General features: G+C 39.6%; 1 long non-coding RNA gene and 2 other non-coding genes across 4 annotated transcripts; all 3 read left to right on the forward strand.

Moving 5' to 3' along the window:
- The first annotated feature begins 3,672 nt into the window (after nt 1–3,672).
- Nucleotides 3,673–115,330, forward strand: LOC132344329 (uncharacterized). 2 transcript variants are annotated; one of them, XR_009493584.1, is made up of 6 exons: nt 3,673–3,959; nt 5,692–5,789; nt 54,174–54,320; nt 85,674–93,384; nt 113,499–113,541; nt 114,909–115,330. It is a non-coding gene; the product is annotated as an uncharacterized lncRNA (long non-coding RNA). The 2 variants fall into 2 exon arrangements; XR_009493583.1 differs by lacking the exons at nt 3,673–3,959; nt 5,692–5,789; nt 54,174–54,320 and having other exon boundaries at nt 84,476–93,384.
- On the forward strand, nt 113,529–113,638 carry MIR222 (microRNA mir-222). Its single transcript, NR_030882.1, has one exon. It is a non-coding gene; the product is annotated as a microRNA mir-222 (primary transcript).
- MIR221 (microRNA mir-221) lies at nt 114,223–114,332 on the forward strand. The gene has a single exon (NR_030881.1). It is a non-coding gene; the product is annotated as a microRNA mir-221 (primary transcript).
- Nucleotides 115,331–144,179: the final 28,849 nt, after the last annotated feature.

A 144,179-nucleotide genomic window follows, 5' to 3' on the forward strand; every position in this document is an offset into this window, starting at 1 on the left:
AATATTGAGGTACTCATCAGTTTATCACATACCCTAAAACCATAAGAGAGAGCTTGCCAAGTGTTTTGTAATGGAAGGATCCACTGCAAGTATTCAGGTTTATATTTATCTTTGCATTACACACACACACATAAACACACACACACACATCTGCATTCACACACACACATTTTTAAGTAACTTAGCTGACAGCATCAACATTTCATTCAGAGCATTCTGTGGGTGGTATTGTCTCCAGCACCACCGTCTTGTGAGATAACTGGTCACATATTTCCCTAGCACAAGGAGACCAATTAAAGTAATTGGCATTCTGCAAATTTGAACCAATGATTTGCTCACTAATCCCAATCAGCCAAGGTGAAGAAATTTGGTTCATGCTTCTCGTAGAGCCAGAAAAGGAAACTCTAGCAAAAAGAGCTGCCCCATCGTCTTCTCTTCCCCTCTTAATCACCTCCAGGTCTGCAATTCTCAGTTATCAGAAAACAACACTCTAGGTTCAGGCTCATGATAAATTATAACACAGCTCAAAGAGTAAGAGAACAAAAATTATTAAAATAATTATCAGGAGACACTTTCTCAAGAGCTTAACGTGTTATAAAACTCTTTATACTGGGGTAAGTCAGAAAAGGGGCTTTCCAGGTGGCTCTAGTGGTAAAGAGCCCTCCTGCCAATGCAGGAGACAGAAGAGACGCAGGTTGGATCCCCGGGTCGGGAAGATCCCCTGGAGAAGGAAATGGCAACCCACTCCAGTATTCTCACCTGGAAAATCCCATGGACAGAGGAGCCTGGGGTCTAAAAAAGTTGGATACAACTGAGCAACTTAGCACACACGCATGAGGATCAGAATGGGAGATGCCAATAGGATTAAGCTGTTACATTTTTTGTTTTAACCTCACTGTTTTGAATTTGGACTGGTCATTGGAACTCCCTCTCCTTGACTCTGCATGGGATATACAGATCTGTTCTTATCAATGTCACAAAAATACTTTTGAAAACAAGTGGAGGGTGGCACAGGAATCTCTGGAGACATCGGGAGTGTCTAGATGCACTTTCTGATTTAAAGATCTTATTTGAAGAAAAATTCTCAACAGCTCTGGAACTAAAAGGGAAGCATAATGGTGTTTGGTCAGTGGAGCAAGAGATTTGTAGCTGTGAGAGAAAATTCAGATAAAGTTGTTTAGAGTGTGCTTTTTATACATCTCTTAGCATAACTCGGGCTTAGAAAAGATCTCAATTGTGATTTTGCTGGTTTAGTTTTGACCTGAACAAAACGGATTTGCCGGTTTTGTTTCTTCTTTTTATTTAGATAGGACACACCCTCCTGGTTTTGAGAAATCTGATCGTTATCTCTGAGTTAGAATCAGGCCTGATGAAGTTCTTTTTCCAATTTTGGATGTTTGATCATGCTGGATTCCTACCAAAAGCCTCAAGGAAGACTTAACTTGAAGGACAAAGATGATTGTCAAGTGAGCTAAGAATTAGGGTCTGATTCTTTGGTAGACATTCAATGAAAATGGTTTAGGCAAAGGTAGATTCAATAAGGCAGACAAAAATGCTTTGGGGAATAAGCAAGGCAAAGTAAACACACAGCAACTCATTAAAGAAACAGCCAATGCCCAATTCATAACCAATATCTGATATATAATTTAAGACCCAAAGGTCACTTAATATCAACTTTATTGCAACACAAAAGCACAGAAAAATCTGGCTGGCATTTGTTCTTCAGCTTGCCTTAGCTGCTTTTATTTAATGCAAGTGTTTCTCCAGAGGCACAAAAAAATGTAAGAGTAAAATCGGATTTATCGGAGGCATTTGTTTGGATTAATTACATAATAAAAGCATTTTCATATTGCTAATTTACTAAGCAATGTCACTGGAATGCTGAATTGCTTTACTTTTATTATGATGATCAAAAGAGATAAATGCAGGCCTGGCCACAAAACCAAAGCAGAGAGAAGAGAGGCAGCAGTCATTCTTCGCATAATTACTGGTATTTGTCATCCTTGTCTTGAAAAGGGGATCATCAGTTTTTCTAAAGACTGTTTTCTTTGCTTCAGAGCCTCTTCTTCAGCATGCTGTTTATCATCCATGTTGTCCTTATTTACCCAGCAACAAATAAACGACGAATATGTTTTTCATTAGGCAATTTAATGAATTTAATTTTGCTTCAAAATGTTAATTTAAAAGTGTGCATTTCGTTCTTACAAGGATAAAACTGAAAAAATTCTTGGTTCTCAAGTGTTAGATTAAATTACTAGAAGTAGAATTGAAAACCAGGATTAATCAGTATGAAATTTAGTGTTGTGAGCCTGAGGTTGATTTTTATCAATTATAATTAATTTTCCTATCCCTTTAAGAAAACAAAGGCTCAAGAATCAGGGCTTCTATAGCTTTATTTACATTTAGGGAGAAATTTTTGAAGAAAACAAGTGTAAGAGGAAACAGAAAGGAAGTTTGCCTCAAGGAGAAAAACCCTAAAGAAAAAGCTGCTATCCATCACTAGAAAATGAATGAGAATTGTATTATTTCTTGGCTTTTAAAGAATCTGTCTTTTGCCAAATCTAACAATGTTGCCAACTTGGAAGAAAAAGGATCCATTTTTTCCCTACATAACCACATTTAATAATTTCCATGAAATTGACATTTTAAAACTATGGCAAAAAGCCAAATTAAAACTTTTGGGTTCCTAATCCCTAAATTCTGAACTCGTTTTCTTAAGGAATACCTATGATACACTTTAAAACGAATCCGATTAATATAATTACAGAGAGGTTAAATAACACATACACTCTGGATCTGTTTCTGTAAAACAAACCTGTTCTGTTATTTATATTTGGTTATTTTTAAAAATTAGAAATGGGGCCATATATATAAAGTAACTTAAAAAAAAAAGTGAATCTGTTGTCTTCTGCACCATTAAATTTGAAGAAAGCCCCTACAACCAAGTAGCTTGGAAATCTCATATTCATGCTTCTGAATATTGCTGCGGTGGTAACGAGGAAAGCAGTGCATCCAGGTATTTAATGTGTAACCGAAACAAGGTACAGGCATCAACCTGTATCCCGCGGCAGTTGACATGCTAGTTTCTTCGCCTCCTCTCTCTCGCGCGCACTCCACCTCGCTTCCCCAACCCTCTTCCTCCACAAGATAAGAGGCACCCTCTGGGCCGTGGAAGGTGCCTCGCGGCGAGTGAAGAGCCACCGGAAGAGTGAGGGCAGAGCGCGCGGAGCCCACGCCCTTGGCCGCAGGGTGAATGCGGGCGGCCGCCGCGGGCCGGGGGAGAGGGGAGCCGGGTAGGAGCGCGGGATTGGGGATCTGCCGCACGTGGCGCTGGCCCCGCAGCCCTCCCGGGGAGGATGGCGGGGGGGGATTGGGGGGGGATGGGCGGGCCGGGGGCGGAGCGCTGCGCTTCGCGGGGCGGCGGGAAAGGGGCGGAGAGGACAGCTCTGACTCGGGCGGGCAGAGGGACGGTGGCAGAACCTGCGGGCTAGTTGGGAGGCTCACCCTCTGGGAGGAAGGGAAGCGGAGACAGCCGCTGCCGAGGAGCGAGGAGACGCCTGGAGGCCGAGGGTCAGGCTGCCGCTACCTCCTCCAGCAGCGGACACCGCAGAGATAGCGCAGCCGGCGGGCGCACCGGCCACCAACGGCGACCCTTCGCGCAGGTGGGCACCCTAGAGCGCTGCGTTCTGTCCCCTCCTGGGCCACCGTGGGCCCGATGCCCTCCCTTCCGGGCCCCTGAGCTCGAGGACGAGGGCTGGGCAGGTCCGGGGACCGGAGGAAGGTGCTCGGCCCCTTGGTGTGCACAATTGTGCGCGCGCGCTGTGCTAGATGGGGAAGAGGTGCGGAAAAGCTGCCTCTCTCGGGGCTCACTGTCCCCATCCCTACCCTTTCCGGACGAGCTGACCCCCCGAGCGGCTTCGGAGGACTGCGACCCCCTTCCCTCGCCCTCAGTCTTAACGGTGCGTGCAATTCGCTCCCCTCTTCCCAATGCACACCCAGCATCCATCAGGACGCCCCTTGGAGAGAAGAGTGGTGGCAGGACCAGGTGGGGCGTGAGCGGGGAAGGCGAGAGTTGCTCGAGTATTGTCTGCCGGGGCGAGTGCCTGAGCCCGCGCGCTCCCTCCCGCTTTAGAGGCCAAGGGTAGGGGTGGAGGTGGTGGTGGTGCAGGAGGGAGCGGGGAGGAGGGAGTGGGTTTGCCGAACTTCTCTCGGAAGGCTGACTGTGTGCATGCACTTGGCGCCTTGTGCATGTTTGGGTGAGGGTTTAATGGAGACACGTGGGAGCAACATTGGTTGCTGGCGGGCCCTCCAAAGAGCCTCTTGGGGTAGCCCAGAGCGCCTTCGAGGTTGGAAAGGAGGGGTTGGTGTTAGTGTAAATGTCAGTCCTAGGGAGGAGAAGGAGAGCGGCTTTAGGAGACTTGATTTTCGTAGATTTGCTGCCATTCCTTAAACCAAATCAGGCTTTCCGGGCGTTAAAGTAAATTACCAGTAAGTGGAGACGGATCCCTGATGAGGCTGAAAAGGCCCCCGGGTTTGCTGGGGAGCGAGCTCGGCGGGCCTGCTGCCTGAGTGGCTTCTGGTGCTGTCTCGCGTGGGGTGGGGGTAGGGGGTAGGGAATGGTACTTGTCCCTTTAGCTTGAGGTGCTGGAGCTGGAACACTTCTTCTGGATAGACTTTAGGACCAAGAGGAGGCAAAAATTCTCAACTCTGGAATCCCAACCTCTGTCTCTGTCCTCTCTCCCTTTCTTTCTCCCTCTTCTTCTCCCTCTCCCTCTCTCAGACACACACACCACACACCACCACACCACACCACACCCTGGGGTAGTCTGCTTGTCTGTCTGTCTCTGTCACACACATCCACACCACACATACACCCTGGTTGGGTCTTTTATTCTAAATTAACTCCAGCATCTCCGTGTGTGTGTGTGTGTGTGTGTGCGCGTGTGCGTGTGTGTGTGTGTGTGTGTGTGTGAGACTTACCACACACACACATATCCCTCTCAGCTCATGGCTGCTTTGACTCACTGATACACAGTTGCTCGTGGATTTTTATTCATTGCTTGTTCTGCTCATAGATTTTTATTCTTTTTTTTTTTTTTTTAAGAAAAAAGACCTGCCTATATTAAAATCTGTGGAGTGTCAGAAAGACCTTTCAGCACTCATTCACATTCAAATCAAGAATAGGGCCGTATGATGAAAACACCCCACATAGATGTTTTAGATTGGGCAAAGCTCTAGTTTGTGGTAGAATTAATATTATTATTTTAAATAGACATTTTTACAACTATGTGACAGAGTAATCTTTTCCTGGGTCTCTCCCTTTTTTCTTTGTGATAATTTACAGAATTCTTAATTACCTGGTTAACAAAAGTTGTCCTCTAATATTAAAAGACCCGTCTTGAAACAATTGCAAGGTTGGCATGAGAATAGATTCTGGGACTCATATCTCTTTAATGAACTGATCAGAGTGGTGTTGATCTGAGACTTATGTATGGGCAAATTTCTAAATAATTTATCAAACCATTGAGGGTGAGGGACTCCTTACAAATTTTCCACACAGAAGAGAGAGAGCACTTTTATCTTTTAGAGCAAATATTTTGCCACTCTCCCTCCAATTGTCTCTGTTAGATGCCTAGAAAATATGCATGGTAAATGAATAATGCATGGCTTATTTCTCTTTTTCGTCTACAGGTGGCAGTGTAGAAGCCAAGACGGGAGCTTCCAGAAGTACTTTCAGAAAAATAAGAGTGAACCTCAGTACGCAAACACAGGGATCTGAAAAACCACAGGTATGTAGAAAAATTAATCCATCTATCTGGCTTTATAATTATTGCATTCCACTATCCTGACATTTATATCGACTTTTATGAAGTGAAATGTATTTTGAGGTCTTCTCAAAGGGGAAAGCAAGTGTATTCTATTGCAGACAATGTATTTAAATAAAACTACTGCGCATCATTATACTGTGTTACTTTTTACTGCTCTAAAAAAGAGGCATTGTTTCCATTGTGACCACATGGCTTTGCATTCAACCAATTGTCCCTTGATGTTTGCTTTTAAAAACACTTTTCCTGAAGCTGTATGAAACTGCCAATTGTTTTGAAAAATTTATTTTGGGACACGGTTACCAAAGCCACCCTGTTGAACCAACATAATAATACCCAGTTTTTATTAAAAAACTGTCTCACTTGACATCTCACTTATCAGAATACATACAGGCTGCTGCATTTTTTTTCTTGGCCACTTGGGGCAGCATGTGGGCTCTTCCTTCCCTACCAGGGATCAAACGAATGCCCCAAGGGAAGTCTCTGTGCTGCTACTTTAAAAAAAATTATGTATGGAACAGTCTTATGGAATCTGTGGGAGAGGGAGAGGGTGGGAAGATTTGGGAGAATGGCATTGAAACATGTAAAATATCATGTATGAAATGAGATGCCAGTCCAGGTTCAATGCACGATACTGGATGCTTGGGGCTAGTGCACTGGGACGACCCAGAAGGATGGTATGGGGAGGGAGGAGGGTTCAGGATGGGGAGCACATGTATACCTGTGATGGATTCATTTTGATATTTGGCAAAACTAATACAATTATGTAAAGTTTAAAAATAAAATAAAATTAAAAAAAAAAAATTAGCCACATGCTCAGCAGTGACGGTGCAGAATCCTAACCACTGGACTGCCAGGGAATTCCCTAGGCTGCTTCTTTTAAACCAGCCCTTGTCATTTTTCTCCTACTTTGCTGGCTTTTCCAAGCCCCAACATATAAGAAGTACCTTCATAATTCACCCACTTGACTCAACTAATGACAAATTTAATATGGGAACAAAGACAGTCAAGTTCTCAAGTTCAGAAAGTTTTTCATTGTGACACAATTCAAAAGAATTTGCCTCTGGTCATCATTAAAATATAAGATTTTGCATATTAAGGCCCTTTTTCAACTGAGTTATGAATGGTAGAGGAAGTGGGGGTAAGGGGAGTTCACCTTGGTAGCTTTTTATTTTCTTTCCTTAGATTTGTGGGCCACAGCTAATGATGCTTTCACAGGGAAACTATAGTTAACGATCATGTTGCTTGTATAAAGACCTGGCATCAAAATGGCTGTTAAAGGGGATGAAGCTTTGTCTTTCCCCAGGGGATGTATGCATTCATCCAATGCCAGAATGTGGAGATATCTTGTGATTTTTTTACTTTCTGCCTTTACAGTTGAAGAGGGATTTGTTTAGCCCCTGCCAATGAGGGTGTAAGACAAAGTCAGATGCTGTTCTTGAAGAGAATAATATCAAATTGGACATTTACCAGTAGAAGGCAAATTGGGACCTCTGACTTGAAAAGTATAAATTGAAAACTGAAAGATTGTTTGCTGGAAAGATCCCATGGGTGTTGAGTGGCTTGACGACAGCTCTCAGACACTTAGGAACACATAAATTTGCACGTGTGTGGGCCTTTGATTCATTATCTGACTCTGTAAACTGGGAAGTAACTAATCATTGCACAATTTGGCTAAGAAGAACGGGGTCTAATCTTCTAAGTCAGAAAGGAAAGGAGCAAAGATGAGATTTCACTCATTTCTGGAATTATAGCATTCTCAATATAGAGACATCAGGTGCTTTAAAGATGTACCCAGGAAGAGCACTGCTTTGAAAATACTGTATTTTATTTTTAAGGTATAACATGGGACTTCCCAGGTGGCATTCGTGGTAAAGAATCCACCTGCCAATGCAGGAGACACAAGGGATGCGGGTTTGATCCCGGGGTCAGGAAGATTCCCTGGAGTAGGGAAGGTTCCCTGGAGTAGGAGATGGCAGCCTACTCCAGTATTCTTGCCTGGAAGATTCTATGGGCAGAGGAGGCAATAGTCCATGGGGCCCCAAAGAGTCACACAACTGACTGAGTACATACATACAATAAAGTGTGTACAATGCATTAATCTGAAGTGTATTGTTCTATGAACTTTTATATGTGTATATGCTCATGGGACTACCACCCAGGTCAAGAATACAACTTTTCCAGTATCCCAAAAGATTTCCTCCTCTTTCCCCTTCTGGTCAGTTTTTATCCTATTTCTAATCTGAAGATAACTACATTATGATTTGGATTCACACTGTAGTATTTTTTAAACTCCATCCATTCCTTTTATTGGTTGTTAAGCTCCATGTAAATAGAGTCATATAGAAGGAACTTGTGTGTGTATGTCTTCTTTCACATAACATAATGTCTTTGTGGGGACTTCCGCATAAGCTCAGTGGTAAAGAATCCGCCTGCAATACAGGAGATTCAGGAGATGCAGATTTGACCCCTGGGTTGGGAAGATGCCCTGGAGGAGGGCATGGCAACCCACTCCAGTATTCCTGCCTGGAGAATCCCTATGGGCAGAGGAGCCTGGTGGGCTACAGTCCAGAAGGTCACAAAAAGTTGGACACGACTGAGCCACTGAGCACACATGCACAATGTCTTTGTGATTTATCCATGTTGCTGTGTTAGTAGTTCATTCTAATAAGTTGACTAGTAATTTCTGTTGTATGGATATAACACCATTTGTTTATCCATTCTCCTGTTGGGTCTTTGGATTGTTTCTACTGTATGACTAACATGAATAAAGCAGCTGTGAATATTCTGGCTTATGAGTTTTGGTGCACATGCTCACTCATTACTTTTGAGCATATACAGAGGTGTGGAACTGTTGAGGTCACAGGGTATGCTTGTATTTAGCTTCAGTGAAAGTGAAAGTCACTCAGTCGTGCCCGACGCTTTGCAACCCCATGGATTATACAGTCCATATAATTCTCCAGGCCAGAATACAGGGAGTGGGTTGCCATTCCCTTCTCCAGTGGATCTTCCCGACCCAGAAATCGAACTGGGGTCTTCTATATTGCAGGCAGATTCTTTACCAACTGAGCTATCAGGGAACCCCATCCATTAGCTTCAGTAGATATTGCCAAATGGTTTTCCAAGATGATTTTACCAATTTACACTCAACCAGGAGTTCCAGTTGCTCCACATTTTCACCAGCACTTGGTTTTGTTGGTCTTTTTAGTTTAGCTGTTTTTGTAGGAGAGTAGTGATACGTACTTGTGGGTTTAAAATTTTTTTTTAATTTAAAAAATTTTAGCAAAATGTACATAACATTTACCATTGTAACCACTTAAAAATGTTGGTGGTATGAAGTACATTTACTTTGTTGTACCACTATCCATCTCCAGAACTCTTTTCATCTTGTGAAACTGAAGCTATATCCATTAAACTATAACTCCCCTTTTTCTCTTCCCCTAGTACCTGGCAAGCACCTTTCTACTTTCTATCTCTATAAATTTGACTACTTTAAGTACCTCATATGGGTTGAAATCCAGAATATTTGTTCTTTTGTAACCCACTTATTTCACTTAGCATAATTTCCTTAAGATTCATTCATGTTGTAGAATGTGTTGGAATTTCCTTTCTTTTTACAGCTAAGTAATGTTCCATTGTATGAATATCCACCACATTTTATTTATCCATTCGTCTGTTGGTGGACCCTTGGGTTGCTGCCGCCTTTTGGCTATTGTGAATAATGCTGCTAAGAACATGGATGTATAAATATTTCTTTGAGACCCTGCTTTTATTTTTGGGGATGCATACCTACAAGTGGAGTTGCCGCACTGTATGGTGATTCTGTTTTAATTTTTTGAGGAACCACCACACTGTTGTCCATAGACACTGCACCATTTTACATTCCCAGCAGGCACAAAGGTTTCCGTTTCTCCACACCCTTGCCAGCGCTTGTTATTTATTTATTTATTTATTTTTTGACAGTAGCCATCCTAATGGGTGTGAGGTGGTCCTACGGTTTAAATTTATGTTTCCTGATGAGTAATGTTGTTAAATGCCATTTCACATACTTACTGGCATTTGGATATCTTTTTGTGAAATTCCTGTTAAAACCTTTTTCCCAGTTTTGAATTGGATTCTTTGTATTTTTCTTTTTCTTTTTGTAATTTCTTTTTATTCCGCACATGGACCCTTTGTCAGATATATGTATTACATTTTCTCCCAGTCTGGGTTGCCTTTTCACTGTCTTCACAGTATTTTTGATGATTTTTAATGAATCTAATTACCATTTTTTTTCTTTCTTGGGTATTGCTTTTTGCATTCTATTTATGAAGTCTTTACCTACTTCGGGGATATTTTTAAAAGCTTCCCATCTAGTTACTGAAAATATATGAAGGCAATCTGTTTGGAAGATGCAATAAATTAACCAGAAGCAGATTTCAAAAAAGTATCCTAAGAATGAAAGTTGGTGATGTTCTTTGCTGCAGCAGGTGCCACCAAGGGCTTGAAAAAAAAGTCTTTGCTGCAGCAGGTGCCACCAAGGGCTTGAAAAAAAAAGTTTTTTTCCATCAAATACATGGACACTGATGATCTTCCTCAAACTGCTCCTGTTGCTTTCTCCCCCTACCTCCACTGACTGTGACTTCAGGGCCCCTCTAAAGTGGGAAGAACCCTAGGAAAAAGTCCCGGGGATGGCTTGGCCAGAGGAAAGAATGTGGCAAAAGGGATGGTTTTCTATTTTTCCTTAATTTATAACCCATGCTTTCAAAATTAAAGTACCTTCCCCTCCCCTCTTCCATCCCCAAGGAAGGTTGCTGCTCTTTGGTGATACTTCTTTCCTTTGCCGCTGAAATATTTATGTCCTCAGGATCGTGCCATCCCTCGGCTCCTCTCTGTCTCCATCTTTTCCCTGAAGGCCCTGTGTTCACATTTACTCTCCAGTCTTGAGCTGGCCATCTGTCCCTGCTCTGTGTTCTAAAGATACCCCAGGTCTTTATCTCCTGTTTTCCATACCCATCCCTCAGCATAGGGTCCAGATCTGTATTGTTCTCTGCCTCCTGGACATCTCTCACTGGGTATCCCATAGGTGCCTTTCTAAAAACCCTGTTTTGTTCCTTTCCAGTCCGCTCTTCTGCTCTTAATGCCTTAACTGATACATTTGCTATTAATCTAGTGGTTCTCCCACACAACTTATATATCACTCTCAAAGCCCACCTATAGTTGATTGTCAAGGCTGTTAGGTCCTTCTCCCATCTCTGAATCACCTTTCAAAGGCATCTTCTCTTCCTTAATATTTACTACCTTGTGATTCACGTCCCCCCTTGTGATTCAGTCTCCAAATTCATCTTCCTGATTCTTACTCTTGCCTCTAATCCCCTACTTCTCATCAGCTTTTGTTTCCTAAAACAGATTTAATCACGTCATTTCCCACTTTAAAATGATGTGTAGCTCTCCACGCCTACAAGAGGGATTCCAATCCTGTAGCTTGATTTACAGTATGACACTCTTCATTATTTGCCTTCAACCTGCTTTTAATGCTCTGTCATCTGCCACTTCCTCCCCACACTCCATCTGTCTTACACTGTTTTCCATTCCTAGAACATTCCTTGAGCTCTTTCTGTGCTTTTGCTCATGCTGTTTCTTCTGCTTCTGCTGTCTGTTCCTGTCCACTGGTGACTTACTGGTCTTTCCTTAAAAACCAGCTCAAATGTGACCTCTTTAACTGAGCCTTCCTATCCTCTAAGTAGACTTTGTTGTTCATACTTTTTTTTTACTGTTGTTAGAGGAATGACTCCCTAATTGCGGGCACTATCACATACTAATCTTCGTACCCTTAGATCACCACTTCAAATATAGAAGGCATTTAACAAATGTTCATTGAATGAATAATTCATGACAAAGCATTCCTTACTATATCAGTTAGCTTTGGCTCCTCAACAAACCACCACAGTATTGGTTTGGTTTGTGGTTTAAAACAACCAGCATTTAGCGAGCCCTTGATTCTGTGGGTTGGCAGTTTGGGCCAGATTCAGCTGGGTGGTTCTTTGGATCTGGGCAGGTTTTTCACCGAGCGGGTTGGGGTCTGGCTCTTCCAGGATGTCCTCAGCTCCTCTCCACATGGTTTCTAATCTTTAACCAGGCCAGCATGGGCTTGTTAACACTGTGGGTGGCAGGGTTCTAAGAGAAGAGGCAGAGGCATGCAAGACCTCTTGAGGATTAGGCTTGCAACTGGCACAAAGTGACTTCCTCTGAATTCTATTATCCAAAACAAGTCACAACGCCAGCCCTGACTCAGTAGTTGGGGAAATAGATTCCCTCTCTTGAAGGGAGGAGCTGCAGTCATGTTGCAAGGAGCACAGAGAGAAGAGAATAATTGCAGACATTTTTACACTTACCTAGCAGCAGGAATGGGCTTCCCCAGTGGCTCAGGGGTAAAGAATCTGCCTGCAATGCAGGAGACACAAGAAACTCGGGTTTGGTACCTCAGTCGGGAAGATCCCCTGAAGGAGGAAATGGCAGCCCACTCCAGTATTATTGCCTGGAGAATCCCCATGGACAGAGGAGCTTGGTGGGTTACATTCTGTAGGGTCACAAAGAATCAGATACTACTGAAGTGACTTAGCACATATGCACCCAGGAGCAGTAATGTGAGAGTAGAGCAGGCTTGGGCTAGAGAGCTGATTCCATTTAGGTCCGCAGCAGGGAAAACAGTTTTGACCCTGAAAGATTGAATCTGTTTGAATCTAAGATGAGCCTACCAATATGGTACCAGGGTTCCTAGCATCCTCCTTTGGCCCTCCCCTCAAGTTCTCTGTCTTTATCCTTTTATCCAAAGTATATTTAAGACATCCTTGGTTTCCTCTTGGCATTTATGAGGTATTGATACCACTGATGCTGTGGAATGGGGAAGCTGCTCTTCAGTCCTGGAAAAGGAGTTACGTCTCTCCTCCTCCTTCCTTCTGAAAGCTGTTACAGTTAAGCTTGAGCATTGGGGAAGCTTCTCATCATGGAGGACCACTGAGTATCTCACATTGATTTGTCTCTAGCATCTGATTTAAGAGGCGTTTTTGGAAGAGGAGGATGTCAGGCGGTGAAAAGAGATATAATTGATTGGGGCTGTTCATCTGTGTTCTACCTCACTTACGTGGGAACATTGAAGCTATCCTTCTACAGGGAAACAGTAGTAGTAGTTTATCCAATGTTAATGTTTGTGTGCTTTTCCAGCTGTTACAAACTACTCAGAGTGGAAACATGAATTCAAATGTTTCAGATTTGCTACCTATTAAAGAATCTTTTCTTAAAGACTAGACTACATTAAGAGAAAGTATCATTCTAATATACAGGTAGGATCTTAGTTCAAATATACATGAAGAGTATGTTAGTAAGTATGCTTAGTTAAATGTACACAAAGTGATCCCAATGTTCCAGAGATAAGATGGTAACCATGGTTAGGTTTGAGTTTTTCCATAGCTTGGTTTTAGTACACATCTATATGTTTTAGGAGAGCTGTTTGAAGTATTTAAAGAAAACATATACATTTTGCCTCATTCAAACTTATAACCAAAACAAAAAACTTATAACCAAAACAAAAAACAACAACAAAAAAAACTTATAACCAAAGCCTTATAACCAAAAAGCCTGAAAGAATAAGGAGGCCATTAAATGGCCTTAAGACCCTTCTGGCCTGTTTCTGGTCTCTCATGTGTTTTCCTCCTGCCTTATGCCGCTCTTAGATTGGCCATTGGCACAATTAGAGGCATGAAAAAGCCACAACTCTTGAGTAATCCCCTGTCAAAATAACAGATGTGCTAATATTTATGGGTGAAAATAGAACTTGCACTTATGTTAAAAAATGTCTGCTAGAAGTTTTTTCTTACGGCATGCTTTTCCTTTTATTTATCAGAGAACAAAAGATTTATATTTTTGAGTTCACATCTCAATTATTTATAGATCAGTTTCTTCCAGAATCTCTGTATTGCCTTTGCTACTTATTTAAAAATGACAACATCAATTCAGGTGGCCACAATTAAGTATTTTTAGAAGACAATGACAATTTCAAGTTATAAAAATCACCGTTTTTATTTGTTAATTTATCAAGTCAAGGAATTTTAACAGCTTGCAATAGGGTACTAGTTGAGATAGATATCATTTACACGTTACTCATGTTTTTGTTTTCTAAAAGAGCTAGTTTGATATTACAGACAATAGTCTAAAATATTTTATATATTATATCCCCAATATGTTGCATAATGTGTGTTTTCCTTCCTAAGGTATATCTGTTGTTATTTAGTTGCAAAGTTGTGTCTAATTCTTTTGCAACCCCATTAAATGTAGCCCGCCAGACTCTTCTATCCATGGGATTCCCCAGGCAAGAGTATTGGAGTGGGTTGCCATCCCTTCTCCAGGAGATCTTCCCAACTCAGGGATCGAATCCACATCTCCTGCATTAGCAGGTGGATTCTTTACCACTGAGCCACCAGGGAATCCCATAGTCTCTATGTACTGTATTACATAGAAAGAGAAACACTGTTCTGGTTCCCAGTAGGTTTCTAAATAGCTCTGGGCTTCGGTTTTGTCATCTCTTAACGTAAGGGTTGGACTGTTTATTTTAAAAGTCCCATCTTATTCTGACATCCCATTTAATACTGTGGTTGTGTTTTCCCCTCTGATTTTAGTAAGCTTTACCAAAAACTCTTATTGGATTAAATTTTTTATTATATAAAACGTAGAGTTACATTATTATAAGGTTAAAGAAATGAGATCAAGCTAGGTAGAAACCAGGAGTCAAGGATCCATCATTGTACTATACTCAAATTTGTGTCATTGTGGAGTTTTTCTGTGCTTGGTCAAGAGCAGAATGACTACAATCCTACTAAAGAACAGAAACTTTATTGCTGAGTAGGGTGCCTATCCTCAAACTATCCTCTTTATCATAACCTCTTCAAGAATTGTACTAAATTTGAAGCCAGCTACATGACTTGCCAGGTTTTTGTACCAAGCATTTGACATTGACAAATCCAGGTGTGGTTTTCCTTATATTCATCCTGCTTCTGTTTGCCGACTTTCTTGAATTTGAGGGTTGATGTCTTTCATCAGTATTGGAAAATCCTCGGCCATTGTCTCTTCAAATATTGCTTCTGTCCTCACTTCTCTCTGGCTGTCCAATTACGTACATGGTCAGGATACCATGTTTCTTACCTTCTTCTTTCTTCTTTTCTATTTGAGTTTTAATGTGAGTTTTCCATTAAGCTTTACCTTTAGGTTTACTAATCCTATCTTCTGCTTTGTCTGTAAAGTGAAAATTGCTCAGTTGTGTCCAACTCTTTGTGACTCCATGGACTATACAAACCATGGAATTCTCTAGGCCAGAATACTGGAGTGGGTAGCTGTTCCCTTCTCCAGGGGATCTTCCCAACCCAGGGATCAAACCCAGGTCTCCCACATTGCAGGTGGAGTTTTTACCAGCTGAGCCACCAGGGAAGCCCAAGAATACTGAAGTGGGTAGCCTATCCCTTCTCCAGTGGATCTTCCTGACCCAGAAATCAAACCAGGGTCTCCTACATTGTAGGTGGGTTCTTTACCAGCTGAGCTACCAGAGAAGCCATTTACATAAGCATTTAAAAATATAAAGTGACACTATGAAGCAGTGTGACAGGTTTCCTGCTTTGTCTAGTGTGGTGTTAAACCCATCCAATGAGTTAATTTCAGACACTGCATTTTCTTAATTTCAGATACTTAATTTTTCTAGGATGTTCTTTTGATTTTTTATATGGATTCTAGTTCTCTTTTGAAATTCTCCATCTTTTCATCCATTTCCTTTTTTCCCTTATTTTTTAACCAGTTAATCGGTTTAATGGTATTACTTACTGAATCCAATAATGCAAGTCATCTGTGAGCCTGCATCTATTTGTCTTTTTTCTATTGCATATTGGTTGCATTTACGTGCAGTTTTTCTCATGTCTAATAATTTGTTTTTTCATTCCGCCTCTGTTTATTGCTATCAACCCATCTTCCTCCCAGAGAAGGCAATGGCAACCCACTCCAGTACTCTTGCCTGGAAAATCCCATGGACGGAGGAGCCTGGTAGGCTGCAGTCCATGGGGTTGCTAAGAGTCAGACACGATTGAGTGTCTTCACATTCACTTTTCACTTTCATGCATTGGAGAAGGACATGGCAACTCACTCCAGTGTTCTTGCCTGGAGAATCCCAGGGACGGGGGAGCCTGGTGGGCTGCCGTCTATGGGGTCGCACAGAGTCAGACACGACTGAAGTGACTTAGCAGCAGCAGCAGCAGCATCTTCCTCCACCCCCCTCATGTATACGTGCTGTCGTGTGACCCCAGGGACTGCAGCCCACCAGGCTCTTCTCTCCATGGAATTTTCCAGGCAAGAATACTGGATTGGGTTGGCATTTCCTTCTCCATCATGTCTAATAATTTTTTATTTTGTACCCAGACACAGTGTGTGAAAGTCTTACTAGTTCTAGATTACATCTTCTAGAAAGGATTTCCTTCTTGTCCTCTGTTAGGTAAATATAGTGAGGAGCTGATCATCTTCAAATATTGAGCTAAATTAAGGCCAGGTTGCAGTTTTAGGAAGGCTCAATCTAGTTATGGTTGTCTACTCTCCTCAGGCCTGGATTTCCTGGGCTTTTGATTGAAACCTTAGAGTATTTCTGTCTTCTTAACCCAGAAAAAATGAGGGAGATTAAATTTTCCCCCTTTGGCGGTCTTGGACTTACTTGTCTCCTATCTTCTTAGTTTAAAATTCTTGCAACTGTCTTGAGGAGAAACCTGGTTATGCATTTGAGGCTGAACACCCACTGTAATAAAAACTTCATCTCCAAAACACTATGAAACACTGGAGAGTTCACTCTGAAAAGAACCTTCAGCCTGCTGTCTTAGCCTCCCTCTTACAGCTCCAGAACTGAACACACAGGTGTATTTTCCATCTTTCATATTAGCCTTTGCATGTTCATTAAAAGCTTTGCTGATTTCTTTTCCACAGTAGAAATCCTTTCTCTTGGTCTCAGGAATATGAACCCAAAGGTCCGAGGTGCCCTGAGGGAAGATGATCAGCAATTATCTGCTCACCTCAGAACAGCTCCCTTCATTTGATCTTCTTGTACTTGAGTCCTTTATAGTCTAATGGAAGACTCAGACTTTTTTTTACTGCATAAAACATACAAAATAGGATCTGAAACTTCATAATACATTATATTTACATTCTCATCTATTCTTCGAGTGGAGTCTTCTGTTTAAACATTGCTAGGCTGCTTCAGTCATGTCCGATTCTTTGTGATCCCATGGACTATCACCTGCCAGGCTCTTCTGTCCATGGGATTCTCCAGACAAGAATACTGGAGTGGGTTACCATGCCCTCCTCCAGAGGATCTTTCTGACCCAGGAATCGAGTCTGTGTCTTTTTCATCTCCTGCATTGGCAAGCGGGTTGACTAGCACCACGTGGTGTTTAAACAGTAAACATTTTTCTGCTTTGTGATATAAGTAATTTTGGTTAGAAGCACCTCAGTTCAGTTCAGTCACTCAGTCATATCCAACTCTTTGTGACCCCATAGACTGCAGCACGTGAGTCCTCCCTGTCCATTACCAACTCCCGGAGCTTACTCAAACTCATGTCCATTGAGTCGGAAATGCCATTCAACCATCTCATTCTCTGTCGTCCCCTTTTCCTCCTGCCTTCAGTCTTTCCCAGCATCAGGATCTTTATCAATGAGTCAGTTCTTCAAATCAGGTGGCCAAAGTATTGGAGCTTCAGCTTCAGCATCAGTCCTTCCAATGAATATTCAGGACTCATTTCCTTTAGGATGGACTGGTTGGATCTCTTTGCTGTCCAAGGGACTCTCAAGAGTCTTCTCCAACACCACAGTTCAAAAGCATCAGTACTTCGGTGCTCAGCTTTCTATATAGTCCAACTTTTGAATGCATACATGACTACTGGAAAAACCATAGCTTTGACTAGATGGACCTTTGTAGGCAAAGTAATGTCTCTACTTTTTAATAAGCTGTCTAGGTTGGTCATAACTTTTCTTCCAAGGAGCAAGCATCTTGTAATTTCATGGCTGCAGTCACCATCTACAGTGATTTTGGAGCCCAGAAGAATACAGTCTGTCACTGTTTCCACTGTTTCTCCACCTATTTTCCATGAAGTGACTGGATGCATGATCTGAGTTTTTTGAATGTTGAGTTTTAAGCCAACTTTTTCACTCTCCTTTTTCACTTTCATCAAGAGGCTCTTTAGTTCTTCACTTTCTGTCATAAAGGTAGTGTCATCTGCATATCTGAGGTTATTGGTATTTCTCCCAGCAATCTTGATTCCAGCTTGTGCTTCATCCAGTCCAGCATTTCCTCATGATGTACTCTGCGTAGAAGTTAAATAAGCAGGGTGATAACATACAGCCTTGATGTACTCCTTTCCCAATTTGGAACCAGTCTGTTGTTCCATGTCCAGTTCTAACTGTTACTTCTTGGCCTGCATACAGATTTCTCACGAGGCAGGTCAGGTGGTCTGGGATTCCCATCTCTTTCAGAATTTTCCACAGTTTGTTGTGATTCACACAGTCCAAGGCTTTGACAAGTCAGTAGTGCAGAAGTAAATGTTTTTCTGGAACTCACTTGCTTTTTCTGTAATCCAAGGGATGTTGGCAATTTGATCTCTGGTTCGTCTACCTTTTCTAAATCCAGCTTGAACATCTAGAAGTTCAAGGTTCATGTACTGTTGAATTCTGGCTTAGAGGATTTGGGGCATTCCTTTGCTAGAGTGCGAAATGAGTGCAATTGTGTGGTAGTTTGAGCATTCTTTGGCATTGCCTTTCTTTGGGATTGAAATGAAAACTGACCTTTTCCAGTCCTGTGGTCACTGCCAAATTTTCCGAATTTGCTGGCAGATTGAGTGCAGCACTTTCACAGCATCATCTTTTAGGATTTGAAATAGCTCAACTGGAATTCCATCACCTCCACTAGCTTTGTTCGTAGTGAGGCTTCCTAAGGCCCACTTGACTTCACATTCCAGGATGTCTGGCTCTAGGTGAGTGATCACACCATCGTGATTATCTGGGTCATGAAGATCTTTTTTGTATAGTTCTTCTGTGTATTCTTGCCACCTCTTCTTAATATCTTCTGTTTCTGTTAGTTCCATACCATTTCTGTCCTTCATTGTGCTCATCTTTGCATGAAATGTTCCCTTGGTATCTCTAATTTTCTTGAAGCACCTGCTGACTCATTATTTCCCAAGGAGGAGAATGGGAATTGTTTGATAAGATGGTCTTGTTCAAAATATTTTCATTGCATTTTTTCGGTTTTTCCATTGTAATTTGTTTAGAAAACATTTTGTAGGTAGAGCATGGGAATGAAGGCAGTTTCAGTCGGTTTAAAACTCTCAGATGAATTCCTTAGTAGATCCATTTTACTTCTATTTTGTACTAAAATAAGACATAATTGTCATTACCACTCCTCCCATTTGTGAAAAGAATTTGCTCCAAAGAATTCTAATACCATTAATAGGCAGCATCCATATGGTTCGCAGATGGAAAAATGAGGGAAGGAGCCCCTCAGATTATTTAAATTGGAATCATTTCATTGTTAAGGAGCAGTTCAGTTGTTAACTTTTCTCTGAAGCTGTGTAGACCTGGCCAGTGATGAGAGCCCCGGGGCTGGTGGGAGCCCTGAGTTCCGGTGTCAGCTCTGCTTCCCAAAAGTCATGTGTCCCAGCGGGGTCCTGTTTTCTCATCTTGAGAATGAGGACTTTGAAGTAGTTGAATCCTAGTCCTCTCCTTCTTTGTTCTTTGGATTCCAATCATTCATCACTTGAAAATTAAGATTGTACTTGCATTTCAATAAAGTGTACTGCCAGAATCAATTAAAAGAATCAATCTGTGCAAATTCCTTTTGCCTCATGAATTTTCTGTTTGTGACACCAAATGCTGTGCAATATTCTATGTGCAGTACATCACTATGAAAAAAAATCTGAGTCCTGAGTACCTGGATTCAAGTCCCACGTTTGTCATTCGTCTGCTTTGAGGCCTTGGACACATCATCGACGTCTATAAGCCAAACTGAGGCTGGAAAATGGATAGAAGAGCAGCCTTACCTGTTTCAGAGCTATTGTGAAGGTGGACTAAAACGTTTCATGAGTGAAGGCTCCTCATGAACAGTAAAGTGCTATAAAAACATTAATTACCATTAGGACTGTAATGACACAGGCCTTGTCAGCAGTAACCATCTGTTTGTTGTGGCTGTCACTATCAAAAATGAGATGTGAAAACAGCCCAAGGGTATTTAAATTACCTACACCTTGACTTTGGTTCCCATTTCCCTTCTGGGAGGGGAAACGTGGTGTAGGTAAGCTGACACTGTTCAAGGTATAAACTGTTTCTTTGAAGCCATTGAAGTGTAGAGCTGGATAGTTGGTGTGATTATTTTAGCAAATCTCCCTCTTGTAAAGATGCAGTTTAGGAAGTTTAACTGACTTGCTTAAGGTAACAGAGCTCCTTCAAGGTAAAACCACAGCTAAGACCGGTAAGTGTTCCCTGTTTAAACCCTGATCTGTGCAATTACTTCTACAATTTTGGTCAAGGACCAAAATAAACAGATTGCTTTTGCTTTCAAACCTTGGGATTTTCCTTTTCCCTTCTCCCTTGCCTCCTGACATCTTTCACTTCTCTCCTACTTCACAGCCCCCACTCCCATTCTGAAAGTGGTACCTCTCCCACAGAGAAGAGGGTTCTTCCTCCAGCTCTCACCCAAAGCTGCCCCCACTGTGTGATTTTGATTCTGACCCCATTTGCCTTCTCTGGGATTTATTCTGTTACTCTTATCTGTGTCTTATATTGCCTTTCTTTCCCTTTCTGTTGATTCAATGATGGTATCCAAGCTCACTGTACATTTTTTTTTCTTTACTTCATCATACACACTACTTCTTTTCAATACTTGGCTACTGGAAAGAGAAATTGGTAAGTAGTCACTGCTCTCTCACTATTCATTCATTCCTTTTCTTTTTCTTCATTTTCTTAATTGTGGTAAAGCACACAGAACATACAACTGGCTATCCTAACCATTTTTACATACACAGCTCAGTTGTATTAAATACATTCATAATGTTATGCAGCCATCATCCATCTCCAGATGCTTTTTTATTTTTCAAAACTGGAACACTGTCCCCACTAAACAATAACTCCCCATGGCCCCCAAGCCCTTGGCAAGCACCCACCCTGTTACTGTCTATGTGATTTTTCCGTGCATTTCTTATGCAGTAATGTACAAGCTCAGTGACTAGTGCTTGCTGGTTGCCTAGAAAAGCTACCTTGCTGCCTCTCTCCTTCTTCTGTCTCCCTACTGTGCCTCTTGCCCGTCTGTTTATTTTTTTCTCACTCTCTGCCTTCTCTTGCCCCCTGCTCTGCCCTCTCCCCTCCCATTTGTTGCTGTTTTCTGGCCTCTTATGGGGACAACTTGCCACCCAGCTTCTGGGCACTTTTTCTCCTTGTTTGGCCTCTTCAATTACTTCTCAGGATCTAGGCTGGCTTCCTTCCCCACTTCTATTTTTTAATTTAAAAAAAAAATTTATATTGGAGTATAGTTGCTTGGGGCTTCCCAGGTAGCTCAGTGGTAAAGAATCTGCCTGCAATGTGGGAGACCTGGGTTTGATCCCTGGGTTGGGAAGATCCCCTGGAGAAGGGAATGGCTACCCACTTCAGTACTCTTGCCTGGAGAGTTCCATGGACAGAGGAGCCTGGTGGGCTATAGTCCATGGGATCCCAAAGAGTTGGATATAACTGAGCACAGCACAGTGGCAGCAGCAGCAACATAGTTTATTTATAATGTTGTATTAGTTTCTGATATACAGCAAAATGATTCAGTTAAACACATACACATTATCTATTCTATTTCAAATTCTTTTCCCATTTGGGTTTGTTACATAATATTGAGTAGAGTTCCCCATGCTATATAGTAGATCCTTGTTGATTTTCTATTTTATATATAGTAGTGTGTACATGTCGATCACAGACTCCCTATCTATCTCCCTCACCTTTCCCCTTTGGTAACTATAAGTTTGTTTTCCATGTCTGTGAGTCTGTTTCTGTTTTCTAAATAAGTTCATTTGTATCATTTTTTTTTTTAGATTCCACATATAAGTGATATCATATGATATTTGTCTTTGTTTGACTGTCTTCACTTAGTATAATTTCTGATGTTCTTCTGCAGTGGAAGTTAGCAACAACACCAGCCAGCAGGGACTGTTTCCTCACACCTTTGACTGCACCATGCTGAGCCTTCATGCCTTCAGCCCCTTGCTTCTCTTTACTTCCATAAACATTCAGCCAAAATGCCTTCCTCAGTGAAGTCTTAACCAGCAGCCTCAGCTGCGGCTCCACAGAACTTTGGGAGTCCTTCTAGCAGCTCCAATTTCAGTGTTGGTGGGATCCATCTTGCCCCCCTGCCCACTCAGTGAGTGCTTCCTGAACTGGAGTTCTGGGTGATTCTTTATCAGACTTGGCCCTTAGCCCTGAATCAGTGAAGGAGAGCATTCATTCACTTCTATAGATGAGTGCTTTTCTGATTGAAGAGGCTGAATGTTGATCAACCATGGGGAACATTAAGGTATGAAATCAGGAGAGAGATTCACATAGTACTTTATTGTGGTCATCTATGACATTAGCCAGTTTTTTGAACGTTGAGTTATTTTACATGAAGTACCACAGTGTGCCGGGTAGACTGATGGCCCTCCAAAGATGTCCATACCCTAAACTCTGGAACCTGTGACCATGTTAAATGGCAAAGGGGAATTAAGATTACAGATGGAATATAAGGTTGCTCACCTAACTTCAAAATAGGTTATCCTAGATTATTTGGGTGGACCTAGGGTAATCAAAAGCATCCTTAAAAGTGGTATGTAATGTAGAATGTCCTTATAGCTAAGTTCATGGACTACTGAAAGTCTCAAATTGCCTTGAATGTTATCTTTGGTTAATGCTTCACTGATAAATTCCTTTCTATAACAGATATAATTCTATCAGCTTTCTGTGATATTAGCTGTAGTGAATGCTTTTATTGAATGCTTATATGAGTCAGGTGCTTTATATCTATTACCATATTGAATGTGCTAAATAACCCAAGAAGTAGATATTATTAAGTCCTTTTATGGATGAGGAAACAGGCAGAGTGATTAACTTACTCAAGGTCACACTGCTAGTAACCAGTGACCCTGAGGTGTAATTGCACATATAAAGAAGAATTCTGAAGTGTCACATTTTCCCTTTTGCAAGGCATGCTCATGGTTTATACTAATGTTATATTTTTAAAAAGTCTTGCTTTAAAATTTGAAAGTTGAAAATTAATTTGGACTTTGTCAAAGCAATATGACGCCACTGTAGCCAACATAGAAAATAGAGGACAAAAATTAACCTGTAGTCCAAAAAATCTTTTAAGAACTCTTTAATTTTATATTGGAGCATAGTCGATTAACAATGTTGTGTTAGTTTTAGGTGTACAGCAAAGTGATTCAGTTACACATACACATGTATCTCTTCTTTTTCAAATTCCTTTCTGAAAAACATCTTGATTATATTTTGGTACATTTCCTTTCAGTCCTTTTGTTCCTGTGCATACGTGTGTTGCAGTTTCCCACAGCTGTCATCATGGTCATCTTACACCTTTCTTATTTTACATCATGTATTTTTTATATCACTTGTCATTATCTTTAATACGCAATAGGTGATTGCCAATTTTGATTAAAAACGATCCTTTAAGAACAGTTACCATCTAAGACATGCTGTTCTCTTGGCGAGAGCAGGAACATAATCCAAATCACACAACACAGTTAAAACCTGCTTGGAGGTGGCTGGTGTCATATATGCTCACATTTCTGTTGGGCAAAGTATGTCATGGAGCCAAACCCAAAGTCAGTGAAGTGGCACATATACTTCTCCCCATGACGACCCACAGGATGAACAATCCTGTCATAGAAAGGGAGAAGTCATAGGGAATAATGGTCCTACTTCCCACCAGGAAGGGATGAGATGACCAGAAGTAGAACATAAAAATAGAAATAAATAAAAGTAGGAGAGACAGGTTGGTGGGTTTTGAACCCAGACTGACCTTGAGCAGAGGCTTTGTTTTCAGGTGTCTTTAATGTGAAATGGAAGGGTTAAAAAAAATGATGTATTGAAAGCATGCAGCACTTTGCCTGACACGTAATAGGCTGTCAGCCAGGGTTAGCTTGCTTCAAAGATGTCGTTTTGCCAAGGTACTGAACGTGCTGTTTTAGGGCCCCTGTTTGGATCGCACTCGACTTTTTGAGGTTTTAACTCAAATATATAATGTTGTGGATTTTTTAGTCATTAAAGAAAAGTGAAAGTCGCTCAGTCGTGTCCAACTCTTTGTGACCCCATGGACTATATATAGTCCATGGAATTCTCCAGGCCAGAATACTAGAGTGGGTAGCCTATCCCTTCTCCAGAAGATCTTCCCAACCCAGGAATGTAACCAGGGTCTCCTGCATTGCAGGCGGATTCTTTCCCAACTGAGCTATCAGGGAAGATTGGCCTAATTTGTGGATTATTTTCCTTAAATTCCTTTAAAAAGTGCATAATCACTGGGGAGCTAATTTTAAATTCCTGGCCTCCAGGAATTCCCAAGGGGCTTCCCAGGTGGGCCTAGTGGTAAAGAACCTGCCTGCCAATGCAAGAAACATAAGAGATGCGGAAGGAAATGCCAACCCACTCCAGTATTCTTGCCTGGAGAATCCCATGGACAGAGGAACCTGGTGGGCTACAGTTCACAGGGTTGCAAAGAGTCGGACACGACTTAGCATGCAAGCACACAGGAATTCCCAAGGCCATGAATCACCATTTCCCGGGTGATTATGTATTCTTAGTTGCTTAAAGGGTGGTCCATGGGCCCTGAGCATCCCCATCATCTGCAGGCTTGTTAGAAATGCAGCATCTTGGGTTCCCATCTCAGACTTATGGAGTCAGATTCTGCATTTCAACAACATCCTCAGGGGATTCGTATGTATATTAAAATTTGAATAGCACTCTTATACCTGATCCTTAGAAATGCTGTTTTTTGAATTATTCTTTTCCTTTCAATTTGACCCTAAAGAACAAATCAATAACGATTAGGTTGAAAAAATTGGTATATACTGTATTTAAAATAGACATAGTTAGAACAGTAGTTCTTTAGAATTGTTTTTTCTTTTTCAACTTCTATGGGAAAAAAACACATTATTTTATCTATAATGTTTAATCTTGATTACAAACGGTTTGGGCAAGAACAGTTTGTTTGGCTTATTTGAATTTCAGAAGTCTTAGTTTTACGAGTTCAAACTCAAACAATATTAAAAGTAATCTAACATGTAACATTTTGAGTCTTTGGGACAAAGTGATAATCGTTTGTGCTGCTTGTTCCTGTTCTTTGATAGTAATCTTGTTCTTGAATTTCCTTATGTGTAGATTTTATTTATGTCTGAGGACGTAAGTCATGGGGGGTAGAGTGTGGACACTGAAGGAAGTAAGGTTTAAAAGCATTGAGTCTTTACAAACTCAGATGCACAACCAGTTTAATGTGTTTGCCTGGTTTTAGGGCAAATCTGCACCTGTGTTTATCAAAGTTTTATTGGAACGCAGTCCATTTATTAACTTAATCATCTATGTCTGATTGCAAGATAACAGTGGCAGCAGAATGACAGAGACCACTGTGTGGTGGCCTGTGAGCTTCAACTGTTTACTGTCAGGCCATTTATGGAAGAAATTTGTCAACCTCTGGTAGCAATAGTGAAAGATAGCCTTTGGGATGTGTGTGAAATTCTTGAGAAAGGTATCTGAAGAATCTTGATTAAAAGAAAATAAGAAAGGAGTCAGTCTAACATTTAATAAGGTTTCATTTTTCTTCTTCCAAATTATATGTTTGTGTTAGGGCCCTGAACTTTGCCACTTTAAGTCTTTCGACCGATCCTTTTCAAAGTACTCAAGATGACCCTATGATCGGATACTGACTGTACTACACCAATTCAGTAGTTAATAAGTGAATGGTGTGTATTTTTATATATATTTCTTGGGTGCATGCTACTTCCTTCCTGTAGTGCAATGACCATTTTCCCCTCCAAAACCTACCAGTCTTAGGCTCTTCTTTACCTGGGGTGCCGCCTTGTGGTGGGCTGTGGGCCCTTCACTGATGAACTCCTGCCTGGCTTAGTCATTGAGGGAAGTGAATCAACCATGGGGTGACTCATTGCAAAACCTGCTCAGAGTCAGAAGCCCCATCATATACCTTAGAGATCATGAATCATTAGACTGGGACTACATTCTGGTGGCTACAGTTTAGAAAAAAATCCCCTATTATGATTCTTAACCCTTTTCCTCCCACTGTAAATGGACTTAGAGTAAATGTTTTAAAAAAATAAATTAGTCGTGAGGTCTTTTTCCAGGATTTAATCTTGATTTACATTTTAGTTAATTTAGTGTCTCTCACATTTTGATCTTTACGGTTGTATGTATAGATATATTTAAAAAATAATGTACATATATACACTTATGTGTATTATCCATGTATTTGTGTGTGCATGCAAGTATATAACTAATTCTCATTTCTAGTAAGCCTTGTTACTGAGTTTGAGAGAAGAGACTACAATTATACACTTAACAAGCTCTTTCCATTTCTGGACCCCTGCCTGTCTGATGAATTGTCCTCAGGTAGGTGATAATCCATCACTTATTCAATAATCAACAAACAGAACCTTTATGCAAAGAATCACATCCATTGTCTTACTTTCCACTTATTTACCACTTATTTACCACTGGGTAAAATATTTACCACTGGGTAAAATATGGTGACAAAGCACAGCAGTCCACCAGTAATCCCTTGATTCAATAGTAACTGCTAAAGTCTTACCTAAAGACCAAAATACCCTCAAAATCCCAGATAAAGATTATACCACTTATTTACGACTTTGTCAGAAGAGAAAAATGCATATGCACTAAATAATCAGTTGCTTAGCTGTACATGTTGGACATCATGTCATTATTTTCAAGATACAGTAATAACGAACAAAATTATCAACCAGATTATTCTGCTGTAATTTTCACTATTCCACCTGGATGAAGATAAAGAGAAAAGTGGTACTCATAAGAATGGACAGATCTGGGATAGATTCAGCATAAATAGCTCTTTAGAGATGTTTGAAACTATAGTTTTCAGCTACATGTCCACATAGTTTAAAGATGTATTCATTCCTGAATGTTGCTAAGCATCCGAATGCCATGAGTAGCTTGCAACAGCAGTTTGTGTGGTTGCTATGTTCAAAACCCTAGAATAAGCAACTGGAAAATTCTATCAAGAGTGGGTAAATATTACTGTAGTAACAACTTATTTTCTGTAGGAGATATTTGGAAAATAAAGCCAGGATCCCTGGAACTTCGGTAGAAATATATTTTGCATAGTATGGAGAAAACATAAGGAGAAAAGTCATGCTTCTGATCCCACTTTTCATTAAGAATACTTTTCCTTATGAAATGGAATAACTTTAAATGTCACATTGTGAGTGACTTTCTAATGCCCTCTTTGCTGCTACTGCTAAGTTGTTTCAGTTCTGTCCAACTCTGTGCGACCCCATAAACAGCAGCCCATTAGGCGTCCTCTGTCCCTGGGATTCTCCAGGCAAGAATACTGGAGTGGGTTGCCATTTCCTTCTCCAATGCATGAAAGTAAGAAGTGAAAGTGAAGTCGCTCAGTCGTGTCCGACTCTTCGCGAACCCATGGATTGCAGCCTACCAGGCTCCTCCATCCATGGATTTTCCAGGCAAGAGTACTGGAGTGGGGTGCCATTACCTTCTCCGAATGCCCTCTTTGGTTTAGATAAAATTAAGAGAAGGTGCAAAGCTCTGAGAGAAATGTCGTTCCATTTTCCTTTTTTTTTTTTTTTTTTTTTTAGCATCAGTTCAGTTCGGTCACTCAGTCATGTCCAACTCTTTGTGACCCCATGGACTGCAGCACGCCAGGCTTCCCTGTCCATCACCAACTCCCAGAGCTTACTCAAACTCATGTCCATCGAGTCAGTGATGCCATCCAATCATCTTATCCTCTGTCATACCCTTCTCCTCCCACCTTCAATCTTTCCCAGCATCAGGGTCTTTTCCAATCAGTCAGTTCTTCGAATCAGGTGCCCAAAGTATTGGAGCTTCAGCTACAGCATCAGTTCTTCCAATGAATATTCAGGACTGATTTCCTTTAGAATTGACTGGTTTGATCGCCTTGCAATCCAAGGGACTCTCGAGTCTTCTCCAACACCACAGTTCAAAAGCATCAATTCTTCGGCACTCAGCTCTCTTTAAGTCCAACTCTCACATCCATATGTGACTACTGGAAAAACCATAGGTTTGACTAGATGTACCTTTGTTGGCAAAGTAATGTTTCTGCTTTTCAATAAGCTGTTTAGGTTGGTCATAACTTTTCTTCCAAGGAGCAAGCATCTTCTAAATTCATGGCTATAGTCACCATCTGCAGTGATTTGGTAGCCCCCCAAAATAGTCCCTTACTGTTTCCATTGTTTCCCCATCTATTTGCCATGAAGTGATGGGACTGGATGCCATGATCTTAGTTTTCTGAATGTTGAGTTTTAAGCCAGCTTTTTCACTCTCCTTTTTCACTTTCATCAAGAGGCTTTTTAGTTTTTCTTCACTTTCTGCCATAAGGGTGGTGTCATCTGCATACTGAGGTTATTGATATTTCTGCCAGCAATCTTGATTCCAGCTTGTGCTTCATCCAGTCCAGCATTTCTCATGATGTACTCTGCATATAAATTAAATAAGCAGGATGACAATATACAGCCTTGATGTACTCCTTTCCCAATTTGGAACCAGTCTGTTGTTCCATGTCCAGTTCTAACTGTTGCTGCTTGACCTGCATACAGGTTTCTTAGGAGGCAGGTCAGGTGGTCTGGTATTCCCATCTCTAAGAATTTTCCACAGTTTTTTTGTGATCCACACAGTCAAAGGCTTTGCCATAGGCAATAAAGCAGAAGTAGATGTTTTTCTGGAACTCGCTTGCTTTTGGGATGATCCAAGGGATGTTGGCAATTTGATCTCTGGTTCTTCTGCCTTTTCTAAATCCAGCTTGAACATCTGGAAGTTCACGGTTCATGTACTGTTGAAGCCTGGCTTGGAGGATTTTGAGCATTACTTTGCTAGTGTGAGATGAGTGCAATTGTGTGGTAGTTTGAGCATTCTTTGGCATTGTCTTTCTTTGGGACTGGAATGAAAGCTGACCTTTTCCAGTCCTGTGGCTATTGCTGAGTTTTCTGAATTTGCTGGCATATTGAGTGCAGCACTTTCACAGCATCATCTTTCAGGATTTGAAGTAGCTCAACTGGAATTCCATCACCTCCACTAGCTTTGTTCATAGTGATGCTTCCTAAGGCCCACTTGACTTCACATTCCAGGATGTCTGGCTCTAGGTGAGTGATCACATCATTGTGATTACCTGGGTCATGAAGATCTTTTTTGTACAGTTCTTCTGTGTATTCTTGCCACCTCTTCTTAATATCTTCTGTTTGTTAGGTCCATACCATTTCTGTCCTTTATCGAGCCCATCTTTGCATGAAATGTTCCCTTGGCATCTCTAATTTTCTTGAAGAGATCTCTAGTCTTTCCCATTCTATTGTTTCCCTCTATTTCTTTGGGTTGATCACTGAAGAAGTCTTTCTTATCTCTCCTTGCTATTCTTCAGAACTCTGCATTCAAATGGATGTATCTTTCCTTTTCTCATTTGTCTTCAGCTTCTCTTCTTTTCTCAGCTATTTGTAAGGCCTTCTCAGATAACCATTTTGCCTTTTTGTATTTCTTTTTCTTGGGGATGGTCTTGATCACTGCCTCCTTTACAATGTCATGAACCTCTTTCCATAGTTCTACAGGCACTCTGTGTATCAGACCTAATCCCTTGAATCTATTTGTCACTTCCACTGTATAATCCTAAGGGATTTAATTTAGGTCATACCTGTGTGGTCCAATGAGTTGACTCATTGGAAAAGACTGATGCTGGGACGGATTGGGGGCAGGAGGAGAAGGGGACGACAGAGGATGAGATGGCTGGATGGCATCACCAACTTGATGGACGTGAGTTTGAGTGAACTTCGGGAGTTGGTGATGGACAGGCAGGCCTGACGTGCTTCAGTTCATGGGGTTGCAAAGAGTCGGACACGACTGAGCAACTGAACTAAACTGAACTGAACTGTGTGGTCTAGTGGTTTTCCCTGCTTTCTTCAATTTCAGTCTGAATTTGGCAATAAGGAGTTCATGATCTGAGCCACAGTCAGCTCCTGGTCTTGTTTTTGCTGACTGTATAGAGCTTCTCCATCTTTGACTGCAAAGAATGTAATCAGTCTGATTTAGGTGTTGACCATCTGGTGATGTCCATGTGTAGAGTCTTCTCTTGTGTTGTTGGAAGAAGGTGTTTGCTATGACCAGTGCGTTCTCTTGGCAAAACTCTATTAGCCTTTGCCCTGCTTCATTCTGTACTCCAAGGCCAAATTTCCCTGTTACTCCAGATGTTTCCTGACTTCCTACTTTTGCATTCCAGTCCCCTATAATGAAAAGGACATCATTTTTGGGTGTTAGTTCTAGAAGGTCTTGTAGGTCTTCATAGAACAGTTCAACTTCAACTTCTTCAGCATTAGTGATCAGGGCATAGATTTGGATTACCGTGATATTGAAAGGTTTGCCTTGGAAACAAACAGATCATTCTGTCGTTTTGGAGATTGCACCCAAGTACTGCATTTTGGACTCTTGTTGACTATGATGGGTATTCCATTTCTTCTAAGGGATTCTTGCCCACAGTAGTAGATGTAATAGTCATCTGAGTTAAATTCACCCGTTCTAGTCCATTTTAGTTCACTGATTCCTAAAATGTTGATGTTCACTCTTGCCATACCTGTTTGACCACTTTCAATTTGCCTTGATTCATAGACTTAACATTCCAGGTTCCTATGCAATATTGCTCTTTGCATTATCGGACTTTACTTCCATCACCAACTAAATCCACAACTGGGTGTTGTTTTTGCTTTGGCTCCATCTCTTCATTATTTCTGGAGTTATTTCTCTATTGTTCTCCAGTAGCATATTGGACACCTACCGACCTATCTTTTTGCCTTTTCATACTGTTCATGGGGTTCTCAAGGCAAGAAATTTTTAGCATGGCAATACCAAAATATGCTCTTCATATGAAGTATATTGTTCTAGAAAACATAATTTTTTATCTTTTTAAATTCTGTTAAATCGGATAACTCTCTTGACCATGAAATTCTTTAAATACAATCTGGATCTCCTGAGTTTCCTTTTGCTTGGATAAGATAGAAAAATGCCCACATAATTATTAAAGCCACTTTTTTGATAGCAAAGTACTGACAGCTTCTTTGCCATCTAGTCAACTACTGTCCTTGTCTCATCCTTAGCTTCACATTGGAATCATCCAGAGAAGATTGTACAAAATATAGGAGCCTGTGCTTCACCTCAAATTTCTGATTCAGTTGATTTGAGATGGGCCATGGGTGTGTTTATGTGTGTTACACTACCTATGAGATTGTAATATGCAGCCAGGCTTGAGAATTACTGTTCTAGGGCCTCGACAAATCCTTGACAATTAACCAGATCTGTTAACTGACAATGATCTGTAAAATGATGTAAACAACTGTAAGTTTAGGTAGATGCAGCAAATTATTGTGGTTTCAAAGTACCCTCCAGCTCTGAGTTTCTGGAATTCAAATCCAGGTACTGCAGGGGATGTCTGATTAATGACTGTATTGGCCAACTTGTTTGAGACACTTAGCCAGGAAATACCTTTGTGACAAAGTAGGCTTGGTCTGGTGGGGTGGGATATCTGACTTAGAGGCAGCTTCACTCAGCGGAATGATGGTCCCACTCTGTTGCATTAAAGGGTTTCCATAAAATAATCCCATGAGATTGGTTTTATTCTATTTGGACAACTCGGGGCACTGAGGTTTAAAGAGAGGATACCTAATTAGAATGTGGCAGAGCCAGCTTTTGCAAGCGGGTCTGTTTGTCTCTTAGCTACATTCTTTTTCCACCTTCTCATACTGTTTCTCAAACATTGAAGGGATTTTCCATGGCCTTAGTTGCACTGCTATGAGTGTTCAGGAACAAGGTTACCTGTGAGGACAAAAGAGCTCAGGAGCTGCTCATGCTGTCACAGTAATGCCATGTTGTGTTTGAACATGTTTGGACTAATGTGGGTGAATGATCATCATTTATGGGTGACATACATATCCTTAATGTTTTCAGGCTGTGAAGGCTCTATTATTTTTATATAAATGTTATATTGTAATCATTTAACATGTACATGAAAAAGGGGTTCTTGGAATTCTTTTCAGAAAAAGAACTATTAGAGTAACCTGCTAAAGTCTTTATTTATTGAATGTGTTAAATGTAATTTATTTAGAGTCCTGTTAAACTTGTCATCTAATAATTTCAAGTGAAGCAGTTCCTTGTGGTCAATTTTTATTAACTGAATCACTGGTAATGCCTTTGCTCAGAAGTTTACATGTCAGTTCAAGAATTAAACTTATTAATACAAATGGGAAGGTACACACCTTTTAGTTATAGCAACAACAATTACAAAAGCAATTTCCATTTAGTGACTTACTATTACGTGATAAGACACTGTAGATATAGTCTCTCTAATCCTGCTGCTGCTGCTGCTACTGCTGCTAAGTCGCTTCAGTCGTGTCTGACTCTGTGCAACTCCAGAGACGACAGCCCACCAGGCTCCCCCATCCCTGGGATTCTCCAGGCAAGAACACTGGAGTGGGATGCCATTGCCTTCTCCAAATCCTGATGAGTTCAGTGGAATTCTCATTTTGCAGTAGGGAATATTTTGTTTGTTAGTCACTCAGTCATATCCGACTCTTTGTGAGACCATGGACTGTAGCTTGCCAGGCACTTTTGTCCATGGAATTCTCCAGGCCAGAATACTGGAATGGGTTGCCATTCCCTTCTCCAGGGAATCTTCCCAACCCAGGGATCAAATCCAGGTCTCCTGCATTGCAGGCAGACCTGGGTGAAAAACTTTCTGACTCTAAGACTAGCTATCTTACAAGGGAGACTGTTTTTCTGCTAGTACTCTGTTTTTTTAAGAAAATAAAAAATAATGACATTTCACTAAATTTCTTCAGTGATTGTTCCAAATTGGTTACCCTTATGTCATAAAGTTTCTCTTACCATATGGATTTCACTTCTACCCTCCCCAACCCCCCACCTCCTTTTTGTAGCTGCTTCTTTGAGGGTTTTTAAAAACCTTTTATGCATGTATGCACACATATGAAATTAAATATACACACAGAAATGTGGTTTTAACAGTATGTAGCTGAAAGAAGATGGAGAAGGAAATGGCAACCCACTCCAGTATTCTTGCCTGGAGAATCCTGTAGACAGAGGAGCCTGGTGGACTGCTGTCTATGCGATCACACAGAGTCGGACACGACTGAAACGACTTAGCAGCAGCAGTAGCTGAAAGAAATATTGTAAATGAGCACCCATTTAACCACTGCCAAGGCCAAGAAATGAAATGGTTCCAGGACCTCAGAAGCTCTCTCCCCTTCCTTTTCTCCCAGAAGTATCCTGACTTGATGCAAACCACTTCCTTATTTTGCTCTTCAGTTTTCCTACCTAAATTTGTGTCCCTAAATTATGTAGTTTTGCTGATTTTGGAGCTTCATGTAAATGTATTAATATAGTACATACTCTGGTGCCTGGCTTTATTTCTTCAACATATTAGTAATGTCATTTTATGCATAGTGATCTTACATATATAATTCCCATGTGCTTGCTACATTTTGATGATATTAAAATGGCATGTTTTCCAAAATTTAATTTCTAACAATTGCTGATATATAAAAATTTTATTTTTGAGCATTGATGTTATATTCAGCAATTTTGCTAAAAACCCATCAAAATTTTAATAATAGTGATTCCTTTTCTATGAATACAATCTTTTTATCTGTAAATAATACCATTTTTTCTTTCTTTTTAATCTTTCAGTCTTTTTCTTGCCTTATTTTCCATAGCCAAGACCTCTAGTCTTCCCAGGTAGCTTCCACTGGGGCTTCCTTGGTAGCTCATCTGGTAAAGAATCTGCCAGCAATGCGGGAGACCTAGGTTTGATCCCTGGGTTGGGAGGATCCCCTGGAGAAGGGCCATGGACTGTATAGTCCATGGGGTTGCAGAATCACATGACTGAGTGACTTTCACTTTCACTTTCTAAGATCTCTAGTGCAGTATTGAGTAGAAGAGATGATCATGGACATCTTGTCTCATTCCATTTTCTAAAAGGAAGTGCTTTTGATGTTTATCATTAAATATGTTTATAATAGGCTTTTGTTATGTATCTTTCTTAGAATAGGAATTTTCCTTCTATTTAAGTTCATTTTAAAAACCATCAATAGATGTCAGTTTTTCTCCATCTATTGAGGTGAAAATATGATTTTTCTCCTTTAATATATTAATGTGGTTAATTATATTGACTTACTTATATTTTAAAAAAAACTTAGTGGGGATTCCAGATTTACTTTGATCAAGATGTATTATTCTTTTAAAATGATATGGTTTTGGTGTGCTAATGTTTTCTTTTAAGATTTTTGCGTCTTGAGATCATGAATGAGATTGGTGTATAGTTTTCACTTATAATTCTAGTTGTCTTTTTGTGTTTGGCTCAGTCGAAACTCCAAGCTTTGGAAAATGTCCTTTGCTCTTGTTCTATGGCAAGATTTGTATAATTTTTCCTTAAAACTTTGTATTGAGTGTTTTTGGTTTCTTAATTTTGGTAGAACTTGCTGGTTAAGCCATCCAGGCATGCAGTTTATTTTTGACTGTGGGAAGGTTTTTAATTATTGATTCAGTTGCACTGGTAGGATTTATATTTCTTGTGATCATTTGCATACTAAGTCACTTCAGTCGTGTCCTACTCTTTGTGATCCCTGTTTTCCACCAGGCTCCTCTGTCCATGGGATTATCCGGGGAAGAATACCGGAGTGGGTTGCCATGATCTTCCTGACCCGTGGATTGAACATTCATCTCTTTGATCTGCATTGGCAGGCAGGTTCTTTATCACTAGTGCCACCTGGGAAGCCAATGTGACCATTTAGATAGTTGTATTTTTTGAGAATTTTTCCTACTTGTCCAAAATTTTAAACCTTTTGGAATAAAGTTATTGAAATTAAAAAATTATCTTTAATGTCTGCAGTTATATCTTTCTGTTTCATTCATCAGTCTTGGTCAAAGGTTACGCATTTATTAATCTACTCAAATGACCAACTTGTCTTTGTCATCACTATTTTATGCTTTTTTTCTACTTCATTTCTGCTCTGATTAATATTTCCTTCCCTATGCTTTCTTTAGGCTTATTTTGCCCTTAATGTCTTGAGATACATACTTGGCTTTGTAATTTTCACCTATTCTTATTTTCTAATGTATATATTTCTTATTCTAAGTAGCTTTGGTTCCATCCCACAAGTTTAATATTTAGTAAATTCGTCATTCAGCTTAAAATATTTTCTAATTTTTATTGTTTTTTTTTTCTCTGACCTGTGGATTACTTAGATATGTTATTTAATTTTTCTTTTAACAAATTGGGGCGTTAGTTCTGTTGGACAAAACATCGTTTCTATTTCATTTAGTGAAGTTCTGCTAGTGATAGCTTTTTTTCAGTTTTTGTTAGTTTGAAAGTGTCTTTCTCACTTTCCTTCTTGATAGACATGTTCACTGGTTATAGAATTCTAGGTTGGAACTGTATATTCATAGTGTTTCTTTCAGCATTTTGAAGTGTAGGTATTCCACTGACTTCAGATTTTAGTAATTTGCGAGTAGGACTGGGGAAGGGTGTCAGTTCAGTTCAGTCGCTCAGTCATGTCCGGCTCTTTGCAAAACCCATGAACCGCAGCACGCCACGCCTGCCTGTCCATCACCAACTACCGGAGTCCACCCAAACCAATGTCCATTGAGTCGGTGATGCCATCCAACCATCTCATCCTCTGTCATCCCCTTCTCCTCCTGCCCTCAATCTTTCCCAGCATCAGGATCTTTTCCAGTGAGTCAGCTCTTCGCATCAGGTGGCCAAAGTATTGGAGTTTAAGCCTCAGCATCAGTCCTTCCAATGAACACCCAGGACTGATCTCCTTTAGGATGGACTGGTTGGATCTCCATGCAGTCCAAGGGACTCTCAAGAGTCTTCTCCAACACCACAGTTCAAAAGCATCAATTCTTCGGCGCTCAGCTTTCTTCACAGTCCAACTCTCACATCCATACATGACCACTGGAAAAACCATAGCCTTGACTAGATGGACCTTTGTTGACAAAGCAATGTCTCCGCTTTTTAATATGCTGTCTAGGTTGGTCATAACTTTCCTTCCAAGGAGTAAGCGTCTTTTAATTTCACGGCTGCAGTCACCATCTGCAGTGATTTTGGAGCCTAGAAAAATAAAGTCAGCCACTGTTTCCACTGTTTACCCATCTATTTCCCATGAAGTGATGGGACCAGATGCCATGATCTTAAGTTTTCTGAATGTTGAGCTTTAAGCCAAACTTTTTCACTCTCCTTCTTTCACTTTCATCAAGAGGCTCTTTAGTTCTTCTTCACTCTCTGCCATAAGGATGGTGTCATCTGCATATCCGAGGTTATTGATATTTCTGCCAGCAATCTTGATTCCAGCTTGTGCTTCCTCCAGCCCAGTGTTTCTCATGGTGTACTCTGTATATAAGTTAAATAAACAGGGTGACAATATACAGCCTTGACATACTCCTTTTCTTATTTGGAACCAGTCTGTTGTCACATGTCTACTTCTAACTGTTGCTTCCTGACCTGCATACAGGTTTCTCAAAAGACAGGTCAGGTGGTCTGGTATTCCCATCTCTTTCAGAATTTTCCACAGTTTATTGTGATCCACACAGTCTAAGGCTTTGGCATAGTCAATAAAGTAGAAATAGATATTTTTCTGGAACTCTTTTGCTTTTTCCATGATCCAGTGGATGTTGGCAATTTGATCTCTGGTTCCTCTGCCTTTTCTAAAACCAGCTTAAACATCTGGAAGTTCATGGTTCATGTATTGCTGAAGCCTGGCTTGGAGAATTTTGAGTGTTGCTTTACTAGCATGTGAGATGAATGTAATTGTGCGGTAGTTTGAGCATTCTTTGGCATTGCCTTTCTTTGGGATTGGAATGAAAACTGACCTTTTCCAGCCCTGTGGTCACTGCTGGGCTTTCCAAATTTGCTGGCATATTGAGTGCAGCACTTTCACAGCATCATCTTTCAGGATTTGAAACAGCTCAACTGGAATTCCATCACCTCCACTAGCTTTGTTCATAGTGATGCTTCCTAAGGCCCACTTGACTTCACATTCCAGGATGTCTGGCTCTAGGTCAGTGATCACACCATCGTGATTATCTGGGTCATGAAGATCTTTTTTGTACAGATCTTCTTTGTATTCTTGCCACCTCTTCTTAATATCTTCTGCTTCTGTTAGGTCCATACCATTTCTGTCGTTTATCGAGCCCATGTTTGCATGAAATGTTCCCTTGGTATCTCTAATTTTCTTGAAGAGATCTCTAGTCTTTCCCATTCTATTGTTTTCCTCTATTTCTTTGAATTGATCACTGAGGAAGCCTTTCTTATCTCTTCTTGGTATTCTTTGGAACTCTGCATTCAAATGGGTATATCTTTCCTTTTCTCCTTTGCTTTTTACTTCCCTTCTTTTCACAGCTATTTGTAAGGCCTCCTCAGACAGCCATTTTGCTTTTTTGCATTTCTTTTTCTTGGGGATGGTCTTGATTCCTGTCTCTTGTACAATATCACAAACCTCTGTCCATAGTTCATCAGGCACTCTGTCTATCAGATCTAGTCCCTTAAATCTATTTCTAACTTCCACTGTATAGTCATAAGGGATTTGATTTAGGTCATACCTGAATGGTCTAGTGGTTTTCTCCACTTTCTTCAGCCCGAATTTGGCAATAAGGAGTTCATGATCTGAGCCACAGTTAGCTCCTGGTCTTGTTTTTGCTGACTGTATAGAGCTTCGCCATCTTTGGCTGCAAAGAATATAATCAATCTGATTTCGGTGTCGACCATCTGGTGATATCCATGTGTAGCGTCTTCTCTTGTGTTATTGGAAGAGGGTGTTTGCATATTCCATTAGGACTTTTACTTAGCCTCAGACATAGGGTAGTTGACATGAGGACTGGGAGACATAGTAAAAGTCAAATTCATGTGTGATGTAGAAGTTGGTTTAAAGTTTACAAAGCACTGTTGCACATGGAAGAATATGAGAAGGGGCAGAGAGTACCATGGAGTTCTCCATAAAATAATCCAGCTCTTCTGTTTGCGGGCATAAGAGAAGGCCTCTTGTATGGCCATTTTTTAAATTCCCTGTGCTTCATGTAGTCCCTGCCATGGGGGACTTTCTCCTTTTCTCTTTTTTTCTTGTCTTATTTATCTCTGTACGTCCTTCTTTTTAAAATACTTGTACCATCATCATGTACATGTATAGAAAAGTTATCAGTTTTCATGTACAGAAAGGATCCTTTATTAGTAGCTCCAGTGACTAGATTTGGGGAAGATGGATGATGAGGGATGATGGAAGAACAGGGCCAGGCCTTGCATACTTCATAGTTGAAGCCCCTGTCCAATAGTGTGAATTGGGAGACTTTGGGTAGTTTTGCTGATTTCAGCTTGGGGTCATAGGTTATTGCTTAAACCATGACCTTTTACACTACTTAGTCTCCCCTCTCCTTTATTCCTCAGACCCTCATCAGAATGTGTTTGGGTATGTACCTCCTTTAGCCTTTCTTAGTCCAGGGTATCCCACTGAGTGCTCACTCAGAACTAAGCCTCACAAATTTGCTTCTCTCTGGTTTTTTATCTCCATTACCTCTGGTGCAGTGCTCCATGTTGGTGACAGTGGCACCAGGTACAAATTAATTGAGATGGGGCAGAAGTAACAAAAAAACATGGCACGCCTAAATGGGTTTCGGAAACTAGCTTTTACTTCTTAATAGATTGCAGTTTGTGGTGGAGCATGCAAATAACATCAAAACTATGCAGATTATTTCCTAGCTTGTTACTCGTTTCACATACCTGAATAAGCCTCTGGTGAAATTCAAAGGAGACTGTTCTTCTGAACCACAGATCCCAAAAGCCAAGGAATCACGAGCTATTGGGAAATTCATTTATATAGTACCTGTTTTTCCACTGCATTCCTCTTTCAGGGGAAGTAATCTTGGACAGTCTAATCCATTCCCTTATGTAATCTTTCTTACCGTGGAAAGTTGAAATCTCGAACTTTAGAAAATGTGTAGTTTCCTTTGAGTTTAGCCTTTTCTGAAAGGAAGGCTGGGTGAATAAGGGTTTGCCCTACCTTTTTGCTCTGTCAACTTGAGAATTCTTGTTCTTCCTAGAAATGTCTCAGTAACTTATATTTCAGAGGAATGGATGATGGGTCTATGTTTGGAGTAATAGAATAATAAGACAGATTTGTTAGAGGGAGGGCCACTGTGGGAACTGTTCATGTGGTCACGGTTGCTCATGACACTTGTACACCCTGTCTACGTATGAATTATTCATTGTGCTGCCTTTGTTATAATAGCCACAGTGTTTGGTCTCTAAGACTGTCTTGTGATATATACTTCTTTTGCTAAAAGGCTACATATCAGCAGCCTCATTTGATTTAGAAGCCAATTCAGCATACCACGCATACCACTCGAGAAGAATGTCAGGATCCTTCCTGCTCTGAAAATGTCATGCATGCTTAAAATGACAAAGTTTGTCACAAACAGTGGTTGCAAGTGCTTTTTATTCATTCTTGAATCTTCAAAGCCCTTTAATTTGAAGGTTTTATCTTCAGTCAGAAAAAATCACTCAAATACTTGTTTTGACTTTTAATATCAGAAAGTTGAATTGGAGATTTAGAGTATATCCAAAAGAGTGAAGGCAAAATGTATTTTTAAAATATTGTGGTTAAGAAAAAAAAAAAAAAGCTTAACAGGAAATTTACTGCTTTAACAGCGTTCTTGATTAAAGTTAAGACCTACAGGTTTTATTGACAAAGATAAATTTGAGGAAAGATAATTTTGAGAAAATCCAGAATAAAAAGAAATAAAAATACCTGCAAGAATTTTTGAAGTTAAATTAAGAAAGGATTAATTGCCCTAAGAAAAATTTGACTTTCTCTTTTGCCTCTTTATTTCTGTTTGAACATCGTTCATTCTAATCCACTTTAACCATTTTTAAGTGTACAGTGTACAGCAGTGTTAACTATATGCACATTGTTATGCAACAGATCTTTAGAACTTTTTCATCTTGCAAAACTGAAAGTCTGTACTCATTAAAGAGCATCTCCCCATCCCCAGCCCCTGGCAGCCACCGTTTCACTTTCTGTTTCTACGAGTTTGACTACTTAGATGCTTTGTATAAATGGAATTATGCAATAGTTGTCTTTCTGTGAGTGGCTCATCTCACTTAGCATTATGTCCTCAAGGTTCAACCACGTTGCAGCATATGACGGGGATTGCTTCTTTCTGAAGGCTATAGCCCATTGCATGTATATACCACAGTTTCTTCGTCCATGTCTCTGTGGAACTAGTGTGTCTTTTTGTAAAATGTTCTTATGAAAGCTTTGCTTGGGACTTAAAGCAACCCAACCACAGAGGACATAGAAAAATCAAATACGAGTCACATATGGTAAGAAATAGAATTTTCGTTTGTAATATTTAATGTGCGACTTTCATTTTCTTCCATGCAAAACTTGAAATTTCTTCAACTGGGATTCTAGTGTAAATGGGTTAGGTTCCCACTCCCCGGAACATGTCTCCCCTGATGCAGCCTCCCACCACGGCCCTCTTAAAATTATAGCTCCTCAGACTGTCCCTTAAGGGACAGTGTGCCTGGGAGCCAGGACTCTTGACCTGTGGGAGCTGGGAGTCCTGTGGTCCTACCCGCACTGACTAAGGCATGTGTTCAAGTGCTTGCTGGAGAGTGTGATAAACAGTGGCATTTTCTCCTCAAGTTGTCCGTGTTTTACTCGAATGTCTAGAGGGAAGAGATAAGGGAAAAGGGGCAGGGCAGGAAGGGAGCTGATGGAGCCAGGAAAGGATGGATGACCTATGAGATCATTAGGGTTGGTAATGGGCTTTCTCATTGGACTATGTGGGCCTTTCTCACAGATGAGCTTCTGTGGGGATTCCAGCCCCCCACTCAGAGTTGAAGCAGCTCTAGCTCAAGCAAAACCACACAAGCAGTACACTCCGTGGCCTGGATATAGTCTAAGTGTTGCCAGAGAACCAGGGGACAGAGTATGACATGAAAGAACACGGGATTTGGGAGACAATCCTATGGTGCTGCTTTCACTCTTTCTTGCCTTTGGTTCTTCCTGGGAGCAACGTGATGAAGCAGATGGGGAGGCCAGGTTTGGATGGTGGCTGGGGAGTCCCTGTCCTCACGGCTGCTATAGTGTCATTAGTTTTCCTGTCTTTGGCAAGTACAAGCTGTTAGAAGAAGCCTTTTCCCCTCCCTGACCCTTTTATTATGCTTGGATAAGGGTGAGGAGCCACGGAGGGTGCGTCTTCTTTGATTTCCTCATAGGAAAGCCAGGCAGGGTGCTGCCAGGTGGGTGAGGGGAGAAGAAAAGCTGAGGGAAATGCCCAGCATCTTACGGAGAAACCTGAGTGTCTGGGGGGAATGCTTGTGTGCTTGGACTGTGGCTTCTCAGAGACCCCCACACCCTCTGGCTTCTCAGTGATGGAGTCAGGATGTGGGGAAAGGAGGGGGCTCAAGCCCAGGTGCGTGGTTGGTTCCGCAGCAGTGCCAGCCGGTTCTGTCTTGCCTCCCACGACAGCCTGCTAGGGAGGAGGTGCACACCCCAGCCCTGCCAAGTGGCAGGGCAGTCAGCTGATTCTTAGGCCTGAGTCAGGTGAGGGCCCTGACAGACCTGGCCCCTGCAGTGAGGGCTCTGCTTTAGGAGGCAGATGGAAGCCAAGGACTTTCTGCTTTGTGACTGCCAATTTGGAAGCAAGAATAAATATTTTTAAAAGATCTTTACCGAGTCATTTGTGTGTTATGTGTGGTAGTGATGGTGGTGGTGGTGGTGTGTGTGTGTGGCTTTAAAACATAAGTTTACATTATTAATTTTGTCCCCTAACCCTTTTAATAAAGATCCCCAAGTCTGCAGCAAAGTTGAAAGGATTTTACAGTGAACATATAACACTGCTGTTAAGTCACTTCAGTCGTGTCCGACTCTGTGCGACCCCAGAGACGGCAGCCCACCAGGCTCCCCCGTCCCTGGGATTCTGCAGGCAAGAACACCGGAGTGGGTTGCCATTTCCTTCTCCAGTGCATGAAAGTGAAAAGTGAAAGTGAAGTCGCTCAGTCGTGTCCGACTCTTCGCGACCCCATGGACTGCAGCCCACCAGGCTCCTCTATCCATGGGATTTTCCAGGCAAGAGTACTGGAGTGGGGTGCCGTTGCCTTCTCTGACATAAAACACTAGATGACCAGTATGTTATGATACTTGCTTTATCTAATAGCTAACAATCTATCATCCATTAACCCGTCTTGTTTTATGATGCATTAAAAGAAACACTTGCCCATAAATGCTCCTGCATTATAAATTCAGTGTTTTTTTTTCTTTGAATTTGCATATGGTGAAATGTACACATCTAAGTGTAAAGTGCTATATTTCCCATCATTCTGTCAGCATACTTTTTTCCCCTTTTTTACAAAATCAAACTTCTGGCTAGTTACAGAATTGTCATAAATTAAGAAGTAAGGTTTTGAAAGTAGTTGGGAACAATAGCATATGACGAGCATATTAGAAAGATTATGTTCATTGTAACATGAAATTTGTTCTTTTGGTAAATACCCTGGCCCTTCTCTTGGTTCTCTTCCTGTCCATTCCCTTCTCCATATACACAGGAGAGAGAAAAAAGTAAAGCAATTGATTAGTGAAGTTTTTTTTTTAGGATCTCCCAGAGTGAAGGACTAGCTAAAAAGTGACTTCTACTTCCAGCTTTTGCCATTTGCGTTTTGGCAACCACTTTCTTCTTCTACTTTTCCTTTTGTTGTGAAAGTCAATGAGAAATAGTCTGTCTAGTCCCTATATTTCATAACAAAAACCCTTCCTCAATTTAGTATAGCTATTCTAGAAAGTCCAAATAGACAATTCCATGACAATTCATAATGTTGTGTTTCCACGTGGAATTAAAGGAATCCGCCTGCCAGTGCAGGAAACATAATGAGATATGGGTTCAGTCCCTGGGTCAGGAAGATCCCCTAGAGGAGAGCATGGCAACCCACTCCAGTATTCTTGCCTGGAGGATCCCATGGACAGAGGAGCCTGGCAGGCTGCAGTCCATAGGGTTGCAAAGAGTCAGACACTATTGAAGCGACTTAGCATGCATGCATGCATAAAGTGACAGATTACTTGAATACTATGAAGGGCACATTTGTCACACTTATTAGGAAAATGGGGAGATATAAATGTTGATTTCTGTTTATTACTGGTTCTCTGGGGAATCCTTGCACTGTTTGTTTTAATTGTCTGTACACAATGGCCATGTCAAGCTGCTTGAATGATGGAAGAGAAAACCCAAACTCAGGTAGGACAAGAATTTGATCTGGGTCTGTGAGATGTCTTGTCTTTAAAAAGGGGAAAATGGACAAGATTGGCTTTGTAAATATTTGGTGTGTATGTTCAAATGCCTGGTGCTGTAGGTTAAAGAGAGACCCCAAAGAATAGATTCTCTAGAACAAGCATACTGTTTGCTTAGGAAGAGCGGATGTAGGTATGTGATAAGCAGGATCAGGATAGTAAGTTTATAGCACAGGTTCAAAGAGCAGGCAATGGCTGGCAGCTCTGGTGGTTGGGGAAGGTTTCTGTGGGGAGTATCTGCTTTGAGGTGATTGGATGTGGATGGAGAGAGGAAGGGAAGACGGCTTTCAAGGTCTCTCAGTTGCTCACAGCAGAGATGCTTATTCCCTTCAATGCAGTATGAATCAATGAAAGATTTGGGGAGGTCTTAACAGATAAAGTTGAAAAGATAAGTTGGAGTAATTATGTCAGGTCTTAATTGACAAGTTATTTTATTTATTTATTTTTAATCTTATTGAAGTATAGTTGATTTACTATGTTTTAATTTCTTCTGTACAGCAGTGACTCAGTTATATATATGTGTGTGTGTGTATATATATATTCTTTTTCATTATGATTTGTCATAGAATATTGAATATAATTCCCTGTGCTATAATACATTATTACCTTGTTGTTTATCCATCCTATATATAATAGTTTGCCCAAACTCCATTCCTTCCCTCCTCTACCCAGAACCCTTGGCAATCACAAGTCTATTCTCTGTGTCTGTGAGTCTGCTTGTTTCTTTGTTTGTTTTTGTAGCTATGTTGATTTGTATTGTAATTTAGATTCCACATATGAGTGATATCACATGGTATTTGTCTTCTCTTTCTGATTTTGCTTAGTATGATAATCTCAGCAAATGGCATTATTTCATTCTTTTTGGTGGCTGAGTAATATTCCATTACTGTTTTAAAATCACATCTTATTTATCAACTCATCTTTGACAAATAATTTTATTTTATTTTATTTTAGTGTACAAAACTAATTTATTTTTATTTTTTTTTCTAATTTTATTTTATTTTTAAACTTTACATAATTGTATTAGTTTTGCCAAATAAAGGCTAATACAACCCTTAGTTTGCTGGATTATTTTCCATTCTCCACCTGTGGTTAACAGAAATCACACTAGACCAGGGTCTTTTCATCAAAAGAAAGAATAGTATCCATTCACTGATTTATTGTTTGAATAAATAATTTGTGTGAGCTAATTTAAAAAAAGTTTATGAGAAGTGATGATTAACCAATATATGCGAAATAAAATTTTAACCCTAAGGTTTAAACAGAAGTGTCACCTTTTCATGAGAAAAAATGTGACCATCTACTCCTTTTATTAATGGGGACATGGTCACTGTTTAAATCAAAAACAATGTAAGAAAATGCCCAACAGCATGTCTTGTGTATAGTTACTCATCTTTTAAATGTTGCAAAATGCTGAAGGGATCAGAAAACCAGAAAGGGTGGGGGAAGTTGGTGGTTTAAAAAATATAGTGACTAACTGACTTGTGCTGACTAACATCGGTGAACTCATAGTGAGTAACAATAGTGAATTTAGAAGGGATATAAATACAAGGAGAACTATTTTAAGACTGCTATAATACAAAAGGCAGCTGAATTGGTCACAAGTAAGGGTTCCCTCTGGGAAATTTAGAAGTAGTTCAGTTCACCCCTACAAAGTCTTATTTCTCTTTCCCTTCTTACGGGAGTTAGATGGAGTTCTTTCAAATATGGCTCCTTTTCCACTGGCTTCCTGGGGGTAGTTCTTGGCAGATGAGCTTGCATGTGGTTTTGCCTCGAAAAAAACACTGTAGGTGTCCAATGGTAAGCAAAAACAAAAGGTCAATGGTGGTGTCTGAAAACTGGAAACGTAAAAGGTTTATTTGAGTTTATTTTCTTAGTTTTTGTTTCCAGTCATGGGATAAAAGTTTAAGGACTGACAAACCATCTTTTTCATAAACATAGATGCTATCTTTTTAAAAATGAAAGATTATAGGTTATAGATAGAGCAAAATTATAACTGACCAGAATGTGCAAAGACAGAAACTCTATTGTGGAATTTCCAATTATTTGAGTGTTAATCAGAAAATGTTTTGTTTTTGTTCTTGTTGAAAATACTTTTAAATGTTAATTTATTTTCCTTGAAACTCATTTTCCCAAAAGTATTTGACCTGAGGCCAGATAACGAATTTGCTGTCTTTTTCTCTCATAACATCTGCCTTATTTTTGTTGACACTGATTATTGAGTGGGTTTCCCCAGTGGCTCAGTGGCAAAGAATCTGCCTGCAATGCAGGAGCTGCAGGAGACACAGGTTTGATCCCTGGTTGGGAAGATCCCCTGAAGGAGGACAGGGCAACCCACTGCAGTATTCTTGACTGCAGAATCCCATGGACAGAGGAGCCTGGCGCGTTGTACTCCATAGGGTCACAAAGAGTCAGACACCATTGAAGCGACTTGTCCCATGAGTGGTCTCTTGCCTCATTAGACTTAAATTCTCTAAAGACAAGGATACCACATGGGTTATCATTGTAATACCAGCACTCATCTAACCCAGTGTCTAATATATAGCAGGTACTTATTTGATCAAAGAAATAAGAAGATTATGAATCATACATTAAAGATGGATTTCTCTAGCTGTGTCTTGGGAATTAATTTTTTCTGGAAGAAAATAACAGACTCATCTACACCTAGGGCATGATGGGATTTCAGTTTTTAGCTAAAATCTTTAAATGAACTTATTTTCCCATTGTCTTTTATGTTAAGCTTTGTTTTCTCTCATAATTTGGGATTTCCAGGGACGTGGGTCACTTTTAATATATTCCACATATATACGGAAGGCAATCATTAGTTCTATTCATTTGGGTGAGGCCTTGGATAAATAAATAATGTCCCTCATTTAGTATGATAAATAAGAAAGAAAATTGTCTCAAGTGCATGAATTTGAATGGCATGGATAGGAAAGAGAAAGCCTCAGGTTTCCTTGGTGAGAATATTATCTGAAGGTCTTTGAACAGTTAATTAAATGGAGTATTTATTTAAATAAATGGGAGTCTGTAGGCAAATTGACGAGCAGTTTTGGTTTTTCTAAAGAAATCTAGTGGTTTTGAAATAATTGAAACTTTTAGTAGAAAATATATTATGAAGTCCCCTCAGTGTAATTTCAACATGAAAGGGTGTACTGCTGCATTTAACATTGAAGATGATTTCAGTATTTTGTCTTAAATTTAGCAGACCTATTTTTCAGACTTGGAGGTGCTGAGAGCAGACGCACATAATACCATTCCTTCAAAATTGGTGGTAAATTTCAGTTAAGTTTAGCGCACCAGAAAAGCTATACTGTAGAGTTTTGTGTTATATTTAGGGAAGACTTCATCTAAAATTTTTGCATTCACAATTGGAGCAAATTATATTTAAAAGGGAATAGCTTTTAAGATACAATTTGGTTATTGCAGTGTATCCTTTATAGGTTTTGCTGGTTTACAAGAATGAGAAATGAAGGGAGAGAAAGGATTTATGTGGACATTGGATTCAAGAATCGCCTTAGGCATTTGCATGGCCCCTTAATCTCAATTGAGGCTGTCTTCTGTCTTTTATGTCTTCTAGTTTTGGCTAGGGACAGGTGTTTTAAGTATTGTCTCTCAGGTAGAATCACTGTTGCCAATTCATTCTGAAGTATATAAATGCTTATTCTATAAAATTCAGAGATTGACTATTTTCCAATCTCATCTAGGTTTAGAGCTTTGAAAATAGGTTAGTAAATAGCATGGTTCAGTTTTCATTTTGACATATAAGCACCCCTCCATGAGTTTAATCCTTTTAAAAAAATTCACATTAGTAATGTTTGAAATAGCTTTCCTGAAATGAAACTTCAGAAGGGAATGGAACTTGATGTCTTGGGATTTTTAGAGCTTCTCAACAGAGAGCAATGGAAAGCCCAGGAACATAGATGGCAGGAGTGCTTCACAAGGAGGCTATTGAATGGGCCAGGAAATGCTGCAGATAAATGCAATTGGAGAGCAGAAGACAAACCATGCTGGAGCCCTTAGACTCTTAGCTATTTGGTTTGTTTTTTTTTTTTTGGTTTTAACTTAAAAGGAAACCTAGGTTTTTACACTTTGACATTAAAAAAAAAGGAATCTAGACCATCCTTTCCATTGAGCAGCCTCAGAGTCAGGAAAACAAAGTAGAAAGCGTTTGTTCGCTCCTTCAAAGTTTTTCTCTGGATCTGACGCACTTTTCAAGTCTGCAGGAGGATGCGAAGTCTTCAGTGTTCATCACCACTAAAGAGAATCTGTGGCCTCGGACTGTTTAGATGGTGTTGCCCAAAGTAAGAGCTTAAGTAATATGTTGAATGACTGAATTCATAAACCTTATCTTAAAATTCTGGTATGACAACAAAGCTTGTATCCTGGAAGAAGACATTTCAAGAAAGGAAAGCAAACATTGCTTTATGCAGGAAGTCAAATCATAGTATCTGCTATACAAAGAGATGGTGCCCATTAGAGCTATAAAAGAAGCTCAAGAAACATTTATATTGGGTGATGGATGATAGATATGTGAAGAGAGATGTCTCTAATCATGGAAGAAAACAGAGTAGAATCAATTCACTAGTGGAAGCAAATCATATATATTGTACTAAACACTATTTTAAAAGATTTAGGTTCTTCTTTTGTTTCCAATTATATAACTTAAAAAAAAAGCATTGAAGTATAGTTGATTTACACTGTTGTGTTAGTTTCAGGCGTGCAGCAGAGTGATTCAGATAGACATACATGCACACACACATATTCAGGTTATTTTCCATTATAGGTTATTACAAGATCTTGAATATTGTTCCCTACATTATATGGTAAATCCTTGTTGCTAAGGTTCTTAATAAAACATTTATCAATGGTTTTTCTGTCTCAAAGAGTGTTTTTTTAAACTTTTTATTTAGAACTAATTTTACATTTGCAGAACAGTGGCAAAAACAGTACAGAGAGGTCCCATAGTCCCATCACCCAGCTTCCTCAATCTTCCACGAACTGTTATTAAGACCGGGAAATGAGCATTGGTACAAAACTTCTAACTAAACTCCAGGCTTCTCGTCACATTTCAACCAGGTTTTCCATGTATATCCTTCTTCTGTTCCAGGATCCCATCCAGGATCCCACAGTGCTTTTTAGTCATCTTGTCTCCTTTATAATCTCCAATCTGAGACAGTTCCTCAGTTCAAAGAATATAAAAAATATTTCTCTAGGGCGGCAGAAAGTGAAGAAGAACTAAACAAAGTGAAATAGAGTGAAAAAGTTGGCTTAAAGCTCAACATTCAGAAAACTAAGATCATGGCATCCGGTCCTATCACTTCATGGCAAATAGATGGGAAAACAGTGGAAACAGCGGCTGACTTTATTTTGGGGGGCTCCAAAATCACTGCAGATGGTGATTGCAGCCAGGAAATTAAAAGATGCTTATTCCTTGGAAGGAAAGTTATGACCAACCTAGACAGCATATTGAAAAGCAGAGACATTACTTTGTCAACAAAGGTCCGTCTAGTCAAGGCTATGGTTTTACCAGTGGTCGTGTATGGATGTGAGAGTTGGACTATAAAGAAAGCTGAGTGGCAAAGAATTGATGCTTTTGAACTGTGGTGTTGGAGAAGACTCTTGAGAGTCCCTGGGACAGCAACAAGATCCGACCAGTTCATCTTAAAGGAAATCAGTTTTGAATATCATTGGAAAGGCTGAAGCTGAAACTCCAACACTTTGGCCACCTGATGCGAAGAGCTGACTCATTTGAAAAGACCCTGATGCTGGGAATGATTGAAGGTGGGAGGAGAAGGGGACGACAGAGGATGAGATGGTTGGATGGCATCACCAACTCAATGGACATGAGTTTGAGTAAGCTCTGGGAGTTGGTGATGGACAGGGAGGCCTGGTGTGCTGCAGTCCATGAGGTTGCAAAGAGTCTGACATGACTGAGCGACTGAGCTGAATTGAACTGAAACAATTAAAAGGGGCTTCCCCAGTAGCTCAGCTCGTAAAGAATCTGCCTGCAATGCAGGAGACCCCGGTTCGATTCCTGGGTCGGGAAGATCCACTGGAGAAGGAATAAGCTACCCACTCCAGTATTCTTGGGCTTCCCTGGTGGCTCAGCTGGTAAAGAATCTGCCTGCAATGAGGGAGACCAGGTTTCAATCCCTGGATTGGGAAAATCCCCTGGAGAAGGGAATGGCATCCCATTCCCGTATTCTGGCCTGGGGAATTCTATGGACTGTATATAGTCCATGGGGTCACAAAGAGTGGACACAACTGAGTGACTTTCACCTTCACTTTCAAAAAATTACAAGGTAGTTACAAAAGAATTTTCATCTAGAAGTATTTATCCTGCTTATACATTTCATCCTCCCTCCAGTCTTTTAAAATATCTTTATATATATATATATATATTTGCAAAATGCTTTACAAGTTTTACTTGTTCCAAAAATTAGTGAGAAGCAAGGAGTAATTTTTGACAATTTTCTCATTTTATTTAAAAGGAAATTGAGCCATAGGGGAGTTTGTATTGTATTTGAAAGCTGAGAATAACAAATTGAGGAGACACGGTTCGAACCTTATTTCATTTGTTTATGGCTTCGTTAGCCAGAATATTGCCTTTTGCACTGTCTGAGCATCCCCTTGAATGTGATGACTGACGTGAATTCAGGTTGACCTCAAAGCAACTAAAAGACGCAGAATTTCCATAGAAGCTATACCGGTTTCCTTTACTGCTGTTTCATATTCACCTTTCCCAAATCAACTCCCAGTTTGGTGTTGCTGTATAAAATGAAACTGCCTTCTAAACAAAGGGGAAATGATGCATTGGGGGGGGGCCTCCTTTGGCCAACAGAATCACCTTACTCAGAAAACTCATCACTGGGTTGACATGGGAATAAGGGAAGGATGGATGTGCTATGGTTCCAAGATGCAAAAAGGTCTTTCGAGCTGAGGTCCACCCCTAAAGTAGCCAAGCTGCAGAGGCTTGTGAGGCTTTGGGAAGCCAAGATATCTGCCTTCCCAGAATGCTTCACTTGACAGAGAGATGCAAATGTATTGCTTTTCCATGAATTGTGTAAGTGAATGTTCCATATATTTTTTGCTTTGTACATGTTAATTTCTGCCTTTATTTGTGTGCTTTGGTAAAGTTATTTGAGAGTTCAACGAAACACAAAATAGAATTGCCGGCCTTTAAAGCAACCCAGGGAAGTAGATAAATCAGTCTTTCAGGTTTCTCACCCAGCATTATGAACCCTCTGCCTTTTTCTCCTTTGATTTCCTAGACCCCAGGCAATCCAGCTGGGTCGCTGAGGAGGGGAGGAGGGAGTGCAGAGGCCCTTTAAATTTCCTTTCATCTGGTGTCCTCTTTGCTGACAGAAATAAATTAGCATGTCATATATTAATATACTAGTGGCTGTTAGCTACATTATTCCTTTCTGGTAAAATCAGTGCAGTTCAGTTCAGTCACTTGGTCATGTCTGACTCTTTGCGATCCCATGAACTGCAGCACGCCAGGCCTCCCTATCCATCACCAACTCCTGGAGTTTACTCAAACTCATGTCCAATGACAATGTCGGTGATGCCATCCAACCAAATCATCCTCTGTCATCCCCTTCTCCTGTCTTCAATCTTTTCCAAAATCAGGGTCTTTTCCAATGAGTCAGTTCTTCACATCAGGTGGCCAAAGTATTGGAGTTTCAGCTTTAGCATCAGTCCTTCCAATGAATATTTAAAACTGATGATAGACTGGTTGAATCTCCTTGCAGTCCAAGGGACTCTCAAGAGTCTTCTCCAATACCACAGTTCAAAAGCATCAATTCTTTGCCACTCAGCTTTCTTTATAGTCCAACTCTCACATCCATACATGACTACTGGAAAAACTGCATCTTTGACTAGGTGGACCTTTGTTAGTAAAGGAATGTCTCTGTTTTTTAATATGCTGTCTAAAACCTAACCAAAGCCTCAGGGACATAAACACTGAAGGCCAAGGACTTACCAGTACAGGCTTGTGAACATTCTAGTAAGTGAGGATTTTGCCCCTGTTCAGTTACTACCCCATGCTGGTTAGCCCTGTCAGTGTCTTAATCACATGAGAAGCATGCAAAGTAAATCTTAGAAAAACTACTAATTATAAATATGTTCTCCTGGAAAACAGGAAGCAAGCATTTTTAAGCCTGTGAAAGAAAGGAGGCTTTCCAAATGAATCCATTTATACAGTGGACTATACCATATTATGTCTTGTGAATTAAGAACTATGTGAACATATTCTGAAAAATATGAGAGAAATAAAGAATTTATTTGTCCAGCTATCTCTGTCAAGAAGGTTTTATTTCTATATGTTCATTCGAGACTGGACCCTTAACAAATAGTTTTTACATGAAAAGTAATTTTTATGCTAGTGTTTAGCAAAGTTGCGATTATTTTCCATGAGCCTCCATATTCTATTTTGACATGAGTTTAGCATCAGGCATTTTAAGTAACATTTTGGCTTCCTTTGGGTATTTCTTCTCTTAAAATAAGTGGGAAAAAATCTTACCACTTCTTTCTTTTGTAATTAAAATTTTCATTGTGCTTTTAGGAGAATGCTTTCAAAATGGTAGGAGTTAGACATTTTATGCGTGGTGTTAAGGTCCAAAGAAACGAATTAGAGTGAAAAAAGAGGACTTCATGTTCCCCTTAGAAATATTGAGAGTTGATGTTTCGCTTCACAGACATTGTACAAATCTACTTCTTCCTAAATGGATTTCTTTTAGTGACTCTCAGCATAGGTACTTGTTGACCTTTGGCTACAATAATAGTTCTCCAGTTTTAAGAAATGGACTTGTATGATTACAAACCAAGAACACTTTAAGTGGTTATAATACAGGGCTGTTGTAATGTAAAACTTTTCAACTGTTTTCTAGCTTGGTCATTATTACGTGCCTTAGAAATCCTTATTCTGTGAGTGAGTGCTCTCTGCTTTTTCAGTCTGTACAGTTATTAGTGGTTGATAAATATCAAATTTTCTATACCTACATTGGGCTCTTAGAGCATACAGTATTATCAAATGTAAGGTCTATGAAAGATATTTTACAGTGTTTAATGAATATTAAGGTATTCTTTGTATTGGAACTTATGAAAAATCCATTTTTCTTCAGATACTCTATATAGCTCATGCTTTTAAACCAGGCTGGTTTTAGCTCTACCTTGTTTTTATGATTTGTCCTCCATTACTGAGAATGGTACAAAATGAGACCTTTGCTGGTATGTTAACTTGATTATAATTTGTATGTATAACAAAAAAATCTCACATGACAGAGGATGAGGTGGTTGGATGGCATCACCGACTCAATGAACATGAGTTTGAGTAGGGACAGGGAAGCCTGGCGTACTGCAGTCCATGGGGTCACAAAGAGTTGGACATGACTGAGTGACTGAACTGAACTGATCACAAAAAATGGATGTGTTTCTTCTTCTATCATCAGTACTAAATGAGAGCCCTCTTTCAAGATTTTTTTTTTTTTTTTTTGGTCAGCATCTTGCACTCCTTGTTCAGCCACTCAGTCCTGTCCGAATCTTTGCCACACCATGGACTGCAGCACTCCAAGCCACCCTGTCCTTCACCACCTCCCGGAGCTTGCTCAAACTCATGTCCATTGAGTCCGTGATGCATCCAACCATCTCATCCTCTGTCATTCCCTTCTCCTCCTGCCTTCAGTCATTCCCTGCATCAGGGTCTTTTCTAATGAGTCAGCTCTTCACATCAGGTAGCCAAAGTTTCGGAGCTTCAGCATCACTCCTTCTAATGAATATACAGAATTGATTTCCTTTAGGATTGACTGGTTTGATCTCCTTGCTATCCAAGAGACTCTCAAGAGGCTTCTCCAACACCACAGTTCAAAAGCATCAATTCTTTGGCATTCAGCCTTCTTTATGGACCAACTCTTACATCCATACATGACTACTGGAAAAAACCATAGCTTTGACTGACTTGCACTCCTAGCTATGGTCTGAGCAAGGATACTGAGATTAGTATGCTGCACTGGGTCTTCAATAAGCAATTGATTCAGTACTGTGCTCATCTTTTGCGTTCCGACAACCGCATACTTATCAAGAGTGTTCCCAACCTATAAGTGGATTTATTTTATCTTAAGATGGGCCTTAGCTGTGGCTCAGCCTATAAAGAATGTGTCTGAAATGCAGGAGACCTGGGTTTGATCCCTGGGTCAGGAAGATTCTCTGGAGAAAGGAATGGCAACCCACTCCAGTATTCTTGCCTAGAGAACTCCATGGAAAGAGGAGCCTAGCAGGCTACAGTCCATGGAGTTGCAAAGTCAGACATGACTGCACAGTTAACATTTTCACTTTCACACACACTACCTAATGTGAGAAATGTTTCTGACATTTGGGACATGGGTTTATGGAAATTAGATTAAAAGAAAAAGGAGATGATGTAGTCTGTCTTGTTTTAGGATAAACAGTGTCTCTAAAGTTTTCCTTTAAGCCTGCGTTAACTCATTGTGTTCTTTTTTAAACTCTAGTCTCTCTTTGGGAACCACATCTTAAAAGGTAAGCATATTTAGTAATTCCTGGCCTAGAGGGAAGTACCAATGATTGCTGTTTTCAGAAGAGAAGCATAGTGTCTTAGAATGAGCTAGATCCATCCTTCCCTGCTTTTTTTTTTGAACAGATGGAGAAACTGAGTCCTAAAAGGTTGCAACATCCTTGAAGTTATGCAGAGAACTAAAATAGCATATGGCTTATCTACGAGGTAAAGATGGGAATTGCTTCTGCTTGATTGGCACTCTCTTGAAGAGAAATACTTTTGCTCAGCTTGGTGAGTGTTGACCTTCTGATTACATCACTGAAGATTTTTTTTTTAATGTTAAACCTGTATTGGAAAAAATACATATCTTGCTTTTAAAATGGAAGCTCTCAGCAGCATTTAGATCAATCCATATGTTATGGTTTAGGCCAAATTAGCCAGCCAATTTCAGAGCTGTTGTTTGGAAAGCTTTGGTATACATTCATTAGAAATTTCTGTCAAATCACAGCTTGTAGAAGTTATTTCCAAATGTCCTTTTCCTTGCTGGTTAAATGAAGGCTGCTTCTCTGAGGAAGAGGTCATATGCTCCTTAATGGGGCCAGCCATCCTTCCCTGGTGCTCCCTATGCTTGTCTACCTGTCACCTGCTCTCAAGCATGGTGCTCCCTGGGTACTTACTGATGGCATCCTTTCCAGTGCCCCTCTGTTCCCAAGCACCTGCACACCCTCCTTGAGGGCACAGAACCTGGGGGTTCAGGGCCAGGTGGAGAACCCCACTGGGCACCTCTGTCCTCCCATCTACCACTAAAGAGCTACAGTGAGCAGATCGCCTGACTGGAAAGCTTTCCTGGGGTTCCACTCTGCACTCAGGGTAGAGAATTCTTGCTGTAATGAGTGATGGAGTCATTTCTTTGGGGAAGAAACTCAGAAAGTGACATGGATGATACATACCTCTACTTGGGTTCTGTGTTTGAGGTCAAAGAAGACTGTGAGAAACTTTCTTATACTTTCTCATAGGTCTTCATTTGTTAAAATAGCTATTATGTGCTAGGCTCTGAAATAATATGGACAGATTTAATCTTTACTGTGATACTGTGAGGGAGAGATTATTGGCCTTATTTTAAATATGAGGCCATAGATATTGGGGCTTCCCAGGGGTGCTAGTGGTAACGAACCCACCTGTCAATGCAGGAGACATAAGAGACGTGGGTTCGATCCCCGGGTCGGGAAAATCCCCTGGAGAAGGGCATGGCAATCTACTCCAATATTCTTGCCTCCTGGACAGAGGAGCTGGCTGGCTACAGTCCACAGGGTCACAAAGAGTCAGACACAACTTAAGTGACTTAGCACGAATGTACACATAGATACTTAAGAGTGGCATTCAAATCATTTGCCTCAAATCACATACATAGTAAACAATAAAAGGTATCCTCACTTGTTTGATTTCACCAAATCATACCAAGAAAAAAATAAAAATGAATGTCTGGTTTGCTATTTCCTCCCTTCCTTGTATATCACTGAATAACAAAATAGTGACTTTTCAGGGCATATATTTTTAGTTTGAAAGAATTTGTGTTTAATATTAAGACTATCTCTTTATTCCAAAGAGCACGTTTTTTGCTGTCCCACTATATGTCAGACTCCGTACTAGGTGCTCTGGATACAGCAGTGAACATATATCAAAATAAGGGGTATTTTTTGTCAAGTCCTGAGATTAAAAACAGGAAGCTTTGTGTGTGTTTCATCTTGTCCTTTCTTCTATCAAGGCATTGAAACATAGAGCCCAAGATCAGTCGTCATCATTTTTCCATTGATTCACAGAATTACTGAACTAACAAGGTACTCCTGAGGTTACTACACCAGCTCCTGAGGTGTGAGGGAAATGTGAACTAAACCATTCTATTATTAATAACTTTCAAGGAGGGAGATTCCATTAAGCCTTTGTGGTAGTTCCTACTTTAGACTTTTACAGCCTGTTGTGATGATGATAAATTATTTCTGCCCCATAAGAATTGGCAAGTATGAATCTGAATTTTTAAGGTGAATACATTAAGAAATTTTAAAAAATCTTAAATTCTATACCTTTAACCAAAATAAACACCTTTAGACATTTTGGGATGATGAGCAGAGAGCCTAGATGCATGGTCACATACCTGTTTTTCTATAGCTGTGGCCTGAATCCTACACATTCTGAGATAAAGCGAGAAGCTTTGTGACTGTCTGACAGTTCCTCCTGCTTTTCTGTCAGAAACTCTGTGTTCTGTTTACCCCACTTCTCAATCTGGTATAGATGCTTCTGGAAACATCTCTTTTAGTAGTTATCTTTGCCACTTCATAGGTAAGTTGACCTTTTTTTTTTTCTTACAGAAGGCTCTTTGCTTCATGTAGAATTGTACACCTATTTTAATCCTTATCATTATGGTTAAAAGACCTCCTGATACAGTAGAATTCTCAGTTCATGGACTATAGCCTTGAGCCTGTTTTATTAAACTCTCATGTGGTAACTTACCACGTGCAAAGCTTCAGTGATGACCACTTTTCACCTCAAGTCTCATATTCCATGATTTAGTTTATCCCTTGAAAGTACAAGGGAAAACCAGAGCCCCTTTAAATACTTCCATCATGAGAGCACCAGTTGTAGGGGAAACATCTCCCCAAAGTGTAACTTATTAAACTTTCATGAAAGTTTCCCATTTAAAATGTCACATTGATAAGTCTCTGAGATAAAACTAGAAGCTTTATCTGTGCACATTTCATCTTGTTCTTTCTTCATCAGCAAGCTGTTGAAATAGATCCTACAGGCATTCATTCTCTACCCTGCAGAACTATCCAGTTTACTGAGTAGAGGGCTCCTGCTCTCTGGAGTATGTCATGCTGGTGCATGTTTCAGGGCCTTGGTGGCTGTGGTGCTACCTCTTTGCAGTATCTGGGCCATGCTTGGCTTGAATTACCTTACAGCGGCTCTTTCATCCTGGTCCAAGAAAGGACTCATGGCAAAAACTGTTATTCCTTTCAATGTCCAGCTTTTTGTCTAGCTCCTTAGTATACTAAATGTGACATTCTTCTCCATGTACCTAAGATTGTGCTTCACATTAGGGACAAAAGCAGTCTGGGTTGCAGACTTAAACAACATGCAGTTTCACTCAATCAGTGAAAGATCGCATTTGCTCAGTCACTTCAGCCATGTCCAACTCTGCGACCCTATGGACTGTAGCCCCTAGGCTCCTCTGTCCATGGGATTCTCCAGGTGAGTGTACTGGAGTGGGTTGCCATGCCCTCCTCCAGGGATCTTCCCAACCCAGGAATCAAACCCACATCTTTTATGTCTCCTACATTGGCAGGTGGGTTCTTTACCACTAGCGCCACCTGGGAAGCCCTCACATTTGATAATTCCCCAGTTTTTCAAGGTGAAACTTTTCCACTGAGATCACTATGACAGTTGTGTTAATGCTGGTGGGTTTGTATTTTGGGAAAACTTTAAGTTAATATATTTATACTCATTATGTTATTTCTTATTAATTTAATGCTCATTTTCATTTTAGTTACCTATGTAATTATTGAATATCCAGACTCCCCACTGAAGTTCAAATTCCATGATGATGGAAACTGTTGTCACATTGACTCATATATGTATAGTAGCTGTATATATATAAACAGTCAATACTTGTTTTTATGTGTAAGGTAAAGAACACTGGTGGGGACCTGGAATTTGGGCCCCAATCCCATTTTTGCCTCAACAGCGTAGGCGACCTTGGGCCAGCTACTTCCCATAACTGGACTTCAGTCTCTTCATCTGTGAAATAAGGCCATAGGAAGGGGGATTCATGCAGTCACTTTCAGCTTTATGAGTCTCAGAGTGTGAGTCTGACTAAATGGAGGAAGAATTGCAGCCAGTCCGTTGAATGCCACGACTTTCTTTCCAAACCCCGGCTGATTCCATTGAAGTGCCCTGCCCTGGGCTGGGAAGGGCTGGCCCAGGGCCTTCCTCAGGAGCCCAGGCCAGAACCCGTCACCTCCTTTGGGACATCCGGGAGCAGTGTTTTCCACACTTTTCCTGTTGCAGCCCCGTTCTCCTCAAAATAATAAAAGAATTAAAAAGACTTCTGCTTCTTTGTGGGCAGAAGCCATGTCAACCTTAACCTATGCCTGGCTGTTTGCTGCAGCTAAGATGGAGGAATCCCAGGAGGTGGTTCAGTGGGCAGTTGCTCTGGTGGGAGAGGAGGGTGGAGACACTGGCCTTCCCCTGCTGACTGGACTTAGAATTGACTTCAGCCTCCACTCCTATGTCCCATCCCCTGCCCTACCTCCAGCACCACAGTTTCTAGCCACCTTGTAATACTTCAGATCCTCTGCCTGGCCAGGTAATAGGGATTCAGATGACTGTAGTAAGTACAGTGGTGTGTGACAGACCAGTCTCAGAAGCTAGGAGCCTGAAATTTACCATATCAAAACCCCTCCCCTGAGCCTCTTATATATTCCCCCTTCCCCTCCCCTTATCTGATTTACTGCCAAGAAGATTGGAGCCCTCTCTGTGACAGTTTGGAAAGTCCTGGATCAAATGGTCTCTTCTCTAATGCAAGGGGAATCAAATTTGAGAATTCAACAAAAAATTATACCAATTCCTGGGGAAAAAAAAAAAAACTATAGCCTACCAAATCTCATCTGAGATGAAATCAATAATCTGAATAGTTCTATAATCATTAATAAAACTGGATTCATAGTTTAAAACATTCTGAAAAAGAAATCTCCAGGCTCAGGTGGTTCTGCTGGTAAATTCTAACAAACATTTGAGGAAGAAATAGCACCAATTTTAGACAATCTCTTTCAGAAGAGGGAAAAGTTCCCAGTTTGTTTTATGAGGCCAGCATCACTCTGATACCAAAAATGGTAAAAAGAACAAAACAAAGAAAACCACAGACCCATATACCTCAAGAACATAGATTTTTTAAAAAACATAAAAAATATTAGCAATATTATCAAATTTATATGTTTAGAATTGTTCGTAATATTTCCTTATTATCCTTTTAATGTCAGTGAGAATGATGTGGTATTCCCTCTTTCATTCCTGATGTTAGTAAGTTGTGTTTTTTTTTTTTTCCCTTTGTCAGTCTTGCTAGAGGCTTAATGATTTTATTGATATTTTCAAGTAATCAGTGTATGTTTTCATTGATTTTTCTTTCTTTCCTTTCTTTGCCTTTTTTTCCCTTTCATTTTCATTTATTTCAGCTCTGTCGTTTCCTTGCTTTGGGTGAATTTTGCTCTTTGCTTTCTTGTTTTTGCATGTGGAAGCTTAGATTATTGATTAGAGACCTCTCATTTTTCTAATATAACTGTTTGTTATAAATTTCCCTATAAGTAGCATTTTAACTGCATCACACACATTTTGATATCTTGTATTTTTTATTTTTTTAGTCACACCATGCAGCATACAGAATCTTAGTTCCCTGACTAGGGATCGAACCCATGTCCCCTGCAGTGGAGGCATGGATTCTTAACCACTGGACTGCCAGGAGGTCCCACCCATGATAAGCTTATATTTTTATTTTGTTCAGATTAAATTTTTTTCACTTGAAACTTTCCCTTTGACCCATACATTAATTTAGAAGTAACATTGTTGATTTCTAGTTTAATTTCATTATGATCAGAAGACATATTTTGCATTATTTCAATTCTTTGAAGTTTGTTGAGGTTTAATACTTTAGAGTTTGGTCTATCTTGGTGGATATTTTATGTGTACTTGAAAAGAATGCATATTCTGCTTTTGTGGGTTAGAATGTTTTATAAATACGAGATTCAGTTGTTTGGTGGTATTTTCTGTCTACAATTTCTACTATATATTACCAAGAGAGGAGTAGGAGTTTTAAAGCTTCCAACTATAACTTTAGATCTATCTGTTTCTTGTTTGAGTTATGTCAGTTTTTGCTTAATGTATTTTGAAGGTCTGTTGTTAGATACAAATGCATTTCAGATTTTCACATCTTTTTTGGCAAATTGACCCTTTTATGTAGTCTGCTTCTTTGTTTCTGGCAGTTGTCTTTGTTTTGAAGTCTGTTTTGTCTAATGTAAAGCCACTTCAGCTTTCTTCTGAAGTGTTTTCATAGTATACCTTTTTCTATCCTTTTACTTTTAACCTATCTACAGATAGTATTATATTTCAAGTGAGGTTTTTGTTAGCATATGGCTCATATTTTTTATTCATTCTCATAGTCTTTGTCTTTTCATCTGTTTAGACCATTTGAGTTTAACATAATTATTGATATTGGATTTATGCCTATCATTTCATTATTGTTTTCTGTTTGTTCCTTCTATTTTCAGGCATCTGTTTTCTGTATCCTGCCTTCTTTATTTATTTCTTAGTGTTTTATTTTACTTGATCTCTTGTGTTTCTGTTTGTATCTTTTTATTCAGTACCTGCTCTAGAAATTGTGACCGTCATAAAGGTCCCTTTATCCTCCCTTCTGTTGTTACTTTCATCTGATCTGTTATATTGGCATACTTTGAAATCCCGTAGGCAATGTTATAATTTTTGCTTTCAACAAAGAGCTCTAGAGGAAAAGTATTATGTTTTATTTTTAGCCAGATATCTACCAGTTCTCTTGCTCTTTCTTCAGTCCTCATGTTCCTTGTGGTATCACTCCCCTCTGACTTTTCTTTAGCTGTTATCTTAGAGGAAGTCAGCCGCCAATAAATGATCTTAGTTTTCCTTCAAGTGAGGATGTCAGTATTTCACTTTCATTCCTGAAGGACAGCTTTTTGAATGTATAGATTTATGTCTCTTGGGACTTCCCTGGTGGTCCAGTGGTTAAGACTTTGTGCTCCCAATTCCGGGGGCCTGGGTTCGATCTCTGGTCAGGGAACTAGGTCCCATACACCACAACTAAAGATCCAGCATGCCACAACCAAGACCTGGCATAGCCAAATCAATCAATATTTAGATTTATGTTTCTTGAGAAATTTAGGAAGCTTTCAGCTATTATGTTGTTAGATTTTCTTCCTGCACTGCATTCTTTCTCTTTTTTCTGGGACTACCATGACACAAATGTCAGATCTTCTGTTATTGTCCCACAAATCCCCGGGGCACTGTGGTTTTGCTCTTAAATCTTTTTTTTGTTTGTTTCCCTCTCTGTTGTTCAGATTGGCTAATTTCTATGGTTTTATCTTCAAGTTCACTGACTCATCTCCACACAGCACTGAGCCCATCTAGTAAGTTTTTATTTCATTTTATTTTTCCATTCTAAAATTTCCAGCAGTTCTTCTTTGTATATTTTCTGTCTTTGTTCAGATTTTGGTTCAGACGGTAAAGCATCTGCCTACAATGAGGGAGACCTGGGTTCAATCCCTGGGTAGGGAAAATCTCCTGGAGAAGGAAATGACAACCCACTCCAGTATTTCCACTCTGGAAAATCCCATGGACGGAGAAGCCTGGTAGGCTGCAGTCCATGGGGTCAAAAGGGTCGGACATGACTGAGCGACTTCACTTTCACTTATAGGTTCCAAGATTGCACATGATTGGTTGCTGGAGCATTTTTATAATAACTCTTTTAAATTCTTTATCAGGTAGTTCAAACCTCTCTGTCTTCTTGACATTGGCATCTGTTGATAGTCTTTTCCCATGCTGGGTAATTTTGAATTTTATCCAGCATATTTTGAGTATTATGAGACTGTATCTTGTTGAAAGCCCATGGAGAATGTTGCTATTTTTGTTTTAGCAGACAGTCTACTTGGTTAGGTTCATAGAGCAAGTTCTAACCCACCTTCTGTTCTAACCCACCTTCTGGTCCCAGTGTCAGTTCAATTTTCCAAGCCTTGACAGTGGTACTTGAATGTGTCTGATATATATGCTCCCCAGTGACCTGCCTGGGACTTAGGTAGTTCAGTTCTCAGGGTCTTCAGTAGGCTGTTTAGGATGAGATCCACGCAGGTAAAGCTTACAGGTGAGTCCAGGAGTTCAGAAACCATTTATGGGGCCTCTTCCCAAGTTCCTTCCTCTGTGATCTCAACAGTACTTTTAAAAAATTTTTATTTGATTCAAGTATAGTTGATTTCCAATGTGTTTATTTCTGCTGTAGACCAAAGTAATTCAGTTAGTTATATAATTCAGTTATATATATGTGTTTGTGTATATATATATGCCTGCATGCTAAGTCACTTCAGTCATGTCCAACTCTTTGCGACCCCATGGTTTGTAGTCCGCTAGGCTCCTCTGGCCATGGGAGTCTCCAGGCAAGAATACTGGAGTGGGTTGCCATGCCTTCCTTCAGGGGATCTTCCCAACCGAGGGACTGAATCCTCATCTTTCATGTCTCCTGCATTTTCTGCATTAGCAGGCTGATTCTTTACCACTAGCGCCACCTGGGACGCTATCTATCTATCTATCTATATATATATATATATATATATATATATATAAACACACACACTCTTTTTTTGACTCTTCCATTATGGTTGATCAAAGGATATTGAATATAGTTCCTTGTGCTATACAGTAAGACCTTGTTGTTTTCCAATAGTTTCTAAGTCCACCAGACTTCCCTTTTTTTAACCAAAAAATTGGATTTCATTATTCTGTTCTGCCATGTACTTCCACATCTGTGCCCATATCCCCAGTGCAAGCAATAGAGAGAAACACCAGAGAGAGAAAAAATATCGCGAGCTTTGGCCCCATCCTCTTGGAACCCCTGTTCTGCTGAACCCAGAGGAATGTTCTCCTCCTCCAGAGTTCTGGTCCTGCAGGCTCCTGTTGCTCCAGGCTGCTCCTGGGGGCTGTGGCCTGAGAGAACAGAGAGGAGGAAAAAAATGAGGGATTTCCCCCACTCTCTGAGTGTCAGGAGTTTTCTTTCCTGCTCTCTGAGCCAGAGCTACAGGGCATCTCCTGGCTCTCTGTCAGTGCCTGGTGCCTGCTGGCAATGTGTTGAGTTCAGTCTTGGGGCATACTAGAGGAAAAGTCATGGTAAACTTGCTGGCACTTTGGTGGTATTTGAATTCTAGTCTTTCCTAATCTGCCTGCTACTATTTACTCCTCAGTCCTCAAAGAGCTGCTCCAGGCAGTCCTTCCAGGTTTTACAGTTTGTGTTCCCTGGGAAAGACAGGGTGGAGTGTGCTGTCAACATCTTAAGCAGACCCAGAAGTTCTATGTCTGTTTTCAAATATTTAGAATAGCATGAATTTAAACAATGGATATGTGAACTGTCTCCTTAGTGTTACTCTACCCAGCTTTACATCTTTGCTTGAAAAACCATCCTTGGATCTAGATGTGCATTTTAGAAGGAAGGTGGGATTAATACTGCCAATTAGTAGTGTTATATCCATCATTCGATGAAATTAAAGTTGCTTCTTTCTTGACACTACAACTAAAATTAAATGGAGAGAGTTTTTTTTTTTTTTTTTCCTCATTGACCTATTTATTACAATGGAAGTTCTTTTTCAAGCACAGAAGTTATACATACAACTCAGAGCTTTCTGAAATCCTTTTATCCAACTAGAAAAAGACCAGGGAGACAGTGCTTCTATAAATTTGAATCCAGCAAGCACCCTCTTGAGGCAATGAAATACTTCTTAAACGAAGAGAGCTTCGTTGTGCAGATTTTTCAGTGCTCTGTTTTAGATTCTGAATGTTAGCTGGGCTTATAATTCCTGGAGAAGTGATTATTATGCTAATAGTTAAAATAGTTGAGTTAAAAATCTGAGAACAAGCGTCTATGAGGATTGGAAGTGAAATTGTAAATGTCTCCCTCCATAGCTAAACAGTTAAAGGTATTACCAGGGTGGTGAATGATTTTCAAAGACCTGTTGTTCAGGAGGGGTGGGGAGCAGGAAACTCTGTTGGTATTAGAGGAGAATGGAATGTTTTAGGCAGTGGGGGGTTGTCATTTCCAGGAGCAGGGCTGGCAGTGCGGTGGGAAGGTCTGGCTCCAGCTTGAGCCCACTCACAGGATGTTAGGGGGAAGTGTGACTAAGGTCACGGCCACGCCACATGGTGGGCCAGCTGGAGCCAGGGCAGGGGCCGCTGTGGCCACACATCCTGAGTTTCCATAGTCTAATGCACTGGGTTTGAAAGAAAGGGTGGATGCAGGATGCTGGCTAGGCGTGCAGAGCGCGTGGGCTGCTATGTCTTTAAGTGACAGTGGGTGGAGATTACAGCATTTCTTCTGCTTTTCCTTTGACACCTTTTAAAGATACAACCCACGGTTTGCAAGGGTTTCTGCCTATGTCTGCTAGAGGGATCTGAAACCCTGCAGCATTCCTAGGAGCACAAGGAAAAATTTTGAGTACCATTGACAATGAATATGGAAATTTTAAATTAAGCTGGAAATTTGAAATGCTCTTCATATTCAGCAGTTTAATAGGGGACTATTTTGAAATCCTTCTTAGGGAATTTTGAGACGTTTTCACATCTGAAAAGGATACGTACATTGCTTGTAACTTTTCTTTGGAAAAGGGCTATTCAGGTTGTTTAGCAGGTTGGGTTTCAGAATTTCAGCAGCTTTATGGTGTTGTCATCCAGTTTGACAGATTGAATGTGCACTTAGAGGAAATGGAATGTATTTTTAATCGCTGGAATGTATTATACCTAAGGAACATGGGAGAGTATATATCAGGTTTCAGCTGAGATTAATATTTTGCTGATGATTTTTCAGCTACATGGCAAGTTTAAACTCAGCCTCTACTTGAACAGTGTCTAGTATTTCCTGATTGTCAAAAAGAAAATGGGTCTTAGAAAACTTGTCTAGAATTCTTATCCTTAGCCCATTAGGAGCCAAGGAGGTCTCACTTGAAAATTAATGTCTTAATTTAGGGAAAAAACCAATTGTATTAAAAAGTATAAAGTATAAATCTTTTCCCTCCCTCAACAAATTATTTTAAAACTGCTTTGAGGAATGAGGCAAGGGGTTTTCTTTAGATTACTTGGCAGTTTGAATTCAAACCCTTTGCCTTCAAGCATCACCATAGAAACTTGGGTAGGAGGCTGTAAGTACTGTGGGCTGTTATCCTTAGGCATCATGGTGAAGATTCTGTGTTTTTAAGATCGTGTCTCCTGGCAAGGATTCATTGAAGTGAAAATGAGTTTCCTTTAAAGTGCTAAGTATTTACTTAGTTGTGATGTTCTTCCTAAAAATTAAGATTTGCATTCCTCCTACAGAGAGAAAGGTAGAGGAAGTAGAAAAAATCATAATCTTGAGTTATGTTATTTTGATTGTAATGCCATATTCAAAATATGTGATCTTACCTTTGAAATTAGGGGCCTGAAAGGGACAGATGTCTGTTTTAAAAGCTACAAATTCTTTTAATAGAAAGGGAGAGTGGAAATCAAGCATTTTTTGAGTGGTCACCCATTCCTTTTATGGATTTTTTTTTTTAATTTTCACAGCTGTTCATTGAAGTAAATTTATAGACTTGAAAAAAAGTCAATGCATAGGATGGTGAGTTTGGCCTTTGTTGGACAGGGGATGCTAAGAAGGAGGAGAAGCTAAACAGACGGGTGTGTTTGGGGACTTAAAACAGCTGAGAATGACTTTGCCCCTTCAGGACATTTGGCAATGTCTGGAGTAGGTTTTTGGTTGTTCCAACTGGGGAGTGGAGATGCTATTGGCCTCTAGTGGATTGACACTAGGGATATTGTTAAACATCCTACAATGCACAGGACAGCGCTCCTAGCCTCAACACCGATGAATGGTCTGGCCCCGAATGTCAACAGTACTGGTCTTGAGCAACCATAACTTGAAATGAAATAAAAAAGAAATTAAATATTCTCCCTGCCTCACTGAAATGTGTCGAAGAAATGTTAGCCTGAGTCACCCACCTTAGCAAAGAGTTATATCTAAATTCTTTTTCTAGATATCTCAATGAGTAGAAACCATAGCTTACTAACAAAAAGGATTTATATGTGATCTCTGGGATCCATTATTTTAATCATTTTTTAAATGTATAGTTCATTTATAATGTTGTGATAGTTTCAGGTATACAGCAAAGTGATTCAGTTATATATATATATAACTGAATATATATATATATGTATATATATGTATGCTGCTGCTAAGTTGCGTCAGTCGTGTCCGACTCTGTGCGACCCCATAGACAGCAGCCCACCAGGCTCCCCCGTCCCTGGGATTCTCCAGGCAAGAACACTGCAGTGGGTTGCCATTTCCTTCTCCAATGCATGAAAGTGAAAAGTGAAAGTGAAGTCGCTCAGTCGTGTCCGACCCTTAGCGACCCCATGGACTGCAGCCTTCCAGGCTCCTCCGTCCATGGGATTTTCCAGGCAAGAGTACTGGAGTGGGGTGCCATTGCCTTCTCCAATATATATGTTTGTTTAGTCACTAAGTCATGTCCAACTCTTTTGTGACTCCATGAACTGTAGCCCGCCAGGTTCTTCTGTCCATGGAATTCTCCAGGCAAGAATACTGGAGTGGGTAGCCATTTTCTTCTCCAGCCATTCTCTTCTCCAGGGGATGTTCCCAACCTAGGGATCAAACCCAGGTCTCCTGAGTTTATATATTATTATATATATAAATATAATTTTCACTTTCTTTCCCCATATAGGTTATTACAAAGTACTGAGTATAGTTCCCTGTGCTATATAGTAGGTCCTTTTTGTTTATCTATCTGGGGCCCATTATTTTTTAGGATTTCACTTTCAAGGTACACTGCTTTTTCTCCATTCTGCTTTTCTCATAGTAGAATTTTGTCTTCTTTCACTTCCACCTGATCTCTCCATCATGGAGGTAATAATCAGTTGGCAGCCATTCTGTATGAAGTATTCTTTTGTCCAGGGTATTTAGAAGCTGCTATTATATTCAACTGAGCTTCAGGTACCATCATCCAGTACAGAGTGCTACAGTGTATATTGGCTATGTTCAAACTGTTACTAAGCATCAAAAACAGTAGGGGTTGCAAAGTCAGAATATAATGTACTGTAAGGATATAGCTTTGTTAGCATCAAGTGGCAGTAATATGTAGTTCTTGTTAATAAAACACTTAAGTTCTATTTTTAGATGTTCAGCTTGTGCCTGGAGACTCAGAAATTGAGTTTCAAAGCCTCAGCAATTCAGAGGTCCTCTGCTCCCTTTTGCCACTCAAGCAGGTTCCTTCCCCTTTTCACCATTTCAAGTGACCATAGATTTGTAAAAGGTGATATACCCATAGTATCTGACGCAAGACGTCATTCTTAGACATTTTGGAACACTTACCACTGTTTTGGGCTTCCCTGATAGCTCAGTTAGTAAAGAATTGCCTGCAATGCAGGAGACCCTGGTTCGATTCCTGGGTTGTGAAGGTCCCCTGGAGAAGGGCTAGGCTACCCACTCCAGTATTCTTGGACTTCCCTTGTAGTTCAGCTGGTAAAGAATCCGCCTGCAATGGGGGAGACATGGGTGTGATCCCTGGGTTGGGAAGATCCCCTGGAGAAGGGAATGGCTACCCACTCCAGTATTCTGGCCTGGAGAATTCCATAGACTACAGTCCATGGGGTCGCAAAGAATTGGACACGAGTGAGCGACGTTACCTTTCTTTTTACTTTGCACCACTGTTTTAAATGGCAGAACACTGCAATCAATGAAAAGATGGAATAGAGCTGGGACAAGAGAGCTGGAAAGCTGAGAAAGGTGAGGTTTGCAGACAATGGGAAGAGTGTCAAATAAACCAATAGTGGTTCATTCTGCAATATCTGAAATATTTTTGAGCACCTAGAAAATGTGAGTTCTTTAGGCACTGGTGGCAGTCTGGAGAGAGAGAAGGGATGGGATTTAGCTAGAACTGAAAGGGCTGATGGAAGGAACAGCAAATAAGACAATCTAGACTGCTGATTTTATAAAATAAAACATTTTCTCATAGTCCTAGGAGAAGACCAGATGTCTGCCTCTCAGTTTTAATTAGGAAATGTGCTATAGTTATCTGAAAAGGATTACCTTTGCCCTCTTAAAATCATATTTTACAAAGATGCTGCCACTAACTCTACCCAAAAAAAAAAAAAATAGAGATGTATATGGGTATAAATAATACACAGATAGAGCTATGTTCTCAATGATAGACATTGAATTGAAATTTAAAAATATAAATATTTCCCCATATTACCTTTTTAAAAAATGTTGAACAATGGACATGCAGATTTTTGTTGTGGTGGTTCACTGAACATTATCCTTTCATCTGCTAAAAGTTTAAACTCCACAGAAAATTAGAAAGCAACCTAACCATTTTAAGTCATATTTTAAAAATACATCTCTTGGCCTGAAAAAGTGTACATATTATATTACTTACCTATCTTACAACTGATCTTTTTAATTTGCCAAGGTCAGAGGATATACTGACAAGGGTGGAAAGTGACTTTCACTCAGGCTGGGTTTATCTTTTGTTTTGTTCTTCCTCAGTTTTAATCTCTCAGAAGAACTTTTTATAATTTTTTAAAAAATTTGGCCTGAGCTATAATTTTATATCTTCTTTTTATAGGGTACTTTGAGTGAGGCACTCCCTCTCTAATATCAATTTTATTAACTTTTAAAACAAGGGGGTAAAAACAATGGTGGATGGGGATAGATGAAACAAGCTTGGCAAAAATAACCTTTGCAGTCAATTAAAGGAGTCATTATACTATTCTCTCTACTTTGGGAGATGCTTTTAAGAGCTCCCCAATAAAAATATTTTTAAAGGAGGCAGCAGAAATAGATGATACTAAATCTTGTTCCAGAACAACCATTGGTGCTCTTAAAAGGTCTGGGGGAGATCTGAACATACCCAGAGGCCAGGTTCAAAGGCAGGCATATGTGGTATGGGATTGGCTCAGGACTGTCTGGAACCAGTAGAAGATGAAGGGAGAAGATGAAATGAGTGATGAGCGATGTAGATTGAAATTTCTTAGCTGTGATGAGTGAATCCTGACCTGGCTCTTATAAACTTAACCGTAATGGAGTCTGTCCTCTGCTCATTCTATTCAGCCCCATTTCTCCCCTCCTTTCCTCTATAAATTGGTCCAAACCTCCCATTGCCCTGAACAATGTTATATGTTCATAAATGCAGAAATATGGTGCCATCTCGAGTCTTGCATGCCCTCAGCAAGATGATCAAGAGTTTCTTCTGTCTCAACACTTCTGGGAGCTGTGCATTTGTTTCTGGGACACTTTAGTCTTTGTCATGAAGCTCTGATTAAGTGCCTCACTTCAGTGGTTGGGTTTCTGGAGCCATCTCCTTATTACCTTGCAAGAGTTGTTTTATTTATTCTGATGTACAGGACACACATTAGGTAGAACTTTCACCCTGTCCATCTTGGAACTCACTGATCCTCAAATCTTACACTTACTTGACTTTCTGTTGAATCCCAACAAGAGCTACTGAGAGCACAGACTTTGTTGTTGTAGTTCAGTCACTCAGTCATGTCCAACTCTTTGTGACCCCATGGACTGCAGCACACCAGGCTTCCCTGTCCTTCGCTGTCTCACAGAGTTTGCTCAAACTCATGTCCATTGAGTCAGTGATACCCTACAACCACCTCATCCTCGGTCATCCCCTTCTCCTCCTTCCCTTAATCTTTCCCAGCATCAGGGTCTTTTGTTTACTCTATCCATCAGGTGGCCAAAGTATTGGAGCTTCAGCATGGGTCCTTGCAATGAATATTCAGAATTGATTTCCTTTTAGAATTGACTGGTTTGATCTTGCTGTCCAAGGGACTCTCAAGAGTTTTCTCCAACACCACAATTCAAAAGCATCAATTCTTCGGTTCTCAGCCTTTTTTATTGTCCAACTCTTACATACATACATACATAGATTCATGAGTACTGGAAAAACCATAGCTTTGACTATACGGACCTGAGACATCTCAAAAACCCTAGAAATACATTTTAATATAAGAGCTCCAGAGATGTTCCTGACAACCCCATGACTACATACACATCATTCTAGTTTTCTGGCAAGGACCAGGGCACTGAAGAGCAGAGATTCAGAGGTCTCCCACCTCAGAGGTCTTAACTATCTTCTGAGGCTGGAGATAGATGTAGCGCCACCTGCCACCCTCATATGGAACTGCACATGTATTCCCCATTTTCTTAGTGATTTTGATTTTTTTTTTTTTTTCTTCCTAAAACCCTGAGTGAAATCTTGGAAGAAAGAAGGGAAAAGAGGAAGGAAAGAACTAGATTGAGATTGAGGTAATCATAACATCATAACAGAAAACTTTGAAGAACTGAGGTGTGGAGGGCAAATCCAGTAATACTGGCTCTGTCAATAGTGACCTGTGAGTAATTTATCCATAGATTGCCCTTTATGTAGAACCTGTTACCCCATATACTTCCCCTAAGCTGTGGTGTTTCTCTAATGGAGGAAAGACAAAAGAAGTTGGGTTACAAACTGCTGCCTAATATAATACTTGTTTCTCATTTACTCAACAGATATATATTGAACACATATGTACATAAACACAGCTGGGCAAGATGCTGGGGCTAGTGCAGTAAGTAGGCAAGATAGATTCAGACTCCTTCTGATGTAAGAATGCACCATGGCCTGTAGGTATATTCTCTGGCTCACACAGTGTTATAAACACTGCAGTGTTTCTTTCTTTTGAAAAAACTGGGAGATTGGGCCTCCTGGACCTATATCTTCAAGTGGTAAAAGTCAGGGAAGTTGGGGAGGGTTAGTATGAAAAAAATACCTACCATGGTAAGCAGAGGCACAGGTTCCACAACTTGCCCTGGCCTCCACCTCTCATTTGTTTTTGGTACTTCAGCCCCGGGGACATCTTGGTTGGGATCTCCTGTGGTCATGTTCCTCGTTTTCACAGGGATCACACTGTGGGATGGGGAGGCTTGGGTGAGAGCTGGAATGAGAAACCAGGTTGGGATGGAAGGTGTGGCTCCTGCTGCTCTCCCTGCCTTTTGGGTGATGGATGGAGTTACGCCCTCCATCCAAGCCTTCCCAAGCCACTGCTGCACAGCTTACTTTAAATAGCTGCACAGTTGCTGTGCACTCTTCAGGATTAGAATTTTAAGTCAGAAAGGGGAAATCATGGCTCCAGCTTTTTCTAACCCTCCTATCCATGAAGCCTCCATTTCTGATCGTTGGGTTCTTTATTTTTTTCTTCCCTAAATACACTTACAGCATTGTTTTCGCCTCCACACCTGTGTCTCTGCCATTCTTCTTACCTAGCCAGCCCTTTCCTACCTGCTCATTGGTGCTGCTCACCTTTGAAAGCATACCCTGCCTCGCTTTCTCTAGGCTCTGAAGGCTGGGCACTGGTGAGGTTCAGGCGGCAGGGAATAGAGCCGCCTGTAGGGGCTCTTGTGGCTTCTGCCAGATCACTTACTTTGATCTGTTTTACATACTGGGCTTTCTTGTTAATTTCCTTTGAAGAATGCATTCCAGACCTTCAGATATTTTTCATTTGTTTAGAGTCTATCTGTTACTTCATAGTATTCATTATCGTTCCTAACCTGCATGCCTGGATTCTACAATTGTATCTTAAATCCTAGACCACAGGATTCCTGTCCAACTCAGTTCTACTGTTCCAGAGCCCAGCCTGGGACTGCACATAGTCAAAAATAGATATTTGTTGCACAAGCAGATACTTTCATTTACTGATCATCAGAGTACAGTTTATAGATTATCCAAATTTAAATATTAATACCCTGAGACCTTCTTCTGAGGGCATACCCATTCGTTGCTCCTCTCAAAATGTATTAATATATAGTTTAAAAAATGGAATCCGTCTATACCACCGTCACTTTATTTCCCTTATCTGTTGGGTTCTGTCTCTTTAAGTCTGAGTCTAAAAGTAAGGGACAGGTGGTGACAGGCCTCATGGGAACAGACGTTGGAGCCTCAAACCACCTGATGTGGGGAAGGTAGGGAGGGATGGGCACTTTGACAGCATTCAAGGTGGAGACCACAGTTCAGAAATGCCCCGGGGATTCCCGGACTCTCCTTCAAGAAACACTGTGCCTGCAGCATGGCATCTCTCATTGGGCAAATAGGTACCCTTTAGGGGAGACTCCACATTCCAGCCCATGGTGGAAGGATGGCTGAACTGGCTGTTGGGGACCCTGATTTATTTGTTAACTGTACCACTTGCTGTTTTTTTAACCTTTAGCAATCACTGAACTTTTCCAGGTCTGTTTTGTCTAGCGTTAGGAATTAAATGGGCTTCCCAGGTGGTGCTAGTACTAAAGAACTTGCCTGACAGTGCAGGAGATGTAAGAGATGTGAGTTTGATTCCTGGGTTGGGAAGATCCCCTGGGGGAGGCCATGGCAACCCACTCCAGTGTTCCCCTTAAGTTTCAAAAGAGAATACTAAACTCAGACCATGGAGGATGAAAGGTACTGAGGCGAACAGACATATAATTTATTGATCAAGTCTCTGCCTTATCCTAAAATGTCAAGGTTGTATTCCATTCTTCACTAGATGTCTATGTTCCCAAATTAAGACAATTTAAAAATTATTTTTGCTGAGTTACATTATTTATTGTCCTCAAATTTTGGAGTACAGTTGATGTCTGGTTTTGCAAATTCCTGAGAGGGTCCTCATATTACTTCTAATTTTTTTTTGTTCAGTTTTAAATTCCAAGATAGAGATGATGACTTTATAGTAAACATTGCATGTAGCAATTCACTTTACCCTCCCAGTAACCCTATGAAATAGGTACTGTTGTTTCCCTTCGTTTTACAGACAAGAAAGCAGACATAGAGATGTTCAATGAATTGCCCAAAGTTACCCAGTCTGTAAATGGTGGAGCTGAGACTTGGCCCCGGGCAGTCTGGCTCCGAAGTCTGTGGTCTTAACCTTATTCTGCTGTCTGTCTCTAGAGTCAGTTAATTCAGGTAAACCAATTGATTTTTTGTTGTTGATAATGGAATTGATAATGGAATTTTGGTGCTGCTTTTCACAGCCACTACCTGACTCACAGCTTTTTTGCAATTAACTTTAATGTCATTTCCAGATAACTAATTTTTCTAGAGCTCTAGAAGTTCAATGGTTGGGCTTAATGTCTTCTGTTACCAAGAACTTGGTCAGCCTCAGTTTATGGCCACAGAGACTTTACCTGATAACTACCAACTCATCAGCTTCTGAGAAATGTTACACAGCTAGTACCTCTAATTGGGGTGATCAGTGTTGCTGAGCACACAACTGAGCACACACGCACACATCCCCTTCCAGCCACTGTGCCATTTCTCTTTGAAAGTGTTGTCTTTATTTACTGCTGCAAATACCTCTCTTTCCATGCTCCATTGTCTCCACTCCAATTACACTTCGTGTCCCTACCCACTGTACCCCCAAAATGGCTCCCATCAAGCACTCCCAGACCTCTGCATTTCAAATTCACTGGTGAGTCCCCAGTCCTTATCTTATTCAGCTTCCCAGCAGGATTTGACCCAGCTGCTCCTGCCATCTTCCTTGAAATTGTTTCCTTCCCTTGGCTTCCTTGAGGCCACACTTGATGCTCTGCCTTCCCAGAGGGTGCTCCTTGCCAGTCTTCCTTGCTGAATCCTGGCATCACTCCAACCTCTTCTTATTCAAGTGCCTCAGTTCTCCTACCACTTCTCTATCTGTCCTCACTCCCAAAGTCAAATTAATCTCTTGGCTTTCAATACCACTTAAACGCTAATGATTTCATCTTGGAACTCTTCACTCAATTTCAGATTCATTTCTGCTTGGATGTCTACTTGGCATCTCAAACCTAGCATATCTAAAACCCAACTCTTCATCCTCCTCTACACACCTCCCTAACCCCAGCCATACCCAGCCTGCCTCTTTTGGGGAAATAGCAGTTTTGTTCTTTCAGCTGTCCAGGCCAGAAACCCTGGAGTAGTCAGTGACTTCTTTCTTTAGCTTATATCCCCCATCAGTGGGCTTCCCTGGTGGCTCAGACAGTAAAGAATCCTCCTGCAATGTGAGAGACCTGGATTCAATCCCTAGATCAGGAAGACCCTCTGGAGGAGGGCATGGCAACCCACTCCAGCGTTCTTGGAGAATGCCATAGACAGAGGAATCTGGTGGGCTACAGTCCATAGGGTCGAAAAGAGTCAGACACGACTGAAGTGACTTAGCATGCACGCCCCCATCAGCAAATCCTGTCTGCTCTTCCTTTAAAATGTATCCAGAATCTGACCAGTCACCTTTATCTCCCACCGATATCACTTAGGCCAGGCCACTGGCATCTCATCTGGGTTAATCAACTAAGCATTCTGTTCCATCCTTGCCTCAGGTGGTACCTCTTCGATCTTTCCACTCTTCCCGATCAAAAGCCTCCTAGGTATTTATTTTTCTTAGAGTAAAGACCATAGTCCTTGAAAGATAATGGCCTAGAAAGCTCTATGTCATCTGCTCCCCTCATTCCTGCTCAACCGAATCAGTGTCATCTCCTTCTTTCTCCCTTGCCCATTCTGCTGTAGCGCCATGGCCTCTTTGCTATCCCTTAACTGACCACGTATAATCCTATATCTCCTCTGCCTTGCCCTCTCGTTTGTTGCCTAGGTTTCCATGGAACCCACTTCCTCCCTTTCCTCAGAACTTTGTTCAAATGCCTGCTTGATCCGAAGGGACTTTATTCACTGATGACCCTAAACAAAATAAGAGTCACCCACACACTCCCACCCCCACCTGCATCCCAGGATTGTTGGTCCTCTGTATCCTACCAGAGATCACATCACCTACTGGCATATTTTGCATTTATTTGATTGTCTGTCCTTCTCCTCTGGACTGGAAACTCCACGAGGTCAGAGACTTTGTCTCATGTTAATTGCTATCCCTTGAACCTAGCCCAGTACATGGAAGTTGAGTACTCAATAAGTTTTTTTTTTTTTTTAATGAGCAAGTGAATTAATCATTTGAACAAGGTGGTCAGAAACAGGCTATGGGAAATGAGGATTTTCCCAGGCTGGAAGGAGACCTACAGCATCTACGAAATTTTATGTGTTCTAAGAGACCACCTCTACCTATCCTTCATATTTGACTGTTTCTAAAACTGGGATACTTATTAGAATGGACAGTCTGTCCCACGTGCCATCTGCCATGCAGAGGTTATGATGCAGTTGCTGTGGCCCACGCATTTACAAAGTTGGCCATAGCTGTTCACATGGCCAACAGCTTAGTTGAGTTGTCTTGTATATTACTGGCTCTATATATGGCTGAGAGTACCTATCATTTGATGCACTTTCAATAAGAGTACACTTATTGTCCTTCAGATGAATGCATAAAGATGTACAATGGAATACTGCTCAGTCATAAAAAAGAATGAGATAGTGCCATCTGTAGCAACATGGATGGACCTAGAGATTATCATACTAAGAGAAGTAAGTCAGAGGAAGACAAATGCTGTTTGTTATCACATACAGTGATATATGTGGAATCTAAAAAATACAACAAACTAGTGAGTATAACAAAAGGAAATAGACTCACCAATATAGAGGACTAGTGTTTACTAGTGGGGAGAAGGACAGGGGAGAGGGGCAACATAGAGGTAGAGAATTAGGAGGTAAAAACTACTTCGTATAAAATAAATAAGCTACAGGGATACATTGTACAGCACAGGGAATATGGCCAGTATTTTAAAATAACTATAAATGGAGTATAACCTTTAATATTGTGAATCACTGTGCTGTACACCAGAAACTTACACATCAACCATGCCTCAAAAGGGAGGTTACACTTAATAAAATAAAATGTTATTGGCACTGAAACAAAATGTTATTGTGTACCCAGAACAGCGGGGAGTAAATTTGATATTAGTGAAGCAAATGTTCATTGTTGGATAAATGACTGAAATCCCACATTTTCTTTCAAAGCAACAACTAGGAAAATACAAGTAGTTGAAGCTGTGTTATTTGTTGCTGAGATACATGCAGGAGGACTGCCAGTTACACGCCAAGCAGTGTAACTGAAGGCAAGAGAAATCTCCAAACCTCACAGAACAAAGCAATGAAAAGCTAGTTTGACTGTCACTCAGGACTATGTTTAAGGGATTGTGTCATAGTTAATTGACAAAGTTTGTTTCTTACCTAATAATGCATAGAAGAATTGAGTGTCTTACAATCAATGGCATGTCAGGTTGGATGAAATAGAGTGGGTCTGTTTTCTAGATCTTAAATTTACAAAACGAATTTTTCTTTCTTTTGTCATTTATAGTTATTAGTTTACATTTTAGATTTTATGATGCCAAATTTACTCTTCCATATACATTAAACAAAAAGGGAGAAGCTTGGCTAGAAACTTGTGTTTTGGTTTCTTGATTTTCCCCCTGAATGTTTTTTCTCCAGCATTAAGTAGAGAGCTAGCATCATTGGGAACAATTATCCAGAAATGAAATTTGACTTTGGTTGGTTATGATTGGTTTGAAGATAAATTTTTTCAGACACTTGCATGTTTCTGGTTTTCAGCTTTTTCATTTGAATTAATTACAAGCTCCCAAGAAGATAGAAAAATAATAGAGAGAGGGTTCTGAGTGACTATCACCTAACTTCCCACCATGGTGACATCTCAGTTATCATAACCATAGCATAGCTACAGTTTAAAAAATTTGTTTTTATTTTATATTGGAGTATAGTTAATTAACAGTGTTGTGTTATTTTTCAAGTGTACAGCAAAGTGATTCAGTTATATGTATACATATACCCATTCTTTTTCAAATTCTTTTCCCATTTAGATATTTACAGAATATTGAGTAGAGTTCCCTGTGCTATACAGTAGGTCCTCGTTGGTTATTTAAGTATATCTGTGTGTACACGTCAGTCCCAAACTCCCAATCTATTCCTTTCTCTTAACCTTCCCCCCAGCCCCAGAACCATAAGTTCATTCTCTTAAGTCTGTGAGTCTGTTTCTGTTTTGTAAATAAATTCATTTGTGTCATTGTTTTAGATTCTGAATATAAGTGAGATCATGTGATAGTTGTCTTTCTCTAACTTACTTAATTTACTATGAGAATCTCCAGGTCCATCAATGTTGCTGTAAATGGCATTATTTCAATTCTTTTTAATGCACAGCCACAGTTTTTAACGGATCATCTTGCACTCTTCCAATGACCTGCTGGGGAAGGAAAAGAGAGGAAAAGTAGCTTTGTCATACTGTACAACCACTTAAGGAGTGTTCCTGGTCACAGGAGGTGAGATCGGAGGAGCCATGTTCTAGAGAGAGTCATACATTGATGGTTACCTCGTAGAGGAAGTCATCAGGTTAAATTAATTTGTGAGCTAAAACTCTCCAACAGAGAAGGTCATCATTAATTTGCTTTATTTTCAGTGCAAGGTTTCTTTTACGGAAATTGTTTTAAAGCAATTTAAAATGCTCTATAAAACTCTTAAAAGAACAACTTGGAGTTCTAGAATCAGTCGGAAGGGACTTCTGGTCAACCACTGGTTAAGTAAGGTGACTTCCCCTTTACCATCCCTGATAGGTTCCTAGTCGGCTCTTCTGAAGGCCTCTTTCTGCTTAGGTCTTCCTTCCAGTTTCCATATGGTAAGGCTTTTTTTTTTTTTTTTTTTTTTTTACGGACACATCACACCACAGACAGTTACTTTAGCGCTTTCTCTCCTTCCTTCTGCTTAATCAGCCTCAATCCTTTAATACTGGAGTAGTTTAAGCAGTTTCCCTCATTACCCTGCTTACAGCTCCTTCACAGGCTGCAGTTTTTTGAGAGCTTGGCCACATCCTGGAGAGAGGATGATGATGGATCAGATAAATTAGAGAGAGCTGAGAGATACATTTTTGGAAAAATAATGACAAAGGGGATTTAGTACTAGATTGGAAACAAAAGCTCACTATTAAAATCATGCTTTTCACATGAAACGGTGTCCTCCTTTTCTTGTTTCTCTGTCCCATGTCTATTATTTGTTCCTCTTTCACAAGCTAGGGGGTGGTCTGCATTTTAAGGGGTCCCAACACCTCCTTCTCCCCAGCCTGAGCCTCCTACTCACTTCCTGTTTTCTGCCTCACTGACTCTGTGACCTTATCACCTCCCAGCCAAGACCACCACCAGCACCTTCACCTCCACCTCCACCCCCACCCCTGACCTTGCCTGGATGCCTGACTTCCAAGTTTATTTCAGTGCTGTTTTTCGTTTTTCTTCCCTATTGTTAGATGAGAACCAGGTCACGTCAGTATAGTTGGTGATTGATTTACAAAGTCTTAAGTTCACTTACACTTAGCATCAATTATGCCTTTGAAAATTCTGTTTCTTTCCATGGAAAACGTCAGAATAGTAACCACCCCATCCCCAGTCTCACCCCAAACATTTTGGTATATTAGGAAGCAGAAAAAACCCATGCAGAGTACTTCAAGGACTCTTCTTTTCAGAGGACTGAAACTCTGAGAATTAATAAGCCTATTTTCAGTGTCTTCTCCTGCAATTACTGTGTGTGTTTAGTCACTCAGTCATGTCTGACTTTTTGTGACCCCATGGATTATAGCCTGCCAGGCTCCTCTGTCCATGGGATTCTCCAGGCAAGAATACTGGAGTGGGTTACTGTTTACTCCTCCAGGGGATCTTCCTGTCTCAGGGATCAAACCTGTGTCTCAAGTGTCTCCTGCATTGCAGGCAGATTCTTTACCACTTGAGCCATCAGAGAAGCCTTGATCAATTACTATTTAGATCATTTAAAGAGAGAGGACTAAAATATGACTTGGCAGTTTATGGACACTTTTTCCCTTGCAATAGACACAGGTCAGGGTGTGAGAAAACTAGATTTGGGAATATTATTTCTGCTTCATAAGAAACTAAAGCTTTTAATTAGGAACAGTACTGACTTGAAAGTCAAATACTGCGACATAGTGAGCTTGACTGGAGTCAGGTGGCAAGGAACTTGAAGGCAGGGGAGTAGAGAGCCAAGTCACCAAGTCTGAAAACCAATCTAGCTCAGTTTATATTGACCCAGTGTTGATATATTTTTGTAGATATGTAAATAAACCTTGAATAAAATCTCTAAAATGTTCCTTTATATAAGCAGATTTGGAGATATGTAAAACTGGGCATACCAACTGTGATCCCTAAAGAGCTTATCATTATAGATGAAAATTTCCAAATTGAGAAACACATAGACATGGAAAAGTTATTAATAAAAGCTTTTGCCTATTCAGAGTGGTCCTGAAAGATTTTATTTGGTGACCTTATGAAAGGTTGTGCTAGAACAAAAACACTGTCCCATAAATAGAAATGAACTTTGGAAAACTTGACAGTGTGATAAAGACACTGCTCTCCTTGAGCTCCTGTGTGTGGAATATTCTGTAAAGGTCCTAAATCCATTGGGAACTTTTGCCTATCTACAGAATGTCCATACCTGTGTTTAAAAGGGAAAAAAATAAACCCACCATGGATAGATAACCCAAAGGGACAATGCATTTTAGCTCATTGGTGTAGGAAAATATGTAAATTTGTCAGGAAAGTTCAAAATATGCCCTCTTGATTTCCTAAAGCATAGACCTGCCCTGGAATAGGACATATTCGATCACTGGAGCCTTTTTTTTTTAAGTAGGCAATTTTCCCCATGGTAATATTTATATTCCACAAATTACTAAACAGATTGGGTTAAAAATATGGCAGAAAAGGAAGCGCCTTTCCTGTAAGTCTGGTTAGATATGCACCCTGACTGTAAATAGCTGAGCTATGTCCTTACTCTCCATGTAAATTAAAAAAAAAAAAAGCAACCTGATTTCATATGTTTCCATCCGCCTTCTTCTCCATATCACTCCTAATAAATTCTTACAAGGATGAGGATCCACTTATTCCAGCATAGTACAGTTTGGAAGTTTCATATGACAACCCTTTTCTCACCAAAAACTAGTATTATGAAAGGAATGCCCACTTTGCTCCACAGGTTTGTTGTTGCTTACAGCCTTCCCATCAGTGTGCTCTTGAAAGGTTAAACTCACGTCTGAGCGATTGTTTTCATAAACTCAGAATTTTGCTTCCAGCCCTCATGGCTCGATAATGTGTAACCTGGTCTCTCCCCAGTATTAGCCACGTTTTTTTCACACTTATCTCTAAGGGCCAAAGATTATCTCACAGAAGCTCCGAAATAATTCCTGTGTCTGCAATGCATGTGTAAAAGGAAATTTTTCAAGGGAAGAGGGTGAGAATCAAGTTCAAACTCTTGAGAAATTTTGTAAAGGATTATATTGATTAGCAAAAGCTCTCCGGCATCTTCTGGTAGACATGTGAGAGAAAGCAGTGATTGTAATTAATTTTTAGTGAGTGCCACATATTTGATAATTGCTCTGATTCATGCTATTATATTCCTCTTCCTTCACCCACAGCAAAACAAGCTTAATTTGATTCATACCCTTAGGAAGAGGAAAAAAAAGCCTAAGATTACTCACATGGCTGTGATTCAGCTCTTGGCTCTTACCCCCACCTCCCCCTCCTCCTCCCCCCTTTCTCCCACCCTGCCCACTCCCATATTCACTCCCACCCAGTGGCGTTGCCATCAAAAACTGAGTCAGTTCATTCTTTAAAATGGGTGGGGAAAAGAAGACAACTAATGAAAACTTTTCTGAGCAAAGTGTACTGCTTAGATCTGAAATCATTGCAGGAAGACGGGCAGAGTGGCTGCTTATATAATAGGAAAAGCATGGAACAAAGGGCAACTCTCATAAAGAAATGTTAAGAGTGTCTTATATAATTCTAGACATAGTTCACGTGCATGTTAGTAGAGGTAGACACATAGCCACATAGACAGGCATCTATGAACATCTTCTTATTTTGGCAATTTTATATACACTGGATATAAAACTGATCCTCTCATCTTGAAGTATATTACTTTGCTATAATCAAAAAGTGAATCTAGCCATTATCCAAAGATTTTTCTAAATTGAAGTAGTTCATTTACAAGGTTGTATTAATTTCTGCTGTAAAGTAATTCAGTTATGCATGTATATATGCATTCTTTTTTTATATTCTTTTCCATTATGGCTTATCACAGGACATAGAATATATAGTTCCCTGTGCTATCCAGTAGGTCCTTGTTATTTATCCCAAATATTTATTTTTAATTTCTTACTTATTTTTAATTGAAGGATAATTGCTTTACAGTATTGTGTTGGTTTCTGCCAGATATCAACATGAATCTAAAGATGTTTGATCATTGTAAAACATAAGTGAGAAAGTCATTTTGTCAGCCTTCAAATGAACAGTGTGACTTAGAAGCCTTAAGACTGTTGAGTTCCCTCCCATCCCGGAGGAGCTGGAAGATTGGTACTGGGGGTGATAAGCTCCCCTTTAGTGAGCTGATGATTATGGCACATATTATGGATGCAGTGATTTCTGTTCCTTCCTCATATTTTCTCAGTTATTCCCATTCTCCAGATGAAACCAAAGCTGTGAGAAAAAGGAAGTCACTTTCCTAAGTCCCCACAGGTTATAGTCCCAGATCCAGTATTAGAACTCAGGCTGTCTGACTGCATCCTGATCTGTAGTTCCGGTTTGTGGGAATCTGACACAGTTGGATCATTTGGTATTTCAGAGATTGCCTGGAGACAGGAGCGGTGACCAAGAGGAAGCTCTGTGCCCAAGCTCCAAACCTGGCTTTAACTAAACTGTTGAATCAGGTCTCTGTGTGTCTTCCTGCATGGAGGGGAATGGAATCAAACCTTCCCCAAACACTCATTTGTAATCCTAATCACCTTCTCTCCATTTTTGCTGGCTTTCCCCCCATTCTGTTACCATCTGTCTCAGAAACACTGCCCGGATAAAGACAAGTCTAAGCAGTTGCTTGCCCTCCAACAAAACATAGAATTATTTCTCTTTTCCCCCAGAGCAGTGCCGAGCACCATATTTGAGGAGTTCCATATTTATAAAACTTGCCTGCATCTCAGCGATGTCTGGTTGCTGTCCATTTTATCATTCTTCAAATATGTTCTATGCTGGCTGGAAACGATTAGCTTTGTTACTGGAGGGTTTGTGGGATGCTTAAATTTCTTCACAGAGTTTTCAGATGGAAATCCATGTAGTTTTCTCCTTTAAGAAATGAAATTCCTTAATAAAAGACAGCATGGGAGAGAGTGCATGCTGAGGTTTCTTTTTGAACCCCCCACACACCCTCACTCCTTGGTTTTCCCTGAGGGTAACTATGGTGGAGTCTTATGTCATGACCCTGTGGAGAGAATAAACAGTGAATCTCTTTTTCCTGGGTCTGAAACCACTTCCTTATGCCTCTGTTTGGGGGCCCCTTTTTGATGCCAAGGGTGGTGCTCCACGCCCACAGGACTGTAGTATTTCCCCCAGTCTTTGACCCATTCACCTTCTTTCCTGGCCAGCTGATGAGTTTCCATGTCTTGACCCATCTGGGCTGACTGGAATGGAAATTCTTCTTGAATGTCCTCCCCAGCAGATCCTAGCCCGATTCTGCACTGGCTTTTGGAAACTCCAAGAAGTTTGGACAGAAAGGCCCCAGCAGATGTCAAATGTAAAACCAGACAAGTATTAAAATCACTGAAACTTTGGGAGGAAAATATGGATTGGCTAGGTGTTTGTCAAGTGATTCTTTTAAGAAAAGTTATGGAATTGTATTTTTCTCATGCAGAAATGTTAAAATGACTATGTATTACTCTAAAATGATGGTGCGTAGAGGGCTGTTAAAGCGCAGAGATTGGATGACAATGATAACAAAACAGCCAATCCTTACATAGTACATACTATCTGTCAGGCATTGTCCTCCACTTGTACATGTATTTTTAACCCAGGTATCACAGCTAGGTATCAGCAGAGCCAGCATTCAAACCTTAGCAAGTCTGGCTCTAGGCTTTAAAAATATGTTATGAATTCTTTTAGATGTCCAAATTTTAGGCATTCGATTCTATTAATATGCTGTTTTCATAGTCTGTGTTTATTTCCATTGAAAACTGTGTAATTATAGATTTTATGGTCTTTATATATTATAGGAAGATAACTTTCTTTAAACCAATAAAATTTTACTCAAAAAAAAGTCAGTGGCTAGATTAATACATCCCTATGGAAATGTAAGTTTTAAGAACCAAATGAGAAATATGTGCACATAGTTAAAATAGAAAGGTTTCAAAAGTACAATTTGGCAATGTACTTCTAAATTGTTTTGTGTGGATTTAACTTCAGAAAGTCAGTTCTATCTATACATTTAGTGTGGGATTTATTCCAGTAAAAGAGTACAGGGACTCTTTCTGTAATGCGAATAGTCAGCTCCTAAATCAACTGGATTTACAGGGTATATACCTTTTCTCTGCCTTCCTCTACCAATTTGAAAATGAGATATTTGAACATTTTGATATATTATAGAAATAGACTGTATTTTTTTATATTATAACAAAATTAGTTCTCCATCAAGGCATAATCAGCAATGCATGTCAAGCCTTGGTCAGAGCAGTTGCTAACTCTGTCAGGGTTAAAGGAAGTATGCTGAAAGGAGATAACTGAAGTTAAACTGCTCAGACCAAGGCTTCCAGATTTTTTGTGTGGGGACTTGGACTCCTTATTACTGCATTCTTCCTGTCTGTGTAATACCTGGGAACAATTTATTCCATGTAATCCCACCCCCATCTTGGTAGTAAACTTTTTTTTTTTTTTTTTTTGCTGAAGAGGAAGACTTTCAGGCATGCCAATGTATTTAATCAGAATTTTCTCAGATGACATTGGAAGATTTTCGGGTTTTTATTTTGCAGCTTGTAGGCAGGTTGGGATTTAAGAACAGTACAGATGCTTGTGTGTGTGTGTGTGTGTGTGAGAGAGAGATGTGGTTATATTGCATATGTGCTTGTGTGTGAGTGGCTCAGATTAGAATGTGAACTGTAGTAAAGGCAAAAGTGAAAGTTGCAACATGGCTCCCATGCCCCTGACCACTTCCGAAAGAACATGCCACGTGGGCTGCAGACTTACAGACTTAAACTTGGATCCACAGGACAAAAGAGTCCTAGTCCTCCATGATAAAAGCCTCCAGTAGACTAAAATTATAAAACCTGTTTACTGCTGTTCATGTGAACTCAAACGTTCAGTTGCCTCAGTTGCAAAATTTTCAACAAATAATTAGGATGGTTTAAATATTTGGGACTAGAACCAGAGCCTCACCATACCTTCAAAATAATCTTGCAGCTTTCTCCTTTACATGATCCAGTTCTTTGAAACCATTTATAATCTGCCTTGTGGTCCTGAAATGTACAAGTTATAAAAGAAAAAAAATGTGAGCTTGTCAGATTAACTACAATCACCAGTCTAATAAAACTGAGTCACATCCAAATGGGCTGCACTTACGCTACCCTCCCATTCTAGGGAAAACGTGGCTGGGGGAGGCAGTCTGAGTCATCACCTGGTTTGTTTGACATACGCTTCCTTCCATAAATTGGGAATGGCAAGCAGCACAGTGTTCCCGGCTTGCCTCGGAGACAGAGCTTTTGCAGCCTTGCATGATCAAAATAGGGTCTTTTAGGTTTGAAGGTTGAAGCTATGTCCATATTTTGGCTTCAGATGTCTAGGGGAGAGGGAGAAATCGGACAGACCCAAACAAAGAACAAATGTAAGTACCATTTTGGGTGGGGGATAATGAAATGGTAGGGTGTCCACAGTTGAATGTTTCCTAGGATATAAAAAATAATTGAGAACTACATTGGGGGTGTTAGATAAATTAGTAGCTGGCTCACTAAGCCGGGGGCTCATTTACTTAACGAGAATGTTCTCAATGTGAACAGTCCAAAATGATTACATGAGAGAGAGTGGAGAAAGAAAGGGGTGGGGGGAGACTGATAATTTGGTCTTTACGGTACAAATTGGTCCTGACTGTGTTTAATTTTCTCTGAACTATGCAACCATTTTGAGATAAATGTATTTCGTTTAAGAAACTTTTTCACAGCAGACTTTGAATCTCCTTTAGTGGTATTTGGAAGGGCTGAAAAGAGCGGGGGCTCTTGTGTCTCACCCATTTTTCCTCCAGCCGCTGTGTGGAGGCTCACCGGAGCTTTTTAGAATAAAGAAGTTAAGAATGCAAAATTGTTGGGGAGACTGAAGAGGAAGGGGAAAGGAGGAGTAGATTTATAGCTGAAGTGGGTTTGTAAACTCAGCCTCGGCTTGGGGATTATTTTTTAATATGTGCCAGGCACTCCTCTGATTTCCATCCTGGCTTGGTGGTAGCTTTTTGTCTGTCTGTGTGAGGCTCGGGTGTTCCCTATTTTAAAGCCGGAGTTGTCACAGCCTGGGCGTTTTCTGTTTCGGCTTATGGCTTTTTTTTCCCCCTCTTTTCCTGAATGAGTGTCCTTTGTGTAACCCCAGTAATTCAGAAATCCTGCAGTCATAGGGACTGCCCTGTCATGTGACTTAGGTACTAGGTGCTGCCTGCGATTGGTCAGCAGCTAATTGGCGGGTCCCTATAAGAAGTCCCGCTTTGGGCGACCAGTCACTCTCCTGCCTGGGCTGCTGCTCAACAGGGGCCGGGGTGGGAAGGGAGGCGAGGGGGTGGCAATGGGTGTCCAGTGATTCAGCCACATATGATAGATGACCAAGGGACCACTTCCTTGGGGTCTGCACATCATTGGAAGACACCCAAATTGGTTGTGGCTGCCTTGATCAAACTCTGGCTCCCTGAACTGGTAACTGTCACTTTAATGTAGCTTACTGATTAAACTCAGAAAAATGCAGCTAAAAAAATCTTTGCCAGGAACTTGTGTGGACTTACTCCCTGTTCCCCCCCAACCCCCACCCCCTTGTTCTTATTCGTTTTGTCACAGGAATGAAATGCAGATAACTCTTTAGAAAACTTTCATAGGAAAAAAGCGCCTCGTGTGATCTGGAACAAAGACATTTTCTAATCAGATTTATCAAGCTGTGAAGAGGGAGTTTTAGCGAACGGAAGCAGCAGCATTCTGTCACCAGGAAATACTGCTTTATCCAGAATTGGTAAGTGAAAAGTGGCATTGCTCCCTAATAGATATCATATGCTGTGTGTGGGAATTGTAAAATTGTTCACAGACCCCTAACAACTGTGTTGAACTAAAGAACATATAAACAGAGTGAGGAATTCTAAAAAGGAACAGCTCGAGAATATAGCATAAAGACTGAGAAGAAGCCAGGTAATTAACAAAGATGAGCTGAGTATTACCAGTTTAGCCAAATATGAGGGAAAAGAAAATAAAAACGAGTTCTTTGGTAGAATTGTGGCATTAGCATTCCATGGATATAGATTTCCATTTAGTCTGAACAGTATATGTGATAGATACTTGAAGAGATGCTTTCAGAATTAGTCAACTTGCCCTCCTTTTCATCCTTCTACCCCAGAATGTCCAGAATTTAGTTAGAATTCTATAAAATTAAAGTTTAAGTAATGCATTCAAAAAATTTCCTATTGATTATGAAGGGCAAATGGTAATAGATTTTTTTTTTTACATTTGTGTCATGAATTTTAAGACTGTTCCATTTGATTACGTTAATACAGTGAAAGGGTGGTTATTTCTTTTTTTTTTTTTTTGGTTATTTCTATATGGTTTATTTTTGAGAGACGTTTTGAGAAATCATGATTAGCAGTTCTTACTGGTGTGCCTGTGTCTCCCTCTGAAACCTCAAATTCACTTTTCTAATCTTAAACCTGAGTGGCCCTTATGTTTAAGTTTCCAGAGAAATACAATAATACTTTGAATAACTGTATTATTTTGAATAACTGTATTATATACAATAGTTTCTTGTTCATGAACCATAAGGAAACACAATTTTACATTAAGCATGAATGTCTGATTTCTTGATTTGGCTTCTTAAGGATGACTGTTGGAAAAGTTGAATAAAATAAGAAAATAAATCCAGAATGGTTGGTGGCTCTCTGATTTTACCAGTTTCTTATTGGTCAATGGAAGTAATCATGTGATGTCCACTTATAGAATCAGGTGGAAAAATATTTAGTCCTTTAACTGCCAGTAAACGTGTAGGTTATTTTGGTGGTCTCCCTTTATGAATCCGAATATGTATAATAAAACTATTAGTGACAGACTTGTAAGTTTGGGGTTATAGAGAATACAATATTATTAATTTACTTCTCAAAAATACCTTATTTCAAAATGAAAATTGAATCTGCATTCCTGACTTTGGGTTTTCACTTTCAAAATTTTGAAATCTTTAACTCAAAGGGGGGAAATGTATAATAAAAAGCAGGATAGCAGTTCTACAGTTTCTCTTGTTGGCACTAGAGTGAGGTGAGAGTGGAAGGGAGAAAGATGAATCTAGTGGGATCTGTTAATTGGTCTTTTTTTTTTCCTGCTTATACTTTAAGAGTTTTTAAGATCATTTTTCTCAGACTAGTAGCTCTCAAGACTTCTGTAGAAGTATTTATTTTCAAAGAAATAGATAAAAAGCAAGGTAAGCATGGTCATTAAGGGCAGGTCTTCCAATAAATCAGACTGGTGATCCGAACTTGGTAATATTACAGCTTACTTGACTTAATTAAAGTGTGGTTGAGGATATGGAAAAATGCTACTTTTTTTCTTGAAGTACATGGATTTGTAGGTTTCAAAGTCTTGGAGCCAGAGGAGTGGTGACAAGACATTAAGATATTTACAGGTAATTTATATCTGACTGCTAGCTTGTGTTTAGTGATTCACAATTATTTTCAGCTCTGTATTTCATGTAAATACTTGGGAAAAACATGATGATTTAATAATCTGTCTAAATACTGCTGTGCTTAATGGAAAGGAAGCTTCTATATAATTTTTAGGTTTTACTCATTCATTTAGAAGCCATTGTTTTGAATGACAAAAATATGACAGAAGCAGGTTGAAACAGTAAATGCTAGAAAGTATATTCAGAAGCATTTCTTTAAATCTTCATGTTTTTTAGTTCTGTGTGCTCTTCTCTGTTAGCATTTATTAATTTTAAAAAATACATGTAAAATAAATAACAGCATTGCCCTGAATTCTCTGCTGGGATTATGGAGAGTATTAAAATTTTTGTATATCTTGTTAAAAGATATTAATGGTACACACATGTCTCTATGTGGGTATGTAAAGTTGTAAACTGAAGGGACTCAGGTCAAGGGACAGACTTAGAAATAGTTTCTCTCAAATAGTATTGATATTTGCAAATCCAGGATATAAGCTCTTTCCCTTTGGGCTTGTATTTTACATTTTTGGTGTGGTATACAGTTTTACCCAACTAAATGTTATGAGGTATGGATATGTATGTGTGTATATATTGGATTGGAAGGGGGAACTTTAATCACTAGCAGAACAAGTGACTGTTTGTCAGAACCTAGATAAGCCTCATAGTGTTCCTATGACAACTGAGGGGCTGGGTGTTGAAATGTAACTTTAGGTTCTCGGTTTGCAAATGTCATTCAGACCTCCCACTACAGTCTCACTGAGTAGGAGGATAATGAGAAGGGGAAAAAACCATGAAGCAACGTAAGTATCTCTGTTCGTTCCATGTCTTCCTGACTTGCCTTTGTGTACCGATCGCCATGGGAGTGGTAAACAGAAGTCTTGAACAAAGCAATACTTGAGTATAAAATAAGTGGAAAGGGGTCAGAGAAGTTGGGGAGGATAAATAACAACATATGGGGGTAACAAAGGGGCAAGAGAAGCCGGTTTCCATGCATTTGTGCAAATCCTTTATCCAGTGCTGACCAGCAGTGTGAACATCTTGAACCAGTTATTGTATAGCTCTTCAAGAGCTGCAAATATTTCTTCAAGTGCAATGTGGAGAAAATTCTTTTGGTAGCAAGATAGTTCACCTCTTTGGTGTAACATTTATTCGTTTCCCCTAGACTAACTACAGAGCATCCTGTATTCTTTGAAGGTCTATGTTTTTAAGTCAGTTTTTAAAATCATTTAATAGCTTGTCCTTTTTCCATAGGAAAGATAGGGTTGTACTATTAAAATAGTGTACAATTTAAGTATATTAACCTAAACCCAAGACATGTCGTTTGTGGAAATAAATTGGTTGACAGAGAAGTTTATGGCACACTCTATTGGAGGGGTGAAGGATTGTTTAGATTATATTTCAGTTCAGTTCAGTTCAGTCGCTCAGTCATGTCCAACTCTCTGCAGCCCCATGAATCGCAGCACGCCAGGCCTCCCTGTCCATCACCAACTCCCAGAGTCCACTCAAACTCAGGACTGTTGAGTCGGTGATGCCATCCAACCATCTCATCCTCTGTCATCCCCTTCTCCTCCTGCCCTCAATCTTTCCCAGCATCAGGGTCTCTTCAAATGACTCAGTTCTTCGCATCAGGTGGCCAAAGTATTGGAGTTTCAGCTTCAGCATCAGTCCTTCCAATGAATATTCTGGACTGATTTCCTGAATTATATTTAGCATAGATTAATTGTGCAGTTGTGGATTTCCCATGCCTGAAGGGCTTCCTATTTTCTGCTCCTAAATGGTTTTGACTATTTATTCGGTCATTAGCATGTCCAGACCTGGGTTCGATCCTTGGGTTGGGAAGATCCCCTGGAAAATGGAATGGCAACCCACTCCAGTATTCTTGCCTGGAGAATCCCAGGGACAAAGGAGCCTGGTGGGCTACAATCCATGGAATCACAAAGAGTCGGTCACGACTGAGTGACTAAGCACAGCACAGTGCATGCAAACACATATGGCCCAGCTTTATCTACTGACAGAACACAGAAGCAGTGACACCTTGGTAGCAATGAGCATACCTAGTTCCCAGGTCTTTGTTTCTAAATGGAGCCTGGTGAGCTACAGTCCATAGGGTTGCACAGTGTCAGACATAACTGAACAACTAACACTTTCACACACAGCATATCCGGAAGTTAGAAAGTAAAAGCAGACTTCAATGGGTTTTGCCCCTTACTTACTATATAGGTCCACCGTTGCTTCTGAAATCCAAAAACATCTGACAAGCAAAAAATTTGAATGTAAAAATTTTGGTAGCAAATCCTGACCTAAACTGGCATGAAGCTATTTATAGTCTTTGTTTATCCTACTTAGTATAATGTTTGTATGTTTTACTGTAGAAATTATTAATGTGTTTGGTCGTGAAGTACTGGGGTTTAAATTCACCATCATCATAATCAGTCTGAGAGTCAGATAAGAGTTTGTAGACTTCTCATTACTGATATATATTGAGCTCACATTATATGCCAGGCACTGGCATCTAGAACAGTGTCTGGCACATGGCAGATGCTCAGTAGATGTGTCTTGGTGTAAAACGCTTTCACCTATTAACTAATGTAATCCTCACAAAAACTGAAGAGAGCCGATAGGGCTGTTATTCCCACTTTACGTGGAGAAACAAGGGGAAGCAACTTACCCAAAGTGTCCCAGCCAGGAAGTGATTAGAGCCAGGATCGGAACGCAAGCAGTCTAGCTGCAGTCTGCTCTTAATGAATCTACTTCAGGTATGTGGGAGGCCTAAAGATATGGCACTGGACCTCTCCAGTGAGTTACAGGGGCGTTTCAGGTGTTTATTCCTGGTCACCCCGCGCCTGGTATCATTGGCAGCTAATGACATCACCATCATGGTCATTACCAAGGGCCTGCTGTGGAATGGTTTTCCTGGGTGGAAGGGTGGGCATTCCAGGGCTCTGAGAGGCTCTTCATCTCATTACAGGCTTCCCAATAGGTGCTCCATCAGCAGTCAGCCTGACTTCTTTATCTTGAAAAATGGAGATGCACAGAATAACTCTTTCCTCCACCCCCAAGGAAATGATCTTGAATAGTGGGAAAAGTCTTTTTGGAGACATTTCTTGGGCCCTTAATCCAGCAGGAGGTCTGGGCTCTGAGAAGGGCATGGATTACCTCAGAGGGAATGAGCTCCTTGGCATGGGAGCCACACTGGACACAGCACGGGTCCCTATGGACCTTGAGCTGCAGGACCCTGTATCCACAAAAGGATGCTTTGAACAATACTTCTCAAAGAAAGGTGTCTTCCAATACCTCTGTGTTTCTAGTGTTAAAAATTAATTCCAAGGTGATAACAACCTCCCCCTCTACTTCCCAACTTCCCTATCCCACTGGCTTGCTTAATTTCCCTCTGAGCACTTACCTCTGACATGCTATATTTGTGCTTATTTATTGGTTTGGCCTTTCAGTCAAGCACTAGCAATTATGTTATCTTGGAACAAATCTAAGGGTCCTAGATTTATTTCTCTTTGATGTCCTTACTCAAACTCATTCCTCCTATCAGTCTCAGACTGTTAGAAATAGTGGAATTTTTTCTGCTCAGTGGATTTTTCTGACTGTTACCATTTTTATATTCGCAACCATGAGAATTTCTTTTTCTTAAACTGTTTTGATTGTGCAATCAAAATTTGGAGAACCCATGTCTTCATTCAAGAGAGGAAACTTAGCCAAATTTGAATATAATCATTGAGTATTTAAAAAATCAAGACAATTTTAAATTACTAAGGAGAAGTAATTACTTTTATATTTTATGAACTACTTTCAATTTAGATAAGGAACTGGAGAACTGTATGTATTCCAGTGAAAACATCTTAAACTTGCCTACTTGCTATTCTTTGAAAAAATTTTCTTAATTAATATAGAATAATCATTCTACATATTAAAAGATGTAAATGATTTAATTTTGGACACTTCCGGCCTCAAGTTCTTAAATTCTCAACTGTGTAACCTATTGTCTTTCAATCTTATATTTATTCTAGTTTATACATGCCAAAGTATTTAGGATAGTCTAAAATATAAAATTAAAAAATACATAGATATTATTAACTGTAAGTACTGTTGTCATATATATATATATATATATATATATATATACCATTAGAGCTCTCATGGAGTTGATTTTCTTAAATTTTTTTCTTTAAATTCTTAAAGGGACAGATTAGATGAGTATAAAAGTTGAATATAAAATACTCTTGTAAGTCAATATAATTAAGACCTTTTGTTTTTCTTAGCTATATTTTAATAGCAAAACAGTTGCTAGTTGCTTTCTTTTAAATGGTCAATCTACCAAAATAATTACTTGCGTAAAAGCAAAATATAACTGATTAAGGTAGAAGATGGAGTCATTGATTATGGAAAGCAAGCTAAGATTTTATTTTAAATCATCTTCCCTTTCTGTCTTGGAAGAGTTTAATTCTCCTTTAGCACCTGTTCTACTGAAAGCCCATGGCTGGTGGTAGTGGAAGAAAGCTTAGTTTTCCCACCTTTATTCCGAGATCAGACGAGATCGGGCACCTTCAGGCTGATGTGGGCGGAGACTTCCCACCTTTCTTAAAGCAAATGGACACAGACTTTTCAAGTGAGAACCCATTGACGTCTCTCAATTAGGATTTGTGTGAGATATATAAAGCGAGATTAGAGTTCGGAACAATGAGAGAAACTGAGTGATTTTGTGCAGGCCCAGTGAAATGTTACAAGATTCTTTCAAAGTTCTGGTTACCTGAAAAAAATCTCCATGCATCCAAACACTTTCCAGTGGATATCAAGTACGTGACGGTGGTTCCCGTAACCCCAAGAAGGTACCTGTTCACAGCAGCCATTGATGTGTTTGCTCCCTAAGCGACCCAGGTTTTGAAAGCAAATAGACTTGTGCTTTAAGCTTACTTGGCCCCTTGCTGGCTGAGTGAGGGGCCAGATTCCCATTTCTGTCCCTAAGCCCCAGAGAGTGGATTTAGCTCCCAGGACTGTGACATAAGAGAACACACATAAAGCACATGTGGTGGTTCCTGGAATGATGGTGCTTCACACACTTGAGTTCCTTCCCAGATCCTTTTAGGACCAGACTTCAGTTTAGTCTCAAAGCCTATGGATCCATTCTAAATGGTATGTTTTTCTTCACATCAGATGAAGTGAAACAGTGATGATAATGGTGGCTGCCATTTCTGGCACACTTCCAATGTTTGGGGTAGGCACAGTTATGAGGACTCTGCCCACATTGACCTGTTTAGTTCTCTTGACCACCCATTGGTGCAATTCTCATGACCATTTCATAGATGAGGACACTAAGGCACAGAGAGGTAAAGGAATGTGCTTAGGACCACTCAGCTGATAAGCTGAGGGACCAAAATCTATATCCAAATGGTGTCACTAGTATAGATGGTAAGTACTTCAGACAGAAAGCAGAATAAAAGTTGACTGAACCTGAAAGTCTCAGAAATGGTCTTCTCATCTCTGTTCTGCAAAGTGTCATATCTTCCAGGCCTGGCCCTCTCAATATTGAAATACAAAATTGACTTTTTCTGCTGCTTATTTTGCAAATCGATGGAGCAGTTTTAGTCATTTGTGTTTTATGAGTTTTAATTAGGCCACTGAAGTCCAAGAGGGGAATTCCTTGTTTTCAGTTGATCTCATGCACTAACACACTTACTCATGTAACTTCCCCTATTTTTTTCTCTAATGTTTTCACTTGAAAGTGGGGGTGGAAGGGAGAAGTGTGTGAGCATTTGGGTCCTCAGGATGCACTTTCGTCAGCCTTTCTGGAGACTCTTTTATCCGGTATAGTATTCATCCATAGAAAATAGAAATGAGTAAGAATCGGTAATTACTAGTATTTTCTTTTATCTTCATCTCATTCTGGGAATGACCTAGAGGGGCAAAATTTCTAAGTAAAGATTTATAAGAAGCCATCTATGTGCATAAAACCCCATGTTTGGATGAGGAGTTAATTTTCAGAATATGGGAAAGGAGTTTCACCTTGAGAATTTCCTCCTTCAAATGTAGGTTGAGAATGTGGTTTAGAAGGCAAGGGCAGGCTGCCCTACCCTGTTGGGTTCAGCATGCTTAGAAATGTCTTTAAAAATTATCCTGGCCTTGGTCTGAGCCTGCCTGTAAGAGGATATATTAAAGCATACCTGTCTTTATTCTTTCATTTGTTCATTCATTCATTCATTTACCTGTATTCTCATCTAACTCATTCAGTCCCTACCTGCAGACAGATGAAAGAAAGGACAGGGGGAAGTCCATTAGGAGAAGGAAGAGGAGTAACTACAAACTCAGTCTTTATTCCTTTTACCTCAATGACTACATCTTTTATTTGATCCTTTGCCATCTTGGAGACAAGGCGCATTTCACAGACTGACATTCATCAAAATCTCTAAGCCTCTTCCTTTGGCAGCTGGACTTCTGTTTTAAAGTAAGGGGAAGAAGGGGCTCCTGACAGGAAAATACTGCAGAGAAATGATTTTTCTTTCCTTCTTTAATGGTGGTGGGAAAAGGACTCAAAGTAGGAAATCCATCAGTAAATCCAGTCTAAGAGTTCCCCTGAGTTTTTGACTAATTTCTCTGAAGAAAATTATGAGACAACAAAGGATTCCACAATGGTGTCTTGGAAAATAATTTAAAAATAGAATTTAAATAAATTTTGAGGTCAGAAGTCCTGTCCTGCCCTCAGTTAAATATATTAGGAATTTTTGAAAATATCTGTAAGTGAAAGTGGGAAAAATGAGGGATACTCTCTCTCTCTCTCTGGGGGAGATGAGGATAGGGAAGAGGGCTTAAACTACCAACGCTTTAAAAAGTGTACTTGTCACTGTGCTACAGTTAGGAATACTCTTTCTCAAGGCAGTCATTATGTTTACTTGTGCTTTAAACCTGAGTGTTATTTTCCATAGTTTTCGAAACACACATAACCATTCAAATTATTTGTAATGGTGCAAACTTTGTTTTCTGATACAGGTGTGACTATAGCAAGAAAGGTAATGCATGACATGTGAAGTCTACATCAACAGCAGGTATATATGGCCCAATGGAAGGAAATGTTTAATGTAAATTTAAAAACAAAAATCATTCAGCCTCTAAAAGGATGGCTCATGATCTCAGGGCTCTTCTCTCTGAACTAGATCAACTAAGGACTGTTTGGGACAAGTTAAGTTGGTAAAGATAGTAAATTTCTACCTTTTCCTCCATCCTGTTTGGCAGTGATACTCGAAAAGATTTTCACGAATCTTCTACCCTTGGATGGCAGGCGGACTATAAAGAAACATCTTTCTCCCACAACCTCTGCCCAATTTCTCTTCAGGCTGGGAAAAAAACTTTCCTATAGCTCCTATCCACCTGGTCCTTGAAGTATGGGGTATTTGGTAAGATGTTAACAAAAATGGTCACAGGTGCCAACCAGACCCTGTAAGGCTTGTAGCAGAACAGTTGACAAAGCTGTCAGGTGGGAAACATTCATTTTACCAAAATGTATTGCACACCTACTATATATCAGATGGTGTTCCTGGTCTGGGAATATAGCAGTGAACAAGCTCCCTGATTGCATGGATGGGGCAGGCTGACAGTGATTGAACAAATAAGTAGATGCCAGGCATTAAAAGGTGCTAGAGAGAAAAAATAAAGCTTGCTCCAACAGATAGAGAGTACCCAGGAGTCTGAGGAAGAGCTACTTTATCCAGAGCTGACAGGAAAGTTCTTTCTGATGTTGCAATATTTGTGCAGACTTAGTGGGAAGCGAGGAGACAGCCATGTGTGAATCTGGGAGAAGAGGATTCTAGGCAGAGAAAACAAAACTGTTGCATTGGAGGAGGGAGCAAGCTTGGTGTGTTCAAAGGACAATAAAGAGGTCAGTGTGGAGCAGCAAGCAAGGGGGAAAGTAGTAGATGAGGAGCAGGAGGTAGTAAGTTACAGATCATGTAGGGCCCCGTTGGCTGTAGTAAGAAGCTGCGAGAAAGTTGTTCTTCTTGTTTAGTTCCTGAGTCGTGTCTGACTCTGCGACCCCATGGACGGTAGCCCACCAGGCTCCTCTGTCCATGAGTTTCCCAGGCAAGAATACTGGAGTCGGTTGCCATTCCCTTCCCCAGGGGATCTTTCTGACCCAGGAATTGAACCCACGTCTCCTGCTTGGCAGGTGGATTCTTTACCACTGAGCCACTTGGGAAGCTAGAAGATAGGAAATGGTAACTGAAGAGAGGGAAGATGGTGTTCCAAAGGGACAGGTGACTTCTGTAAAGATCCTGGAGAGTCTAGCCCATTGTGCCTCATAACCAGAGTGTGTAGAAGTTGTGTAGGACACTCTTTTGGGAAATGCTACTTTTGTCATTTAAGTTATGATGATATGAAAACCTTGGTAAAGAAAGATAAAGTTGAGCTATCAACCTCTTACCAGCTAAAGATACAAAAGTGGGTAATTTTTTCCTGTCGCATCTATTCCTCAGAGGCATGGAGTACTCAGTTTTCTAGCAGTGAGATGTTTCAATTCCATTTACACTTAGCCCAAACTCACTTTTCCAAGGGACCTATCTTTGCTGATTTTTCACTCAGTGATAAATAGTTTAGACTTTTGAACTGTGTGGTTTTTAATGAATTCTACCTTCAAAGTGATTTATATAGCTCCTAGTTTTCAGTTCAACCAGTTGATAGTTTACCTCTTAGAAATCTATATGAAAATTTACCGTTTGATGTAGGTTAAAAAGTCATGTCCCACGTGTTCATTTTACAATTGGAGACAGAAAGGGATTGTGGGAAAATCATACCAGTTGACCAGTTGAGAAGAAGGGGATTCTGTCTACATTTTTTTCTTTAAATTTGTGTTAAAAACACTTGTAGTTTCTTTAAAACAGTGTTGACTGCTGTAAATGAGTTGCATCCCCTTGTCATTCTTTTATTTTCATCATCTGATACTAAAGTTCTACCTTTCGCATAAGGTAGACACAATTTCTGTTTTCTGGGACTGTATATGTTAAGAGGCGTGAAGTGAGATGAGACATTAAGTATGTATAGAGGTCGCCTTATCAACACTGGACCATGTCACCAGGCCTGATAACTCCCAGGGCTTAGCAGATGCACTTGGTAGCTATTTGGAGGTATTGTCCAGGTTTATCTTACTTTACAGCACCTAAGATTTCACATCTAAATTTTATCCCCTAGCCCTACTAGTTAGTTATGCGTCTAGGTTATCATTCGTATTCTTGTAGCCAAGGACCCACCTGCAGGAAAGAGTTACTGTCATTTATAGTTTAGTTCAACTGGACTGGATTTCCTTACTGCCTCTGGCTTAAACTGACTGAGAGAATAACAGTTTCCCTTGTGGGGAGGAGAAGTCAGTAATTTGGGAACATAGAGTGTTTTGTGGAAGAGGGCCTAGTGTGCTCCTTTCCATCCTGACCCTTAAGTAGGAACTCCAGTGAGAGAGGGAGTGAGAATTCGCAGATCACGAGGAAGCTGACCCAGCTGGATGGACCACATTGGGAGCTGAGAGAGAAAGAAGTAGAAATAAATAACGAAGGATGGAGGGGAACCTTAGAGTACCAGCAAATCTCTGGTCCTAAGCGCTGGTGTCCTTGGGCCCTGGCCTGATTTCTTTCTGGCGTCCCTGCTAGGATTCCATTCCTGCTCATCTACTTAGAGACGAGGGGCAGGCTCCTAACTTCCTGAGCAAGGAATTCCAGAATGGGCATTCAAGACACTATCTTCCTGCATATTCTCCCGCACATATCTCTCTTAACTGAATCTACTTTCTAGGTGCACTATAGAGAGCTAGACATTCAGGTCCTTTTTTCACCAGCCTCTGACTTTAAGCTTTGAGGGTAACACCTATATTGCCCACGAAGTCATAAGTTTTGTTTAGTCTTTCTCCTCAGGCCATCTTGATGGTCTCCTAGGGCTTGAGCCATTTCATCCCATGTGCCCTGGGATTTCCCCCTCTCTCCCCCCAGTAAAGAGACAATTGGTTGCCTGTGTTCTGAGACCTCCCTATTTCTGCTTTTGACTGGAGTCTATTCTGGTACGATTGTGTGGTAGCTGGGCACTGCAAAATGAGTCAGTTCCTGCAGTTTGGTTACAAGTTCTCAAAAAGTATTTCAGAATGTGGATGTGGTCAGCAGAGTCATTTTCCAGGCATCTAAAAGGAAACCCACATCAACTGTAACAATTGAGCTGCGAACCGATGCCCTGCACAGCAGAACTGGGCTTGCTTTTCCTCAAAGGAAAGCCCGTAGCAGCCCTCACATCTAGCCTGTTCTACAGACCTTAAAGGAGAATTCATCTTCATGCTTGCAAATTACATTTTAGCTGTGGCTGCTGGCATAGTGTGACAGAGGTTTTGGTCTTTGTCACTTTTTGAATGTAGGCACACATTTGACGTAAAAACATTATTTCTGAAAAGTAGAATCTTATGATATTAGAACATAATTAGTACAAAGTATGAAATATGGCTTCAAGACAAAATTTGGTGATTTTCAGCTCATGTATGAAGGAAGAACTAAGATGGTTTGGGTACTAGTAGAGTACATGGAAATGCAATTTTTTTTTTTTTACTAAGTTAAACCTGTGTAGACTTAGCAGCAATACTGATTAAAAGAATAATTAAGTTCTTTTCAAGCTTTAGAAGAATTTCAAGTTTGCCCTAACATTTACAGAATGTTTTACTTCAGCATAGGCTTTAGGAAGTAATCATTGTGAAGTTTTTACTCTCTTGGGTACCCATGAACTATGTAAAATTTTGATTGAATTCTTAGTTACCAATCTTGTACCAACTGTAAAAAAAAAAAAAAAAAAACTGGAGTTTTTAATAATAAGGAAACAAACAACATAGAAAAAATGGGCAAATGGCTCGAACAAACACTTCACTAAAGAAGATACAAAAATGACAAATAACACATGAAAAGACGTTCAGCATCATTAGTCACTGTGCTGTGCTTAGTCACTCAGTCATGTCTGACTGTTAGCAACCCCATGGACTGTAGTCCACCAAGGCTCCTCTGTCCATGGGGGGTCTCCAGACAAGAATACTGGAGTGGGTTGCCATGCCCTCCTCCAGGGGATCTTCCCAACCCAGTGATTGAACCCTGGTCTCCCATATTGAAGGCAGATTCTTTACCAACTGAGCCACGAGGGAAGCCCCAAAAAATAACCTCCGAAGAGACTGGAGCCTAAATCCAGCACTTTAGACTGTTCGGCCATGCTACCTGCATGCATTAGTCATTCAGTTGTTCGGTTCAGTTGCTCAGTCCTGTCCGACTCTTTGCAGCCCCATGAACCACAGCACGCCAGGCCTCCCTGTCCATCACCAACTCAGGGAGTTTACCCAAACTCATGTCCATTGAGTCGGTGATGCCATCCAACCATCTCATCCTCTGATGTCCCCTTCTCCTCCTGCCCTCAATCTTTCCTAGCATCAAGGTCTTTTCCAATGAGTCAGCTCTTTGCATCAGGTGGCCAAATTATTGGAGTTTCAGCTTCAACATCAGTCCCTCCACTGAACACCCAGGACTGATCTCCTTTAGGATGGACTGGTTGGATCTCCTTGCAGTCCATGGGACTCTCAAGAGTCTTCTCCAACACCATAGTTCAAAAGCATCAGTTCTTCGGCGTTCAGCTTTCTTTATAGTCCAACACTTAATATCCAACATGACTACTGGAAAAACCACACCCTTGACTAGACGGACCTTTGTTGACAAAGTAATGTCTTCTTTTTAATATGCTGTCGAGGTTGGTCATAACTTTCCTTCCAAGGAGTAAGCGTCTTTATTTTAATTTCATGGCTGCAGTCACCATCTGCAGTGATTTTGGAGCCCAAAGAAATAAAGTCAGCCACTGTTTCCACTGTTTCCCCATCTATTTGCCATGAAGTGATGGGGCCGGATGCCATGATCTTAGTTTTCTGAATGTTGAGCTTTAAGCCAACTTTTTCACTCTCCTCTTTCACTTTCATCAAGAAGCTCTTTAGTTCTTCACTTTCTGCCATAAGGGTGGTGTCATCTGCATATCTGAAGTTACTGATATTTCTCCCTGCAATCTTGATTCCAGCTTGTGCTTCCTCCAGCCCAGCGTTTCTCATGATGTACTCTGCATAGAAGTTAAAGAAGCAGGGTGACAATATACAGCCTTGACATATTCCTTTTCCTGTTTGGAACCAGTCTGTTGTTCCATGTCCAGTTCTGTTGCTTCTTGACCTGCATACAGGTTTCTCAAGAGGCAGGTCAGGTGGTCTGATAGTTGCATCTCTTTCAAAATTTTCCACAGTTTATTGTGATCCACACAGTCAGAGGCTTTGGCATAGTCAATAAAGCTGAAAGAGATGTTTTTCTGGAACTCTCTTGCTTTTTTGATGATCCAGCAGATGTTGGCAATTTGATCTCTGGTTCCTCTGCCTTTTCTAAAACCAGCTTGAACATCTGGAAGTTCATGGTTCACGTATTGCTGAAACCTGGCTTGGAGAATTTTGAGCATTACTTTACTAGCGTGTGAGATGAGTGCAATTGTGCAGTAGTTTGAACATTCCTTGGCATTGCCTTTCTTTGGGATTGGAATGAAAACGGACCTTTTCCAGTCCTGTGGCCACTGCTGAGTTTTCCAAATTTGCTGGCATATTGAGTGCAGCACTTTCACAGCATCATCTTTTAGGATTTGAAATAGCGCAACTGGAATTCCATCACCTCCACTAGCTTTGTTCGTAGTGATGCTTCCTAAGGCCCACTTGACTTCATATTCCAGGATGTCTGGCTCTAGGTGAGTGATCACACCATCGTGATTATCTGGGTCATGAAGATCTTTTTTGTACAGTTCTTCTGTGTATTCTTGCCACCTCTCTTAATATCTTCTGTTTCTGTTAGGTCCATATCATTTCTGTCCTTTATTGAGCCCATCTTTGCATGAAATATTTATTAGTCATTAGTTCATTAGTCATTGCATGAAATGTTGCATTAGTCATTCAGTTCAGTTCAGTTCAATCACTCAGTCATGTCCAACTCTTTGCAACTGCATGAACCGCAGCACGCCAGGCCTCCCTGTCCATCACCAACTCCCGGAGTTTACCCAAACTCATGTCCATTGAGCCGGTGATGCCATCCAACCATCTCATCCTCTGTCATCCCCTTCTCCTCCCGCCTTTCACAACATCAGGGTCTTTTCAAATGAGTCAGCTCTTCGAATTAGGTGGCCAAAGTATTGGAGTTTCAGCATTAGTCATTAGGAACTTGCAAATGAAGAAAATGAGATGCTACACACCTGTTTGAATGGCTGCAGTTAAAAAGGCTGATCATACCGAGTGTTGGCAAGGTTTTGGAGGATCTAGAATCCTTATAATACATGTAGGTCAAAATGTAAAAATGTGTAAAAGTCTTAGAAGACAGTTTGATAATTTCTTAAAAGGTTAAACATACACCTACCATTCCATCCAGATATTCCACTCATAGAAAAAATAAAGAATATATCTCCATGAAGACTTGCACATGAATGTTTACAGCAGTTTTATAAATAATGGCTAAAACTGGAAACAACCCTAACATACACCAGCAGATGAATGGATCAACCAATTGTGGTATATCTGTATGGTAGATTATACTCAATAATGAAAGAAGTGAGCTATTGATATAGTGAACAACACAAATGACCTCACTTGAGAAAAGTAGAATGAGAAATGAGACAAGCAGAGCCCCCAAGGAAGTACATACTGCATAATTCCATGTATATAAAATTCTAGAACGTGCAAAGCAATCTCTAATGACAACACAGATCAGTAGTTGCTTGGAGTGGGGGAGTTGGTGGGGGCAAGTGGGAGTAATTACAAAAGGACACAAAGAAACTTTGAGGCTGGTGGATAATTTCAGTCTCTTGATGGTGGAGATCATTTCATGAGTGTAGATATATGCCAAAACTTATCAAATTGTATGCTTTAAATATGAGCAGTTTATTGTGTGCTAATTCTTCCTCAATTAAAAAGAGCAATCTTTATGGAGGGATTTAAAGATGCCCCCTACTTGGTAAAATAAAAACTTGGCATCTCTTAGGAGGAAAAAAAAACTGATGAAGTTTTAATGATTTGGGTATAGAAATATAACCTTTTAGTACAGATGAGAAACCAAAGTTAAACTGTGAACATAATAGTTGCCATCGCTTTAGTTCCTCCTGTTTACAAGGTATTGAAATAAGTGGTTCAGAAGGTATCTGGTCCAGCCCTGTGGGGACAGCTGCATGTTTGGTTTATCAGCATTTGGACTTAAACACAAGTACTGTAGCACTCACTTTATGATGAGGGCTAAAGCATCGGAAGCAGGGTACAGATTGTGAAGACAGGAAAGTGCTACCTTCGTATTCTACCTTTGTGAGAGACATAAAATCTCTTCTATCTGCATCATGCATGAAAATCTGTAAAGTACTTTCATAAATTTCATTTTTTGGGGTCATCTCAATGATCCCATTATAGGTAGGATAAGTATTATCCCCATTTGCTTGGGAGGCATACTGAGACCCAATGAAGCCAAGCTGTTTACCTGGATCACAGAGCCCCCATCTTCTTAGGCCGAGGTCACCATTCTCCCCATGGCACTTTGCTGCTTCCCCAAACTCATGTCTTTGAGTATTTGGCCAGGACTTTTTGCTCATCAATTTGTCAGGCAGTTAGGAGAGTCCCATCTATTTGTATATGAGGTGTTCATGGCTGTGATCCCATCTAATCCTGTTTCCCTATCTATAAATAGATAATAACACAGTCACTGGCCTCACAAGGTTGTTCTAAGAGTCAAAGACTCAGATGTGAAAGAGCTGTGATAGTCAGACAGTACTGTACACACAGCGGGTGTTGACGTTTACTACGTGATTGCCTTCATCTGGCCTGATTACTGAGGGCACAGTACTGAGCAAGTGGCTTTGTAAAACTATCAGGGAAACACAAGAGCTTAATTCCTTTATTTGCACCATGCCTTCCATCCAGATTGCCATGTTTCATAATAAATGAAATCTGGTACACTGGATTACTTTAATTTTAAATTCTTCTTTCCAAGGTCTCAAAAAGCATTCTTTTTGTCCCAGCCACAGAATCTGGTATCTTTGAAAGGAGACAATACAGAGCTAAAGGCAGGCAGGCTACAGTCCATGGGGTCACAAAGAGTTGGACACGACTGAGTGACTAAGTACAGCACATGAGGGTTTACTTAGCCAGGAAGGTTGGCACATGCCTGGTACCCCCTTTCCCCTTGTTTGTGTTGACTGACATCTCTCCTTGCTCTCTGTCACTTTCAGTGGCCCTCTCTCTTCAGTATCCCTCTTCGTTTTCATATTCCTGGTTTAGGAGCAGCTGCCTTGGCACAATTCTTGACAGACTTCTCCCCAGAGTAAGTGATAAATTGTGTGCATGCGTGCTCAGTCGCTTCAGTCATGTCTGACTCTTTGCAACACCATGTTCCGTAGCCCACTAGGTTCTCTGCCCATGGGATTTCCCAGGCAAGAATACTGGGGTGGGTGCTATACCCTCCTCCAGGTATCTTCCCAACCCAAGGATTGAACCCACGTCTCCTGCATTGTAGGCAGATTCTTTACTGCTGAGCCTCTGGGGAAGCCAGTAATAAACTGTGAGGCAACCAATATAGGCTTTAGTACTGTCTTGGATGGCATTTCACAAAACAGATTTTCAGGAGATTGGGAAAAAAATTCTGTGGTCCAATAAGTTCAGGAAAACTGGGTTGAACAACATTAAATAGGTTCCTTTCTGGTAGGACTTTTTAGAACCTTTCATGTTAGTATCGAAACTTCAAGAAGGGGCATATGGTACATCAACATTTCCCAAATCTGATTCCAAGAACTCTGGGGGTTTTTGTGAATCATCTCTTGGTTTAATACTCCAAAGAACACACTTTGAGTAATGCTGTTTTGTAACCTGTTATTTGATATATTGGTAAAATGACAATTTTCTTAAGAGTTTTCTGACTGTCCCTACTGGCATATCTAAAACAAAACATAGACATGTTTTCTTGACTGAGTCTCGAGAATTCTAGTTTCTCAATTTTCTATTCATGATTTTAAAATTCATTGAGGTTCATTTAACCTTAGAAAAACTGGAGATAAAAGAGCACACAAAGACTGTAAGGTTTCGTCTAATAATGAAACTCAATCCAGGAAATACCTTTTTTGTTCTAATTTTTTTCACCAAATCCTCTAGATTCTGCCCTTTTAAGTCTCTCCATTTATTCCATCCCTAATTCCGTGGCCCATCCTGGCTTCCATAGGAACAGACATGAAAGAAAAGTGGTGATGTATGTACCTAACAATTCTCTTCTATCAGCATAGGGTTTGCATTAACTTTTAGTGTTCCCAGTAGTAGGATGAGTTTAATTATCAGCATGAAAAAGATTTTCGTGATATGGATGTGTTCTTTTACAGTTTGTTCCCCAGACTATAGAAAGTTCAATAATCAGACTAGGACTTAAAGAGAGTGTCAGAATGAATAGCAATTTTCAGCGAGAAATTTGAATGAGTTCAATGCTATGGCCTACCAGCAAGTAATGGGAGGCAGGAGAACGAACATGGGGCTAGAGACATGGAGTCAGGAAAGGGAACAAGTAAATGGGGTCATTTCTGGCTTGTAGTATGTATGTGGTGCTTCTCAGGTGGCTCAGTGGTAAAGAATCTGCCTGCAATGCAGGAGATGAGGGTTCGATCCCTGGGTCAGGAAAATCCCCTGGAGAAGGGAATGGCAACCCACTCCAGTATTCTTGTCTGGAGAATCCCAGGGACAGAGGAGCTTGGTGGGCTACAGTCCATGGGGTCACAAAATAGGTGGACACAACTTAGTGACTAAACAACAACAACAACAACGTGTCCACAGGGTATGTAGCTACAGGCTAGATACTCCAGGAAAGCTTGGGCTTGTGGTTTGGATTGCTCATCGGACTCTGAGGTTGACCACTCTTTTAGAATTGCCATGTTGCATCTAGTGTGTTCTCATTAGACCTCAAGGGTTTCCCTTCATTTCTGAGCTCCTTTTACCCGACCTCTTCTCTAAATGAGAGGCCTTTGCTATTCCTTTTTGACTGAAAATGACTTCTATAGCACATCGCCACCTATACTTACCCAGATTACCATGTCCCCGGTACCCCACAACATACACACGTTCTCTTGTCCTCTTTGAGCAGTCCTTTCAAAGCTGTACTACCCTTCAGTGCTAAGTACCTCTCCTGGTCTCTTTCTCCACTCATAGAAAAAGGAACCAGATTCCCCCTGCGTTACTTACCATCAATATAAACAGTAGTTTTGTTTCTGTTATTTCCCCTTTCAACCTAGCGGTAAAGTTTGCCACTGTTGCTCTCTCCACCCGACACAGGAAGAAAGACTTCCTTCCGTCATTGCTTGACTTTGCCCAGGCCTATAAATAATCTTCCCTTTCTCTTGGACTCCAGATGCTCACCTTTTCTTTTCTGTTTTTTTTTTAAAAAAAAAAAAGAAAAACGCCTGAGAGTCACTCCTCCTGAATCCTTCCGGTTTTCTCCATCTAATAAACTTCCTCTTCTACCTAGTTCATCAAGGACGCCTATGAAGCTGTTGTCCCATTGACTGGTGTCTCAGTGTTGTAGGTCAGTGTTGGGCTTCTCCTTTACCCATCTTTTAGCTGTATTGACCTACATCTTTCCTCTATGTCTGTTTCCTCTCAGTGGCCCTCCTTCTTTGGTATCCCTTTGCCTTCTTCCGCTCCAGACTATTTCTGTGACCATCTCAAAAATCCAACTCCAATTGTAATCTGAGAGCTTGATCTGTTGATATTTTCCTCTGTTATTTTTTTGATCTGACTTTTAATTAGATCGACAGTGTTTCTCTGAACACCTTCATTTGCTCTACAATACTGTCAAAGGCCCTGACAAAAACCCTTCATGGAGCATCAACTGATAAGAAGAGAAGAATGGGGGAGAAAAAATGTTTTCAGCAAGACTTCTATAGGCCCTTTGTTTGTACTGAATTATTACCACTGAAGCACTTTTGGTTTCCTAACCACCAGTTGGAGAAACTGGTCATACTGGGTGGTGACCACTCTGAGCAAATACTTGAAGTGTAGGTTTGGACTTTATACAGCTGTCTTTCTTCCCTTCTCTAGAAGCTTGAAAATAACCAATTACTCCCTTTTCCTTTATTTAACACATATCAAAGCAGTCTTTATAAATCTGCACGTTCCCATTTTCTCTTTGTTGCACAAGTAGCATTCACATTTTCATCCTGTTCTTTTTTGCTGAATGTCTCCTGGGTGTTGTAAGCTGCTTGGTCATTAGATAGTATCAGTGTGATATATGCTACATTTAGTCTTTCACTATTTTCTTTCTTTCTTTTTTTGGTCAACACATTGGATTTTTAAAAATATTTTTTAATTTATTTTTTCTAATTGAAGTATAACTGATTTATAGTGTTGTGTTAATTTCTGCTGTACAGCAAGGGGACTCAGTTATACATATATACATTCTTTTTAATACTCCTTTCCATTATGGTTTATCTCAGGATACTGAGTATAGTTCCCTGTGCTACACAGTAGGACCTTGTTGTTTATGCATTCTATGTATAGTAGTTTGCATCTGCTAACCCCAAACTCCCAGTCTCTCCGTTCCCCTCTCCCCCTGTTCTCTATGTCTGTGAGTCTATTTCTGTTTCATAGATGGGTTCATTTGTGTCATATTTTAGATTCCACATATAAATGATACCATATGGTTTTTGTCTTTTTCTGACTGACTTCACTTAGCATGATAATCTCTAGTTGCACTCCACCATTTTCTAATCATTTGTATTAGCCCTTCCACATCTTCACACTTATCTGTCTCCCCTTCTCTTCCTTTGTGGTATGAACCATTTATACAAACCACATAATTTTAAAAATCAATGTGCCACCATGCACCTCATAATAATCGAAGCTCAGTGTTAGCTGCTGATAGACATGTATGATTTTTGAAAGAGGCTTCATTTGCTAACAGTATACTTCATTTCATAGCCATCACAAGCAAAAGAAATTGCAACCTCTGGATGTTCCCTTTGTTCTTCCTTCTATAATCTTCTCCCATCCTCTGCCATTACCTATTCAATTGTCTCAATTTTTCCATTTCATCAGAGTTTGCTTGTCCTATGGAATGAAGACAGAATAGCATTCCTGAGCCCCAAAGACTCTTCTGTGCTACAAGGTTATTCTTGTGCTACAAGAGGTTGTGGCTTCTCTGGTGGCTCAGATGGTAAACAATCTGCCTGCAATACAGGAGACCTGGGTTTGGTCCCTGGGTGGGGAAGATCCTCTGGAGAAGGGAATGGCAACCCACGCCAGTATTCTTGCCTGGAGAATTCCATGGACAGAGGACCCTGTCCAGGGTTACAGGAGTCAGACCCAACTGAGCAACTAACACAAACACAAGGGATTGTATAGAAACATGCACCTTGAGGCACACCCTTCACTAGTTCACACTTCTCTCCAGAAAATATCCTCCTTTACAAAGAGCTAGATCCTATAGGCACCCACAAATAATATAGAAAAGTACCATAAAACTAAGCTAGGAAGTGAATGGTGTTTAAAGGATAAAGAAATAGAAGAGTTTTCCTGAAATGAAGATGGTCTCCCTTTGTTTTTTGATTATTTTGTTTTTTGAATCGCATCAGTACAGGTGCCAGACGTTTCACTCGGATTTCTTTATTTGACAAATATTTATTGAAAGATGACTATAATCCAGTGCATCTGCTAATACTTCAGAATCTCAGAAGTATTACCCTCATAGAACTCATATTCTAATGAGGAAACATATTTCTAAATAAATAAGGAACCATTTGGCTTGTGTTTCTGTCTGAGACACAGACTGAGTGATGAGGGAGCTGGCCCTGAGTAACATGTAGCTAACTTTGCAGAAGACTCCAGGAAAGCCTTTTAGAATTCTTCTAGACTCTTCGAGAATCTCTTTGAGCTGGGCCCAGCAGAGGGAGAAGAGGAGCTAGGCAAGCAGTATGCAGAGGTCAAGGATTTGCTTCTCCTTACTCCATCTGAACTGAGTGAAACTTGATGGGAATAGTCAAGGAAGACCAAATGAAGAATTTTGTGCCATGAGAACTTCCGTGGCAAAAGGAGTTCTGTATAATGGTGAAAGCAGAGGCTTGGTGGAGATTTGATTATAAATGAATTATTAGGTATATGTGATGTTGATGCCTTTATAAAATAGCACAAGGCTTAGAAATGAGGGCCAATTTAGGAAGACTCAGTAATGGTATAGAATAGTGATGGGTTAATTATGATTAAAAGTCTATGTCAGGGATTCTGAAAAACAAGAGAACTTTTCTCTATTATTTACAGGTTCAGAAAACAGTCACCTTACTTCGATACTGTTTTTTTTAACTTACCATTGATAGGGTGCAAATTATTTAACTTCCTTTTTTTTCAGCGATAAGAATTCCTGACCATTATTGCACCCCACCAACAATTGTATGAAGAGAATTTAGAAGTTTCTTTCAAAGAGAGGGAGAGTGACAAAGAGAGAGATATTTGCACATGGCTTTAGAGCAATTAATTTCTGGAACTTATCCTTAAAAAGGCAGTTACTTTGGTGAAAACTATTCTTTTCATCTGAGTGCTTCTAATGAGTAAAATGATTCATGTTTTCATCGAATGGTTGTTTAAAAGAATTTGGTTTTCGTTGAGAAGGATTAAAGGCATGTGCCTAATTGCTAAATATTATTTTTAAAAAACTCGTCTGAGTCTGTATGGGCTGTGAGTGGTTTCGTCTTTAGAAGCTTATTTTAGGATCTCGTGCCAAAACAGGCCTGTTCAGACTAGAATTATCTGGCAGGGAATTTTTTTATGTCTTGAGCAGGAACATCAGAAAATGTTCACTGCAATTGCCAAGTTGACTTGCTGAGCAATTTACTAAATAAGAGATATGAAAATCAAGTGACCATCAGCTGGTCTAAATGTTTTTGGTCAGTGTAGTCACAAGACCTCAGGTATGCAAGACTTGGACGGGCTGCAACCATGTGCTGGTTATGGTGAGACCCTGGCTTCAGTCCTCAAATGTAACACAAAAGGAATTCGAGTTCACAAAAACATACTTTAATTAGACACCTGTATTTAAAAGGTTGGGATTTTCCTCAGGCGTAGTTTCACCCTGTGCCTTTCTTTCCTGGGTTACAGTTAGAGTTAATTTGACTTTTTGTTCTTAACCATGTGGGAGGCAGTTTGTTTGTTTTTTGTAAACAGCTTCATTGATATACAGAGAACCACACATACGTAATGCATGCAGCTTGGTGAGTTTACATATGCAAACACCCATTACCATCACCACAATCCAGGTAAGAGAAGTATCTAACACCTAACATAGCTTTCTTCTATCTTTTTTAAATGTATGTGTGGTAAGAACACTTACCATGGGATCTACTCCATGGGAGGCAATTTTTGTTTACTTTTGAAGTAAACTCTGTTCAAGTAACTCTGTTCGAGTGACAAAGCACACTCCAGTATGTTACTCGAACAGAATTTACTTCAAAAGTAAACAAAAATTGCCTCCCTTGGAGTAGATCTCATGGTAATGAAAGTGAAAGAGGAGAGTGAAAAAGTTGGCCTTAAAGCTCAACATTCAGAAAACGAAGATCATGGCATCTGGTCCCATCACTTCATGGGAAATAGACGGGGAAATGTGGAAACCATGGCGGACTTTATCTTTCTGGGCTCCAAAATCACTGCAGATGGTGACTGCAGCCATGAAATTAAAAGACGCTTACTCCTTGGAAGGAAAGTTATGACCAACCTAGATAGCATATTCAAAAGCAGAGACATTACTTTGCCAACAAAGGTCCGTCTAGTCAAGGCTATGGTTTTTCCAGTGGTCATGTATGGATGCGAGAGTTGGACTGTGAAGAAAGCTGAGCGCCAAAGAATTGATGCTTTTGAACTGTGGTGTTGGAGAAGACTCTTGAGAGTCCCTTGGAGTGCAAGGAGATCCAACCAGTCCATTCTAAAGGAGATCAGCTCTGGGTGTTCTTTGGAAGGAATGATGCTAAAGCTGAAACTCCAATACTTTGGCCACCTCATGCAAGGAGTTGACTCATTGGAAAAGACTCTGATGCTAGGAGGGATTGAGGCAGGAGGAAAAGGGGACAACAGAGGATGAGATGGCTGGATGGCATCACTGACTCAATGGACATGAGTTTGAGTGAACTCTGGGAGATGATGATGGACAGGGAGGCCTGGTGTGCTGCGATTCATGGGGTCACAAAGAGTCGGACACGACAGAGCGACTGAACTGAACTGAACTGAATTGACTATCTTCCTATTTAGTTCCAGAAAGCTGTTAGTGCATGTGCTAAAATATGTGAAAAATCATGGATGAGGATTGGTCCCCGCCAAACTTAGAGCCAAACTTTACAGTCTTTGACTTGGTAAAGCTAATATTCTAGCAGTGCTATGAAATTCTTCATCCCTCTTCATTTACTACCTGTACATATAGTGCTTGGGGTCAAAATTTCTTTCCCCAAATTATAATTTGTAAACTTAAGGATACTTTGGGGAGGCAAAGTAGAATCATCCAGATAATCCCTCAAAAAACAGGGAAGTCTATTCTTCTTTTCATTGAATAACCCATGAAGCAGCATTTCATTCATTTCCAGGGAAACTTTGATGAGAATGTCAGCTTGGCATTAAACATCAGTGGGTGTCTACCTCTTGGTTGGATTTACAGGCTGCCCCTGGTCTCAAATCCTAGGTTAACATTTCAAGAAATGGTCTTTATCCCTGTTCCAGGCAGGCTTTCCAACAGCAGGTGGCAGGCTTAACTTTTAATAAGTCTTTTCCTCCCTTTTAACTCTCTTTCCCATTATGTGTACCTCAATAAATGGTCTTCAGCCAGGATGGATAGGTTGTTGTTTATGACTGTCTTTGTTTTATTTTTTTTGCACTGTGAATAGGACTTGAACAGTGACTAACTTGGTTATAGTTCTGTTACTCGTCCCTGGGGTTTAGTTGTCTTCTTAATTTTAGATAATAGAATTGTATAATTTGCCATTATTAGTTTGACTTATTCATAAACTTATAAAATGTATTACTGGTTGATAGTCTATGCTATAGTATATTCCTTATATATTCTAGTCCCTGTATTTTAATAATCTTTAAAATGTGTATTATTGGCTAGCAGTTGACACTAATCTATAGAGCTTCCCTAGTGGCTCAGACAGTAAAGCATCTGCCTTCAGTGTGGGAGATCCTGGTTTGATCCCTGGGTTGGGAGAAGATCCCCTGGATAAGGAAATGGCAACCCACTCGAGTATTCTTGCCTGGAAAATTCCATGGACAGAGGAGCCTGGCAGGCTGCAGACCATGGGTTCGCAAACTGAGTGACTTCACTTCACTTCATTTCTAATCTATAGAGTAGCCTACCATAAAATTTTATCTACAGTTTTTCCTTTTTGTATTACCCAGATAAATTTAAAAGTTGAGGGAAAAGACTATCTTAACTTTGTAGTTCTTTAGACCTAGGAAGATTTGGAGAATAGTGTGAGCTTTAGGAATTAAAAATACCATTCTTCTAATCTAAATATATACCAAAATTTATAAAAGATAATCCTTTGAATTTTGGTGCTAAAACTAACCAAACTTGCCTCATTTTAATTGTTAGTCTTCTTATTCATAAAGATAGTTATGAACATTTAGTTTTAGTGGTTTATGAAATGTAAGTTTGTGTGTTCTATAAATGCTTTATTTTATACTGAAGGTAAGATTCAGCCAAACTCGTACAAGCAATTTGTTTTTCTTACTTTGGTATGTATGCCCTGGCTTTTTAGGTAATGACAAAATATACTTCATTAGATGGAGTTGTTTTTAATTTATTTAAAAAGAAAACAAAACAATCAAAACAAAAACCTACTTCACTTTATAAATTCCATCCTTCTTTCCTAAGAGCTAACCACCTGGTGAAACACTATCATTATAACTTGGCAAGTGGGTTCGCTCTTAAAATTAGACATCTGTGATTATATAGTTAAATCATTCCCTTGAAACTGACATATTTAGAGCTCTCAGAAAACCAGTCATCTTATACCTAACACATTTTTTATTTTTTTATTTTTATTTTATATTGGAGTAGAGTTGATTTACAATGTTGCCTAACATTTTTGCTGCTAAGCTGCTGAGTTACTTCAGTCGTGTCCGACTCTGTGTGACCCCAGAGACTGCAGCCCACCAGGCTCCCCTGTCCCTGGGATTCTCCAGACAAGAACACTGGAGTGGGTTGCCATTTCCTTCTCCAATGCATGAAAGTGAAAAGTTAAAGTGAAGTCGCTCAGTCATGTCCAACTCTTAGCGACCCCATGGAGTGCAGCCTACCAGGCTCCTCCGTCCATGGGATTTTCCAGGCAAGAGTACTGGAGTGGAGTGCCATTGCCTTCTCCGTTTTTTAAAGCTACCTTGTTTAGGCAATAAGTATTTGCATCCAGCTGCATGTCCACTCAAACTGTACTAATGTAAAGTTCTAAGTATAGCCTTTTTTCCAGTTGATGATAACTTTCCTAAATCTTTTCCAAGTGATAGCCAAAGCATTTTAAATTCATAAGAAGGTTAGATTCTAAAACGTGTACTTGGACCAAAGTTGCGTAGTTATTTACTTTCTATAAAAATCCAAAAGTCGGAAATAATAATTGGCTACCAGTGGTCATGTGCTGATATAAGAACACCTTATCCAAGACACCAGGCTTCTTCCCACTTTAGGGCTTTTGTTCTGAATCTTGCCTCTCTCTGTGATGTTATCTCACTGCAGGTGTGTACACAGTTTTCTTTCAAGAATGTGCTCAAATGTCATACCCGCAATGAGGTTTTCTGTGACTACCTTCTGAACATTCCTCTTCGCTCTGTTGCTTTACTTTATGGAAATGATCATCCATACCTGTTGAGTTTCTTTTTTGTCTTCCTGACCCTAAATATTCAGCTCTCAGTACCATGAATGCAGGATCTTGGTTCAGTGTCACATCCTCAGTGCCTGGAAGAAATTAATGAGTAGGCATTTCTGGGGTGAATGAATGAATGAATGAATAAATCAATGAGGAGGACACCTGTCCTCTAACTGTTTAAACCTACATGGTATTATTGGAGGAGGGGCTTCTCTGGTGGCTCAGATGGTTAAGAATCTGCCTGCAATGCAGGAGACTTGGGTTCAATCCCTGGGTCGGGAAGATCCCCTGGAGAAGGGGATGGCTACCCACTCCAGTATTCTTACCTGGGAAATCCCATGGACAGAGGAGCCTGGCTACAGCCCATGGGGTCACAAAGAATTGGACACTACTGAGTAACTTTCATTATGGGAGGAAAGCTGGGAACTGACATACTAGTGAGCTGCTCCTTTGAATACTTTGTAACGTATCTTCTTTGCAGTTTTCATTGGTGTTTTAGGTGTTTGGTGGAAATAACTATCATCCTATAATAGAGGAAGTGATATGATTTTTCCTGTAATTTATTGTATGTATGTGCATCATTGGTATATTAAAGTGCTGTAAGGCAAATGAAAATTCTCCAAGGCCACAATGAAATGGTGGATTGAGTTTTTGTTTATTAATTCATTTGTTTTTCATATATGCATATATATTTTTTTCCATTTTATATGTGTAAATATTTCACATTTACATACACACACATATACATTTTACTTCAAAAATGTGCCACATAATCAAGTGTAGAGTTTTCTCCCAAGCAATCATGCCTGCTCTAAAAGGGCAGGGAGTTTCATCTTGTATTTTGTTTGTTGCTGACTCTCTAACACCTAAGAGACTATCTGGCACTTTCCTCAATATCACTCAATATATGTTGAGTAAGTAAATAAATCTAGAGACTGTTAAATTGCATGCGTGGAATTAGTGTCAGTCAGACTGCCAATAAAGAAAATATGCAATTGAAACCTCCTGATACCATTTCCACATAAGTTTCCAGAACTGATCTCTTCTCTTTCCTTCCACAGAGCCCCACCCTGAAGGCTGCATATCATCTAGCTGCTGGAATGTGTAGGTACCCTCAATGGCTCAGTAGCCAGTGTAGATCCTGTCTTTTGTAATCAGTAGCTACATCTGGCTACTGGGTCTCTGATGGCATCTTCTACCTTCAGTTACTGTGTCCTGAGTGAGATTATTGAGAAGTCCTCAATAATAAAGCTTTACCTTGATTTATACATACGTATACACACAGAGTTAAGTTCTGGGGTGACTGGTAAGTCTTCCCTTATTAGCTGGAGTGTGGGAACCATCAAGCTTTCATGAATGATAATGTCTTTTGAAATTCAACACCACAAAGGGGAGGAATCTGGATAGTTTATCCATAGATTGTTTACAGATCTTTTTTTCTCTCTCTCCCATGTGCTTCCATCATTTGGTCACAAGACTATCAAGCATTTGGTTATAAATCAATCTATCTATCTATCATCCATCTACCTACTACCTATCTTACCTATCCATCTAGCTTATCCATCCATCCATCCATCCATCCATTTCCTCTCTCGACTTTTAAACGATATTCTCAAAATAACATGGTAATTTTATTTTAAGAAAGTTTCACCTGTAGTAGATATATCCCAGCAGAGCATTTGTGACTTGTGGTTGTCTTTTCCCTTTGTTAGAGAAGATAAATGCCAGAAATCTTGAATGCAGCAGGCAATTCTATTGAAATCATATGTGGGAAGTCTCACAGGCCCAACATCCAGGTCTAGGGCATGAACCTGGCATACAATGTAGATTTCTGTGTTTGTTGAGCAACAGCTACATTGTCTGCTGGGTTTCAGGCTACCTGGAAACACGTTCTTCGTGGCTGTTTTCATCAATGCTTCACCTATACTGTTTTGGATTAACTTCTGCAGGCAGCATAAACCACTGGGCTTAATCATTGGACAGAGTGCAGTGAAAGGACCCCATGAAAGCTGATCGTTTTAGCAAAACACGATTTTGTTATGATTTCACCAAGATGGGCACACATCAGCCTGGGAAGCTCAGTGAACCAGAGACCAGGTGTAATGCTACCCTTCCTTCTCTCTGCCTCAGCTCTCAAGGATTGGTCACCTACATGTTATTAGTAGTATTATTTGATTTCTATTCCTATTTACTATCAGAAGGCATAGCCTTTATGGGCTTCATCACTCTGCCCTGCTACCTCACCATTCCTCCTCGTTTTGGCTTCTTGACCACCTACAGGAGCCCAGTTTCTTTCTGTTCTTTTTCCACAGCCCCATAATTTTTTTTGAATGACTTTCAGTCTCACCAGAATCTGTATCTCTCTGCCCCAACATCCCACCCCATCATTTGCTCCCTGACGTGAACTCTAAAGTGGATTTTGTTTTTGTTTTTGTTTTTTTGCCACTATTCACCATCTCTTATGAAACCAGAAGAAGAACAGCTTTCTTATGGAATGAAAAAGAACTTGTAAAGATAAACCACCAGTTTTCAGGAGAAAAAGAAGAAAAGAATGTTGGAAATAGCTTCTGGAAAACTTTTTCCCATTATGTTTTGTTTGTCTGTTCCTGGTAAATAAATTTAAATCTCTCAGTGTTAAAAAATAGATAAACCATTAAATTCTCAGTAATAAAGGAATATAAATTTTAACCCTTGGTTAGATGAACTGGAGACTTTTAGTAAGAAAATATGAATTTTAAATGAATACAAGTTAACCGATTTAAAGCAGAAAATGAATATAAGGAACACAAAGATAAATGTCTGTATGTAATAGTCAATTGTAATGATATAATGTATTTTTTTCACCCTGTGCTGAATCAGTAAAAATAAAGTCAGTGACTTGGAGCTTTTAAAATATAGTGTATGTGTGTGTATCTTTTGACTTCCAATCCATTGTCTATTTTGTACCTAAGTCACTGGTCTTTGTGCCCTGCTAAGAGAAAGTCATTCTACTTGAGCTACTTGACAGCCTTTGAAGAGTGAGAAAAGTCTCTGGGACACATGATTATGTTTATTAAATTATAATTGTCAAAGAGACAGTTTTCTTTCTCCTCTCTTCACCCTTATACTTGTGATGTTCTGAGTTCCTTTGACTATCCTTAAACAAGACAATGTTGACAGTGGAGCCTATTGTGAAGAAGAACTCCCTAGTTACATGGTTAAGTTTTCATTTCCTTCTCAAGTTTGATGGACCAGTATCAAATTGATCCCCAAAGCAAGAATAAAAGTGCAAATAACCAAGAACTTGTTTTCTCATTTTTTCTCAGCTTTTACTCTGGGACCCAAGAAAGGATGGACATTGCTATATTGGCTCTTCCTAGAGAAGGCATAGCACCCACTATATGATTATTTTTAACTTTCCATTTTGAAACAATTTCACACTTTAAGAAAGCCTAAAAAATGTGAAGACAGTGCTTGTGGGAATTTAAAATGGTGCAACTGTTTTGGAAAAGTTTCACAGTTCCTCAAAGTTAAAACAGTCACCATACATATGAGCAAGCATGTCCACTCCTAGGTACATACGCAGAATTGAAGACAGATACTTACATAAATACACGTTGACGGCAGCACTATTCCTATTCATAATAGCCAAAAGATGGGAATAACCCACATGCCCATCAACTGATGAATGGATCAACAAAAGGTGATCTATCCATACAATGGAATATTATTCACCAAGAAGAGAAATGAAGTACTGATAGCTGCTACAATATTGAGTGAAATTTGAAAACATTACACTAAGTGAAAGAAGCACACCCCCCCTCAAAAAAAAACAACAAGCTGAATATTGTATGAATCCACTGTATGAAATTTCTAGAATAGGCAAGTTTAGAGAGATGGACAGTAGGTGAATGGATTCCAGGGGCTAGGGGAAGAAGAGCGTGGGGAGTGACTTCTAATGGTAGAGGGTTTATCTTTGGAGTGATGAAACTGTTCTCGAATTCATGTCCAAGTAGTGGTTGCACAACTTTGTAAATATACTGAAGACTACTGAATTGTATACTTTAAAAGCATGAGTTTTATGGTATGTAAATTAAATCTCAAAAATATAGACACTCACATACTCCTTTTCAATTTCCCAAGTGTTAATATCTCATGTAACTACAGTTATAGAAATCAGTAAAATAACATCAATATGATAAAATAATCAAAGACACCTTATTCAGCTTTCATAATTTGTCTCACCGTTGTCCTATTTCTGGTTCAAGATCCAATCTAAGATGCCGTGATTAGTTGTCCTGTCTCTAGTTTCCTTTAAGCCAGGACACTTGCTCAGCCTCCCTTTTGTCTTTCATGGCTTTGCCACTTTTGAAGAGTACAAGCCTGTTATTTTGTAGATGGGCCTTCAATTTGGATTTTTCTGATAGTTCCTTCTGCTTCAATTGGAGTTACGTGTGTTTGGCAGAAATACTACACCAGTGACATCGTGTCCTTGGTGCACCATATCAGAAGGCACGTTATGCCAATTTGTCCCACTAGTGGTGATGGTAACTTTGATAATTTGGTTAAGTTGGTATCTGATCCTGGCTATTTGCATTTTTTCTTTCTTGCTTTAAAAAAAATTCTTTTTATCACCATCCTGTACTCCCATTTTCCTTCACTCCCCAACCAAAGTTAACTATGTTTAACACACATCATTTAATTTGTATATATTCTTGAAAATATATCTTTTTTGGCATTCTGGTATTTTTAATTTACATGAGTGGTACTAATTATAGCTCATTCTGTTTCTTTTTTAAATTGAGCACTATGTTTTTAAGGTCAGTCCATTTTGCTGTCTAATTTGTTGCTTCTAATTCTGTATAACACTCTTATGATGTTGCAACTAACACATATCTATACCATTTCCAGTAATGGACCCCAAATGGGAACCAATTTCTTGTCACCACAAATAACATTATAATAAACATTCTTTTTTTTTTCTTTTAATTTTATTTTATTTTTAAACTTTACATAATTGTATTAGTTTTGCCAAATATTAAAATGAATCCACCACAGGTATACATGTGTTCCCCATCCTGAACCCTCCTCCCTCCTCCCTCCCCATACCATCCCTCTGGGTCGTCCCAGTGCACTAGCCCCAAGCATCCAGTCTCGTGCATTGAACCTGGACTGGCATCTCGTTTCATACATGATATTTTACATGTTTCAATGCTATTCTCCCAAATCTTCCCACCCTCTCCCTCTCCCTCAGAGTCCATAAGACTGTTCTATACATCACTGTCTCTTTTGCTGTCTTGTACACAGGGTTATTGTTACCACCTTTCTAAATTCCATATATATGCGTTAGTATACTGTATTGGTGTTTTTCCTTCTGGCTTACTTCACTCTGTATAATAGGCTCCAGTTTCATCCACCTCATTAGAACTGATTCAAATGTATTCTTTTTAATGGCTGAGTAATACTCCATTGTGTATATGTACCATAGCTTTCTTATCCATTCATCTGCTGATGGACATCTAGGTTGCTTCCATGTCCTGGCTATTATAAACAGTGCTGTGTCCAGCAATCCCACTGCTGGGCACACACACTGAGGAAACCAGAAGGGAAAGAGACACGTATAATAAACATTCTAATACATGTCTCCTTCTGGATCTGTGTAGGAAATTATTTGAAATATATAGTGAGTGGAGTTGTTTGATCATAACAGATACGGAGACAGACACACACACACATGTACATACAACACACCCCTCAGATGGCCTGATCAGTCTGCTCCCTGCATCAGTGAATGAGACGTTCTATGCATATCCTTGCCAAAAATTGACTCACTGGAGATATTTTGCCAGGCTGAAAGGTGTAAAGTGATCATGTTTCAGTTTGCATTTCTCTAGTTACTAATGATTATGAACATCTTTTCATATGAATTTTGAGTTTGGGGAGTTTAAAATAAATTTCCTGTTCATATCTTTTCCCATTTAAAAAAATTTTTAATTCTGAAATACAGCATGCTAATGGGAAATGCACATAAAATAAATGAACAACTCATTGAACAGATGTGTGTAACCATCACCCAGGTCAAGAAATGGAATATTGCCGGTATCTCAGAAACACTTCCAATATGTCCATCCCATTCACCATCCCTTCCCCTGCCCAAAGGAAACATACCCTAAAATCTAAAAGCATAGCTTAGTTTTGCTTGCTAATAAAGTTTCTGTAAGTGGAATTTTAAGCACATAATCTTTTGTGTTTGACTTATTTTTCTCAAAAAGTGTGAGATTAACCATGCTTTATGTAGATGTAGTTTGTTCATTTTCATTGCTGCATTTTAGTCCATGTTAGTAAACATTGGGATATTTCCAGTTGTGCATCCAGTAACCTTGCTATGAATGTTCTTTTACGTACAGCCTGATGGCACCTGTGCACTCATTCTATTGGAGAATACTTAGGAATAGAAGTGTTAGGGTGTGGAGTTTGGATAAGTCAGCTTTAGTAGATAATGCCAGTGTTATGTGGTGATTGTTAGACTTTACATTTCAACCAACCATGTGTGGGAATTTCTATGGCTCCACATACTCATCAACACAGTACTGTAAGTCTTAATTTTAACCACTAGGTATTTAGTGGTATTTATGGTGCATTTAACATGATGAGTAATGAGAGCAGATTTTTATATGTTCATTGGCCATTTATACCTCCATTTTGGTAAGGTACAAGTTCAAACCTTGTGCTTATTTTTATGTTGGGTTGAGTTTCTTGTTCACTTGTAGATCTTCATATATCCTGGATGTGAGTTTTTTGTTATTTTATTACAAATATATTTTACTCTGGTTTCTCTTTCATTTTTTCAGTGGTTCAAACAAAAATCTTTTATGTTATTCAATCTATAAACCTTTTCTTTTATAATAATTACTGGGTTTTGTGTACCTGGTTAAAATCTTTCCCTTACCACATTGTCTTTTTTTTACTAAGCTATGTAAGTTTTGATATCCACTAGAGTTGTTCTTTGATATTGCTTAGGATATTTGTTTTAGGCATTTCACATTTGCATTACACAATTTCAGAATCCATTATAAAGTTTGACAAACAGTTTAGGATTTTAATTGAAATTGTAGTTTGTCAGTTTGGGGAGAATTGACATTTATACTTTACTGAATCTTCTGATACATGAATATTGGAATTTCTCCATTGGTTCAGGTCTTCTTTACTTTCTTAGAGTGTTTCATAGTTTTCCACATAGACCTCCTGTATATCATATATTAGATTCAGAGGTAACTGGTCTTTTGTGAGGCTATTATAAGTGGCATCTTAAAATTTCACTTTGTAGTGGATCATTGCTGGTATATAAAAATGCAGGTTTTTTTGTTTTGTTTCTGCTTTGTATCCAGCAACATTGCTAAGTTTAGTTGTTAATCCCCAAATTAACTAGATTCTTTTGAAGTTTTCTATACATACAAATATACCTGTGAATAAATTTTCTTTATAATCTTTACACTTCTTATTTTTTTTATTAATTGTACTGGCCAGGACATGTAGTACAATGTTGAATAGAAGAGTAGATAGAGGTCATCCTTAGTATCAAAGGGAAAGCTTTCAACATTTAGTTTCTTTGTAGAGTGGGCATCTTTTAAGACAGTTTACTTCTCTTCCAAGGTGGTTAAGAATTTTTTTATGATGAATAGGTAGTGAATTTTATCAAATGCTTTTTCTACATTTATTGAGATGGTTATCTAATTTTTGTCTTCTTTGTTTAGTTAATGTGGTGAATTACACTGATTTTTTTTAAGTCACCTTTAATGAGGTCTAATTTACATATGTTAAAATGGAGCCATCTTAATTATATAGTTTGAAGAATTTTGATAAATGTATATACCCATTAACAACCATTATAATCAAGATACAAAGTATTCTGTGTTGAATACACATACTGTGTGTGTGTGTGTGGTGTGTAAGTCGCTCAGTTGTTTCCGACTCTGAGACCCCATGGACTGTAGCCCACCAGACTCCTCTGTCTGTGGAATTCTCCAAGCAAGAACACTGGAGTGGGTTGCCATTCCTTTCTCCAGGGGATCTTCCCAACCCAGGGATTGAACCCGGATCTTCTTCATTGCAGGCAGATTCTTTATTGTCTGAGCCACCAGGGAAGCCCATAAAACCTATTACCTCCAAAATCTCCTTTGTACTTCTCTTGTTAATTCCTATCTTTGTCACATACACAAGGCACACACTGATCTGCTTTCTATCACTGTACATTGTGTTGCCCTTCCTAAAGATTTATGTAAATAGAATTATGCAATATGTAGCCCTGTGAGTTAAGCTTTTTGCATGTATATGTAATTTGTTCCTCCTTATTGCTGACTAGTATTCTATTGTATGAATATCACACATTTATTTATCCATTTACTTGTAGATGGACATTTGAGTTCTTGTCAGTTTTTTTACCATTATAAACAAAGTTTTATGAATATTGAATCTTTGTATGGATATATATTTTCTCTGGAAAATAGCTATAAGTCATAGGTAGTTGTATTTTTAATTTTACAATTTATGAGTTACATTAGCTTTATATCCTTGCTAACCCTTAGTGTTGGCAGTCCTTTTTTAATTTCAGCTACACTTATGGGTTTTATTTCATTATGGTTACACTGACAGTAGCATTTCTTTATGGTTTTAAATTGTACTTTTCTAATGACTAAAGATGTTGACTTTATTTTCATGTGTTTATCTGCCATTCGTATATATTCTTTGGTTAAATATTTATCTTTTGTTCATTTTAATTTAATTTGTCTTCTCATTATTGAGTTTTAAGAGTTCTTTATATATTCTAGGTATATATCTTTTATTAGATACCTGTTTTGCTAATATTTTATCCCAATCTGACTCTGTTGCATGCCTTTTCATTTTCTTAAGAGTATTATTGTTGAAAGAACATTTTTAATTGTAACATCTGATTTATACATTTTCCTTTTAAAATTACTGTGCTTTTAATGGCTTATTGAAGAAATCTTTGCCTACGCCACAGTTGTTAGGAAAATATTTTTGTTGTATTTCCTTGCAGAATATTTATAATTTTAGCTTTTGTATTTAGGTTTATGATCCTTTTCAAGTTAATTTTTATATATGGCTTGTAGTAAAGATAACAATTCTTTTTCCATGTAGATTTCCAAATATTTGAGCACCATTTGCTGAGAAGCCTATTTTATCCCTATTTAATTACATTGTCCACATTTTAGACAATCAATTAGCCATACATGGTGTGGGTCTATTTCTATGCTTTCTATTCTTTTCTGTTAAGTATGTCTATCTTCATGTCAATACCACTGTGTCTTGAGAGCAGAAGCTTTATTGTAAGACTTAAAATCAGTAGTTTTTGTCCATCAACTTTATTCTTCTTCAAATCTTATTTGGTTACTTTAGATCCTTTGTATTTCCATACAACTTTTAGAATCATCTTTTTTGTTTTCTACAAAACAACCAAGTGGAATTTTGACTGAGTTTTCATAAAATCTGTAGATATATTTGGGGAGAATTGTTATCTTAACAATGTTGAGCTTTTTTGATGCATGAACATGGTACAGATATTTCCTTTAGAGCTTTAAAATTTTTTCTCAGCAATGATTCACACTTTGCAAGAGTAGTGATCTTGTCCATATTTTGTTACATTTATTCCAAATATTATATTTTATCAGTGCTATTGCAACTGGTCTTTTTATAAAAATACCTATGTTTTTATAATTTTTATTTATTGTTTTTGGCTGCTCTGGGTCCTTGTTGTCTGCACGAGCTTTTCCTAGTTGTGAGGAGCAGGTACTATTTGTTTTGGTCTGCAGGCTTCTCATTATGGAGCACAGGCTCTACAGGCTCTTGGCACGCAGACTTCAGTAGTTGCAGCATGTGGGCTCTAGGGCATATGGGCTTCAGTAGTTGTGGCTTATGGGCTCAAGAGTGCAGGCTCAGCAGCTGTAGTACATGATACATGAGCCTAGTTGCTTCACAGCATGTGGAATCTTCCTGGACATGGGATCGAACCCATGTCCCGTCCATTGGCAGGCAAATTCTTAACCACTGTGCCACCAGGGAAGTCCTGAAATTGGTCTTATTAATATTGGTCTCCAATTCTACTCTCTAAATATATAAAATACAATTTATTTTAGTATATTTAACCTCATTTCCTGTGACATTACTAAACTTACACATCTGTCTGTCGTAGTCTGTCTGGGCTGCTATAACAGAATACCATAGACTGTGTGGTTTATAAACAGAATAAATTTATTCCATATATATATAGTGTATGTATATTTAAATGTTATTGATATATAGTTGGTTTAATGTTATGTTAATTTCTGTTGTACAGCAAAGTGACTCAGCTATACATATGTAAGAAATCAATTTCTTACTTCTTACAGTTCTAGAGGCTGAGAAATCCAAGATCAAGGCATTGGCAGATTTGGTGTCTGATGAAGGTCTGCTTCCTTGTTTGCTCTGTCTTCACATGGTAGAAGGGGATTAGGGAGCTTTCTAGGGTCTCTTTTATAAGGGCACTAATCTCCTTCCTCAAGGCTCTACACACATGACCTGACCACCTCCCAAAGGTCCCACCTTCTAATACTATCACATTGGGGATTAAGATTTCAGTATGAATTTTGGTGTTGTGGGTGACACAGACATTCGGTTCAATTCAGTATGCTTGTAGCTTTTTGTAGATAATCTCAGGATTTTTTAAAATAACAAACATGACCATGTTGTTAGCACATGATGATAGTTTTGCTTTTATATGTGTGTGTATATATATATATATATATATATATATATATATTTATTTATTTATTTATTTCTTGACCTATTACCCTGGGTAAGACTTCAAGTACAATGTTGAATACATGTTGTGAGAACAAGGATACTTTTTCTCTTTTTTTTCCATGTATTAAGATGATTATATGGCCTATCATTTTTAGTCTGTAAGATGAATTACATTGAATGATTTTTCAAATATTACATCAACTTTGCATTCCTGCTATATACACTCTACATGGTCAAAATGCATAATCCTTGTTAGTATTTTGTTGGAAATGTCTGCAGATATGTTCATGAGGGATATTGGTCTCTAGTTGCTGTTTTTTTTTTTCTGACTTTCACATCAGGATTATGCTGACCTCATAAAATGAGTTGGGAAGTATTTCTTCTTTTAATTTCTTAAATAGTTTGTATAAGATTAGTACTATTTCTTTTTTAAAATATTTAATAAAATTCACTACTAAAGTAATCTGAGACTGGAGTTTTCTTTATGGGAAGATTTTAAGTTAAGAAGTTAATTTCTTTAATAGATACCAGTCAAGATTTTCTGTGTTCTTGAGTCAGTGTTTATATTTGTATATTCCAAAGAACTTTTGTCTTTTTACTTTTTTTTCTTGATTTGGTTCCAACATTTTTCTTTCAGTAATTGATAGAAGGAGAATACAAAAAATTAATGAGGGTATAAAAAACTTGGATAACACTATCAACCAACTTAATTGACATTTGTAGAATATTCCATTCAACAATATAATACACATTCTTTCCAAATACGCATGGAACATTCACCAAGAGAGACCATATTCTGGGCCATAAAACATGTTTCCATATATTTTAAAGGGTTGAAAGCATATGGAGTGTGTTTTCTGGTATGACAAAATTACATTCGAAATAAACAAGAGATATTTGGAAAAACACCAAGTATTTGGAAATTAATACTCATCTAAATAATCCAGAGATAAAAAGGAAATTAGAAAATATTTTGAGATGAATAAAAATAAAAATATAGTGTATCAAATTTGTGGGAGGACTTCCCTGGTTAAGAATCTCCCTTCCAATGCAGAGGACCTGGGTTCAATCTCTGGTCGAGGAACTAAGATTCCACATGCCACGGGGCAACTAAGCCTGCGTGCCACAAATACTGAACCTGCACGCTCTAGAGCCCACACGGTACAACTGGAGAGAAACCTGCACAACACAATGAAAAAATCCCATGTGCTGCAGTGAAAGATATGCCATGCTGCAACAAAAGTTCATACATGCTGCAAAAAAGATCCCATGTGCCACTACTAAGACTGGATGCAGCCAAGTAAATAAATATTTTAAAAGTGTGGGATACAATTAAAAGCAGTGTTGAGTTAGAAATGTATAGTTTTAAATATTTATATTAGAAAAGATGATGGTCCAATGTCAGTTTATCTTAAAATTCTACCTAAGAAGCTAGAAAAAGAAGAGCAAAGTAAATCCATAATAAGTAGATGGCTAGAAATGAAAATAAGAGCAGAAGGCAATACAATAGAAAATGGACAAACAATACAAAGAATCAAATTTTGGTGTAATACAATTACACCAAAATCTAGCTTTTGAAAAGACCACTAAAATTGGAAAACCTCCAGCTAGATAGATTAAACAAAGACACCACCAGAAAATTACTAAAGCTAATCAATGAATATAGTAAAGTTGCAGGATATAAAATTAACAAACAGAAATCCCTTGCATTTCTATACACTAACAATAAGAAAACAGAGGAATTAAGGAAATAATTCCATTCACCATTGCAATGAAAAGAATAAAATACTTATGAATAAATCTACCTAAAGAAACAAAAGACCTTTATATAGAAAACTATAAAACACTGATGAAAAAAATCAAAGATGACACAAATAGATGGAGAAATATACCATGTTCATAAATTGGAAGAATCAATATTGTGAAAATTAGTATACTACCCAAAGCAATCATAGATTCAGTGCAATCCCTATCAAGCTACCAACGGTATTTTTCACAGAACTGGAACAAATAATTTCACAATTTGTATGGAAATACAAAAAACCTCGAATAGCCAAAGTAATCTTGAAAAAGAAAAATGGAACTGGAGGAATCAACCTGCCTGACTTCAGGCTCTACTACAAAGCCACAGTCATCAAGACAGTATGGTACTGGCACAAAGACAGAAATATAGATCAATGGAACAAAATAGAAAGCCCAGAGATAAATCCATGCACCTATGGACACCTTATCTTTGACAAAGGAGGCAAGAATATACAATGGAGAAAAGACAATCTCTTTAACAAGTGGTGCTGGGAAAACTGGTCAATCACTTGTAAAAGAATGAAACTAGAACACTTTCTAACACCATACACAAAAATAAACTCAAAATGGATTAAAGATCTAAACGTAAGATCAGAAACTATAAAACTCCTACAGGAAAACATAGGCAGAACTCTCTCTGACGTAAATCACAGCAGGATCCTCTACGACCCATCTCCCAGAGTAATGGAAATAAAAGCAAAAATAAATAAATGGGACCTAATTAAACTTAAAAGCTTTTCCACAACGAAGAAAACTATAAGCAAGGTGAAAAGACAGCCTTCAGAATGGGAGAAAATAGTAGCAAATGAAGCACCTGACAAAGAATTAATCTCAAAAATATACAAGCAGCTCATGCAGGTCAATTCCAGAAAAATAAACGACCCAATCAAAAAATGGGCCAAAGAACTAAACAGACATTTCTCCAAAGAAGACATACAGATGGCTAACAAACACATGAAAAGATGCTCAACATCACTCATTATCAGAGAAATGCAAATCAAAACCACAATGAGGTACCATTTCACGCCAGTCAGAATCAGTCAGTTCAGTTCAGTTCAGTTCAGTTGCTCAGTTGTGTCCGACTCTTTGGGACCCCATGAATCGCAGCACACCAGGCCTCCCTGTCCATCACCAACTCCCAGTCAGAATGGCTGCTATCAAAAAGTCTACAAACAATAAATGCTGGAGCGGATGTGAAGAAAAGGGAGCCCTCTTACACTGTTTGTGGGAATGCAAACTAGTACAGCCACTATGGAGAACAGTGTGGAGATGCCTTAAAAAACTGGAAATAGAAATGCCACACGACTGAGCAATCCCACTGCTGGGCATACACACCGAGGAAAACAGAATTGAAAGAGACACGTGTCCCCCAGTGTTCATCGCAGCACTATTTACAATAGCTAGGACATGGAAGCAACCTAGATGTCCATCAGCAGATGAGTGGATAAGAAAGCAGTGGTACATATACACAATGGTACATATACACTCAGCTATTAAAAAGAATGCATTTGAGTCAGTTCTAATAAAGTGGATGAAACTGGAGCCTATTATATAAAGTGAAGTAAGTCAGAAAGAAAAACACCAATATATTAACACACATATATGGAATTTAGAAAGATGGTAATGATGACCCTATATACGAGACAACAAAAGAGACACAGATATAAAGAACAGACTTTTGGACTCTGTGGGAGAAGGCGAGGGTGGGATGATTTGAGAGAATAGCATTGAAACATGTATATTACCATACATGAAACAGGGCACTCAGGGCTGGTGCACTGGGAGGACCCAGAGGGATGGGATGGGGAGAGAGGTGGGAGGGGGGTTCAGGATGGGGGACACATGTACACCCATGGCTGATTCATGTGAATGTATGGCAAAAAGCTCAACAATATTGTAAAGTAATTAGCTTCCAATTAAAATAAATAAAGCCACAAATTATATGAAAAATGAAAAGAGACATCACTGCAGATCATGTAGATATTCAGTTCATAGTTTAGTTCAGTCACTCAATCTTGTACAACTTTTGTGACCCCATGGACTCCAGCACACCAGGCTTCCCTGTCCATCACCAACTACCAGAGCTTGCTCAAACTCACGTCCATCGAATCAGCAATGCCATCCAACCATCTCATCCTCTGTCGTCCCCTTCTCCTCCTGCTTTCAATCTTTCCCAGCATCACAGTCTTTTCCAGCGAGTCAGTTCTTCGCATCAGGGGCCCAAAGTATTGGAGCTTCAGCTTCAGCATCAGTCCTTCCAATGAATATTCAGGACTGATATCCTTTCAGATGGACTGGTTCTCCTTGCAGTCCACGGGACTCTCAAGCGTCTTCTCCAACACCAGTTCAAAAGCATCAATTCTTTGGCGCTCAGCTTTCTTTATAGTCCAACTCTCACATCCATACATGACTACTGGAAAAACCATAGCCTTGACTAGATGGACCTTTGTTGGCAAAGTAATGTCTCTGCTTTTTAATATGCTGCCTAGGTTGGTCATAACTTTTCTTCCAAGGAGCAAGCTTCTTTTAAGTTCATGGCTGCAGTCACCATCTGCATTGATTTTGGAGTTCAAAAACATAAAGTCTCTCACAGTTTCCATTGTTTTGCTGTTTATTTGCGATGAAGTGATGGAACAGAATGCCATGATCTTAGTTTTCTGAATTTTGAGTTTTAAGCCAACTTTCTCACTCTCCTCTTTCACTTTCATCAAGAGGCTTTTGAGTTCCTCTTCACTTTCTGCCATAAGGGTGGTGTCATCTGCATATCTGAGGTTATTGATATTTCTCCCTGCAATCTTGATTCCAGCTTGTGCTTCTTCCAGCCCAGCATTTCTCATGATTTACTCTGCATATAAGTTAAATGAGCACAGTGACAATATACAACCTTGACATACTTCTTTTCCTATTTAGAACCAGTCTGTTGTTCCATGTCCAGTTCTAACTGTTGCTTCCTGACCTGCATACAGATTTCTCAAGAGGCGAGTCAGGTGGTCTGGGATTCCCATCTCTTTCAGAATCTTCCACAGTTTGTTGTGATTCACGCAGTCAAAGGCTTTGGCATAGTCAATAAAGCAGAAGTAGATGTTTTTCTGGAACTCTTGTTTTTTCATGAGCCAATGGATGTTAGCAATTTGATCTCTTGTTCCTCTGCCTTTCTAAAACCAGCTTGAACATCTGGAAGTTTACGGTTCATTTATTGTTGAAGCCTGGCTTGGAGAATTTTGAGCATTACTTTACTAGCGTGTGAGATGAGTGCAATTGTGCAGTAGTTTCAGCATTCTTTGGCATTGCCTTTCTTTGGGATTGGAATGAAAACACCTTTTCCAGTCCTATGCCCACTGCTGAGTTTTCCAAATTTGCTGGCATATTGAGTGCAGCACTTTCACAGCATTATCTTTTAGGATTTGAAATAGCGCAACTGGAATTCCATCACCTCCACTAGCTTTGTTCGTAGCGATGCTTCCTAAGGCCCACTTGACTTCACATTCCAGGATGTCTGACTCTAGGTGAGTGATCACACCATCATGGTTATCTGGGTCATGAAGATCTTTTTTGTATTGTTCTTCTGTGTATTGTTGCCACCTCTTCTTAATATCTTCTGCTTCTGTTAGTTCCATACCATTTCTGTCCTTTAATGTGCACATCTTTGCATGAAATGTCCTTGGTATCTCTGATTTTCTTAAAGAAATCTCTAGAGATGGCAGATTCTTTACCATTCCTATATTAATAGAAATCTCACCTGAAACAAAATACAGTGTTCAATAATTATGGCTTTGTAATAAAAGCTAGTCACAGACAAGCCATGAGGTATATAAATAACTACTTTTTTTCTTACTGCATAACTTTTTTCCCCCCTGGAATAAATAATTTTCCTCTCTCTTTTGTTTGTTTTGTTTTCTATGTACCTAAGAACACCACCCTCAGACTCTTCTCTATCCTTCCTCTCAATAAGTTTGAGTACACTAGCTCTTCTTTCAGTTTATTTTTTTTTTCCAGAGGAATCTCTCCCACGATCTGCTTAAATATAGACAGCTTGCTCCTTATATCTGCTGAAAACCATCATCCTAGAATCTCCCTTCATACCATCTTAGGTATGCTTTTTTGTCTTCTTGACTTGGTTCTCCTATTGCCTTTTCTTGTATCTTCCTCTTTTGTATTTTATTGTTTTGTTTCGGTTTTTTTGATGAGCACATCCTCCAGTAGTCTACCAAGAAAGAGGGCATGACAGATAAAACTTAAGACTATAAGACTATAGGTGTTTTACTTTGCCCTCATACTTATTTCCTAGTTTCACTGAATGTAGAATTCTAGTTGGAAAATTATTCTTTCTTTCAAGTTTTGATGGCATTGTTCCATTGTTTTGTAGCTTCCAGCATTGCTGTGGAAAAATAAAATGCCATAATGATTCATGATCCTTTATATGAAGGAACTTTTTTTTCTTCTCTTTTTCTCTGGAGAGATGTTGTCTTTGTCTCAAGTGATTAAAACTGTGCCTTGATGTGGATCTAGTTTTCTCTTTTGTGATGAGCTTATTTAAACTGGAAATTCAAGTCTTTCAATTTTGAGAAATGTTCTGGAATTATATTGTTGATGATGTCTTCTCATCTGTTTTTCCTTGCCCTGTATTTGTGGAAGACAGGAATGCAAAAGAGAGACTGCTATTACTCTTCTCTGTAAGCCTTATAGAACTATTTGCCTCTTAAACTATGTACAATTCCTCTGCAACTTTTACAAAATTAAGCTATAAGTATGAAAAACAACTAAAACTTTTAAAAGGAACAGTTTGTAAAACTTAAGAACTCATTAGAATACCTCAGCAAATGATTTAAATTACTTCAATTTCCTTCTACAAAAGTAACTCAGCTTATTCAAATTTGGATCTTCTAACCTAGATAGCATATTAAAAAGCAGAGACATTACTTTGCCAACAAAAGTCTGTCTAGTCAAGTCTATGGTTTTTCCAGTGGTCATGTATGGATGTGAGAGTTGGACTGTGAAGAAAGCTGAGCGCTGAAGAATTAATGCTTTTCAACTGTGGTGTTGGAGAAGACTCTTGAGAGTCCCTTGGACTGCAAGGAGATCCAACCAGTCCATCCTAAAGGAGATCAGTCCTGGGTGTTCATTGGAAGGACTGATGCTGAAGCTGAAACTCCAATACTTTGGCCACCTCATGTGAAGAGTTGTCTTATTGGAAAAGATCCTGATGCTGGGAGGGATTGGGGGCAAGAAAGAAGGGGACGACAGAGGATGAGATGGCTGGATGGCATCACTGACTCAATGGGCATGAGTTTGGGTAAACTCTGGGAGTCGGTGATGGACAGGGAGGCCTGGCATGCTGCGATTCATGGGGTCGCAAAGAGTCAGACATGACTGAGCAATTGAACTGAACTGAACTGAAACTGGTCCTTTACTTATTTTCTCTGATTTTTAATCTCACACGTTTTGCTTTCTTTTCTGAGATTTTCTCAACTTTATATTCCTAATCTTTTATTGAATTTTAATTTTATTTCCAATAGCTCTTCAACTCTTTGTGTATTCTGAATGCTCTTTTCTCATATCATTGCATTCTTGTTTTATGAATATAGTATCTTACCTCTCTGTGACTATATATCCTTTATAAAAGCTTTCCTCTCTCTGCAAAGTTTGTATCCTACTTTTTTGTTTGTTTGTTTGTTTTTTGTTTACTTTGTTTCATATTTCTCATATCTGATGACCCTTGACTGTCTGAATACATTATAAATCTGTGTTCATGTGATTAGGTTTTTCAACTGTGGGAGCATTATATAAGATGATCTGTTTCATTAGGAAATCCCCAGTGATAATATATTTTCCCCCTTGAACTGGTCAGATTCCCAAGAGAGGACCCTATCCCCTCTTTCCAGCATTTGGAAATCTGATTGCGAAAAGAAAGCTGGCATCAATATTTAGTGTGTAAAGTATCCTTTATTCTCCTTATGTGCATTATAGTATCTCTTTCATCTGCTGTATTTGATGTCCCCAAGTTCAGAAACTTGCTGTCCTTCTCATCTACTAAAATGAATAAAACTTCAGTCTTCTGCTAGGATGAGGTAAGATCTGTCTCTTTTCTGTTTGCAGTGGAGGGACAGTTTAGGATCTAACTTCTTACACAGATTTCTAATGAAACCTCCTGTTTTTAGCCTTACCTTATCTGCCTCATCTACATATGCCACAAATCCCTGAGCTCTTAGGAAATTCTGGGGTGCAAAATGGGTTTTTTCTTGGCCTTCCCACTGCTGGCTTAGAATTCAGCTAAAGTGAGCCTCTTAAGTCAGTTACCATTTATCCATTTGTTATCCACCTTCCTTCATTTTATTGCTGTTGTCTTCTCTCTCTTTTCTTTGTTCTCATGGCTCTATGGCAGATGTAATAATGTTGGTCAATAATGTTGGTTTGGTTGGTCATCATTATTCAAAACAGAACCCTCCTTTTAGTCGAATTCAGTATAATATTCTTGTGCTTTTCTGATACACTTATTTCCTCACATTGATCCCATCATCCTTCTCTCCCCTCAATCTCGCCATATGTTCGAATGTTAGACCTCATTCATGCTGCACACATAAGGTTCTGAAGGACAGTTGCATATTTCAGTGCAACTGTTGGAAGAAACCAAATGTGTTTGAGTGTACATGGGTATATGCAGACACACACACAATATGATTAGGTTAAACACCTATTGTATTTAGGGAAGAACATAGAATCATCTTGGAAGCAAGTTGGCCAAACAGGACAAAGGTGGTTCAGATATGTTGTAACTCTGTCCTTCCAGTCTCCACCCCAGCACCTCTTGGAAGCTGCAGGTGACACTGAACATGCAAAATTGAAGTATTTAGTTTGATTTCTTTTTGACTTGAGAAACTCATTTTTTAATAAACCACACCACAGTACCATTGAAGAAGAGTTTATGCTTTTAGAGGAAAATATTTAGAGCTATCCTAGGAAAAGCAGAGACAACACTTAGCCAACAAAGGTCTGTATGGTCAAAACTACAGTTTTTCCAGTAATCATGTACAGATATAAGAGTTGGACCATAAAGAAGGCTGTGTCCCCAAAGAATTGATGCTTTTGAATTGTGCTGGAGAAGACTCTTGAGAGTCCCTTGGACAGCAAGGAGCTCAAACCAGTCAAACCTAAAGGAAATCAACCCTGAATATTCTTTGGAAGGACTGATGCTGAAGCTCCAATACCTTGACCACTTGATGTGAAGAGTCGACTCACTGGAAAAGACACTGATGCTGGGAAAGATGAAAGGCAGGAGGAGAAGGGGGAGATAGAGGACGAGGTGGTTAGATAGCATCACCAACTCAATGGACATGAATTTGAGCAAACTTTGGGAGATAGTGAAGGGGAGGGAAGCCTGGAGTGCTGCAGTCCATAGGGTAGCAAAAAGTCAGATACAACTTAGTGAAGGAACAACAACAATCCTAGACCATTAAAAGACAACCTGTAGGGTAGATGGGCAAGTGATTCTTGAGGAAACTCAGCATCAGCAAGATCCTATGCTCATTTAAAGGGAAATATAGAGCGTGAAGGTTTCCATGGACATTCTCTGTATCCATCTTCCCAGGCTCCTGGAAAGCCTGTTTCCCTACAGTCTGTCCCCGGGCTTCAGTAAAATACTCCTTTTGCTGGAGTGGCTCTGATCCTATGTTTTGTCAAAAGATCATCCAGCATTAAATTGTAAAACAATCTCCCAAATGTCTGATTTTAGTGTTTGTGGAATACAGCAATGTTAATGTCCAAATGAGTCTTTTTAAGCAAAAGCCATTTATTACTCTTGCAACCAGTAATATTATTGTTAACATCACACCTTTTTAGTTCTAAGCAATTCCTGATCTGCATAAATGATACAGAAACTTGCAATTTTAGAGAGTTTGTCCTCTCAATTTGCATATGGCCTTTCTCCCAGTAATACGTTTTGTTTCTTTGTTCAGTTCAGTTCAGTTCAGTCGCTCAGTCGTGTCCAACTCTTTGCGACCCCATGAATCGCAGCACGCCAGGCCTCCCTGTCCATCACCAACTCCCAGAGTTCACTCAAACTCACGTCCATTGAATGGAACACAATAGGAGTCCATATAGTGTAGATTGGTTTAGTTATAGGAGCTTTAAAGACTTATAAGGTGCTCAAGACCTTCATGTAGCCTTGTGCTGGATGCTACAAGGACCATAGTGCTTGGTGCAAGTCTGTTTGTAGAGAATACTTTTTTAGCCTCTAAATGGCAAACATAACTGAGTTCAAAAGATGAATAACTGGAAACAGAGTGATAGTGTGTCATCAAGGTATAAATAACTAAATAATTCATTTCATTTGTAAAATATAATATGTGACCAAAAGGAGTAACCTGAATATTCTCCATTTTTTAAGCTGCCACTCCAAATTGCTGTTTAAACAAAGACTTTTGTGGGTACAGAGGAAATAAACTCAGAAATTTTTACCCAGCAGAACTGGTGAGCTCTAGCTATTATGATCGCTGCCACCAAAGAGGATTTTCACCCATAAGCCAAGGAAGGCTTAGCTCATATGCCCCAAATTTTACTCCTTGCCCTGAAAATGCCTTTAGCAAGTTTAAATGTCCTGCATTTTTGGCAGTTGAGTCGAAGTTAAAAAAAAATCATCAGTTTTATGAGTTCTTCTTTGGTATTTAGTCCTTTTGGCAAAATGGGTTTTTCTCATTTGAACTCAGCTCACATGCAAGGAGTTTGGTCTGAGTCTGAGTCCTCATATTAAGGAGTAAGCAAAGTTCATTCCCATTTTGTCCTTTCCTACAGCATGGCTGTTATTAAGTTAATAGAATTCTTTCTTTAGTAATAATATTGTATATTTTAGGATTCTGGATCAGAAATGTAAGAAAATACCCTCAAATTCATTTTTTCAGACTTTTAAAAAATAACAAACACACAAGATTTTTTTTTTTTTTGGAAGGGGAGATGTTTATTATGTGGCTTACATGGCCTCTGGTCAAAGTTACCATTTGGGCTTATGCTTGATCTCTTGTACAAATGTCCTTCTCTCCCCTTTCATTGACTGAATCTACATACAGCCCATGGTTCATTAGTATTCACATTTTAATCAGTCCCGAGACTAAACATAGAATTGAAGAAAAATTTTAACCTGTAATATATATGTCTTAGTTGATGTTATGCATTTCTTAAGTTGTACATCACATTAAGAAAACACTTGAATGAAAGGGCAAATATGGAGTGTTTTAAAATCCAAATCCTAATGCCACTTGTGGAAAGAGTTATAGCTAAAAAAAAAAATCCCTCTACAGGAATTTGACAATCAACATGCCCTCTGTTCTGCATTATGCATGCTTAAGATATGTTTAAAGTCTTTGGGCTACTTTCCAATGTTACAAGGACCCAGTTTTGTTGGTTTCTCTGTTTATTTTAAGGTCCAATTTTCAAAACAACCTCTTAGCTGGGAAGAAACTAAAAAACTAGAAAATTAGCTTTAAAGCATATTTTGTAATTTCTTTTTTAAAAATACTACCTTTTCAAGTTACAGAGATGCCAGCAACTCACAGATAGAGAACATTGCCCTCATTTTACAGAGTACTGAGATCTGGCTGGTAAGCCAAGATATGTATCTGCTTTTAGCAAAAAAAATTTAAAGAATAGTGATAATAAACATGAATGTTTCAAAATGATGTCAATATATGTCTCTAATTTTGAGTATATTGTTAACACATAATAGAAGTGGAGAAAATATATATACTATATAATTATAATATATAACAGTCGGGAGGATCCACTGGAGACGGGATAGGCTACCTACTCCAGTATTCTTGGGCTTCCCTTGTGGCTCAGCTGGTAAAGAATCTGCCTGCAATATGGGAGACCTGGGGTCAATCCCTGGGTTGGGAAGATCCCCTGGAGAAGGGGAAAGCTACCCACTCCAGTATTCTGGCCTGGAGAATTCCATGGACTGTACAGACCATGGGGTCACAAAGAGTCAGACACAACTGAGCGACTTTTACTTTCACATAATTATAATTAGTATAATATATGTTATATATGATATAACAATTGTATATAATTATATCTGTTATATATAATTCTAGTATATATATCGACTATATATTATATATAGTTATATCTGCTATAATGTATGGAGAAGGCAATGGCAACCCACTCCAGTACTCTTGCCTGGAAAATCCCATGGACGGAGGAGCCTGGTAGGCTGCGGTCCATGGGGTCGCGAAGAGTCGGACACAACTGAGTGACTTCACTTTCACTTTTATGCATTGGAGAAGGAAATGACAACCCACTCCAGTGTTCTTGCCTGGAGAATCCCAGGGACGGCGGAGCCTGGTGGGCTGCCGTCTATGGGGTCGCACAGAGTCGGACACGACTGAAATGACTTAGCAGCTATAATGTATATATGTGTGCATATATATGTATATATATATGTATGTATGTATGTACATAATCAAGAGAGAGGCTAATTTGACTATTTGGACTCTGAACATCCCTAGTCTTCATTCTTAAAAATAATACCAAAAAATCAGGACTTCTGTCACAGTCCAGTGGTTAAAATTCCACAATTCCACTGCAGAGGCCACAGGGTCCATCCTTGGTCAGGGAACTAAGATCCCACATGCCTTGCAGCGCAGCCAAAAATAAGAGAGAAGAATACTAAAAAATGAATATGAGGCTTGAGTGCTACATGAATTTTGTAAAGAACTAGCTTTGAGAATTTGATTCAGTAGACATTTATTGATACCTGCCATGTGCAAGGCAGTGTGCCAGATGCTAAGGAAGTATTGAATTTCCTTTATCAAACAATCTTCAAATTGCAGTAACTAAACACTTAAGTCACAGGCCCGTGCAGTCACCAAGTGTTGGCAGTATGATGGGGTGACCCAAGCTTTATCTAGTCTATAGCTCCATGTGACAGACTGGCTGGATTCTCAGGAACCCAGCCTGAGTTGGAAATGGTAGAGTACATTAGTCAGGGTAAGTTACGCACAGTGGTGTGCTGGAGTCAGTTCATTCAGGGTCGTAAGAACCAGTGGTTACCATCACTTCCCAACTCTACTTTCAGTGACATCATTTTGATAGCTTGAAACTGGCTCATGGTGGGAGTATTTATACTATGGAAATCAGCAAGCTTTACAAATCAGGTTATTTTTGTTTTATTTGTTTCATTTAGAGTTTCAGTTGCTAAACATTTACCAGCACAACTGGTTATATGATCTGCTTTTACAAATAATCCCGATATCTCAGTGAAGTGACACAATCCATTTTTATTTCTTGCTCACATTGCCATATAATATCAGCTGACAAGGGACTCCACTCCAGGCAAAAACCAGAGATCTGACTCCTTTCATTGTGGGGCCCCACTATCTTCACATGGCTTCACCATTACTCTGGGACATCTGCTTTACAGACAGGTGAAGAGAACACAGAGAAGGCCTACTACCTCTTGGATTTTGATGCCTCACCCAAAAGTGACCCTCCTGTGCACTTCCAGTAATGTGAACTAATCACAAGGCCCCATTTAGAAGCAAGAGGGCTTGGCAGTGCAGGATAGCAGAGGAAGTGACATCTTAGAGTGATTGAACGGATGAACAATTTTTTTTTTTTAATGGATTCAGGAAGACCTGGATTTAGAAAGTACTCATCACATTGGACAAGCCTCTGTCATGGATGTAAATTTTACCATTCTATCAATCAAAACATGTCATAGGATTAGCCTATATTCAAGGGGAGAGGAAAGAAATGTCACCTCTTGATGGGAAAAGCAGCAAAGTCACATTGCAAAGGAGCATGTACACAAGAAGATGTGATTTTTAGTAATCTGCCACAACATACTTCCAGCTGGATTTAAGCAACCTAGCCTGGCGTCTGTTCTTGAAGCTATTTTGTGACTTTGGCTATCTGTGATGTTGGCCCTAGAGACTAATTTAAAGTAATTTGCCTAATGCCTGGAAAACATGGGCAGAACCCCAAATTCTTGTCCAGCTTAAATCTTCCAACCCACTCTTAGGTTTCAATTTTTAGGGTGTTTTGTTTTCCAGCCGTTTGTCTACTGGTCATTTCCTCTTTACCAGGCTTCTGACTTTTAAAAATTGAGGTATTGTTGATGTACAATATTAAGTTTCAAGTATACAACATAGTCCCCTTCATGGATCACTGCTGTGTCGTGGCAAAGGGTCTTGTGCAACTCAGTGAAATTATGAGCCACGCCACACAGGGCCACCCGAGATGGACAGGTCATACTGGAGAGTTCTTACAAAACGTGGTCCGCTGGAGGACAGAATGGCAAACCATTCCAGTATACTTACTGCGAGAACCCCATGAACTATATAAAAAGGTAAAAAGATGTGACACCAAAAGATGAGCCCCCTCTCAGGTTAGAAGGTATCAACTATGCTACTGGGGCAGAGTGGAGGGTAATTACCAATAGCTCCAGAAAGAAAGAAGCAGCCAAAGTGGAAATGATGCTCAGTTCTGGATGTGTCTGGTGATCAAAGTAAAATCCGATGCTGTAAAGAACAATATTGCATAGGAACCTGGAATGTTAGGTTCATGAATCAAGGTAAGTTGGATATGGTCAAGCAGGAGATGGCAAGAGTAAACATTGACATTTTAGGAATCAGTGAACTAAAATGAAGGAAATGGACAAATTTAATTCAGATGACCATTATATCTACTACAGTTCAGTTCGTTCAGTCAGTTGTGTCCGACTCTGAGAACCCATGGACTGCAGCATGCCAGGCCTCCCTGTGCACCAACTCCTGGAGTTTACTCAAACTCATGTTCATTGAGTCCAACCATCTCATCCTCTGTCATCCCCTTCTCCTCCTGCCCTCAATCTTTCCCAGCATCAGGGTCTTTTCAAATGAGTCAGCTCCTCGCATCAGGTGGCCAAAGTATTGGAGCTTCAGCTTCAGCATCAGTCTTTCCAATGAACATTCAAGAATGATTTCCTGTAGGATGGACTGGTTGGATCTCCTTGCAGTCCAAGGGACCCTCAAGAGTCTTCTTCAACACCACAGTTCAAAAACATTAATACTTTGGTGCATAGCTTTCTTTATAGTCCAACTCTCACATCCATACATGACTACTGGAAAAACCATAGCCTTGACTAGATGGACCTTTGTTAGCAAAGTAATGTCTCTGCTTTTTAATATGCTGTCTAGGTTGGTCATAACTTTTCTTCCAAGGAGTAAGCATCTTTTAATTTCATGGCTGCCGTCACCATCTGCAGTGATTTTGGAGCCCCCCAAAATAAAGTCAGCCACTGTTTCCACTACTTCCCCATCTACTTGCCATGAAGTGATGGGACCTGATGCCATGATCTTAGTTTTCTGAATGTTGAGCTTTAAGCCAACCTCTTCACTCTCCTCTTTCACTTTCATCAAGAGGCTCTTTAGTTCTTCTTCACTTTCTGCCGTAAGGGTGGTGTCATCTGCATATCTGAGGTTCTTGATATTTCTCCTGGCAATCTTGATTCCAGCTTGTGCTTCATCCAGCCCAGTGTTTCTCATGATGTACTCTGCATATAAATTAAATAAGCAGTATGACAATATACAGCCTTGACGTACTCCTTTTCCTATTTGGAACCAGTCTGTTGTTCCATGTCCAGTTCTAACTGTTGTTTCCTGACCTGCATATAGGTTTCTCAAGAGGCCATCAGGTGGTCTGGTATTCCCTATCTCTTTCAGAATTTTCCACAGTTTATTGTGATCCACACAGTCAAAGGCTTTGGCATAGTCAGTAAAGCAGAAATAGATGTTTTTCTGGAACTCTCTTGCTTTTTCGATGATCCAGCGGATGTTGGCAATTTGATCTCTGGTTCCTCTGCCTTTTCTAAAACCAGCTTGACCATCTGGAAGTTCACAGTTCACGTATTATTGAAGCCTAGCTTGGAGAATTTTGAGCGTGTGAGATGAGTGTAATTGCGCAGTAGTTTGAGCATTCTTTGATACTCCGTTTCTTAGGGATTGGAATGAAATCTGACCTTTTTCAGTCCTGTGGCCACTGCTGAGTTTACAAATTTACTGGCATATTGAGTGCAGCACTTTCACAGCATCATCTTTCAGGATTTGAAATAGCTCAACTGGAATTCTATCACCTCCACTAGCTTTGTTCATAGCGATGCTTCCTAAGGCCCACTTGACTTCACATTCCAGGATGTCTGGCCCTACGTGAGTGATCACACCATCATGATTATCTGGGTCATGAAGATATTTTTGGTACAGTTCTTCTGTGTATTGTTGCCACCTCTTCTTAATATCTTCTGCTTCTGTTAGGTCCATACCATTTCTGTGCTTTATTGAGCCCATCTTTGCATGAAATGTTCCCTTGGTATCTCTAATTTTCTTGAAGAGATCTCTAGTCTTTCCTGTTCTATCATTTTCCTCTATTTCTTTGCACTGATCACTGAGGAAGGCTTTCTTATCTCTCTTTGCTATTCTTTGGAACTCTGCATTCAAATGGGTATATCTTTCTTTTTCTCCTTTGCTTTTCATGTTCTCTTCTTTTCACAGCTGTTTGTAATGCCTCCTCAGACAGCCATTTTGCTTTTTTGCATTTCTTTTTCTTGAGGATGGTCTTGCTCCCTGTCTCCTGCACAATATCACGAACCTCTGTCCATAGTTCATCAGGCACTCTGTGTATTAGATCTACTCCCTTAAATCTATTTCTCACTTTCACTGTATAATCGTTAGGGATTTGATTTAGGCCATACCTGAATGGTCAGTGGTTTTCCCTACTTTCTTCATTTTAAGTCTGAATTTGGCAATAAGGAGTTCATGATCTGAGCCACAGTCAGCTCCCGGTCTTCTTTTTGCTGACTGTATAGAGCTTCTCCATCTTTGGCTGCAAAGAGTATCTACTACAGTGGGCATGAATACCATAGAAGAAATGGACTAGCCCTCATAGCCAACAAAAGAGTCCAAAATGCAGTACTTGGGTGTAACCTCAAAAATGACCGAATGATCTCGGTTGGTTTTCAAGGCAAACAATTCAACATTGCAGTAATTCAAGTCTATGCCCCAACCACTGATGCCAAAGGAACTGAAATTGACCAGGTCTTTGAAGATCTACAATTCAAAAATTTTAAAGGTTATATTCCATTTATAGTTATTATAAACTATTGTCTATATTCCCTGTGTTGTATCCTTGTAGCTTATTTATTTTAAGCATAGTAGTTTGTTCCTGTTAACCTTGTATCCCTATCTTGCCCTTCCTGCATTCCCTCTCCCCGCTGGTAACCATTAATTTGTTCTCTATATCTGTGAGTCTGTTTTTTCTTTTTTGTTATGTTCATTAGTTTGTTTTATTTTTTAGATTCCACATATAAGTGATATCATACAGTATTTGTCTTTCTCTATCTGACTTATTTCACTTAGCATAATAACCTCCAGAGTGCATCCATGTGGTTGCAAATAGTAACATTTTATTCTTTCTATGGCTGAGTAGTATTCTACTATACATACACCACATCTTCTCTATCCATTAATCTGCTCTGCCCCATTTTTTAATTGGGCTGTTTGTTTTTTTAATGTTGAGTTGTATGAATGGCTTATATATTTTAGATGTTAACTCCTTATTGGTCATATAATTTGCAAATATTTTCCCCCATTCAGTAAGTATTCATTTTGTGGATGATTTCCTTTGCTGTGCAAAAGCTTTTCAGATTAACTAGGTCCCGTTTGTTTATTTTTCTTTTCATTTCCTTTGCTTAAGGGGATAGATACAAAAAACATTGCTACAATTTATGTAAAAGAGTGTTCTGCCTATGTTTTCTTCTAGAAATTTTATGGTTTTTGGTCTTACCTTTTAATCTACTTTGAGTTTATTTTTGTATATAGTGTTAGAGAATGTCCTAATTTCATTCTTTTACATGTAGCTGGTCAGTTTTCACAGCACCACTTATTTGAGAGAGTGTCTTTTCTCCACTATGTATTCTTGCACCTTTCATTGTAGTTTAATTGACCATGAGACCGTGGATTTATTTCTGGGCTCTATAGTCTATTCCATTGAGCTATGTGTTTGTTTTTGTGCCAGTACTATACTGTTCTGATTACTGTAGCTTTGAGGTATAGTCTGAAACCGAGGAGTGTGTTACTGTCAGCTCTGTTCTTTCTCAAGATAGTTTTGGCTATCTGGGGTCTTTTGTTTTTCCATACTAATTTTACAATTATTTGTTCTAGTTCTGTGAAAAATGCCCTGGGTATTTGAAAGAGATTGCCTTGAATTTTTAGATTGCCTTGGGTAATACGGTCATTTTAACAGTATTAATTCTTCCAACTATGAAAATGATGTGTCTTTCCATCTGTTTGTGTTGTCTTCAAGTTCTTTCATCAATGTCTTTTTTTTTCTGGCCTCACTGAACAGCATGTGGGATCTTAGTTCCCCCACCAGGCACTGAACCCACACGTAGCGCACAGAGTCTTAACCACTCAACCACCAGGGAAGTCCCCATCAGTGTCTTATAGTTTTCCTAATACAGGCATTTTACTTCATTGAGTTCAGTTCAGTCGCTCAGTCGTGTCTGACTCTTTGCAACCCCATGAATTGCAGCATGCCAGCCCTCCCTGTCCATCACCAACTTCCGGAGTTCACTCAAACTCGAGTCGGTGATGCCATCCAGCCATCTCATCCCCTGTCATCCCCTTTTCCTCCTGCCCCCAATCCTTCCCAGCATCAGAGACTTTTTCAATGGGTCAACTCTTCGCATGAGGTGGCCAAAGTACTGGAGTTTCAGCTTCAGCATCAGTCCTTCCAATTGAATATTCAGGATGGATTTCCTTTAGGATGGACTCGTTGGATCTCCTTGCAATACAAGGGACTCCCAAGAGTCTTCTCCAACACCACATTCAAAAGCATCAATTCTTCCACCTTCAGCTTTCTTCACAGTCCAACTCTCACATCCATATATGACCACTGGAAAAACCATAGCCTTGACTAGATGGACCTTTGTTGGCAAAGTAATGTCTCTGCTTTTCAATATGCTGTCTAGGTTGGCCATAACTTTCCTTCCAAGGAGTAAGCGTCTTTTAATTTCATGGCTGCAGTCACCATCTGCAGTGATTTTGGAGCCCCCAAAAATAAAGTCAGCCACTGTTTCCACTGTTTCCCCATGTATTTCCCATGAAGTGATGGAACCAGATGCCATGATCTTGGTTTTCTGAATTTTGAGCTTTAAGCCAACTTTTTCTCTCTCCTCTTTCACTTTCATCAAGAGGCTCTTTAGTTCTTCTTCACTTTCTGCCATAAGGGTGGTGTCATCTACATATCTGAGGTTATTGATATTTCTCCCTGCAATCTTGATTCCAGCTTGTGCTTCATCCAGGCCAGCGTTTCTCATAATGTATTCTGCATATAAGTTAAATAAGCACAGTGACAATATACAGCCTTGATGTACTCCTTTCCCAATTTGGAACCAGTCTGTTGTTCCATGTCCAGTTCTAACTATTGCTTCTTGACCTGCATACAGATATCTCAAGAGGCAGGTCAGGTGGTCTTCTTACATTTACTGAGACTCTTTTGTGGACTACCATATGATCTATCCTGCAGAATGTTCCATGAGCACTTGAAGATGTATTGTGCTGCTTTCAGATGGAATGTTCTTTATATATATATGTAAAGTTTATTTTATCTAATATGTCATTTAAAGCCAGTGTTTCCTTATTGGTTTTTTTGTCTGAATGATCTGCCCACAAAGTGGGGTTGTTAAAGTCCCCTACTATTATTGTGTTGTTGTCAATTTTTCCTTTTATATGCATTAATATTTGCTTTATGTATTTAAGTGCTCCTATGTTGGGTACATATATATTTTAAATTGTTATATATTCTTCGTGAATTGATCCCTTGATCATTATGCAATGCCCTTCCTCATTTCTTGTAACAGTCTTTATTTAAAGTCTATTTTGTCCAAATATTGCTTCCTAGGCTTTCTTTTGATTTTCATTTGCATAGAATGCCTTTTTCCATCCCCTCACTTTCAGTCTTTGTTTGTCTTTATATTTGAAATAAGTCTATTGTAAGCAGCAGAGATGGGTCTTATTTTTGTATCCATTCAGCCACTCTGTGTCTTTTGATAGGAGCACTTATTCAATTTACATTTAAGGTAATTGCTGACATGTATGTTCTTATTATGGGCTTCACAGGTGGCGCAGTGGTAAAGAATTTGTCTGCCAATGAAGGAGATGCAAGAGATGTGGGTTTAATCCTTGGGTCAAGAAGACCCCCTGGAGTAGGACATGGCAACCCACTCCAGTATTCTTGACTTGAAAATTTCATGGACAGAGGAGCCTGGCGGGCTACAGTTCATGGGGTTGCAAAAAGTCAGACATGACCGAGTGACTGAGCACACACATATTATTATTGCAATTCTGTTAATTTTTAGGGCATTGTTTTGTAGTCTTTTTTGTTTCTTTCTTTTGTTCTTTCTCTCATGATTTGATCATCGTCTTTACTGCTCTGTTTGTATTCTTTTATTGTTTTTGTATGTGCATCTATTACAGGTTTTTGGTTTGTGGTTACCATGAAGTTTTTATATAGCAATTTCTCTCTATATGTGATTATTTCAAGTTGTGATCTCTTCATTTCAAATGCATTTTGACAACCCTGCATTTGCATTCTCTTCCCCTCATATTTACTCTTTTTGATATCATGCTGCTGCTGCTGCTACTGCTAAGTCACTTCAATCGTGTCTGACTCTGTGCGACCCTATAGACAGCAGCCCACCAGGCTCCACCATCCCTGGGATTCTCCAGGCAAGAACACTGGAGTGGGTTTCCATTTCCTTCTCCAATGCATGAAAGTGAAAAGTGAAAGTGAAGTTGCTCAGTCGTGTCCGAATCTTCACTATCGCATGGACTGCAGCCTACCGGGCTCCTCCGTCCATGGGATTTTCCAGGCAAGAGTACTGGAGTAGGGTGCCATTGCCTTCTCCATTTGACATCATATTTTACGTCTAATTGTTTGTGTTTCCCTTAATTGGGTATTGTGGATGTAGATGATTTTACTACTTTTGTCTTTTAACCTTTCTACTAGCTTTTTGTATGAATGATTTCCTACTTTTACTGTACATTAGGCTACTAACTTCTTGAAATCAAGGCCTGAGTCTTTCCCACCTGTATGTCTCCAATAATGCCAAGCACATCTTTGCATATATCAGGCTT

The sequence above is a fragment of the Bos taurus genome, chromosome X, assembly GCF_002263795.3.
Source record: "Bos taurus isolate L1 Dominette 01449 registration number 42190680 breed Hereford chromosome X, ARS-UCD2.0, whole genome shotgun sequence".
Classification (NCBI taxonomy): Eukaryota; Metazoa; Chordata; class Mammalia; order Artiodactyla; family Bovidae; genus Bos; species Bos taurus.